Source organism: Theobroma cacao, chromosome 3, assembly GCF_053813885.1.
Source record: "Theobroma cacao isolate CCN51 chromosome 3, ASM5381388v1, whole genome shotgun sequence".
Lineage (NCBI taxonomy): Eukaryota > Viridiplantae > Streptophyta > Magnoliopsida > Malvales > Malvaceae > Theobroma > Theobroma cacao.
In genome coordinates this window covers 3764487-3900123 of record NC_142641.1, presented here as the reverse complement: position 1 = coordinate 3900123, position 135637 = coordinate 3764487, and the positions used below count along the sequence as shown (strand labels likewise).

Below are 135637 nucleotides of genomic sequence, written 5' to 3'. Positions count from 1 at the left end.
ACCATCGCCATCTTTCTTTATCTATTTCTCTCCATATTGTTATCGATCTATAGACTGAAGAGCAGAGATGACATTAATGTATGTTCTTAAGTTTATTGGTTTACATTCACAAAACCCCAGAGTAATGGTTTGAAGCTATATGTGAAATCTGTAAATTAGAACACTGCCCAGAATTGTTACATGCCATACCTGCATGTAACAACTCTTATGCACTTGGCGTGTAACAAATCTATCGAATATGGCATGGATTAAATATAACATGTAACTTGATCTCTATCTTTGAATTTCACTATTTATATATTAACACATATCACACATCAATATATAACACCTAACTAGAAATAACAACAAACATTCACACATCAATACATCAATTTTCTAGTTCAAATTGTCTTAAGTACACAACCTTGACAGCACAATGCTTATATAGGGGAGAATATTGCTGAGATTAATATGGATGCCATAATGCCAAAAATAGAGAGAATGCTTTTATCTGGGATAAGCTGGGATTGCTATCCACCAGATGTCCAACATTAGTGCAAAATCAAACGAAGAGTCACCATATTAACAAGGAAAGGTCATCAGTATGCAATATCCTTCCAGTTCCCTTGAATACAGTCCAAATGCAGAACAAAAACAATCTGCCAACAAGTTTTCAAGCACCAAAAATATCAAACAACATTTAGAAACCGCAAAGACTAGCAAATTAATAATGAAGTGTGTACATATAGTAATCCTTGGGGCTTTCATAAAGTAAGGACACTTAAGTATGACACTTAAGCAAATTGTTAGAAAAATTATTGATGAATCTTAAAGTTTCAAGTTTAGATTGAAATTGGATCCTGTATTTGAGAATATGTATAAGAATTATGAGTTATAATAGTACTTTGAAGTGTGACCTAAATAGAAAGTAAATTGGGAGTTTGAAACTTGTATTTTTGAAAGTTTGGAGTGGTGAAAATGCTCATTTTGGAGCAAATGTATTGATACATTCACTGATGTATCAATATATTTTTGGCATGAAAACAAAAAGAGGTATTATGTGGATTTTCTATCGATACATTCAAGGCAGAGAGCATTCTGCTTGATTTCTATCGATACATTGCCTCATGTATCGATAAATTTGAAGAAAATCTATAAAAAAGTATCAATACATTCAAAAATTTATTGATACATCCCTAGGTATTTGCAAAAATAAAAAAGGGGTACGATGCCAAACCTAACCCTGTGATATTCTTACCCCTACACCAGGATTAGAGCTAATCACAACACAATCACAATCCCATACAAGAACATACCACGATCAAGCATCAATAGCAAATCATGTCGATTACCTAAGTCATGGTAAATCAAAGACCTTCTCAATCCACATTCACAACACTCACACACAAGAGAATTTTCATCAATCGCAATCATTATCTCATCTAGTATCTCGTATACACACTAGCCCGAAGGTTGGACTAATCGAGGGAAATGTTCAAAACATTGAAAGGGCTTGTCCCCCTTTGTTAAAAACTACTACATATTAAGATATTATCTTATACATAATAAATTTTAAAGCCACTTCCAAAACATTTTCTCATCCATAAAAACTTTTTTTTATTTATGAAAAACATGCACATCAATAATCCATCAAATCATTCAACCATACTTTCAACTTTACATACTAAAACAGTTTCAAATGTGGTGTACCCACTCATCTTGAAATGTCAGCTTTGATCAACAAGCACAATCCTATTTTAGTGATTCCCTTGGAGTTTCCTTCATTCAATTACATTTAATAATCATAGTAATTATTCCTTAATCCACAAACCACGTAATAATCTAACTAATTTGTTTCAAAATTAGTCAGATTCATCTACAATTAAATTTCTAGCTTAAGTTCATTGTTCTACAAATACCCATGCATAAAAATTTCATAAATCTATCATCCTTACCTTAGGTGAGCTCTAAACAAGGAGAAAATCCATCCAAGTTCTTTAGTTTGTAGAAATCAATAAATCTGGAACAATACACAATATTTGCGAAGTTAAAAACCCAAGATTTAAAGGTTTTAAGAGTGAAAAATACCTTTGTTTCTAAAACTCAAAACCAAGCTCAAATCTTTCAAAAATAAGGATTTGAGTGAAAAATATGTGGAGAGAGCCTTAGAATGGAGAGAATACCTTTGAAAATCAGCTATAAGCTAATAGCCCTAATTGAAAGTGAGGTATTTATAGTTTAAAGCGTGAAAATACCTTTCTGCCTTCATTTTTTTTTTTTCAAAAATTGGTATCATCTATCAATAAATGGGAGCCATCTATCAATAGATAGACTCCAAAATATTTTAAAAAGCTCTCGGGTTTCTATCTATTGATAGATGTCACACATCTATTGATAGATAGGCTTGTCTATAGATAGATGATGAATATCTATATTTTTAGATTCAAACGAAGAATGTCTATCTATAGATAGAATCCAATACGCAAAAATAGACTTAAAACCGTGTCCATTTAAACTCCTTTCAATCCTAAACTTTGTAAATCATATCTCGACATCAAAACATGAATTTTTAAAGCTTAAAAATTTAGTTTCAAATGCTTAAAGTATGTCAATTACTTGCTCAATTAAGGATTTCTTATTGAACATTATACATCAAGGGTGGGATTTCACAGTAGAGAGTGGAATGGTCTTTATTATTTAGAGCCAATGAGAGGGGAGAAGGCATTAATAGCCAACGATTCAATTAATGCAAGTTTATGGCATCGACGTTTAGGTCATCTACTAGTAAATCACATTCCTCTGGTTCCTAATTTATCTATTTCTTTTTATTGCAAGAAGACTTTATTTTGTGATACTCGTTGTAATGCAAAACAAACATGATTATATTTTCCCATTAGTACAAATTAGACAATGCATCCCTTTGACCTAGTACACTGTGATATTTGGGACTTAAACAAAACAAAATCACTCTCTAGATCTCACTATTTTCTAACCATAATGGATGATTTCAATCGAGCAACATGAGTCTTCTTCATGAAATACAAGTCAAAAACCATAATGCATTTATTGTAAGTTTTTAATTGGGTTTATACATAGTTTAACTTACGAGTTAAGATTTACAAACGGACAATGGCTTAGAATTTACTCATGAGGACTTAATGACTCATTATTTTGATCATGGAATGGAATCAGAAAACCTTACTTTTCATTAACAAGATGAAGTCTTAAAGACACACACACACACACTCACACATACACACAAGGCTTGCTTAGAGTGCAAGCAAAGTAAATAGTATAAAAGGAAATATTCTAATCTTAACTTTTCTTAAAGTGCAAGTAAAGTAAAAAGTTAATAAGAAAAGATTTCATAAAAGAATAATCCCCGTAATTATGTGTATGAGAATGGAAATAAAAAATCCTCCAATAGACTTCAAACCCATATAATGTGTTATGTGTTTCCTTAAGAAAAATTGAAATCTTCTATTCAAATTATAGCACGTGATACGAGGTTAATATATATTAGTTACAAGTGGTTCTTAATTACGACAAATGGGTAAGCATTGAATAATTTATTAATATAGGCAGGCAATAAGAATCCATTAGAATGTATTTGAATGAGGTAAGCCCAATTTGTTCTTTAATCTGTCCTTATTTGCCATCTTTTAATTAGTGCCCAAATGGAAAGTTGTAAGTAAAATAATTATTTTTATAAAATAAAAGCATGGAAACCAAAACTACTGGAAAGTGGGCCTCTTTTAGGCTGCATTATAATAAGTAAAATATTTAATAATAAATTTTTGATTCTTTGAGGTAACAAAATTCAGGATAGATGCACCCAACGATGATGAAATAAACTAAATGGAGGCAAGTACTAAACTTCAAATTAATCTTAAAACTAAAATCAGATTGAAACTTGAACAAGAGGTATATATGTAACAAGATTATAGCTAGTGCAACAAGTCATAATCATCTTGTTAAGGATGTAATAACAACTAACAAGCGTAGGTAATTGATTGCTACAACTACAAATTGACTTTCACTCTTTGCTTTAGAGAGTTAGTCCAAATTTGAATGGCATTGGCACAAAAAATATTAACTTGTACCAACTTTGATTCTTTGAATTGGGGCCATTAGCAGTAACTCTACATAAGGAATTTGGCAGCTGCTTGCCATCCACAATGATTCGCATTTGCAATTTGCAACCGCAATAAGAAAATATCTATGCATTGTTTTATTAATTACATTATGCTTTTACTTAATTGTTTTCAAAAAACAAAAGTCAATAACATTTTTAAAGAATTAAAAATAAAAAATTAACTTTCTGAATAATGTTAGTATACATTATATTAGTTTAATCTATATGCAATAATTATGCTGTAATTTATATTAAGTTTGAAATATTTGTTCATATTTAACTAGTTACGATTTTATTTTCTATAATTTTCTTAAAAGAATTTTTATTTTTAATTATTAAATTTACTTCATAGTAATTTTTGAAGAAATAATTCAAAATTTATAATAATAAATAAGTAAAATTTTTCTTATTAAAGAAATGAGAGATTTAAAACGTAAGAAATTCATTATCGAGTTTGTTCTGGAATCTTATTTTCACAATTTATATTATGAAATGACGAACTCTGTAGTTGCTGTAAAAACCGGAAGAGTCAAAACATGACAAATTAATCTATCAATCAATAATAATTTCTTGACTTTTTTATTTTTGTTAATCTCTTGCACAATTTGTATTCTCATAATAATGATATGAATTAATGTTTTAAATATATAATATATAAAATATTTTAAAAATTTTGAAGATTAAATATTTTCCTTATCTATTCTCATAATGATTGTATTAATTAATTTTTTAAATATATAATAAATAAAATATTTAAAATTTTTTTGAAGTTAAATATTTTCCTTATTTGATATGAACTAATGTTACTTTTAAAAAAAAATCTGATATGAATTAATGTTTTAAATATATAATATATAAAATATTTTAAAAATTTTGGGGGGCCACAACACAACCCTCCGCCCCTGTTTGCTGCCTAATGTTGACTAATAAATATAGTTTAATATGGTCAAATTAGTTTGGTCATGACTTAGTTACTTTAATGTGAGAACCTTTTAGTATTTTCTTGGCAAAAGCTTGTGATCGCCTTCAAATTCATATATTGCACCAAGAAGAAGAGGAAGGAAGGAGAGAAAAGCAACATTACTAATGATAAAAATTTTATACTTATGAACAATGCCAAAAAAAGAAAACATGCATTATTTCCAAAAATAATGAAAGTAAAAAATTCTTACTTTCAATAATTTTAAATTTTTTTTTTGGAAATTGAAAACAAAAAACATGTTACGAAATAGACTTTTTATTAGTATTGAAAACAAGAAAGTAGAGAACCAAAGCGATATCAAACTGTACCTTCATTTGCACTCGACCATATGACTCATTGATTGATATATGATTTTTTTTTATTAAAGAACAAGATTCAAATTCTCTTTCTCTTAATTTTTTTTTTTAAAACTACACCTTCATTTTTTGTGATTTAAACTAATTTCTCCTTATATTACAACCATCACCTTTCCAACCCTCCAACTTCAAACGTATTCATTTAATTTCTTGTTGATGACCAAATCATTTCAAACTTTCTTTTTCATTCAAATAGTAAATTTCTTTCATGAAATTTTTAATTTTATTTTTATAACTTCAATTGTTAACATTATTCTCAAGACATTGCATTTCTTGTCATGAAGCTATGATGCTAGCTAGTTTATATTATAAAATATAGAGGGAGAGAATCAGAGCAAACAATCAGAAAATAAAATAATGATATTTTTTTCCAATTAGGGAGGTGTAATCAGGGGTGGTTGTATTATTGTGAAAACAATCCCTTAACAACTCTTGGTTTTCTATTGTCATCTAAAACTTTGAACAAAATATTTTATATCAATGGAACACACGTATTCTTCAACAAGAGACAGCAAATTAAAATATACAAGCTTCTTCTACTCCTACCCGCATCATGCTTCCCACCATGACCATGGAGACAAAGATTGTTAACATGTCTCAATCTACAAAACACAACGTGTGTTACCGGTTACCTGGTCTTAACACTCTCCTGATGGCATCTTCGGTTGGGAAGAATGGCTTATCCCCTACTAAAATCATGTCTGGTTCACCGAATAATCATTCTAGGAGAGATTAAAATAACCAAAACCGGTTCCCCATTTTGATAATGGCTATTTCGACTCTACTAAAATAGGCTAAAAAATTATTAGATAAAAATACCCTTAATTAATTTTAAAAATTACTATCCAGTAAACATATGTACATTTAATTTGAGTTAGAGAAATTACTAATTTTCATTTTATGTATTTCAAATTCATAGTTTCAGTGAAACCTAGAAAAGGAGGATCATTGAAGATGCCATGGTAATAATAAATAATAGATTGCATATCAATGCACGCTTTTCCAAATAGAATAAGATTTTGATCAACTTTTAGTTGGTTTATACCTTTCGAAGGTGGACTCCATAGCCGGCTATTGATTGTAATCAAATCAAAATCAACAAAACCAATGATTGTGATATGCGTTTGTCTCAACAGTCAACCGCAAGGTCCTCGTCGAAAGCCTTCCATGAATTTAGAAAATCAGCTATAGAACTACAGACAAAATCGTGGGGAGCAATAATTCCAGGAAAAATCCTCCCCAACCTCCTCCAATTGTCCTGCAAAATATAGTATCCTAAAACCTTGATTCGCGGTCTGTTGAAATGTCTCACGCTACTTCAAGGAAAGCGTTTCAACTCTTCACATTTAAAACTACTATAATCTTGGCTTCCTTGCGTTTTCGTATCCTTCTATCAAAGCTAGAGCTTTTATGCTGTACAAAATGGCACTTTAATACATGACGTTTCAATGCATGTAATTTCTTGAGAGTGGGCGAAAAAATGGGTGAGAAAATGATGTATGATACAATATTTGCAAGAAGCTTTAGCCGTTATGATCAAAAGAAGTTAAGTTATGGAGCGTTTCTTGGTTGTTTGCTCATTGCATTGAGCTTCTGCACCGTCTTCAAGCCTTACTTAGGTCCTCTACCAGTTCGTAAGTACCCCATCTTTTTCACTTTCTGCGTTAACTTGGTTCAACTTAAAGGGCTCTGACTCCACAACATTTAGATTAAGTCCTGTCACCTTATTTAGTTAACCATCTACCATTTCTTTTGCAGTAAATATGAGGCTGTCCATGGATGCCGGTCTCAAAATGCTAAGGATAACGGATTCAGCAAGCTCTCAGAAGTTATGGGCCAACGATGCAAGCGGCTCTAAAGAGTTAATGAGTAATGATAAAAGCAGTTTCCTGAGAATAATCGTCAATCAAACAAGCAGCCCTCAGATTGAGATGGTGGTGGACAATGATACGAGCACCTCTAATGAAACAATAAGCAATGACATGGTTAGCTTTAATAACATGCCACTGCCAGTGGTTAATGAGACAATCAGCAGCTCAAAGACCCAAGAGATGAACTATACTCTTAGCACTAATGCAACAATGAGAAACGACATAATCAGCTACAATACGCCACTGCCAGCTGCTGATGATGACAGGATGAGCAGCTCTTCTAATTTGACAACGACCAACGATTTAGTCAGCTCCAATATGTCAGTGCCAGTGGTTAAGAGCAGCAGCTCTGAGACGCTAGAGATCAACAGCAGAAACAGCTCTCAGCAAGTCAGGGGTGAGCGTTCAGTCCATGTCTTTTAGAGAACAAGTTAAGACAGTTGGAACAAGCTAACTAGAGTTGGCTACTTATCTTGGTTCCTTGCGAGTATATTTCTTTGTTAATATTTGTCATTTTGACGTTGATTTTTTAATATCCAGATGTTGTACCAGAGAAAATGAAGCCAATTTGCAATCTAGAAGGAAGAACAGAATATTGTGAAATGAATGGAGATATAAGGATCGATGGAAAATCTTCCACAGTTTTCATGGCTGATTCATCTCAAGCTGCAGGTATCTTGGTAGAAAACAGCTCGTGGATTATCAGTCCTTATGCTCGAAAGGGAGATGAAGAGGCGTTGAATCGTGTAACGAAATGGTCTGTAAAATCAGGGGTGGATGGCTATGCAGTACCTCAATGCAATCAAAATCACAGAGTTCCAGCCATCATTTTTTCCCTTGGGGGATATGCTGGAAACAATTTCCATGACTACACCGACATCGTTATTCCTCTATATTTAACTTCTCGACAGTTTGATGGAGAAGTGAAGTTTCTTATTACTGACAGAAATCCATGGTGGATTAACAAGTTCCAAAATGTACTACGAACTCTGTCTAGATACGAGTTGATCGACATTGATAAAGAAGAAAACGTTCATTGTTTCACAACTGTGACCGTTGGCCTGAAGCGTTATCCTAAAGAGCTGAGTATTGACCCTTCAAAATCACCTTATTCCATGAAAAAATTCAGGCAGTTTCTGAGAAGTGCTTATTCCTTGAAGAAAGGCACGGCCATCAAGATGAAGGATAATGGTGGGAAGAGACCTCGGCTTCTCATTCTTTCAAGAAAGAGAACCCGAGCATTTACAAACACGAATGACATTGCTAAAATGGCAAGAAGGTTAGGCTTCAAAGTAGTTGTTGCGGAGGCAGACTCGAACGTAGCAAGATTTGCAGAAATTGTGAATTCTTGTGATGTTATGATGGGGGTTCACGGAGCTGGGCTAACCAACATGGTTTTTCTTCCTGAGAATGCAATATTAATTCAAGTTGTTCCCATTGGAGGGTTCGAATGGCTGGCCAGAACCGACTTTGGAGAGCCCTCAAAGTACATGAACTTAAGGTACTTAGAATACAAGATTAAAACAGAAGAGAGTACTCTGATACAACAATATCCACCACAACATGAGGTGTTGAGCAATCCAGCTTCCATTGAGAAACAAGGTTGGTATGCATTCAAGTCAGTGTATTTGGAGAAACAGAATGTCCACCTTGATGTGAATAGGTTTAGGCCCACGTTGTTAAAAGCTCTTGAGCTTTTACATCAGTAAATATTGTAGTTTTTCCTAAATTTATTTTCTTCAATCTTCATCTGTTTTACCTTTCATTTCTCAATTTTAGTTCGACCGTCGGTGGGACTAAATCCTTTTTTGTGATTAAAGAATTGTAGAGACATTTATGTATTAAGGCTACAGTGCACTTCAGTCAAATATAAGTATTTTTTTGTTTTTAATATAATAATTTATTTCCACAGGATCTGCTAATACATATCTTCCTATCTAGAGCATACATTTGTCCTCTACTAATTCCAGTATAGGTGAAGACAGCTAGGAGATGGAAATTAGTGACTTAACTAATGCATTGAAGAACACGTAAAACCTAATGCATGTGGTTGGTGAACACAAAGACTTTCCTTGAAATTGATTATCTCCTTTGCAAATAGATTATTTATTAGAAATTGATTATCTCCTTGAAGCTTAATTAAATAATAGCAAATTGTGAAATGTCAAACCCTATCCTATAAAATAATTATGACATCATTTACATGCTCAATAGAATGTTTGCATATTTAGCAAATTCGAGAAACCGTTAAAAGACGATATTGCCCCTAATGGTACCATTAAGTCTATTAAGCCTCGAACTAGTTCAAATAGAAATTTTAAGGTGAAATTAAGAGTTTCACAATCCAGGGATGACTCAAAATGGTGATTCGGAGTTCGAGAATCAATTTGGAGTCAAACCAAAATTTTCACCATCTAGGGGTAAAATGGTCATTTGCCACTTGGGGACAAAATAAAAATTTTAAAAAAGATTTTTTTGGCCCCATTTGACTTTTTGGAGTATGATTTGAGTATTTGAGTATGATTTGAGGTTTAGAAGTGAAAAATTTTAATTTTCAATATAATTTGGAGTATAAGGGTAAAATGGTAATTTTACCACCACAAGGGTAAAATTGTAATTTTCCACCACCAGGACATTTATCCAGCACATGGTCTTCCCTTGTCTTCATTTTGACCTTTGACTAATCATGTGGTGGAGATAAAAAGGTTTAAAATTTTTAAAGTTTTAAAAATAGACCAATGGAAACATGCCATGTGTCAAGCTTAGGATATTTTATTATTTAACTTAAAAATCAGCATAAATCAGCCCATTCTTCTTCTCCATATTCGGCCAAGACAAAAGGAAACAAAGGAAAAACAAGAACAAAACCTAGGTGGAGGATTTCAAGAGAAAAAGTGTGGAAAATCAAGGAAAACAAGTGAAAAAGGTAGGATTTTTCAATTTAAACTTGAAATCTATTTTCCTTAAGCATTTCTCCTTATTTTTCATGGTTAAATTACATGTTTTCATGGTGAATTCATGGCTGGTCAAAATGGGTATGAAGAGAGAATGAAGTTGGAATTGTTTGATTTTAAGTTATGTTAGTGATTAAGGTTAGTTTAGCATATTTAGAAGCAAAACAATAAGAAAAGAATCCATTTTTCCCATGAATCTTCATTGGCCGAATCTTCCTTGATGTGTGTGGGTGATGGATTGTTATTATTTCAAGAGAAATGGCTTAGAAAATGATAAATAATGGTGAGAAAATTAAGTAGGAAAAATCACGGTGTTAGTGCACTGTAATGGCCGAATTTTTTTATGAAGAAATGGGAGGATTTTGATGTTGAAATTGGTGTTATTGGAATTGTATTTAGAGAATTGAAATATTAGAAATGAAATGGAGCAATTTGGTGCCAAATTGGACACAATTGTCATTTAATCGGATAATAGGCCGAATTAGGTCAGCACCGCATTTAAACTGCAGTCGGATAAGTTGCATATCATATCATGCATATACACTGAGCCTGATTTGATTTTATGATGGTCAAGCATTAATGTGGTGAATTATGTATTGTACATTGTGGATAGGTGGTGAGCAAATTACACTAGTAAAAGTATAGAGATTATACTTGAAGATTGAGATTAGGAGTACATCGACTCCTAGAATTGTGAGTGGATAATTTATCGTCTTAAATATCTAGAGTAATTATACTTGTTTGATACTTTTATTGAATGATGAGCTTAAATTATAAAATATTATGTTTTCCAATTAAAATATTTTTTTTAATAAAAATGAGATTTATACTGGTTTTGAAATCAAATATTGTTTTAGGAAAATTGAGTATATGGAGACTGTGTTGAAATTTATGATTTTATATGTTATTGAAATTGTGGCTTATGACACTATGGTAGTATGATGGCTAAATTTTTGGGATTGGCATGAAATATATGAACAGTTTTGGATTGATCTCAGTAGACTGGGTTAAATTTTATTCGCCATATTATGCTACTGAAAATTTTATGGGTATGGTGGTATATTACACGGTCACTGCAGTGGTGGGGGTTTCCGTGGACTGCCTATGAGAGGGGCACGGTAACCCAATTATATATTTACCTCCAAGGGGAGATGTTGGATGAAGTATCTCCTGAGGTAAGATTTGAGTGCACCTCACGTTCGGGCCACCACGTGAGAGTGAGACTCAGCCAACGCCAAAAAACGGTTGTGTATCAAATGTGAAAACATGTTTATGGGTATGAGACATTTAACAGTCTTGACGGTCTTAGTGGGATACCTTGACGAAGGTACTCGCAAGAGTGATTCTAGCAGGGGCCAAGTTTAAGAAATTCTTAAGCTGGGAAATTTTGACGAAAAGAAATTGTTTGGTATAGATTGAAACAAATTTTGCGTTATGAACATTATTGAAATATAACGTTTTTATATTGTCTCCATCTACTCGGCTTTAAATGCTTTTGATGGTAATTGTTTACTCACTGGGATTATGTAATCTCACCCCTCTTCCTATCCATTTTTCAGGCTCAAGATAGTTTGTTGATAGTTGATCAAGACGAGAATGAATCTCGGAGTTGCATCCTAGAAAGTAAGGGTTCGTAGCCCTACACTTTCTTGGTCAGTTGAGGGCCCACATGTCACTGTAAAAGTAATTTTATACTTCAGTTATCTGATTTAGAGTATGTATGAACATATTTAGCTTTTACACCATGTTTTTGACGGGTTTCAGTATTTTCAAAAAAAATGACGAAAATACCCCTGTGAGCTAAAAAATAATATTTTATTGTTTTGATTTGGAAACGACTTATGATTTCTTGAAATGCAAGATTTAATAACTGTCGCTCACCGGGGAGATGTGGAAGCTGATGTTAACCTTTGCGGGGTTTTGATCGGCATTCGGGGTAATGAGTGCCTATCGGGACGTCGCGACGGTTGTTACGGGCCCGATGTGAGTTTCGGGTCGTGACATGAAAAGTCTTCATGATTTAGTCTAGTTATTTGCTTTATTTGTGTGAGCATATAAAAGGTTTTATGTGACAAATGGGGAGGGATTCATAATCATGAAAAGGTCATAATTCACCATTATAAGAATAAAAGAAATCCAAGGAACCTTTTGAAACTTAATTAGGATAACATGGCCTAAAAATCAATTAAGGATTGGAAAACTTTATAGTTGTTTCTATTTTGAAGGGTTAGTTGCTGAATTTTAAGGAAAAATAGGGAAATAATTATTAAGAGATTTGCCTATCAATAGAAGGTACTAAATCTTATGAATGTCAAATTAGTAAGAGATGGAGTGGGTTTTAGGCTTATAAACAAAAGACTTTCTCCATTTAGCGAGCATATCTTTTGAGTCGAAAATATGAATTCATGACAAATGATATCAAAACATACCCAACTCTTCAATGATAGATATTTTCAACAAATAATGAGTGTGGAGCACAATTCCACATTGGAAAAAAAAGGTATAATGCTCAAATAAGCTTTTAAACTATTCAAAATAATTCAATTAAGTTTTTATTCTTTTATTGCGTTCAATCAAACCCTTATACTTTTATTTAAGATCAAATAAGCCCTTATGACTAATGATTGACTAATTATCATTAGTCAAAATATTACCTGTAATTTTATATCCACATGGCATTGACATGATATTAATATAAAGAGTGAAAAATGTTACATGATCATATTATCATGTCAAATTAGTATGTCACGTAATTGTCAATTATAATATGTCAACATACTACATCATCAGCAATTATGATATGTTAACATGTCACGTTAGCGCCACATGACATTAAATGATAAATGACATTTTTATTAAGTCAATCATTAGTTATAAAGACTTATTTGACTCAAAACAAAAATATAAAAACGCATTTGGTTCAAAATAAAAATACAATGGCTTTATTGAACGTAATAAAAATGTAAAAGTTTATTTGAATTTTCATGAATAGTTTAGGGGGTTTTTTGGATATCATGCCAAAAAAAGTCCTTTAAATAAAGAAGAGAATGAGTCCTTAATAATTGGACTAAAGTAAGTTGAAGTGCGAAATGGACCATAGATGGGCTTTCCAAGTCTTGATGAGTTTTGAAATTAATTAAATTAATGATAATTAATATATTATAATGACACTTGTGTAAGTTCAAGTGCAGGTAATTAAATAATAATTACGAAAACAAGTGTCAACCAATAATTTTTAATATTATCTCCTTGAAGCTTAATTAAAAAATAGCAAGTCATGAAAAGTCTTTATGATTTAGTATAGTTATTTGCTTTATTTGTGTGAGCATATAAAAGGTTTTCTGTGACAAATGAGCAGGGCTTCATAAACATGAAAGGGTCATAATTCGCCATTGTAAGAATGAAGGAAATCCAAGAAACCGTTCGTAACTTAATTAGGATAACATATATTTCGTGAATCTAAATACTAGTTGTTATAACAAACGTCTAATAAATTAGCATCTAATCAATAGAAATGTAATCAAAAAAGAAATTACACATGCAAAGGACAAGAATTTAGCATGTTTCGATATTTAAACTTCTCTACATCCATAGATGAGAGAAAAATGTAAAGTATAACGCAAGTCTCTCAACTATTGAAAAAAATTCAAATAAAGTTTTTTTTTTTTATTAAGTTCAATTAAATTTTTATATTTTTATTTTAGGTTAAATAAGTTTTTATAACTAATGATTGACTAATTTTTATTAATCAAAATGTCACTTGTCATTTATATTCACATGATACTGACGTAAACATGATGTAAACGGTCAAAAATGACTCATGGACATATTATCATGCCAAATTAACATGTCACGTCATCATCAATTATGATATCTCAGCAGATACATTATCATCAATTATGATATGTTAGCATGCCACATCAGTGCCACGTGACAAAGAATGACAATGACCATTTTAACTAAGTTAATCATTAGTCATAAGTGCTTATTTGACTTAAAAATAAAAGTATAAGAGCTTATTTAGTTCAAAATAAAAAAAAAAAAGGCTTGATTGAACATAATAAAAATATAAAAACTTATTTGAATTTTCTTAAATAGTTTAAAGACATTGTTGAATATTATGCCAAAATGTAAGTAATAGAGTTGTAGGTTTACCAAGTAAACTTAATTACCAAGCAATGTCTTTCAACCAATTAAAATTCAAATCTTTTGGTATTTGAGTCACAATTTCTCACAATCTTCATCTTGGCTCAAATTTCTCATCAAAAACTTATTGCAAGAAGTTAATGGAGGTATTTACACCATATTTTTAACTAACCAGTCGATGATTGGCATGTGGTAGGAGAGTCTTTAATATAAGGCTTCGAAGAGATTGAGTAAGCTGAATAATTGTACTAGTACAAATCAAAAAAGTGGTAGAAATATGGCTTATGAAGAATCTCGGATGCCTAGGAACTATGTGTACTGAGAAAAAAAATTCCAAGAAAAAGAGGGACTCTGATAGTACATAAAGATTAGCATCTAGTTGGTGGATGTGTGAAAGTCTAGCAAGCAATTTCTATTGCTATTAGCAAGGGAAGACCAAGTACACATGGCCTAAAAATTAACTAAGGATTAGAAAGTTGATAGTTGTTGCTATTTTGAAGGGTTAGGTGCTGAATTTGTAAGGAGAAATAAGGAAATAATTGTTAAGAGACTTGCTTATAAATAGAAGGTGTCAAGTGTCACAAATTCCAAATTAGTAAGAGAAGAAGTGGGTTTTGGGCTTATAAATAAAAGACTTTTTCCACCTAATAGGTATGTCTTCTGGATTAAAAATATAAGCCATGTCAAATGGTATTAGAGTAGCCCAACTCTTCACTATTAGACATTTTTAACAATAATGAGTGTATTGCACATAGGAAAAAAATTCCTTTAAATAAAAAAGATAATGATTGGACTAAAGTGGACTAGAGTGTAAGATGGATCATAGATGAGTTTTTCAGGCCTTGTTGATCTTCAATTAATTAAATTAATACTATTTAATTAATATATTATAATGGCACTTAGCATATGTGCTGGTGCAGGTAATTAAATAATAATTTTTAATTGATAGCAGAAGTGCTAATCAATAATTGTGACTATTAGAAACAAACATTTATGTCTATTTGAAAACCAATAATCATGTTTGTTGAAAAACCAACAATTATGACTATTGGAAATAGATAGTGTGTTTATTTGAAACAGACACAATTGTGTCTATTGGGGATAGTCACTTTACCTATAAATGAACTTTCTTCTGAGACAAAAGATATATAGAAAACAACAATCTCTCTTTCCTTTTTCAATATTCTCCAAATTTCTTCTACATCATTTTATTGTAGAAAAATCTTATAGTAGTTAGATAATCTTGGCATGCACCAATGGATGCTTAATGGATTGATTTCATCAATGTGAAAATGCAAGCAATCACTGGGCTTCATTGTATTCTCGAGATTTATCGCCTACAACCTTTTTGCATACTATGCGGGGGGGGGGAATAAAACTTTAAGGACAGTGGCATTGATACATGCCTTGAAGTTATTTTCTTATTTTTTCAATTTTGTGATTTAACATTCACGAATGTGGAAGCCCCCCCAAATATACTAGGCTCGAGGTAAACTCGAACCAAAGTAAGATCTTTCTCCTCTATGGGTTGCACGTACAATTGGGTGGGGCAAAAGGTAAAGGATCCCACATCAGTAAAAGATGAGGTGAGTCTTAGGCTTATAAATAAGAATTCTCCTCTACCTAACAAACATGTCTTTCAAGTTGGAAACACAGCCATGACATCAAGCACAAAAGGTGAAATACCCCATACTTTGATATGGTGATAAATAAAGTTGAGCGAATGCAAATTGAGATCAATTAAAATGTTTAAAAGTGATAAGAGACGAAATGAGTAGTTTAGGATAAAATATTTCGCAAGTGAGAAAATAACAATAAAATAATAATAATTTTATCAGAGGACAATTTGTGAGATAAAAGGCAATTCAGAAGTCAAGTGAGGCATAATAAGGTATTTCAGGTACCAAGGAGACAGATAAAATTTTTTAAATATTAATATTTAGCCGAATGTCGAAATCAGTCATGAAAAAGGATCATATGGTTGATCCAAGTGGGGGAGAAGATGACAAGCCCGACTCTATAAAAATATTTTTCATGACATACATGTGATGGATAACATGTTTGCATGCTAAGAGAGTCCCGAAAAAAATTTACAAAAGTCGGTATTGTACCTAAAAGTACAACAAAGTTGATTTAAGCCTTAAACTAGATCAAGTAGAGAATTCATGATGAAATTAAGAATTTTAAAGTCCCAGAATGGTTTAATATGGTGATTCGGAGTTCGAAGATCAATTTGGAGTCAAATTGGAATTTTCGCTATCCAAGGGTAAAATGGTTATTTACCACCTGGGGACAAAATGAGAATTTTTAGAAAAGATTTTTGGCCCCATTTGACTTATTGGAGTAAGATTTGAAGTTTAGAAGTGAAAAATTTTAATTTCGGTATAATTTGGAGTAAAAGGGTAAAATGGTAATTTTGCCATCCGAAATCGAAAATTTAATTTTTGAAAGGATTTTGATCAAATTTAATTATTTGGAGTGTGAAATGAGTATGAGGAGTGAATATTATGCATTATGGAAAATTTTCAATATTTGGGGCAAAAATGTAATTTTTGAAAAGTTAAGGGCAAAAGTGTAATTTTAAAAATTTTGCTCCACCAAAACTTTGGAAAAATCTGAAAATTTCACTTAAGACTTGGATAAGTCAAAGGGAATGCATGGTGGAAAAGTAGGACAAGTGGATGGCAAAAAAAAATTGAATTAATAAAATATTCAAAATATGAATAAAATAATATTATTCATTAAACAATAAAAAGGCATAAAAAAAATCAGCCCACCCATTCTTCTTCTTCAACATTCTGCCAAGCAAGAAACAAGAGAGAGAAAGGAGAAAATAAAACCCTAGCTAAGAATTTTAAAGGGAAAATAGGTGGAAATTCAAAAATCTAGTGAAAAAAAAGGTAACATTTCTTAAATTTGTCTTGTGCTTTACCTTTCCCATGCATTTCCCATCATTTTCCATGGTTGAATCATGTGATTTGAGGATGATTTCAATTCTGGTCATATGGGTTTAGAGAGAGAAAGTTACTAGATAAATTTGATTTTAAGCTATGTTAGTGTTTAGTGTTTGTTTAGCATGTTTATGAGTAAAACAACACGAAAAATATTTATATTCTCCATGAATTTCTCTAAGCCGAATCTAGCCAATGGTATGTGAGGATGAGGTTGACTTTATTTTAAGAGAATTGGGTGGAAAAATGATGAATTATGAGGTTGAAAATTAAATGGGAATTTTCGGTGCAATAAATTGAAATTTTTACCCACTAGGGGTAAAAGCGTAATTTATAGTCCGGACTGATTAATTGGACGAAATTCACAGTCATTGAGGTATTGTGGATATAATTGGATAATTGAAATTGAAATGGATGGAATTGGAGTCGAATTGGGGATTTTAGGAATTTACACTGTGTATAGGCGAGTTAGGTCGGACACCGCAATCAAGCGATTGTCTAGACATTTCAAATCCTATCTAGTGCATACGCATGGATAAGAGCCTGAAATAATTTATGATAAATTGACACAATTTACTGAATTTTGTGCCATGGATTATGGATAGGTGGTGAGTCAATTGTTTCGGGTAAGAGACTGCACCCGAAGGCGAAAGATAGGAGTATTTCTACTCCTAATACTGTGAGTAAACTTATTATCGTCTTAATTATCTATAGTAGTTTTATACAATTGTGTGCTTTTATAGAAAATGGGTTTAAATGGTAAATTGCTATGTTTTAAGAGAAATTGTGATTTTATAAATTTTCTGAAAAATCGAATATTGGTTTTGGAAATAGAGTAATTGGAGATTGCCTGCTTGTGTTGTAAATTTATGGTTTTAAATTGAATGGCTTATGACAATATATGAGCATGAATGGCTAAACTGATTTTGGTGTCAAAATTATTTATACTGTGTATTCAGCCTTGAGAGGCCAGATTGTGATAAATTGTCATGCCATGCTAGAATGAATTTTATTGAATTGGTGGAGTATATATTAATTATTTACTGCAGAGGGGGTTCCGTGGACCAGCCTATTAGAGGGGCACGGTAAACTCCATTATATTATTACCCCGAACGGAGAGGCGCGTAGGGTATCTCTTGGGGTAAAGCTTAGGGTTCACTTCACGCTAAACCACCACATGAAGGGGAACTCAGCCAACGCCAAGGAACGACTGTATTTTTCTCAAACTAAAAATATATTTTAAGTGTATATGAAATTTTAACAGCCTTGGCGGACTCGGTTGGATGCCCTGCGCAAGGTATCACTGAGTATGAGTTTTGGCACGAGCCAAAGTTTTAAGAAATTCATAAGCCAAGTTGATTACTCGATTTATATGGATTGATTTTATTTGGTTGAAATGAACTGAAAGGTAATGAAATTACAGTATGATGACTTATTTTAATTGTCTCCATTTACTCGGCTTTAGATACTTTAGATGGTATCTGTTTACTCACTGGGATTATAAAATCTCACCCCTTCTTCCTATACATTTTTCAGGCTCAGGACAGTTTGTAGATAGTCGAGTAGGACGAGAACTAAGCTCGGAACTGCATTATAGAAAGTAAGAGTTCACAGTCTTACATCCTCTTGGTCAATTGGAGCCCACGTGTCATTGCAGATCAAAACTTATATTTTGGTTATCTGTATTTCTATTCATACAATTTTTAGTTTACTTTCATGTGCGAAAAATTATTTACGAATATTTCTATAAAAATTTATTTTATGAGAAAATAGAATATTTTATTTATTATTTTTGAATAGTACTAGTTGTCAACAATTTGCTTTCAAATGAACGTTTTAGATACTTAATTGTTTTTAAATCATTAAATATATATTTTTTGCTTACCTACTACATTTTTAGCAAGTTTTGAGATTTTTGACGAAAAATTACGAAAATACCCCTGTGAGCCAGAAAATAATATTTTATTGTTTTTATTTGAAAATGACTTATGATTTTTTGAAATGCGAGATTTAATAACTGTTGCTCACTGGGGAGATGCGGAAGTTAATGCTAAGCCTTGCGGGGTTTCAATCGGCATTCGGGGTGAAGAATGTATGTCGAGGCCTCGCGGTGGTTGTCACGGGCCCGATGGGGAGTTCCGGGTCGTGACAAAAGGACACAATGCACAATACATCTCAACTCAATTCAAAAGCTCAAATTTCAACTTTCCAGGCCCTTAGCTTTTCCTCTTTATTCTTTAGCTAGTAGTTATTTATCTCCAAATCGATCTACCATAAACACTTTGTTATTCAATATATTTGTAAGCTCATTAAGCATGTGTTCATTCAAACAATCCAAACTCCACACGGTGGCTTCCATCTTTCAAAGCCTCATTATTTGAATTGACTCTTATGTATAAAATTTTGTCTGCCAGAATTATCATTCTATTATTCAATTTAAACTAAAATTTTGTTTGCTAGATTTGTTACATTAATGTCTTTCATCTAATTCGATATACCTAAGGTGCCCTTCAATTAGTCTACATCTACCAGTCTTTTCACCTTGAAAGGTGAAGGTCACTAAAGTCACACTTTGTTGTTTTTTGTCCAAAAATTGTTGACATGCTTAGTAGATTTTTTTTTAAAAAAAAGCTGGTTTCTTTCAATTCAAAAAAAGAGATAACAAAAAGATTACAAAACTAGGAAGAAATCAACCTTCAACCACCAATAGCCATCTGCAGAAAAACATAAAAAAAAAAAAACATAATCTATAGATCCTAGCCACCTCAGGAGCCCTGAAAACAACACATTTACATCACCCCAATCCAACAATAAGGTTAGCACAACCTTAGACAAAACCCAAATAGAGGTAACTAGGAGCAGAACAAAAAAGAAAAAGCCTTTAAACATCAGAAATGATCATTAACAGTAAACAAAAGAGAAACTACCCTGTACACATCCAAGTTGCTATCTGTGATTGTCTAAATTGCTTTTCTTGTGCCAACAATTAAAGCTCCCCAAGCTCCTATACCGTAGTGAGTTTTTTAAGAAAACTTTAACCCCTGCAATCAAAAAGAGCAACACAAAAAATTACCTGAAGCAGAACAAAAACATAGTTATGTCAACTAGCAGGATTTAAGTAGGCTGCATCACTCTCTCCATTATCAACACCTATCACCCATTGTAAACTTTGAGTTCGTAGCACCTTTTCCTTTGCTAAGCTATCAACTGCATCATTCACAGATCGCAAGATATGCCTAATGTCCCATCTCAATACAGTATTGAGAAGTTTGAAAGTTTGAATAACAAGTGGCCTTAATTTCCATGGCACCTCATTCGACTTTTTGATCCATTTAACTACGTTATTGGGGTCACATTCTGAAAGCAAGGGGTAAGTTATGTTCCACCTTGAAACTGCAAATAATAAACCTACCTCCTTCACAGCATTAAGTTCAGCTTTACTTACGTGAGCAACTTCAATTGGCTTAGAGAAAAAAGCAAGTGTGTCTTCATTTTTATCACATAAGATACCACCAATTCTCGATTCCCCAAGACAGCCTTTCGATGCCCCATCAGTATTGAAATTTAGAACTTCTGCTTGGGGTCAAGTCCAAACCTCAACTTTTTGACACACTTGGTTTTGGTTAGAATATTTCCTTCATTGGGAAAACGAGCAAGATCTCCTATAGAAAGATTGAGATTAGGTCATTTAGCATTCATCCACCATGCAACTCTAACCTGGGTGAGTTCAAAGATTTGGCAGCCATCCCATTCTTTGCCCTTGAACACCATATCGTTCCATGCAATCCAAATTGCCTAAATAATGGCATACCAAGCTATTTTCTAGATCAATCCATTACCAAAATTGACAATAAGGTCCAACCAATTGAGAAAACAAACGAACGCGTTAGAGTGAGAAACCCATACGATATTCCATATGCCATACCATTGCTGCCAAAACAACCAAGTTTTCTTGCAAGTGAAAAAAAAATAATGCACGAATTCCACCTCCCTTCTACAAAGTAAACACATGGCAGCGTTAAAATTGATAAAACCTCCCCTGACTAGATTTTCTTTAACTGTCAATTGCCCTCTCACTAATTGGTAGCAAAATACCTTAATTTTAAAAGGTTTAAGGCCAAACCAAATCAATTTCCAATGTCCAACATGAGCGGTGTTAGAGAGTAAAACATGACGATAGAAAGATTTGGAAGAATAGTCACCTGTAGAAGTCCCTTTCCATATGAGTTTATCATGAAAACCCCTATTAACCATTTGACTTTCAATAAGACTTTTGAAACTTTTCCAATACTCACTTTCCCATCCAAACACACCTCTACGTAGCTAGACATTCCAAGTCTAATCATTAATAACCCATTCACTGAAATCACAAAATTTCCCTTCATTCTTGACAGCCAAGGCATAAATTCTAGGAAAAGTCATTCGAATGATGCACCTTTTAATCCATTCTTCTTCCCAAAAATTGATTTTACTACCACTACTCAAAGATATATGCATGCCATTGATAACGAAATCATCACAATCATAATTGCCATGAATCAGATTAATAAAATTCCTCTACATACTTGAGGCTTTGTTTTTGTTACCAGACCTTGGGATGAAGCTGTCACGATCCAACCCCAGTTTACCATCAATAATACTTCACCAAAAACTTTATGGTTCATTGCCATAACACCATAGCCATTTATTGAGGAGAGTTGTATTTTTAAGACCAAGCTCCATCAACCCCAAACGTCCCAAATCAGAGTAGTTGCAAACATTAACATTAGCTCATTTGACATAATGCAATCTACGAATCAAATTTGGTCCCTCTCCCTTATAAAAACCTTCTTTGGATTCTTTTTATTATATTTCAAACCTTCATTAGGAGTTGAAAACAAGATATGAAAAATAAAGGCATACTGCTCATAACCGATCTCAACAACGTCACTCGCCTTCCCATGGACAAAAGTCCTTACCTTCCAAGAAGCAAGTTTGCCCTCAATCTTTTGGATGATAGGCTGCCAAATTGAGATACAGCCCGAAACAACCCCTAAAGAAAATTCGAGGTAAATGGAAGGGAGCTTACCCAATTTACAACCTATCAAGTTAGCCCATTAAAATGATGTTTGCTGGTTAATGGCCCACTGCATAGAGAAAACTTTATTGAAAATTAATTTTGAGTTCGGAGATCACCTAAAAACACCTAAGAAGCCTTTTAGTGTTGAGAAGGTAGAAAGGATTCGACTCACAAGTAATTACTGTGTCATCGACATATTGAAGGTGGGAAACACAAATGTCTGAAGACCCAACATCCACACCCTTAATAAGTATCCAGTCAGCAGCTTTAAACATAAAGGCACTAAAGACCTCAACCATAATGTTGAAGAGAATGGGATAAAAAGGGCAGCCTTGTCGTAAACCTCTTTCCATACTCACTTCTCTAGTCGGAGAGCCATTAACAAGAATGGCGGTAGTAGCAATGGACGCACAAGACATAACCCAACCACACCATATACTTCCAAACCCTATAAGTTTCATAGCCATTTCCAAGAAATCCCAATAATTAATGTGGTAGAAGATACAACATTTACTTTTGGCACACTCAGTGAGACTAGGCTGAAAATGCCACCAAAGAGAAACACACAAATCACATGAAAGAATCCATAAATACTTGAGATGGAAGCATCTACTGCTTATGTTTCTAGCAACTCTATCTATTAGTGGTGCAACTCTAGTGGCTCAACTTGTAGGTTTCGTAATCGCAAGAATGATAGATTGATTGAAAAGATTGATCAAATATTCTAATATTTTCGAAAAAGCTTTAGGGCCATGGTAGAATCTCTCAACAAAAACACTAATGGCATGTTTGGTTTATGGAATAGAATAAAATAAGTATTCTATGGGAATAGAATAAAGTAAAAATAGAATAGAAATATTATTATGTGGTTTAGTTGACAAAATGGAATAAGGTAAGAATTGCTATTATAACTTATTACAATGTTTGGTTGGTAAAAATAATTTTGGAATAACAAAATAATAGAGGACAAAAAGACAAAAATACCCTTTATTATAATATATGATTATTTATTTTTATTTTATTTGTTAAATATTAATAATTTATAATTAATTTAAATATTAATAATTGATCATTTAAATATTAAATTTATTATTTATAATTTAACATTAATATTTTAAAATCTTAATGTTTTTTTTATAATTTAAATGTTATTAGAATTAAAATATTAATAATTTTAATTAATTTTGAAATTTAAAATATTATGTTTTTTAACATATAATATGTAATTTTCCAAACTTGTAAGGAACATTTTGAATTTTATCATTTTTTTAAGAGTATTCCTCAACCAAGGGGTTGAGGGCCGTTCTTTAATTTTAGCTGATTTTGAAAGAATGATTATTCCTTGGAGCATGTGACAACCAAACAAAGAGATAAATGTTTGTTCATTCCCTCAACTAAACATGTTATAATATTCTTAAAAACAGATGGCTACTTCTAAGGAAGTTTTTAGAGCGTTTATTGTCAAATTGTCCAACAATCATGTCAGAGGGCAAGAGCAAGAGAGGAGGAAGAATTCAAAATCAACGAACGACCTGTGCCAACGATTGGCTAGAGCACTATCTACCTCCTCGAGATAGAGAAGCACAAAATTGATGCCTTGTGCCAGTTTGCCCCACGTAGAATTTCGAACTTGTTTAGGTAGACAGAGACTAGGTGATCGGTGTCGTGCAAGAAGTATATTGGTCAGGCCTTTGCAAAACGTCGCCCATATATCAAAAACCTTTTTCTAAAGGGCTAATCGAGCCTACCAATATCCCGGAGATTTAGAGTTCTTGACTTTACTTTATTTTCTGCTAAAGCCAGACAATCCATTATGAAACGTATTGGCAAACTTATTGTCCAACGTGGTGAGGCTTCTAATTATGATTATTTGAAATTAAAATTGTTTCCTAATTTTTTGACAAGTACAACTTTCATATCGTATCTCGGTTACCTTGCAAATTTTGTCCAAATCTGGTAAGACATGGAGCAACCGTTTGATACATGCAATAGCTTAGCCGAAAAGATTGTTATTTTTTTATTTTTTGTAATTGAGGGAAGGTGAATTCAAATCCTACTCTTTACGCAGGAAGATCATACATTAATCAATGAGTCAAATATTCGTGTACATTAACTTAAATAAAAGATATCTAATGAATTTATATAATATATGAATATTCAATTTTATAATTTTGAAGGTAAACTGTCAAATTACAATTCTTTAATTCTAATAAGAGTACCTTAACAGCATTTGTTAACATTATAATTTATAATGATATTATTATATTGAATATAATAATTGATAGTTAATACTATAAATTTTGATAATTAAGTGAATAATTATTTAATATGGTAATTTTAACAAATGTCTTTGGACACTTGTTAGCAAAAGATAACTTGTTGAAAATTAAAAGTACTTAGAATAAAACAATTTGTTGGGAGAGGTAAATATAACTCCAATATATGTGTATAGTTTCCAATATACATGTCGGCGACTATATTAAACTAAAATGGTGCGTGAATTTGCTGCCTAACGTTGACTCTAATAAGCAAGGTAACGTTATACACCACTTCCAAATAGCCCATATATTTTGGCTGGATATGGCCATATTAATTCTGGTTGATGCTCCAAATGACAATCTCTGGAAATTCTTTTTCACAAATTAAGTTTGCTTCACTTTCATGTCTTGCAAGACCCATTAAAGGAAAATAAAATAAAATTTAGGACAAAAGTCCAAACATTTTCCGGATAGGTAATCATAAAGCAAGAGTTACTACTCTTTACCAAAAGAATAAAAAAATAATTATTGCTAACTTAATTAGTTGATAACTAAATGGTATACTACTTAAAAAAGTTCATGAACTATTAAGAAAATTTTAAATAAACTCTAATTATTTTATTATGTTTAATCAAGTTCTTATATTTTTTTAATTAAATATGTATTTATGACTAACGGTTGATTAACTATCATTATTATAAACGTCACATATTATTTTATATCCTATGATATTGACGTAGCATATTAATATATTGTAATAATTTGCGACATGACACTTTTCACTTTCCACCTCAACACTACGTCAATACAACATGAGTGTAAAAATGAAAAATAGCTTTTTAACTAGTGACAATTAATCAATTGTTAGTTATATGAGACTACTCGATTTATAATAAAAATATAAAAACTTGATTAAACTTAATATAAAAATAAAATTTTATTTAATTTTTTAAAATAATTCAAAGATTTTTTAAAAGATTATACCTAACTAAAAAACAATTTCTGCTATTAGTACCTTACAACCACTATCTTTCCAACCCATCAATTTCAAGCATGTTGTCCTCCTTTTTCTTGTGAATCGCCAATTGTTTAAGCTTCTTTTTTTTTTTTTCTCTCTCAATTTTTAAACTTTTAATGAAGTTAATTAACTGATTTTAATATTTATAGGCCCACATAACATATGTAGTCAATTCTGGGAAAGAAATTTGTCATATTAATCTCAAAACTTAGTCCACTTGACGTGATGCTATACATAAAGAAAGGAGGTAAGAAAGAGAAATCAGAATATTAAAATAAATATTATTTATTTAATTAAGAAGGTACGAATCCAAGGGTGGTTGTATTACTGTGAAAACAATCCCTTAACAACTCCTCCTTTTAGAATGTGTCCATCAGTCCATGCATCTACAACAATATATAAATAAATGAAGAAGACATTGTTCAATGCAACCACGTGGATCCATTTTACGTTATAAAATTCAGCCTTTCCCAACAAGAAAACAAATAAAGAAGACACATTGTTGAGATATCTCATTCTACAAAACCACAGATCGATACTTGGATACCTCTTAATTAATACCTGGATCTATTGTATGATTGTATCACTTATGTTTGTTAAAGCGGTGATGCAAGGAAATTCTGCAATGACTCATTAGTTCGAGGTAAGCATCTAAATACTATGAGATTTGTAATTTACTTTGAGACATATCTCATCACCTACCGAAGCCAAAGGTGGAGTGTACATCTTTTCTTATGATATGTTAGAAAATCACCAAACTAATCATTGAGATGTATGTTTGTCATAGCAGTCGACAAGGTTCTTCTCAGACCCCTCCCATACAACTAGAAAACCCAAAGCTAGAGATAACTGGGGGAGCAATTAATCAAAGAAAAATCCTCCCCAACCTCCTTCAATATAGTTGTCTTAATTAGAATAATTAATTATTTGTTTTCTAAACTTCGGTCGTTGTCTGTTGGACTGCCTAACGAAAGGTTTTAATTGAACTACTCTTCAAATTTAAAAGAAAAATCTTGGGTTCCTTGTATCTGCATCCTTTAATCAAATCAGTTTAGCACTTGACATTGAGTGGGAAAAAGGATGGGTGAGAAAATTATGTATGACACAATATTTGCTAGAAGCTTTAGTCGATCTGACCAGAAGAAGCTTGGATATGGTGCATTCCTTGGTTGTTTGCTCATTGCATTGTGCTTCTGCCTTGTTTTCAAGCCTTACACGGATCCAAGATCAGTTCGTGAGTTCCCAATTTCCCTTTTTGTTTTTTTCTTTTTCAAGAAAATTAGGATTAGCCTGATTAGTTGTATGATTTTGACATTGGTTTTTCAAGGTTTGAATTCTGTACCGAAGAGAATGAAGTTAGTGTGCAATTCAGAAACAAGATCAGACTTCTGTGAGATCAATGGTGATATAAGGATTGATGCAAAATCCTCGACTGTTCTTTTCTCTGCTTCACCCCAAGAAAGCATCCTGGAAGAAAACAGCTCACGGGTTATCAGACCTTATACTCGAAAAGAAGACGAACATGCAATGAGTACGGTGAAGAAATGGTCCATCAAACCTGCGGTGGATAACAACACGATCCCTCAATGCAATCAAAATCATGGAGTTCCGGCCGTCCTCTTTTCCCTTGGCGGATATTCGGGAAACAACTACCATGACTTCACTGACATCATTATTCCGCTGTATTCGACTGCTCGACTGTTTGATGGTGAAGTCAAGTTTCTTATCACAGACAGAAATCCATGGTGGATTAAGAAGTTCCAAATCATACTGCATAAGCTGTCTAATTACGACGTTGTCGACATTGATAATGAAGAAAGCATCCACTGTTTCACAAGTGTGATTGTTGGTCTCAAACGTAGCCCTCACGAGCTGAGTATTGATACCACAAAATCACCATATTCAATGAAAAACTTCAGGCAGTTTTTGAGAAGTGCGTACTCCTTAAACAAGTCTACCACGATCAGGATGGAGGATGATGGAAAGGCAAGACCTCGGCTTCTCATTGTCTCAAGAAGCAGAACAAGAACGTTCACGAATACAGACGAAATTGCCAGAATGGCTAGAAACTTGGGCTACGATGTAGTTGTAGCGGAGGCCACGAATGTACCAAGGTTTGCAGAAATCGTAAATTCTTGTGATGTTATGATGGGAGTTCATGGAGCTGGCCTAACCAACATGGTTTTTCTACCTGAGAATGCCATTTTGATTCAAATAATTCCCATTGGAGGGGTGGAATGGCCGGCCAGAACTGCTTTTGGAGAGCCTTCCAAGGACATGAACATACGGTACTTAGATTATAAGATTAAAACAGAAGAGAGTACCTTGATACAACAATATCCACCACAGCATGAGGTTTTAAACAATCCATCCTCCATTTGGAAACAAGGTTGGTTGGCATTCAAGGCAGTGTATTTGGATAATCAGAATGTCAACCTTGATGTGAATAGGTTCAGACCCACTTTGCTAAGAGCTCTTGAGCTTTTACATCAGTAAACATTAACTTATGAGGGTCATTCTTCCTTGCATTTCATTTTTCAAATTTAGCTTGAGTGTAAGTAGGGAGAAATCCTTTTAGCGATTAAAGAATTACTGAAATATTTATCAATTAAAACCATATTGTATCTTCATCAAATGTAACTCTATTCTTAAAGATAATAATTTTCTTATATTTTTGTTCGGAAAACAACTATTTAAAGTTCATATATTAGTTATTCAACAATTAAAAACTTCTAACTTGAAGGTTTTACATTCAAACACATAATGGTATTCAAAAGTCTAAGGAAAGGTAAGGATAAGACAAAATGTAAGTTAAGTATAATCCCCATTTACTCCTAGAAACATCTTATCTTGGGGAGAGTTAAGAGATGTAAGCATCACTTTTCATTTCTTGTCCACGTGAGACGGGTACACACCAAGACAACTTGAGCATTTAGTAGATTTATCTTTGAGCCAAGTGGAAAGGAAAAAAGCACATATACAAATCATACACTTGAGTGAGATTCACAAGTGTATGGAACAATAATGGTAAGGAACAATTCATTAAGCATCTATAATTCACAACTGTAGGGGCGAAGATAGTCAATTTTTGTTAAGGATCAAAGACAAAGGAATAAAGTCTAAAATTTTAAAAATTAATATATTGAATTTAACCAACAATTAAAAAATTCATAATAGATAATAATTTTATACAATATGTAAATTAAGAAAAGAAATACTTACAATAGTCTTTTAGTAAAATTGTGTTCAATGATACTTGAATACAAATTAATCAATTATTGACTCTGTACTAAAAAGCATCAATTTCTTTAGGATTAAGTTTTTGACTTTTGATTCACATTGCTCTTGTTTTGGAGTTGAATCATTGAGACTTGGTGACTCAAGCATAGGAGAATCATTTGGATGATTTGCATCTTTTCTTTTAAAAATTTTGTCAATTATTTTTAACTTACTCATATTTTAATCAAACCTGAAAAAAAAATTTAATGCAATCACATCCAATATTCTTATTTTACTTCTATTTGAACTTATAATACTAAATATAAAACTATAATGGATAAAATATAAATAGTTAACTACGATATATAGGATTAATAATTTTCTCTTATATAAGTAAGATTGTTTAAAACTAAATACTCAAGATAATTTCCTCTTATATACTCAAGATAACTTCCTTTCAACTAAATATAAAACGTAGAGCAAATAAAAAAGATATACTCAAGATAATTTCCTCTTATATAATCAGAATTAATAAAAAATGATACATTGATGAAATTTTAAGTAACAGTGCAATACTACAACTTATATTTGATAATTACATAATAATTTTTTAATTTGTAAGGACTAAAATCATAAAAAAATAAAATTCACATAACAGAAAAAAAAATGCCACGTGGAAGATAGAACCCGCATTATAAAAAAAGAAAGAAGAAGAACATGGTTAGTGGATCATAGAAATTTGGAAAAGAAAATCTATAAAAACTTAGAACATATGAGCAAATAAAATAAATATGAAAAAAATAAACAAATATAAATAATAATATAAATTGAAAGAATAAGACAAGAAAATTTTACCTCCTCTTAATTTTACATAATGGTAATAAGAGGTTCTCGTTCTTCCTTATTCACGCTAGCAAGTTCATAAATCCCTATTGAAAATTGAAACGTATTTGGTGATGAATTACAGAAAAGAAAGTAAAATAAAAAGGACATATGCCTCAAGGTTGAATAAAATTGTCTTAACCTCTTATGCCTTATAAAAGATTCATCCACTTCCTTAAAGTACACATGCATATTTGTTTTCATTCTAAAGGAAAACTTTTGTTCTTTGTTATGCTGTTTTTTAATTTTAGCTAGTTTTTGCTGTTGCCTTTTGTTTCAAAGTATTTTTGTTGTTGGCCGAAGCGATTTTTGCTCACTCATAGTGTGCTTTTTTTTATTTTTTTAATACACTATTTTCTTGGCTGAGCAAAAAACAAATTGTTGCCAGTTGGCTCATACCCAACGTAAGACTCACCTCTAAAAAGTAAAGCATGATTTTTTTTCTAACATGTGTCCAACACTTAACAAATTTAGATTGCTTTGGGAAACAAAAAGAACATTAGCGATGAATTTGGTGCCGAAAGGGTTTGTACCGCAACAATGCTCTTTCCTTTACCATCCACATAGTCATTCCCAATTTTGACTTGGGAGATTTAAGACCTGTCCAACTCATTAAAGATTTCATCATCGTGTGTGATGTTGTTGGTATAACCACTAGCAATCAGCCAGACCTTGCTGTTGTTATTTGTAGCACCAATAGTTGCTCATCAGCTTAATCTTTTGCTTTGAGAAACAAAAAGAACATTAGCGATGAATTTGTACCAAAAGGGTTTGTACCGCAACAATGCTCTTTCCTCTACCATCCACATAGTCATTCCCAATTTCCCATATGTCAAAGGTTATCAAATATGCCTTCATTTTGCAACACATATAAGGTAATCCTCTCTTGTAAACACTAGAGATAATAGGGGTTGCAAAACTGTTTGAACCCACAACTTATATTTGAGTTTTTTTGAAGCTAACAAACAAGGATATGTGTTTAAGGCTTGAAAGGAAACTTTTCTTTCTGGTTTTCTCTATTCCTTTCATTCCTTAAAGATCTTTTAATCTTTAATATCATGTTATGTTTTGGTATTCTAACAAAATGAATAAAAGAGAGTGAGTAAAAGATTAAGAATCTGAGCTTAAAAGGCTTAACTTCTTCATTCATTTGTTGATTTCATGTGTCAAGCCTTTAACTTAACTCTTTCCAGCCTTGAGCTTTGAAATACACCCTCCACCAAGCTCAAGTCAGCCTTGAAAATAACAAAACCAGCCAAGAACACAAAGGTTCTTGAAGTAACAAAGTAGCACAAATGAGAGAAAAAATAGACGAAAACTATAAAGAAATGAGTTTCTATTCTAAAACTCGGTGTGCTTTATAAATGAAAATAAGGGGTATTTATAAGCATAGCTAACCCTTTTATCTAGCTTGTCAAAAATTCAAATTTAAAATAAATGGCTAAGGCATTCGAATTTAAATGTTCACCCTATAAACATCATTTTATTTACATTTAAATTTCAAATAAATAAGCTTATCTACACTTTTCAAAAGAGTGAACAAATAATTCTATCTTTGGCGTGTAAACGGGTCAAGCCTTTTATTTGTCGGGCTAATAGGTCAACTTATTAGGTTGTTGGGCAATTGCTTTGCTTAGGCTACTAGCCTACCTAACCTATTAGGTTGCTAATTGCTAAAACCGTGACATTTTCCCCCACAAAATTCAATAATGCCCCCATTATTGGGAGATAGGCACCTCTATGTCGTGCACTACCACGTCACATGCCATTTCTTCCCATTCCTTTGCCTCCGACAACCTCGCTTTATGCACTTTTGCCTTAGGCTCATTCATTCTACATTCTACTTTTATGTTCTTTTGACTCGAACACCTTAATATCACACATTGTCTTGTTACATGTTCATCCTTCAAGTATCACTGGTTTAACACTTTTATCATTTTCATAATTCACTAAAATGTGTTATCTCCTTTAGTACTTGCTTACGAACTAGTCTAACATTGCCTCGACTCCTTACTCACATGAGTGCTTGGCTGATCTCAACGATTCCGCATTCATGCCTTAGGTTTCTTAACCCTTCAAGCTCCTAATTGTGGCAGTCCCATTGCCATTAATCTTGGTCTCTCGTGGACCATACAACATTGTTGTCATTTATTGCTACTCCCTCTAGTGCAACACAATGTTGCCCAATCTCAAGGTGCTCCTAAGCTCCCCTAAGTACGAATGGTGGTGCACTCCACCACTGAATCAACCCTTATCTTGGGTTGTGTGGGCTACTTGATAGGTTTCATTTTCCTTGCACGACACTAGGCTCTCCAATTGTAATTGCTCCCTAGGTCTTTTTACAAGTCAACTGCCATTCTCGTTTCTTAGATCCTCCCCGATCAATAGGATAGCCATGAACTTGATACATTTGGGACAGTCCCTTATTCTATGTGCTTCATTGCACAAGTAACATTTGGTAGGCTACCTTTCCTTACACATCCCTTTAGCAACAACCTTGGTCTAATGGTGGCGAATTCTCCTCGACCTTTTCCTCTACCCATTGTCTTTTTCTCCTTCACCATTACTCTTTTTCTTAAGTCAAGATGAACAGAACTTAATTAGACCATCGACCACTACTATGACTCGCATGAGGTCTCGCACGCCTCTATGTTGAAGTTTTTTCTTCACCCATGGTTTAACCTATCTATAAACATATATAGGGCTTCATTTTCACTTAAATCTCCTACTTATAATACTAATCTAAAAACTCCATAATGTATTTTCGCACGTTACCCCTTTGGACCAACCTTTGTAGCTTCCCCATTGCCTTGTCCTTGGCGTATTCAAGGTAGAATCGCTGTCAAAGCTCCCTCTAGAAAGCTTTCCAAGTGCCAATGATTACCTTGTGAACTTGTCATTGCATTAATGCCTCCATAATAGAAAAGGTGTGCCCATCAAGAACATTACAACAGTGTTAGGTACAACATCCTCCATGATCTCCATGGCTCGAAAATACTCCTTCAAACTCCATAAAAAATTATCGACCTCATTCACCCCTTTTTCATCTCGAAACTCCTTGAGCTTAGTCACTTTCAATCAAGCCCTTATTTAAATAGTAAGCATACCAACCTTGTTGCTACGTTGAGTACACATACTTAATTCCTTAATGCCTCAACCAAATCTTCAAATGTAACATCTCGCTAGTTTAGCATGTCAGCTGACTCATGAAAGGTCAACAACATCTTACCTCAAAGCTCATTCTCCCTCAATCCTTACTCTTCGATGTTGGCCTTGACCTCCTCAAATATGTCCTTCATTTCACCCACAGCCAACTCCACTTTGGACACTCAATCATCTAAAAAGGACAACATATCTCGTGAACTAGAGTAGTCTTATTTGGCTGCAACTCTTGTCTCTATCATTTTTAGATGGATGCAGACTAGTCAATTATTCAAACTATTCAATTCGTCTACTAATCAACTTGCTCTAATATCAACTTTCACGTGTCAAGACTTTAGCTCAATTTTATACTATGTTGAACTCCAAAATACACCCCTCATCAAGCACAAGTCAATCTCGAAACTAATAAAACAATAGAGAACACAAAAGTTCTTGAAGCAACAAAAGAGAAGAAAGCTTGAGAGAAATGAGGTTTTATTCTCAAACTTTTTGTGTTTTTCAAATGAATAAAAGGAGTGTTTTAAGGCACAGCTAGTCTTGTTATTGTGAAACCCCACTTCTTAGATAAGGGCAAAATGATAATTTGATCCAATGATATAATGGACAATTCCTTGGTGAGCGTTTTATCCTCTAACATGCATGATTTTGTTTCTTGATTATGGTCCTTTCCATGTTTTCTATCCTTCGTAACCTTGCAAACTTTTTTACTTGTCACCATTGAAAGCAGAAATTTTTCTAAATCAGGAAAAAGTAAAAATATGCAATTTTTGTAAAATGATTTATTGGTAATAAAAAAATGATGGTAATGGCTCCCTTGATATTGAAGTGGAACAAAATGATTTTTTCATAATTTTAAAAGTATCTTCGCTATGGTTAATGAGAGCCATAAACTTGATTTCAATCGAACTTTTTCAATTTTGTTCTTAGAACCAAAATTTAGATTTTGATTTCTTTGGAATTTGATTTTTAGATATTTTGATTGAAACCAAATGAAGGGTGTTTACTTCTTTACATTAAATATCTTAAGTAAATGGAGAGTAAAAAGGAAAGAAATAAAAATGAAGACATTTACTTATGATCTATTAAAAGTTGTTAAGGACACCCAGAGCATATTCTAGATAAAATGTATCGATACGTGTTCATTATGTATCGATATATTGAGCTATCTATCATTACATCTTCATCATGTATCAATAGATTCAACCTAAAATCAAATGTATCGATAGTTTTGCAAATGTATCGATACATTTGACACAGATTCAAAAAAATAAGGCTATTTCATAATTTTCCTTCAATAAGACATACCCTAAAAACCCCCAAAACCCCTCAACCGTCGTCCATTCTTAGCATGACCTTTTCACCTATTTTTCTCTCTTTTCACTCCATTTTCACTCCAAACATCAAAAATCATCTTCAAGTGTCAAAAAATCATTCTTAACCTCAACTTTTGATTTTGCAAACTCCTAAAGGTAAAGTTTTCTCATTTCTCACACTTAAACTTTTGATTTTGATTTCCATAATTTCAAGATTTCTAACAAATCCGTTTTTAATCTTTACACTGAAGGATTTGTGATGGATTAAACCCTCTCAAGCTCATTAAGATAAGGTTACAAGATACTCTAACCAGTTAACTTTTAGAACTCACCATTAAGCTAGATTACAGTTGCTAATTTTAGATTTATGAATGATTAAAGAAGTTTATGGTAGGATAAATGGTTATTCATTAAGATTAGAGTTAGAGAATAATATATTGATGATGGAAAGTTGGATTTTAGGTGCTGTTGAACAAGATGATATTTTTGGAGAACCAAGTGTTCAGCAAAAGGTGCTAGAGGAAAGGCACGTTTCAATGAGGTGGGTGTGATAACTCTATGATATAGAGTTATTTGGGCTTAATTTTGATAGTAATTTAGCTTAATTTTTTTGGTAATGCATAAAAATTAGTAGATTTTATTTAAATTATTTTAAATTAGTAATTTAGGTGAGTCAATCTAATTTTAGTTAATTTTATGCTTAACTTGGTGTTAATGTAATTAAGAGAGGTTGTTATTTTTTTTTAATTTACGCCTTCGTAGGTGTTTATTGAAGGAAGACTTTAATGGAAGAAAGAGAGCAATTTTGAGGTGCAAACCTTCACTGCACATGTTTTGATATTTTGACCATAAATCTCTTTACAGAACTCCAAATGAGATGATTCTTAGACAATTGGAAAGATAAGAGAAAATGCTACAACTTTTGTGTTTACCACTTTGCCCAGTTTGGCCTAGAAGGTGGTAAAAAATATTATTGAATTTGGAGCACTATAGTAGTCCTAGAGCAATTATGATTTCTGCTATTTTAATGGTCAAGGCGGCGGCTCATATAGTCTGATGAGGAAATCCTAATTTGAATTGACTTATTTCTTCACCCAACTTGGCCTAACTTCAAATCACTATAAAAACAACCTTTTGGAGGACTTTTAGAAATATAACGAAACACTAGATTAACATTTGAGAATCAAGCTGCAAAGTCATTGAAGCTGAGAAGAATTTGAATGATTTAAAGAGATTTGGAGATCAAGATTACAATTCTTGGGTTTTTCTATCTTTTTTGTTATTCTTTTATTTTCTTGAATTTGTTTTTAATGATTAAACTTTATTTGATGATGATGTGTGACTTGATAATGAACTATTTTATTTATATAAAATTATGATTGAACTTAATACATAGTTTGATTCATTTATCTCTCTTTTGCTTATGTTTAATGGATTGTAGTTTTTTGTTCTATTTTGTTCTTAATGGTTCTAATCGATTGGCCACCAATTAAATTGAATTGAAAACCTAGGTTAAACCGTGACGAAAGAGATTTAGGTAAACCTTGAATAGAATAGTGTATGATCTAATACACTTAGTTGATTAGGTGATTTGATTTACATATAGGATAGACATACACCTATAAGCCATACGTAGCCAGGATTAGAGCATGAACTTAATGAATCTTTCTTTAATTTAATTTGTATAGACATATAGTAAATTAATTGGGAGAGATATTTTTATGAGAAACTTGACAAAGATGTATAAATAATTGAGGACTCTAGGTTAACAACTTAATCCTTTAAACTGAGTTAAGAGAGAGAGACAATAATCAGATGAAATATTGAGGGACATCATAATCTTAGGTCTAGTAGTCACTCAAATTTAACAAAGTAAATTTGCTAATAGTTTTATTTTTAGTTTATTAGTTTATTAGTTTTAATTATAATTTTAATTGTTTGAATAAGATTAGGGTGTGAGAAATGAGAAATGAGAATGATTTTAATTATTATATCAAAATAATTAGTTGTGTCAATTTTAGTACTTAACAATATGAATTAAAATTTTAATTCCTATTGTTAAGTACTAAAATTAACACACCTAATTATTTCAACAACTTTTTTTAATTATTTTGATATAATTAAGTATGCCTATTCTATAGTCTTGCATATAAATGGATTTTGATAACATTTGTCTGGTAAGCAAATGCTTTCAAGCATGTTTGATGAAAATTATAGACCAAGTATATATAGTATACTATATAGTATTTGTAAATGGGGAACAAGCCTTTCAATTGTATTTATATCTCAACATCTCATTTGTGAATGATTAATGTATGATGGATGGATTTTTAAAAGTTGCATGAGAAATGTTTTTCCTTTTGATGATGCCATGGTATTTATTGCCATTTATTATAAAATGATGTGTGGTTGATTGACTGTGGTTTTATGTTGTCTTAACCTTTATGGATATTAATGATTGATTTCATCCCTTGATTGATTATACACTATACATTAAATTGTTGCATTGTAGTTGTTGGAGCTTATCGATATAAAGACCTATAACTAGTGATAGGAGGCACTAGCCATTATGCATAATGAGTGACAGCTTAAGCCGATTAAGAAATTCCAAGGGCTTGTTGGATATTGGTAGCTAACGAAGTACTACTGATTTTTTATGAATAGTTTTTGGCCAAGAGCAACGAGCTATTCGATTTAATGTGACGACACTAGGTGGTTTGGATGTCTTTAGTTAGAGCTCCATTTTGATTGATTGAATGTCTACTGTGTGGATTTAGACTAGGTTCTTATCGAACTCATGATTGAATTGATTAATTGTATCATACCTATTGTTACATGATGTTTAAATGTTGTTTATTTGTCTATGGTTGATTTATAGACTTGTTTGAGGTCCTAGTGATGAGTTCTAGGCTAAATTTTTGCTCTTTGTAGCTTATCTATCAATACTTGTTTATAAAGTATCAATAAATACATCACAGAACCTCCAAAATTGCATTGTGCTTCAAATTTATCAATAAACGGGACAATCTACCAATACATGAGGTTAATGTAAGGATAAATGAGGCTTATTTCTGAATTGACATGTTTTCAAAAGCTTTTCTAAAAGGGGAATGTGTTTAAGCATGCAACTAAATCTTTGAGAATCTCAAATTATGTTTCAAAAATTCTTAAAATGATGTTTTAATCAAACTTTTGATTTGATTCTGAACTTTTAAATATTTTTTTGAAGTTTATGAACTTTTTGCAAACGATGTTTTATAAAAGGTACAGTGTTATATCCATGTATCGCTTGGAAGATATCGGTCTTGGAGTGAGAAAGGACGTATGTTTCTTGATGTCATTGAAAGATAATGGACTTGAGGCTACAGGTTTGGTTGGTATATGAGTCGTCTAAAAGATGTCAGCTGGATGACCAGGTAATTATTTGACACGCTTGATAAAGTGGGTTTGTCTTACGATGACGTTTGAAAAAACGGAACTTGATTTATGGTTTCGCCTGGAAAAGTGAGTTTTGCAAAACATTGGCTAAATGTTTATTTGCATATTTTTAAAAATGAATTTAATAAATACTCTTCCCCATTTGCTTGTTTCCCTTTCTCATATCTTCTCAAGGAAATATTTATAGCTCACACATATGAGACACACTTGTTATTTTATATTAGTAGATTGCTTGGCTCGCCATCCATCAAAAAGAGCTATTGCTACAATCAGTTTGGTAGGTGATAGGTCAGGCATCCAGTAGCATCAACCCCTTTACTTTGAGTCATACTTCACTGGTCTGATATTTTACATTTGACGGCTATGGATTATGACTTTATTGTGTCATGTAATATTTGATATTATGGATGATTGCCACGAAATGGCTTATGCTTTGTATCTGCCACAAGATGGCCTATATACTAGTTTATGATATATGTTACTTCTGCATATGAGCATGTGATTGTGCAAACTCATATGGCATATTTGATATTTGATATCATTATGTTTATACCTGTTTGCATATGATTCCATGGTGATAATTCCCATGAGACACATATGAGTATTTGGATCATTTACTATCTAAGGCTTGCATGGGTTAAAAGGGTCATTCCAATTGAAACCCTTGAGTCGGTCATGCTCCGGATTTGGGTCGTGACAATTATGTAGCTTATCTAGAATTCAAATTTAAACTAAATGGTTGAGACATTCAAATTTGAATGTTCACTCTATGTACATCATTAAAATTTGAATGTGCATTTTATCTAAGGTTCTGTTTGTTATAAAGTAAAAATTTTTCCAAAAAACATTTTTAGGAGGTACTGGTGTTTGGATGACTAAAAAAGAGATCTAATAGGAAAAAATTTTACAAGTCAATGGGTAAAAGACCAATTGACTTAATAAGTTGTCTTACGCCTTTGAGGGGTAGAAGACAATTTCCAGACAATTTTCACGCATGCTAAAAAAAAAACTCTTGCTAAAAAAAAGACTCCTGCCCTAAATCCTTTTAAGTCCTTAGCTTTGCTATCCTTTCTTTACAGTCCATTCCTCCTCTTAGTTTTGTGATCCCAAATCTGCAAATTTCCATCAATGATCCCAATCAAATTGAGCCTTTTTAACAACAATGATAAGACCATTGATAAATTTGTTGTTTCCATATTCAATGGCCGACCCATCTCTCATTTCTCTCTATATTTTATGAAATCGAAAGTTGTCAACAATACTAAATGTGGGATGCAATCCCACATTAGGAAAATATAAGAAAGAAGAATTCTTTAAATAAAGAAGAGAATGAATGCATAGTAATTGGACTAAAATGAGTTGAAGTGCAAAATGGACCATGGATTGGCTTTCCTAGCTTTGGTTGGTCATGGAATTAATTAATACCAAGAAGGGGGTGAATTGGTATTTAAAAATTTTCTTTGAAAACCAAGTATAAAAATCAAGTCTTTACAACAAAATATATTTCTTGTGTCAAAAATAAAATGAGTGGTTTTTCTAAGGCAAATATAAACAATAAATCACAATGTGGAAAAGAAATCAAGACAAAAGTATTTTTATTGTGGTTCAGCTTCCTCAAATGCCCACATCCATTGCCTTAGCTCACCAAGGAATTTAGAATCCATTAAGGGAAAAATGTCTTTTAATGGGTTCAAGCAATACTCTCACAATGCCTTTTTACAAGAGGAAGCACAGCCCTCAACAATGCCTTTTCATAGAAACAAGCATAATCCTTACAAAAGCTTTTTCACAAGAGCAAGCACAACCCTCACAAATAGCTTTTTAAGGTTAAGCTAGAACCTTTACAAGATGGGTACACAGTATAGCACTAGAATGTCTCACAAAGGTTGTATGCTAGGAAGTTTAAGGTTGGGTACAAAGAACAGAAGTATTTTCTCAAGGATTTTCTAGTGAATGATTCTTCAAATCTTGATGGAAGACTAAGATGAAGGCTTAAAAGGGAAACCGAGCTTTAGGATTTCTCTCTAGGGTTTTCAAGTGAGTGTAGGTCTTTTATTCTCTTCAAAATGACTCAAAGGCAACCTTTTATAACTAAAGTAAAGTTTGGAGCCGTTAGACACAAGTTTGAATTAAATTTGGCCATTGATAAAGCTTGAGGGTCAACTACAATGCTCCTAGGATCAACTATGCTCTTCATATTTCTCAAATTAAGGCTCTATAGTCTAGTATAACCTTCCTCTACTCAATCTAATTCTCGAGAACTTACGTTTTTCAAATCTAGGCAGAGGTAGTTGACTATGGTGAAGCCATGGTCGACTATGTGTTCATTTTCCCTCTTTTCCACACATCAAGCTTGCCATGGTCTACTATAGAAGAGCTAGGGTCGACTATTTCTGCGTAATTCTTCAATTTTTGAGCTTTCTGCTTTAGGGTCAACTATGTCTTCTTTGTTTCATGATTCTTCACTTGTGCTTCAACCATTCTACCTTTGGATGGATTTGAGCTTTTTTAAGGCCTACTATTGACTTGTGTCTTAAGGATTCTTTAACTTTTTGGCACATCTCTTCAGTTATTTCTTCCTTGCCTTGTTCTTATAATTAAATAATAATTCAAGGCATATATGCTCTTTATTTACTTAGTTGAATATTATTATTTGAACGCTGTTGTGATATTTTCTAATGATGCATGGCTTTTGAAATAATTTGTGACTTTAGGGGTTGAAAAATATGGTTGAGACAATTTCAAATACTTAACATTAAACTCAAGATATCATGCAATTTTGTCAAATCAAAACATGATGTAACTCAAGGCTAACAACTAATAATATTTAATTATAATGGCACTTGGTGTCATGGGTCCACCTTTCTAACATAAAAAACATACCTATTAACTAAAGAAAGACCTTTATTTACAAACCCAAGACCCATCCTATCTCTTACTGATATAAGATCCATGACAGTTTACCCTATCCAATTGTACAACACCCTTATTGCTCTAGCTGTTTACTCATAAAGGAAAAGGGTCCTTATATTAAGTCCAAGTCTATTTCGACCTCGAATCTTTCATGGGGTTCTCACATCAATGAAGAATTGAATCTGTTTTGATACCACTTATCACAGACCCATATTTTCAACCCAAAAAATATGCATATTAGGTAGAGGATAGTCTTTATTTATAAACCCAAGACCCACCTCATCTCTTACTAATTTGGGATTCCTAGCATTCTACCCCACCCAATACCCATAAAGGAAAAGGACCTTTACACGAGTTCGGGTCTACCTTGACCCTAATATCTTTCATGGGAGTCTCACATTAGTGAAGATTTGCATCTATTCTAATACCACTTGTCATGGGCTAAAGTTTTCAATGCAAAAGATATGCTTTTTAGGTAGAGGAAGACTCTTATTTATAAACTCTTGATTATTTTAATTTATTTTTTAATTACAAAAGTGATAGCCAATAATTATGACTAAAACCAAAAGTCATGTTTATTGAGAAGCCAACAGTTGTGTCTATTTGAACAAAAAGTGATGTCCGTTGGAAAACAAAAGTTGTTTTCGTTGGAACAATCAGCTATGCCTATAAAAAGACTCCTCTGGTTTAAAAGAACATACAACAAACAACAATCGTTTTTTCCTTTCTTAATATTAGCTAGATTTTGTTTATATCTTTTTGTTGTAGAAAATCATATAGAAGTCTAGGTAATTTTGGCATACACTAATGGATACTCAATGAATTGATTTCATTAATATGAAATACAGTCAATCATTGGCTTCATTATATGCTCAAGGTTTATCGCCTACAATCTTTTTACACATAACCAATAAAGGTGAATAAAACTTGAAAACAAGTGGCATTATTACATGCCTTGACACTATAAAAAAACACGTTTTTTCCGACGGAAAAAATTTCGTTGGAAATTTTCAACGAATTTTCAACAGAATTTTAACAAAAATTCCAACTAATTTTTTCGACGAATTTTCAACGAAAAAATTCTTTTGGAAATCCGTTGGAAAATTTTTTTGCGACCAAAAAATTTTAACCACCACCTTTTTCGACGAAATTTCCAACAGATTTCCGTTGGAATTTTCCAACAAAAAATTTTTCGTTGGTAATCCGTCGAAAAGTTTAAGGACTCAAAAAATTTTGAAGCCCGGTAAAGTTTCCAACAAAATTTTCTATTGAAAAAGTTATTACCAACAGAAATTTTCCAACAAAAAATTCCGTTGGTAATAATATTATTTTAAATTTTTTCTTAAAATATTTTATACTTTTTACAAATTTTATTAATCTTTTATAAAAAATAGATATTAATAAAGGCAAATACATACATATTGAAGTTTATAATATTTAAAAGCTTAATTATGTTTTCCTTTGATTAATTTTGTACATTTTTTAAAACTTTATTGAATCATACATTATAAATTAATAATTCCAAATTCATTAATTTTATAACATTAAAAAATTTATAAAAAGAACAAAATAAATTTGTTAATTTTATAAAAATACATGATAAGATAGAATAATCAATTAAACAAAAAATAATAATACTTTATGTACGTTTAATTGTAATTAATTAATATATATAAATTAAGAAGATAGATTTATAATAAACTTATTAATATAATATATTTAAAATATATTAATTTATTATATCTATGTATACAAATTGGAATCATAGCTATAAAATATATATATATATAGACAAACCTGCATTATTCACAATATATATATATAACCTATTGTATTAATATAAGAGTACAAATTATATTCTTTAATTGATATAACTTTATAAGTTAATATATATATATATGTATGTATATGAGATATTAAAACATCATACATATATATATTAATATGTTTTATATGTAAGCTTAAAGTAAATTTCATTTATATGCTTACAGTTATTAATTTTATTAGTTATTATCATACTTTTTATAAAATTATATTGATAATTAATTATACAAATTTTATAATATATATCAAAGTATAACATATAATTTGTGTCATTAACATATAAAGTACCATTTTGGTGCTTGAATGGGCACTTCAAGCTGCACCTAAAACGGTGCCGTTTAGCATGCCTTTGTGCTTGAGTATATAAGCTCTCTTTTTTTTTTTCACTTTTTTCCCTCACTTTCTCTCTCAAGTCGTTCCTCTCTTCTCTCTCTCTACTCTTCTTTCTTCTTTTTTTTCCTCTCTCCTTTGGTTGGTGTCTCTTCTCTTTCTCTTTCTTTCCCCACCAACGTCGTTCTTCTTCTTCTTTTCTCCCTCTCTTTCTTTTTCTTTTCCTTCCTTCTCTTTCTTCCCCCACCAGCGCTGCACCTTTCTTCTCTTGCTCTTTTTCCTTCTTCTCCCTCTTCCTCGCCAACACCGACTTTCCTTCCTCTCTTCTCCCTCTCTCTCACCTCCAACCACTGATCCACGCTCCCTCTCTCTCTCTCTCTCTCTCTCTCTCTCTCTCTCTCTCTCTCTCAAACTCCCAAAAGCGTGACCTCCAACTCTCATTCCCTACCACTAACTCCTATGACAAAATTTCAAATCTGGCTTTTCCTTTTTTTTTTGTTTTTTTTTTGTTGTAATTTTTTATTTTATTTTATTGTGGCTAGGGTAGTCTACTGGTAGAAAACTAGGATATTTCGGTTTTGTGATTTTTTTTTGTTTTTGAAAGATCTTATTTTTTTGATTTTGTTTGAATCTGGTCTTTTTTATTCTTGAAAGGTCAGTTTTTGAAACATTTTTTTTTCTCTTTTTTTAATTTTATTATATTATTTAATTATTTCATTTATTTATTTTGATTAATTTTTATTATATATTTTTTTTATTTAGGGAATAGGTGTCTACAAGGGCCACTCTAGTGCTGTACTATGTTTAGCTGTTGGAGATACAAACTTATAATCTGGTTATGTGGATCACACTATAAGGGTGAGTTGATTTGCTAAAACCTGGTGCTTTTTAACAACAAACAAATTATCATTCTTTTGGAACTAAATGACTCATTGCACAACTCCATGGGCTATGCAATTCAAACAATTTATAAATAATTTTCCTTTTTCTGTTTTATTATATGTTATTCTTTTGTCTATTGATTAGGTTTGGGATACAGACACATTACAGTGCATTAAGACTTTGAATGGACATGAGGATGCTGTGATGTCTCTTCTTCACTGTAAAGAGTGTTTGTTCTCATGCTCACTAGACTGCAGTATAAAAGTTTGGTTTGCTACAGAAGGAGAAAATTGGGAAGTGACCTATTCTCATAAGGAAGAAAATGTATGCTCTTTTGTCACACTTCCTTCTTGTATTTAGATATGTAATCTAATTGTGTTTAATACTTGGACTTTTATTTGTGTATTTACAATCATTGTCAGTGTGTTTATTACTTGAGTTTTATATCTGTACTTACAATCATGGTTAGTAATGGATGAAGAGCATCACACTAAACGTGTCTAGCAGTCAAAGTATTCTTTAAGAACTAGGAACAAGGAAATCAATCACTTCGATTTAAGGACATAAGAAGTTATATTGAAAAAATTATATGCACTGATTTGCAGAAAATTGGAGAAGAAGATTCCTCTTTTAATGAAGCTTTCTGATCTCCAGATGCCATCTTTACGATTAATTTTCTCTCATTTTTCGTCGGAATTTTTTTTCCAACCGAAAATTCTATTGAAAATTTTCAACGGAATTTTTACTGCAGTGTTTTCCAACGGAATTCCATTGGAAATTTTCAACAAATTTCTAATGGGATAACCATCAGAAAGTAAATTTTTCCAACGAAATTTTTCGTTAAAAATTTCTAATGGTTTTTCAACGGAAAGTATTACCGACGAGGCTTCTACCGACAGAGTTTTCAACGGATTTTTTCTTTGAAAATACGTCGGAAATAGACATTTCCAACGAAAATCAGCCTATTTCCAATGGAAAATTCCATTGGAAATAGGCTATTTTTTTGTAGTGTGAAACCATTTTTGGTATTTTCCAATTCCATGTTCTAACAAAATTGTCATTCTTGCCTTTTCATTGTGACTTTAAAATAATAACATCCATTACAGGACCATAACTCTTGAACAAAGACAATAAAGCTTTCCTGGACACTCTTTAACTAATTTTATTGACGAAAACCATGAAAAATATTGCACTTTAATCTGATTGAAATATCATCTCCAAGTGGTGCAATCTTGGTATATATATGATATTGGATTACACAATGAGAAGTAATCTTTTTCATCTTATAAACATCATCCGTCTATCTCAAAATTTAAACCAATTCTTCTTAAATGGAGCTCAAGTTCTAATCACTAGCTAGATATCTCTTGGACATTAGATGCTAAATTGTGATCAAAAGTTCAAATCAATTCTAAATTTTAATGGTAAAATACTCCTACACCCTTAAATTTTAATCAAAATTTTAAATGGGTCCATTAGTTTTTAAAATGGACATTTGACCCCAAAAGTGTAAAAATCCTTAACAGAGATTATGGAAGGACTAAATGCCCTTTTTTCTTTATTAATTTAAAAAATTATTATTAAGCCGATGCTCCCTTGGTGCTCCCCATTTTTTTATTTTTTTTAAAAGATGTAATTATAGTAATTTTTAAATTAATAAAAAATATATAATAATAATTTTTAAAATTAAAAATAGGTAAAATTATCATTTCAATATTATCATGTCATCAAACTAACAGAAACATTAAGAGTTGACTAACGGCTAGATTTATGTATCCAGAAAAAGATTTTTTTTAAGACGAAGTATCTATTTCGAAAACTAATGAATCCACTTAAAATTTCAATTAAAATTTAAAAGATTGGGCATTTTACTCAAATTTTAATGTTGTCTTATATCCAATACGTTGATACAGCTGTCCATTAAATACTATATAAATCGTTTTTGGTGGTAAATAAATCTTTGCTCATTTGCAGAATAAAAAGTATATGATATCTAATAAAAATTTGTAAAGAAGTACGGCTTCACGCTACTCCAGAATGCTCGTGTATGGAGGTTTCTATGTTTTTGGTTTCATCATTTGGACGTGGTATCCAAGGTGCAAATCATGCAAACTTTGGAATATTGTTCAAAATCAAAACTTTCCTACCGCTAAAAGTCTAACTAGAAAGAGATTGCTACATGGCTGTAGCTTTCCGCAAATCCAAATCATGGTGTGCTTGGAACCCCCAGAAACAAACTACTTCTGTCAATGACAACTACGCCAAACTTCTCCAAATGCCATAGAGAAAGCCATCGTTTCTGTTATTCCTGAGCTCTCGATCATTTCAAAGGTACCAACCTTCAAATTCACAGACCCAAAAAGCCCATTCCCTTAACCAATCCTAGATTAGTAGATATTCTTGAGAACATACGTATCCTTGATTTGTTCTCTTTTACAACATCAATTGCATGTGCAAAAACGACAATTCATTGTCTTTTCGACACCATTTCCTTGTTACTTTCACCAATACCCTACTATAAAACCCACTGTTATTCCAAGTCCTGTTTCAAACTTTCAATACAAATTTTATCTCTGAAGCAAAACAAGGAAATAAAGTTAGACAGAAATGGCCTCCCTCCACTTTCCTGCCGGGTTTTCTTTCACATGTTCCTACAGTCGAGAGCAAAAGCTACGCATCAAAGTCGGTGCATTTTCTAGAATAAGTACTGCCAAGGTTAGTGGAAAGATCCCAAGGACTGCTATTTGCAAATACAGAAGGATGGTTTCAGCTGAATCATTGGCAGAACTTGGCTCTATCACCAAGACACGAACACGACAAAATATCCCAACCAAGAAGCAGTTGATTGATTCATTTCGCCGGGGAATAATCGTCCAAGGAGGTGTTGGATACAGACAGACTGTTGTTATAAGGTCATGTGAAATTGGTGCTGATAAAACTGCTACATTGGAGAGCCTCCTTAATCTACTTCAGGTCGGAACACCATCTTTTTTACAGATACCTGTTTTTGCTTCTCAAATGTAGAAATGCTTAAATTTTCCTTGTTTTGTGATGAGCATGTAGGAAACAGCGCTGAATCATGTGTGGATTTCAGGACTTCTCGGCGATGGATTTGGTGCCACACATGGGATGATTAGGAATAATCTCATTTGGGTGGTAACTAGGATGCAACTTCAAGTTGATCAGTACCCAACCTGGTGAGTCCTCTCTTGCATCAGTACCCAAACCAGTATTTGGGGAATCACCTCGCACCTTTGACGCATTAAAAACAACTGCTCAACTGGGTTTTTCTGAAGGGGTGAAGTGGTGGAGGTTGACACATGGGTCGGGGCATCAGGGAAAAATGGAATGCGAAGAGACTGGCTTATCCGAAGTCATGTCACTGGACTAGTATATGTCCGTGCAACGAGGTAGACATCAAGCAATCAGTCATCCATATATTATCTAAAGACTTTTTAAGGGTTTTAATTTGTCCTGGGTTGCAAATGTGACAGCACCTGGGTGATGATGAACCAAAAAACAAGACGTCTCTCCAAAATGCCAGAAGAAGTTAGAGCTGAGATCTCACCTTGGTTTATCGAGAAGAATGCAATCCAAGAAAATACTCCTGAAACTATCAAAAAACTAGACAACACCGTAAAGTACATAAACAGCAAACTGAAGGTAGATGCTTTCCTCTCATTTTCCCATTGCAGGGTAGAACCCGGTTGATCATTGCTTCCTGATTCATCTGCAAGTAATTCTAGCATTTTTTCTGGTTGTGCATTATGCATCCATGTTAATATGAGCAAGATGGCACTTTGTAAATTAGACTCAGGCATATACTTTTCAGACATGATTATAATGCAACTATTCATGTACACATTGAGATGCCCAAGCAAATAATTTGTACTCTTTTAATTAGCTGAAATACTTTCATTAGTAGCTGTACATGCAGACAATATTAACTTTTGCAAATCATAATCCTGGTGGAAATTCGGGCCTTAAAAATAGCAAAGCATCTGCTTACAATGACTTTGATTTTGTAGCCCAAGCGGACTGACCTGGACATGAACAATCACGTCAATAATGTTAAGTACGTGAACTGGATGCTTGAGGTGAACCACATACATCCCACAAACTAGGCTTAAGTTCCAACCTCAATAAAAGAAACAAAACAAGAAATTTCAAATTTAAAATTTACTCCCACTGCTCTACAGGCCATCCCCGAAATTTTTCTCGAGGGCTACCAATTGTTCAGTATGACACTGGAGTATAGAAGAGAATGTGGAAGCTCAGATACAGTTCAATCTCTGTGTCAACCTGATGAAGATGGAGCATTTCAGGATGAAGTTCAAGACGATAATGGTAAAACTCACAAGGAGCAATCACAGGTATCAGAGTTGGAAGGAGATGCATCCTCTAGCGGATCCCCGTTAAGCTTTACACATCTCCTCCAAATGACAGGTGACTCCAAAACTGATGAGATTGTGAGAGGAAGAACCACATGGAAAAGAAAGCCTTGGCTATTCCACTGAGATACCTGCCAGCAGCCATTACTTTTTATGTCAATCATCTGACTCATGAAGCGTATTTATGAAGGCGGTCTTAATGAAAATGGATCTTATGTGTTTCAGTTACAGCAGAATCAAGGATATACACAAGCCACAATTGGGAGATTTTTCTCGTTTTCCAATTGCAAGAGTATACCAAGCTTGCAAGACAGTCTCAAGTAAGTACTAATGGAGATTTGCACAAACAAAATACTTACAAGATAGCATGTACAAGGTACCCATGTTGCTGTATATCTAAATAATTTAGAAGCATTATCATCTTTAAATTAGTGCAAACTACAAAACATATTAAGCAAGTTCACGAAAACCAAAAATATGTCCCCAGTGCGGTGATGCCAACTTAAGGATGTGTACATAACATCAGCAATTAATAAGAAGTTACTGAGAGCAGACAACTTGTACCATCAAGCTCAATCAATCATGTTCATATTTATAAATTGTTATTCCAAGATCCCCTGCTCAGCTGGACCTGTGTATCTTAAAGTAGAAAGAGGAAATATCTGCATAAGATTAATAACTCAAAGTCTAAAGAAATGTATATTCTTAACCAATTTTAGTATAGGGGAATACAATTTATAAATTGGATCAGCAAGACATGTTACCCAGTGGATATTGGGCACAAGTTCATTACAAGCTGTGATCTAAAGCCTTTTCACCAAGCTTTACAAAAAATGTGGTGGAAATTAATACATAAAATAACCATACAAATGCATTCTGCTTTACATGTACATCTAGTTTGCAAACTCTTAGCTTCTAAAGAAACTGCTGTTTATAGTTTATGACTACAGCAGTAGCAATAAGATATGAAGTAATAGCTCTCACCTAAATTTGGGTCATTGCGAGCCAACAGAGGTAACACCCTTGTGAAAATTTCCACTCTCTTGGCCTAAATTTGAGATAGGTGGTTCGAATCAGCAATTTCTGCCTCTAAGGGATCTTTCACCCCATCTTCTGCCACTAAAGGGTATTACCTTTCACCCTTTTGAAAAACAAGGGTTCAAAAAGGTCAGCGAGTCATAGGTTCAATTAATTTGCAATCTGCCTATATATAGAAAGATTGAACTTTGGCATCCTGGTGTTTAAGGACTGTCACTGTCAACCAGGGGTTCTCATCTTTCTGTTTCAGAGATAACAATAATACATTTTCACTAAAACACTTTATAATAAAGTTAACTCCACTTAGTAGCATGGACTGAAGTTCTCTTTTTGCTCTTTTTCAAAAGCACTGATGCATGTTCAACATCTCTGGAAGAAAAATGGTCTTCACCCCTCAACCACAGCAGAGCCTCAGCAGCTGCATCCTTTTCTGCAAGTTTCTTATTGCTGCAAGGCTGCCCCATAAAATCCAGCCCATTAAAGATAACAGTAGAGCGAAACTGGTTATTTTTTAGCTGTTTTGTCTTGTAGATGGGAGCTCCATGTCCAGCCCTGGCAAGCACTGTTTGCAGCTGACTCTTGGAATTATCACCCCCACCTATACCTGGTATTTTCTCTTTAACCGTCTTCTTTGAGGATACTGGCAACTGACGGCCAAAAACAAATCTGCCTTCACATTGGTCTTCTGAGACCAGCAACCTTACTGCAGAGAGCAGCTCACTGCTTGACGGCATATCTAACGTAGGGTTCAAAAGCTGCCAACAAGCACCCACATAAAGTAAGTTATGAATGCATAAAGATGCTAATATTTTGCAGCGAATCAAGAGACTGGCATACACCAAGGGAGAAACTGGAATTTATAAAGTTGGAAATTTCATAGCACATGACAATGAAACCAAAAATCATAGCAACTCTGGAGATCTGATCTAACATTGCACCTATGAAGAAATAGTTAATACTTACTTTCTTCTGAATAAGTTCCTCAAGCTCTCTCTTCAAGCTTAAATATGTATCAGCTAAAGCAGGTTTCATGAAAAACTCCAAATATCCTCCCAACATTTTTAGATGTCCATCCTATCAACACCCAGTAAAAGTTTTAACATAAATTCAATGGAAAAATAAAACTGAATTAAAAGAAGCAGAGCATCCTTAATTAAAAAGGAATGGTATAACTACAAATGATAAGAATTGAATTGAGTAACTTACTAGTCCACCTCTAGAAATGTTCCCTCCAAATAAAAGCAGCACAGAATCGGAAACACCAGTTGAATCACGGAGAAATACTGAATTCACTTTTACCTTTTCATTGAAAACTAGCCATGGGTATGGAATTTTGGGTACCCCAGCATTTACAGAATTCTAATTTATGCAGACAATAAAATTGAAAATCAATAAATAAGACAGTGGAAACTTAGCACCTGGATGAACTGGTATTTCCAGCTCAAACAGGGTTACCTGAAACAATTAATTATAACAAAACCAAAGAAATAGAATGAAAATTACCGAGTACAGAAGAACCTGTCCATCCTCCATTGTTTTCAGTGAAATTGACTTCTCTTTGTTCTGTGGAACGCAATTGCATAAGTGCATATTTCATAGAAGATATTCATAGTCTTAAAAGAGGGATAAATCTATAAGACATTGACCAGAAAAATAATTCTTTGATAAACGAAAATACTCCTTTAATCATCATTACCCATTAGAAAATCGAGTAGAACAACAAATAACTGCAAACAAGGACAGAGAAGCACAAATAAATGCAAATGACATGCCAACCAAAAAAAAACACAACCAAAGATATGAGCATACATAAACATTAACATCAAATTCAAATCTAGAGAGCAAATCTGATTAACAGCCTATTCGGCCTGGTTTTTTTTAATTTAAAAGTTATTATGAAGCTTTTATAAAAAAACAATAGCTTTTAAAATTAAACTAAATATGTTTGGTAAATTTACTTTTATAAGCTCTTTTTTATAAATAAGTTGTTTGACAAAACAATTTATATAAGTTCTAATTTTAGTTAAAATTACCATAAAGGGTATTTAATAATTAACTTTCTATTAATTACAAATTCCTTTGTTTACAATGAAAAAAGGTTAACTTTATTTTTTTTTTTTTATTTAGAACAAATTTTTAGAAATATAAAAAGCATTTTTATATAAAATAAAATTTATAATTAATAATAAATCATATAAAAATTGAAACGGATAATGTTGGGATTATTTTTAATAGATGAGGATATTTTTGAAACAAAAAAAAAATTCTCCTAAAAAGGAGGCATGTTTTTAAAAAAAGAGAAGAGAAAGCTCTTCTTCGAAGCTTTTCTTGAAGCTCTTTTTCTAAAAATTTTATTCTTTTAAAAAAACTGCCTTTTTTATAAAGAGCTTCTCAAAATCCCTGTTTGGCTTGACTTTTGCTTTTAAGAGGTAAATAAACTGAAAAAAGAACCAAGCCAAACAGGCACTAAGAAATAAAAGAAATTATTTTTTGATGATAAGCAAAAGAATATGATAAACTGAAAATAAATATTTTAAGAGAAATGCCACACAACTGACCACAACAGAGCATATCCCAGGAAACAATCCAGCACAAATGACTGCCCGTATGAGATGCTCATCGTAGCTCCATTTATTGCAGTTTTCTATATTTTGATCAACTAGACCAGTATCCTTGAGCAAATAAAAGAACTGCTTTCGTAAAGAGTCAATGGCCTTGAGAGTTTGTGCAGAAAGAAAATTCTTCCAACAATACTCATAACCAGACTGCTCTCTTTCAGCTTCTTTCCAGCCCTCATAGGCTCGGACAAGTGCAATATGATCACTGTACTCCTGGCCTGAGAACTGCGCTTTTGCCGATTCAGCAAGCTGCAACAGTGAGCAAGAAAATGCTAAGGTCACTCTCCACCTTTCTGTATTTCTGAAATTGATACTTTATTTAATTCCACATATAACCTTATTCTGATTTCATCACTCTCACATCCATAACCAGCTATAAATCCTCCTGAGTCCTATAGTAAAAGTCTATTTATGCATTATCAAAGCCAAAAAAAAAAAAAAAGAACAAAGAGCAAGGGTCTTCATGCATTATCAACACTGATAAAATTAAAAGAAAAAACTTTAAGTAAATAATTTATTTCAGCCATGCATTCTGGTAAAAAAACACATTCATCCTAGAATGCAAATATAGAGAATAGAGATGTTAACCAAGCGGAAAGGGTGCAGTGGATCTCACATCCAATAATGATTTCATATAGCTAGCTGTAAAATATGCCTAAAAGGGTACAAATATGAAATGGAGGAATTCAATAAATTCATCTTTTTTAATTTTTGAACAAACAAAATTCTTCTGTATCCGGACAGAATGATTTAATAGTAAAAAGTACAACAGAAATTGATGAAAGAATTCAATATAAGAAAGGATACACTTTTTCTAAAATAAAAATCATCAATACAGGATATATACAGCCTAAGGTGCTGTTTGATAACCTGAAAAATTATGTACTGAATTGATAGTTCTGAAAAAATTGAAGTACTGAACTTTCACTATAAAAATTGTTTGGTATTCCACTGAAAATTAAATACTAAATAGATGTTTTTTTTTTTAAATATTTTACATTAGTAAAAATTAAGGAACATAAATAGTTAAAAAGAAAAGAGTAAAAGGTTAATATAATTAAAGGCAAATTTTTCTTTTAATAAAATTGAATGAATACATTAAGTATTTTAACCACTTAAGATTTTCAACACTTCTTCATGGAAAATATTCCACTGAAAAAATGAGCTATCAAACCTATTGAAAAAATTAAATCATTGTAATTTTTAATTTTCAATGGTTTGAAATTTGTCAATAGTGTATCAAACACACTCTAAGTTTATATTGTAAACTTGTAAGATAACATCTGAATTAGCAATGCTTATACTTAAGCAGTTCTGGCTAATACAATTATAATTTCCTTTCTAAATTATGATTTGAACCTATGATCTACCTTGACCTTACTCCATCATGGGACCACTAAAGTAGTTAAGTTTATGTCCAACAGCTAGTCAATGGGGAAGAAAATTACAGTCCAGAAAGTGTTCAAATTTTAAGATATAACAACTAAAGAGGTCAACATAGAAGAATGAAACAAAGAGAGAAAAACAAATACATTCACTGGTACAGAAATATAAAACATGTCACCTTGAAATTTAAGAAAGTAAAATGCTGGAAAAAGATTCAATTTAAAATACAAGCAAAAACAAAAATAAATTGATGCTAGAAACAAGGCAACAAACTTACATCCTTCTTGTCAAATGGCATCAGAAATGGATCCCTGACACTGAGCCCAGCAACAACAGTCATTATTGGATCTAAACAGTTAAAAATAGCCCCCAATATCAGCATTTTCCCAAGTTTAGGCTCAACCGGAAGCATTGACAAGTTACGTCCTGCAAGGTCAAAATCCATGATCCACGGTTGCTCCTTTGTCAAGGACATTTATATACTTATTTCAGAAGATATGGTCATTTAAAAAAACCTAATTCTCGTACCTAGCACCGTTAAGTTCTCATTCTCATCTAAAGCTCCAATAATCTTCAGATATTCAACAGCATTTTGCACCTACAAAACAAACAAAATGCATTAACCAATATGTATTGCATATATATAATACCAACAGTAGAAATAGAAGCAAACTCAAAACTGCAAAATTACCGACAGAAGTTCTGGAGGCTGCAATGCCCTAGAAAGAAACTCTGTGATACTTCCAAGTTCTAGACTTTTTATTTGCAAACATAGAGACTGTAGTGGTGTCCTTAAAAGCTCTGGCAGTTGATAATCAGCAAAAGTATCATACACGCATTTGGGATAGAGATGGTAACACTCGCCTGGCTGAACACGGCCAGCTCTTCCCCTTCTCTAAAGAACAAAAACCGAAACTAATATGACCAGTCTAGATAATGAAGCCAAATTTCAAGCTAAAAGAAACTAATCACTACAAATAAGTTTAATAAAGTAGCAGAAAAGTTCTCATGCAAAGTATAGTTTATTGGTCTACACATCATGTTGCAAGTTCTAGGCAGAAATAAAATACTGAGATTTGTAAAGAAGGTTAGAAATTCCCCAGACTGCATGTAAAATTGATAAAAATTGTTTCCAAGGAAATGACCATAATTCAATTTTCATAATAACTATGTCGTGTTTACCCTAAATCACTTTTGTCACAAAAGCAACATAGTAAATGCTAGTCCAACCATGTTCTCAAACATAGTTTTCACTGGTGCTAAAAACATAGAACCGCTAAAAATAAAAGAAAATGACATGTTTTCTTCAAGCACATGGTGAGTGCAATTTGGAAAAAAATTTTGGTTTTTTATCTTTTTGGTTTTCTAACAGCAATACAATCTTAAGAAATCTCAGTTGAGTGCAGCAAGTTGTATCCACTTCAAAGTGCAAAAAATTTGAAACTAGTTCAGAGATGAACACGCCCACAGAATTTATGCAGGATGAAAATAGACTAGCAATAATTTCAAATTACAATTATCAGTGTCAAGCATGCTTAAGGACATGCAGTCTTAGCTTGGCAGGTAAAATTCGAAGTTTCAGATATTTTTATGGCACACTAATAAAGGAAGCTAGGTTTGGCATCTCAAAATCCTTATTCAAGCAAAAGCAGCTTGATCCAAACCTAATCTGCTAATAGCATGAGCTACTAACTCTATTATTAGCAAATTAAACTCCCACACAACTGGGAGCACACACACTTGGAGAATAGAATTTATTCCAAATAATCATATGGTAATCCAACTTCATATGTAAATCCAAGATTAAAATCTGGTAATAAAATAGCTATTAGAAGTCTTACTTGCCGGGCAGCAGCCTTTGAGATCCAGGATGGAAGCAAACAAGGAGTATTATTCAGTGCATCATAGGATGTTTCTTTTGCCTTTCCACAATCAACCACAAAAACCACATCATTGATGGTGATGCTAGTCTCAGCCATATTAGTAGCTAGAACTATTTTTCTCACTCCATCTTTGGGCTTTTCAAATATTAACCTCTGTAGGCAACATGAAAGAAAAACTTGTAAATGGAGAAGGAAAGGAGGGTGAACAAACAAAAGAGCAGTTAATGAATATCATCTTCCTCTCTCCAACCAAATGAGCAAGACATAATAACTAGATATAACTTCAATGAAACCATGGCTGTCCCTCTAAAGGAAAATATAACAAAAACATAAGAATATTTCAAAATAAAAATTAATAAAGAACAAAACTTGACTCCTTCCTCGTGAAAAAGTAGATTGCAAATATAAAGAAGGAAAGGAGGGTGACAAAATCGAAGAGCAGATAGTGAATATCACCATTCTCTCTCCAACCAAATGAGGAAGACATGATAAATAGATATAACTTTAATGAAACCATGGTCGTCCATTTTAGAAAGGAAATTACAATAAAAACATAAATATTTCAAAAAAAAAAAACTAATAAAGAACAACACTTCACTTCTTCTACATGAAAAACTAGATATGTAAATATTGAGTCTTAATAGGAAGGAAATGGATAAAATTGTCATAATGAAAGTATAAGACACAGTTCCGTTTGGCAATAAATGACCAAAACCAATTAAACCCTTCATAACGGATTCATGCAAATGAAAGGATATTTAACCTCTATATAAAAGATGAGCCTCCCATCCCATCATTTTCTGGTGGTCTACATATAAGGCATTTCGAGCACAACAATAATCAGATTTTTTATGCTCATCAAACCAAAGAGGCTTGAGCCCCATTTGCATTTTCCACATTTGCGTCAATTCAGGCTTGAGATGAACTTCATTATTGATCGCTTCCTCTCTGAGAATGACTACCATACACATTCTTTGCACCAGAAAGTACATACAAATCAAGAAAACTAGATGCATGCAGTATAAGGCATATGCATTACAGAATCTTCATCTCACATCCTTAGCTTTGGATAACATCAGCCACCAGATTGTGACCCATGTTTTCCTTTAGCCTTTCAACAAAACGTCATATAACTTCCAAACTGTAATTTAAACATCATTTGAATTATTTAAAAAAAATCTATTTGAATAAAAGTATCAGCATTTTTTAGAAAAAGACACGAATGAGTCCAATCTATTGGAAACATCCTTAAATCTTCCCCATAGTACATACATGAACAATAATACTAATCATAAGCATAAGATATGCAAGAAAGGTAAATAGTGCATTCACCTGCTCAGAGCTAGGCATGGAACCATGACATGCAAGCAACAACACCTTGCCAGGGTCCCCTAGGAGAGGATGAACCTGGAGCTGATCTTTTAGAGAGTTTATGTCATCCCAACCAGTCATGAAAACCAAAACAGCACCAGGCCTCTCTTTCTTTATGATGTGGCAAAGAACATGCTCAATTAGATTGAAACCAATTGAGTCAGGATTCCAACAAGATAAAGACTCCCGAGTCCGCAAACTATACCCCCTAAAGTCGGCCCTTTCAAGTGCATCCTGTCCACAAGTTCAAGGGCAAAGATGAATTTCCAAAAACAGGCACCCTACAGTCAAAGATAATATTCATAACCAAGACCATGCAACAAACACTAAATGATCTTGCAAAATTTTCAATACCTCAACTGCAGAAGTTAGCTGGCTCTTCCTCTTTCTGAGAGATTGGGCCTGTTTCTGCATTTTCCACATCTTTTCTTGACCATAATCATCAATTTGATTATATGGAGTCAACCTGTATCCAGTCACCTCTAGAATATTCTCCAGAAAATGTTCTCGGACAGGGTATGTAAAACCCTGAAAACAAAATAAACCACAAAAAGAAGAGTCAGATGTGGAAAGAGAAATGTGGTTAGCGAAGAATACCAAACATTCATCAGATCATGGTTTTGTTTCTTTTTTTTTAACTTCACTAAATAAACACAACAAAGCCAGCAAGAGGAAAACCAGCCACTCATACTGAAACAACAAAATAGAAAAGGGAGGCCCGAAATCCAACATCAACAAGCCATATCTCCTTAAATAGTTTAACTAGTAAGCAAATGAGAAGAAACAAGCTCTTAAGGCCAATTAGGCAAATAGGGAAGGAATGTGACTTAAATCCTAGAAACAGGGGCTCCACCTCATTATAAGAAAAGCCTCTCCCTATATCAAATTACTCACACAAGGTAGGAAATAGAAAATTTCCCCAAATCTAGTACATTAAGCTTCAAAAAGAGAGCAGCATACCAGTTCTCAATTATTTCTAAATTGACCCTAAGCATAACTCTCTCCACAACAAACAGATAAACCTGAATTACCTCAACCGCAAAGCCACCTCCCTATGAAACAACAGATGTCCATCTTGCTCCCCATATAAAACCAGTTTGGATAAAACTGACAGAATGTTTTCCAATAAAAAGAAATAAAAGAAAAAAGAGTAATAATAAAGAATCCGATAAAAGAGTTACATTGTTTATTGATTAATTAAAGGAAAAAATGATCTGTCATTTAACATCCCTGAGCACAAAGTGCTCTTTGGAGTTGTGTTTGCAACCCAAACACTGCAATTGTGCCACATTTGCATCTGGTCCCAATCCAAGAGCAATCGGAGACAAACGCCCATCACAGGATATTGAGTTTTGGGCCAAAATTCAGTAGCAAATAAAGGGTAAAACCTCATTACTGCCTCAAACACAACAAATTTTGGCTAGATGAGCCTTATATCACTATTATTTAAATTTAATTCCTATTATATCCTTATTCTTTCTATCATAACATAATTGCAACATGATTCACAAAAAATATTAAAAAAATTTGGGTCTAGACAACCCTTATATCACCATTACTTTTATTTCATTTCTATTATATCCTTATTCTTTTTATTACAATATTGTGGAGGAACAAAGATTAGTTATTAAATCTTTGTCACTGCAAAAAAAAATTATATTTGATCCCTATTATATCCTTATTCTTGCTATCATAACATAACTACAACATGATTTACAAAAAGTATTAAAAGAAATTTAGGTCTAGATGACCCTTATATCACTATTACTTTTATTTAATTCCTATTATATCTGTATTCTTTCTATTACAATATTCTGGACCTACAAAATTAGTTATTAAATCTTTATCACTCACAAAACTTCCACCACAACTCCACTGTAGTATTTACCGAACACTTTCCACCACTACGATCTCACCACCACCAATCTCGCATCCTAATGCTTAGTTACAATATGCAAATCAGCATAGCAGAACTTACAGGAATATGGATTGTCGGGGCACCACCAAAGTAAGAAGAAAAGAGCTCTGCATTTAAGGTTGCACTCATCAAAATCAACCTCAACTCTGGCCTACGAGGAAGGAGATCTTTCAAGACAATAAGAAGAAAATCTGAAAGTATGCAACCAATGGTTAGTCTCACTTAAAAATAACACTATAGCAGTATAAAACCAGGAACTAGATGCCAAACTTACCTTCATTCATTCCACGCTCATGAATCTCATCAACAATAACATGACTTACACCTCTCAAATCTCTGTCAACAAGTAGTCGCCTCAGTAAAATGCCAGTGGTACAAAAGAGAAGGCGGGTGTCTCTCCCTTTCATTCCCTCAAGGCGTACCTTATAACCAACCTTGCAAGAGATAATATAACAAATTAATGTCAATCTGCAAGAATACTCAAATAAATTGACATGAAAGTCTTTAAAAATACGATTAATGACATAATTGCAGAAACTAACAGATTCTCCCAATTTCTCCCCTCTTTCTGCAGCAACTCTTTCAGAAACAGCCATAGCAGATATCCTTCTAGGCTGAGTACATATGATACTACAGGAAGCTCCACGAGCAGCTTCTATCTCAGATTCTAATATGTACTGAGGAAGTTGTGTGGTTTTACCACAACCAGTTTCACCAGAGACAACAACCACCTATAAAATTAGAATGCATAGAATCACTAACTTTTCATCATGTACAAAAGAACGCACAACTAGCAATAGAATATTGAGCAGTAAAAACTTTGTTAAACAATATGGGTGGCCATGATAGAATGAATGTTTTTCAAAGAAAGCCCCTTGCCTTCTTCACTTTAGGGTTATTCCTAAATCCTAAGGTACATCTGACCAATTTTTACATCTATATTTTGGAAGAAAAGGTTAAGCAAAATGGTGGTACAAAATTAAAAAGAAAGTAGATGATCACTCACATGTGGCATTCAATTATGTAAAAGTTTCTTATAAATTCTTTCCCTTTGATGAAGGAACAATAAATGCCTGATAGGTCAAAATGTCAGTTCAGAGCTTCAGACACATTGTTATTTTTTATTAGATGTCAAGGTTAGTAGGTTACAACATGTAACAATCACCATTATAATGAATCAGTACCTACAAAGCCTTTCTGTCAGAGTATATGTTAAAAATAAAATGGTAACAGTAGGAAACAAAAGGTGAATTATGATAACATCAAAATTTCACCTGATTCTGTGAGATGACACTTAGCAAAGCATCCCTCTCTTTATATGCTGGCAGGCTTCTTCGAAATTCAAACATCTTTAGTCCTTCAGGAGACTCCTATAGAAGTTAGATATTGGCAGACAATTCAATTAGTAAAAGAATGGGAAATGCATGCCCATAAAATACATAAGAGAAACACAAACTTTAGCAGAAAGAGAAAGAGGCAAGCCCTGTTAGTCCTTTTTCCAAGAAAGAGGTAAGCCACACCAAGATTCAATATGCACTTATAGTTGGCTCCAAATTGCAAAGGACAAAACTAGAAGCCTACCATAAGAGCAAATAGAACCATTTACTAAGGAAAATGCACACAGAGGTATATTCTCTGCACATTCCAAAGTTACTAGGAACTAAATGTTTGCAATCCACAATAAAGCCAAAGAAGCAGGCAAGAGAAGCATCAAAAATAATAGTATGACCACAAGTACACAATGACACCCACCACAAACAGAATGTGACACATACTAATGCAGGAAATATATCTTATACAAATAAATATCTTAATAACAAAATAAAGGGACCTACATACCATGTAGGACCTAGGATTAGCATGTATCACAAACACAAAAACAAACCTGCCATTCTTGTTGCCTGTTACGTAGCTGCAAACTTCTCCGCAGAAGAATTCTCTCCATGACAACACTAATCTTTGTAAAGGGCTCTTCCTGCTCAATAGGTACTTCATCCGCAGCAATTCTTCCGCCACAGCTTGATCTTGACAAAGGTTTATCTGAAAAGTTAGCACTGTTTATAGCCTTACGAGTAAGGTAAGCTTTAAGGTGAAGATCTACATCTCTTTGCAGGCCAAAAGGTAAGATCACCTGATAATAAAATAAAAACATTAACGAAGAGCATGATAGGTAATAAGATACAACATTAAATAATGTCAAGAAATATTCAGAGACTTAGATTAGTATTGAACAGAAATTGCCCATTTCATGCAAAGATTTAAAGAGCTCAAGTAGAACCAAGTCCATTCTTTGTTCACATGCACATGAAATTGACAAGGGAAACAAAATGAGCAAGCACTAAATAGAAGTACCTCTCTTTGTGGCCGCTTATCATCCAGATCAGATCTATAATTTGGCAGTGGAAGTTTACTAAAAACAACTACTTTTGCATATTGACAGCTGCCAAGACAAATTATATTTCAGAACTCAAAACAGGCAATAGAAAAATAGGGGAAAAATGAAATAAAAAGATACAACATGCATGCAATGAGAGAATTTAAAATACCTGTGCAAACCCATCCTGGTTGCTAGAGCTGAAAGTTGCTCAAAGTCACGCCTGTCCTTTCTCTCCCTTGACACCACCTCTTGCTCATCTTTGTTGCGAAGAAGCATAGTCAATTTCCATCTCCATTCATCAATATTATCAAGGGTAGAAGCAGCCTAACCAAAATGAACCGTTAACAGGTAGAAGAAAGAAACTTACAACTTAATCTTAAAATGCCACAGTGTGGGACTTAAATTCTTGATCACTGTCTGATATATTAATATATTGAATTTTGAAGCAATATAAATCTAGTGATCTGACAAAGAGAATACATAGCAGCCCAACCCGACTAATTCAGGGGGAATTTTTAAAAACATAAATTGATCAATATTTTGATTTTTTTTTTTTTGGCTATATCACATATGGTACTACTTACAAAATCATAATACAGGCAGAAAATGCTCGATAAGGCATGATATTAAACTAGCCATACAAACCCCAAAGCGCTTAGAAGTGGAACCATAATCTGTCTTTTCAATCATATGATTTTGGCTGATCTTTGACCTTATTCTTCCTTCAACTTGTGCTAATTCACTTTTCCGCACCACCAGATTCTTATACTATGTTGCACATAATGAAAACATTTAAATTGACTTCCATAACCCATCTTTATTGGGTATTGTGTTCCCCTTCTTCAAATGGATTCATTTGTTGTTCTATCTACTCTGTAATAAATCTATCTCCAAATTCTCATTCACATAACTTGTTTAAGAACAAGTTGTTTTCTGACCACTTAGTGCCACAATACAAACACAACTGCTCTTACAACTATTTCATAAGATTTCATGCATTCAGCGTGGTAGACACTCTATAGTCACAACCACTCACAAAAACTCTAAACTGAATTTCTCTGCTTCATTGGCATCCTCTTCAATGTCTTCTTCCTTGCAGATAATGGGTCAAATATAACAAAAACAATAACTCTAGATTATTCTCAACTCTGCCTCTAGATTTAATTATAGTTACACCCTATGTGTTCTATATTAATCCTAACCAATACAAAACCTTTCCACCAAACTATTCTCATGACTCTTATAACTTCCTAATCTTAGCTAGTTTGCCAATACCACATCATCTACAAATAATACACAGTTACAAATATGAAGTCGGATATGGGTGAGACAGATAGTTAGAGGGCAAAAGTTAAAGTGGAGCAATATCTAGAATGGGAAATTAAACTTTTAAAATGTAAATCACATTGATATTTTAATGACCAATTAGGTGATAACTGAGAAGAGTATTAAAACTAATACGAAATAAAAGATTAACCCATCAAAGACCCAGGACAGCAAGGTTCAAAGCTCACAAAATTTCCAATACCAGTCTCTTAAAACTACAATTTTCAGCTAATTATTAACATCTATCCACCATATTTAATTAAGGCATCAGACCTATTATTAAAACCTAACCAAAAATTGTAATATCTAATTCCAAAAAATAAATTGACAATTAAGGTGAAATTTCACATTGCAGACCAACAAATTCATGCTTGAAAATTAAAATTGACTAAAAAGGTTCGGTAATGTGCTTAGCTAAGTTGGCATTTTGAGACAATATTTCCCATTCGCAGCTAAGTTCAAGACAAACTCACTAGTCACATTGAGAAGCAACGAAAGCAGTTCCAAGTTAGTAAACCAACTATTCAAAACTAAAGTCCAATTCAAATTATCAAAATGGAACAAAAAGCATATTCATAAAACCAAAAATTGACTCAATAAGCAACTGAAAAGTCATCCTTTTTCAATTGCAAAAACCAACGCCCCGTGAAATGATGAAAAGGTATCAGAAACCCATCTCCCTCCACTAGCTTAATCACAGAAAAAAAAAACGAAAATTTACCAAAATTTAACAAAAGGTTATCTAAAAACCAACCATTTGAGACTGTGTAGAACCGAATTCATGGTCCGAGTCATCACTGGAAACATCCTGGTAAGCATAGCGACCGTAATTAGAGCTTTGCTGCTGCTGCAAAGAAGGCAAGGCAATGTTCCTCCAATCCAAGCCAGGAGTCCGGGAAGAAGCAGTAGCAGCCCGATACCCAGAGCACGTGACGAGGCCATGCCTCAAATGCAAACGCCTGAAAGAAGCAGGGGGTTTCCTGGACAGAAAGGAGAAGAAACAAGGCTTTAAAAGGGTTTTAGGGGTGTTGTTGAGTTGGAGGGAATTGGGTCTCAGAGACATGGCGGTTGTCCTGAGATAGCCCTGAAATATGGCTGCGTAACAGGGCATTTTGTGTTTTCACTCCTTTTTTCAGGGACTCATCGGTTTCAATATTTCCACAGGGATTTGGTTACATTTGAAGAGGTTGTAAGGGTTTTTGGTGAAGAGGGTTTTAGGGGGTTTTTGTTTCTCGAAAAGATGAATATGTGAGGCCTGGCTTGGAGTTGGGGGCTGTATTCTGCGGCTGCACCCGACTCCTGGTGTTGATTGTTAGCTAACAAACACCTTATATTTTTTTATATTTCTTGTACATTTTTTTTTTCAATTTTAGTATTTAAAAGCATTAATTAAATAAAATAAATTAGAGATTACTATAAAAAGCATTAATCAAAAAAATAAAATTAGTGATTTCTAATGATGAAATTATCCCAAGCAATTTGTTAGAGATTAAGAGAAAATAACATTTTTAAATTATTATTTTAAATACTTTTAATTATAAAATTAATAATATTTATCTGCAAATATATATATAATCCAATTATATGTATGACTTTTATTGAACAAAAATATCATATCTGTTTATTTTAATATTAAATTATTAACACTAATAAATTTGTCGAATTTGTAAATATGTAAAAATTTCAACCATATCAAATGACTTTCCTTATTATAAATATTAATAAAATTTACCCAATATTATTATTCTATATATTTACCTTTCAATTATAACAATAATTATTTTTATATTTTATATATAATTATTATTTAAAAATAAAAAAAATCACACATAATATATCACGAATCTCATATTAATAAGAGATAAGATAATTTTATATATATAAATATGAATTTTTTAATAATTATTAAGTATATTTTTGAATTAAGAATTGAGTTCATAATTTATAAATTTATTTAAATTTTATTTTTAAAATTTAAAATTTATAATATAAAGCTTAAATTTCACCCCGTAACATGTGGTAATAAATGTAATGATAATAAAAACATTTAAAATGATAATTTACAAATATAATTAATAAATTAGACCATTTTAATGAATCAAAAGCTTTATTAATATTAGTACTTATATATATTATATAGATTATAGATAAATTATTATCATAAATTAATAGACATGTGACAATATCTAAAGCTACTTCTAGTAAGGTTTAAAAATTTTGTAATTGATATATATAATAATTCTAAAATAATTAATTACTATTAAAGTTAATATTTTATTTTAATTAATTAAATTAAGTATTTATCTTTTATCATTTACTTAATTACTAATAATTTACCTTTAAAATGTAAAAAACAACGAGTAAAAATGACATTAAACGAAACCTTAACAAAATTTTGGGAAACTAAAACCCTAAACCAAGGCTTCGTTTGGATAACGCTTAGAAAGTCCTCGAAACACCCAGTAACTCTAAACCAATACTGCGACCAAGCAAACACCCCCTCCAAACCCAAAAATCAAATCCCCAAAAGCAAGCCCCCATTTTCCCACTCTCACTCAACTCTCTTCCGGAACCCTCTCTCGGCTTTTCCCTCTCTGTGTTTTCTCTAGGGTTTTCCCCTACACCTCCGATCCACTGAATCATTTCCTCCCTCGAAGAAACCAGAAATGGCAGCCATAACAGCAGCCCAGCCGCGCTCTTCCAAGACGGAGTCCTATGTGGACAACAAGCGTAAGGAAGACATCCGCCAAGCCAACATCAACGCGGCACGAGCCGTGGCCGACGCCGTCCGAACCAGCTTAGGACCCAAAGGTATGGACAAAATGATCTCAACGGCCAACGGCGAAGTCATTATAACCAACGACGGAGCCACCATCTTAAACAAAATGGAAGTCCTCCAACCCGCAGCTAAAATGCTCGTCGACCTCTCGAAATCCCAAGACGCCGCCGCCGGTGACGGCACCACCACCGTCGTCGTCATCGCCGGTGCTCTCCTTAAACAATGCCTCTCCCTTCTCTCCCACGGGATCCACCCCACTGTTATCTCCGATTCTCTCCACAAGGCTTCGATTAAAGCCGTCGATGTCCTCACCGCCATGGCCGTCCCTCTGGAGCTCTCTGACCGCGAATCCTTAAACAAATCTGCCAGCACTTCGTTGAACAGCAAGGTTGTTAGCCAGTACTCAACTCTTCTCGCGCCGCTAGCCGTTGATTCTGTTCTCTCCGTGGTTGATCCAGAAAAACCGGATTTGGTTGATTTAAGAGACATCAAGATTGTGAAAAAGCTTGGCGGGACCGTGGACGATACGGAGTTAGTGAAAGGGTTGGTTTTCGATAAGAAAGCGAGCCATGCTGCTGGAGGACCAACTAGAATGGAGAACGCAAAAATCGCGGTAATTCAGTTTCAGATTTCCCCACCCAAAACTGATATAGAACAGAGTATTGTAGTTTCGGATTATACTCAAATGGATAGGATATTGAAAGAGGAAAGGAATTATATTTTGGGTATGATTAAGAAGATTAAGGCAACGGGTTGTAATGTTTTGTTGATTCAAAAGAGTATTTTGAGGGATGCAGTTACGGATTTGTCATTGCATTATTTGGCCAAAGCAAAGATTATGGTTGTTAAGGATGTTGAGAGGGATGAGATTGAGTTTATTACCAAGACTTTGAATTGTTTGCCTATTTCCAATATTGAGCATTTTCGGGCCGAGAAGTTGGGGCATGCAGATCTTGTTGAGGAGGTTTCACTTGGGGATGGGAAGATTGTGAAGGTTACTGAGATTAAGAATATGGGAAGGACTACTACTGTTTTAGTTCGGGGTTCGAACCAGTTGGTTATTGATGAAGCTGAGAGGAGTTTACATGATGCCTTGTGTGTGGTTAGGTGTTTGGTGAATAAGAGGTTTTTGATTGCTGGTGGTGGTGCTCCGGAGATTGAGTTGTCAAGGCAGCTTGGTGCTTGGTCTAAGGTGTTGCACGGGATGGAGGGTTACTGTGTCAGGTCATTTGCTGAGGCACTTGAAGTTATTCCTTACACATTGGCTGAGAATGCGGGGTTGAACCCGATTGCTATTGTGACTGAGCTTAGGAATCGGCATGCTCAAGGGGAGATCAATGCTGGGATCAATGTGAGGAAGGGACAGATTACTAATATCTTGGAGGAGAATGTGGTGCAGCCACTGCTTGTAAGCACAAGCGCAATTACTCTTGCAACAGAGTGTGTGAGGATGATTTTGAAGATTGATGATATTGTTAATGTGAGGTAGTTTTGTGCACTGGAGATGAAGTGTGTCTTGCTAGTAATCTTTTACATTTGTGTGTTATCTGAATTAGTGGTTTTGTTTCTTTATGACTATGTTTAAGAATTTTGAATTGGCAATCTTCTGCCAAATATTTGCTTTCGACAATGATATTTTATGGTCGCTCTTTCTGCAAGTTTTGCTTGTCTTCATATGTTCCATTGATTTCAGACTGATAATTTTTATTCTTACTGTCACCTTTAGTTTTTTTATGAATGATCATTTATGAGACTCGGTGAACAATGAAACATCAGCCATGCAGCATGCACCATTTAAGCACTTCTATATATTGAGAAATGAATGCTATGGCATTGACTTAGTTGCAACATGTTTTAGTTAAAATACCAGTTGCCATGGTTCAATTAGCTTTTATCACATTGAATTGCGCTATTTGGAGTAAGTAGATGAAGCTCAAATCAGGTTTGTTTAGACAAATTTTTCTGTAATGTCAACCACTAATGTAGGACTTCTCCCCTTTGGGTTGAAACACATGTATAAAAAGTTATAGTAAGAACAAGTCTGATCTGTGAAATAGTTGATCAATTTAGTTCTTTCTTGTTTTCAAGAATGTTTTGATTCTCAAAATGATCATTCATAACCCACCTCAGCTGATTCTCAAATTAGTTTCAACCAGGGAATTCTTTGGGTGTTCTTTTTACCTCCTTTGCCTCATGCAAGCACAGTGCTTTTTCTTGTTGTTTCATGAAGGACAACAACTTATATTATTTTACACATGAGAGTTGAAGATAGGTGATGTTGGGCTGTAGGATTCCCTTTTGTCATTAGTTTCCTTGCCTTTTTGGCAGGCATACCCCGAGGAAAAGAACAAATAGGGATCTGGCCATAGTAAGTGCAGTAATTGCTTTATAGATAGTGTTTACTGTTCCAAGGCAATTGCAATGCTTCCATGGGCTTGATCAAGAAGCTAGTGACTTGGAAGGTGAGAACATATGCGAACTTCTTTCCCCTTTTCCTTGAATATGCCAGATTGCCAGAAAATTTAGGGATGTCTAGGGCTATTAAGGATACTTGGTTATTACCATAGGACACCCTTTTAAGGGAAATTTTCTAGGTATATATTTCCTAGACATTTTCTCCTCCCTTCCTCCAGGAAATTGTATGAAAATGAATATCTTACCACATACTAAATTGTGATTCTAGACTTGGATTCTGGTCATTCTAGTTGGTTTGTCAACATATCTGTGAAAAACATCTTCCGTGAATAAGTGTGAGCCTCAGACTTGGATGGATTAACAACTAGCCCCTTCCATGGGAGCAAACATATGATAGGTCTCACTGGGGAAATGAGTTTACATAAAAGAAAAACAAGAGTTCCATAAACTATACAGAATATTTAATTATTGAATTAGTAGCAGTTTACAACATATAAAGCCTTACATCCAATGACTCCAGCATATTTGGCTCACCTACCAAATTAAACTGCAGTAATATAAAAGCCATTGAATAGGTTTTCATTGATACATTTTTGCGTGCTATAGCCAACCTAGGTTGACAATATTTTAGCAAATTTAGGAAAGAAAAAAAGAACCTTCTTAAATTAATTACATGATAAGATGCTGCTCTTATCTCTGACCAGCAGGACTCTTATAGTTAATATGCCATTAATCTTGGAGTCTTTGCCTGTATCTGAACAGCCCTGATCTGTAAATCAATCTATACATACATCAAGCTGTATTTGATTCAGCAGCACCCTCTTCTACATCTCTACTTTCAGGATCATTAAGTAGATGCTTCTTCAATGTATCTGCATCTTCATCCTTGGCTACATTTTTCTCCTCAGTTTTGCCCCACAGTACTAAATAAAGACCTACCATTATGAAAACTGCACCAATCACGCTACAAAGACAAAAAAGAAGGTGAGAGCAGTCAAAAACTGAAGCAAAAGTTCAGTACGTGTGGGTAAAATTCACTGGTAAATTAATTATTGTTAGTTCCCTTTTTTGGTGGAAATTCTTCATACCTTCCAGAGAATAATTGGTCACCAAGAATCATGAATGCCATGATAGCAAGGGCTGGAAGATGGCTACAATGACAGGGCCTCCTTTGTAAATGCACCATGTCTAAAGAGAAAACACAATACCAGATGCCACAACTCCCTGGAAAAAGTTTACATGATCAACATTTTGTGAAACAAAACCATTTACATCCACTACAAAATTTTGAATACCAAAAAAGTGAAAATCTTTTAACAATGAAACAGAAGGTATTACAGCATATAGGATAGTGAAAAGCTCTTCTTTTGATTGGATTTTCCAGTGATGGAAGTCTGTTTCCACAAATGCTGCTATGACCAGGAACTGGGTCAGTCCAAAGAAGCATGTAAATGAAGTGAGTGTGAGTTTAGCTGGATACTTCTTCAATACAGGAGCCTGCGAAAGTTTTCATGTTACACCTTAGGCACAAAACAAGAAAGAAAACACCATGTAGAAGTTTAATTACTCAAAAAAACACCACTAATTATACAAACTTCAAACTATTTTATGTGTTTATATATATATATAAAGAAGCAAATATATATGTGGTTCAGAGAAGTAGGGGCTAACCTGAAAAACCAACCAACCAGCCCATGATAAGCAATGTCCAAGGAGGTAGATACATCCCCAAGTCCAATTCTGCATGTTCTTTGAGGACATATCTTCTTCCATGGAATGCCCTTGTGTTGTATTTGATTGGTGCAATAGAAGGGGGCCTTTGTAGAGAGTAATTATAGTGGCACCTCCTACACTTGCGATAGCTCCCAACACTTTTGCCATTCCATCTCTTTTTGCAATATTGATTTGCTCAAGTCTGCATAAGAGTACGTTGGGTGATGAGGTGATCAAGAGAAAAAACCTTCTTTGGGAAAGCATGACCATTGTTTATGACATCGGTTACCTTAGAGCAGAAGCCATAACAAAGGTGATTGCAGGAACTGAGTTTTGCATTGCGGAAGCAAAAGTTGGAGATGCATAATACAAACCCAAAAGGTAAAATCCCTGGTTTGCAGTAACTCTGCATGCGAAACAAAGAAAATATAAGCTCATTGCAAAAGGAAAAAGAAATTTGTATTGACAGCTCTTGGTAGCTCATGTTTCGTCTTACCCCAGTAATGCTAGAAGGAAGAACTGAACCAGCAAAGGAAAAGTAAGGGGTGGTCTATCCTTCCTGAAATCAATTAACAAACATTAAAAATACTAGAATGTCATTGTCAACCAGTCCAACAAAAAGAAGACTAAGCCGTTCTTCTATTCTTCAAATTAATACAGGAAAAATAAGACTAAAAATAATGACTTTTTAACCGTTTTCTCTTCCAAAAGTGAATAAGGACTCACTTTTCCAAGAAATAAGCAAAAGGACTCAACAAAAGCAAGGCAATGATGTTCCTGTATACTGGGTAAACTACTTTGCTGACACCAATGTTTAATGCAACCCTGGAGACAATGTGGAATCCTGCAAAACAGGAATGCAGTGCAAGCAATGCCAGGAGGAGCTTCATTTTGTCAGAGACAATACTCTCTTCTGCCATTGCTTTTCTATCTCCTTATTCCACCTTTGGTCCCTGGTTGAGGTATGATCTCGATGCAAAGTTGCTCATATTTATATACATGCACGGGAAGAACCTTGCTTTGCAGCACGCCGCCCCAAAAGCACATGCAGTTGTGATAATAAGTAATTTTTATGCAATATTCATGGCAGTGGGAGCCTTGTGAGTTGCATGTAGTCCCTTAAGCATCTAGTCTACCTCTATCTGATTTTCTTATTGGCTCAAAATAATTAGAGCTTTGTTGGGGAGACAAAGTGGAGATATAGCATGTTGGCCAGGTAGGAGGGAGTGGCCATTTTGCATATGTTTCCATTGGTAATGACCTCATCACCCCCTTGCTTCACCCAACATATGTTGGGTAGGACTAGCAATATATTAACTCCAATCTTAATGATATGCAGACTAGAGAATTATCACTACAACTATAAGTTTATGTTCTCCAAAAAGAAAATGTTTGTCGTTCATACATAATTTCCATCTCAATTATTAAAAAACCGTGCTTGATCGTTGGTTATTATCATATGATTGGCACAGAGAAGAAAAACTTGGAAAGAAACAAAAGATGGCATAATGCCATTTCTAGTATTCTTTATTTCTACATGGAAAACGAGGCCAGGCAGAAGCACTTCACAATACAATATTAAAACTTTCATAATGGAATAACTACCTCTCCTGTCCTTCCTTATTTTTCCTGTTTCTCTAGCTCTATAACTTTCCTACTATAGAGGGTTCTTTGGTTAAGGAGAGAGGACGTGTTGCAATAAATGAATCGGGATGCGCTAGAGGCAGCAGGGAAGAAGACTGGAGCAGTCCTTGAAACGTAAGTGCTTTGGGTAGCAGGTGGTGAGGGATGAGAAAAGGTGGAAGAAGCGGCGACTAACAGCGAAAGCTGAATAGAAAGAATGCTTGGAGGAATCTAGAGAGAGCTTTCAAAGTAATCTTTGTTGGGTGTCTAAAAATCCCCTCTTACCTTCCAAGTTCTCATATTTATATTAAGCAAGAACACTTTCTTAGAAGTTGTTAGGAGAGCACGTTCGATCATGAGAGAACATGCTTGTCATGAAAAAACAATTAAAGAATAGTTTAAGAGATATTAAAAGAATGATCACGTAGTTGGGTAGTGGGCATAGGTTTTGGGTAAAAAGAGTAGTGACATTTGATAATGCGTGCATTTTTAAGGAGTAAGGAAAGAGAAAGGGATAAAGCACATGTACTTCAAGGAAAGGTTAAGAGGAAGTCCTCTTAACTATCTCCATATCTAAACAATTAAGCCAAACTCTCTAAAACATCCCAAATGTAAAGATAACTCATGAACCTTACCACTTGTTCTGAGTTACTTTCACTTCCTCGTACAAATAGCTATTTCATGTTTGTTCCTGAGTGCTTCTGTGCTTGTAACGCTCCTTCGGCGTTTCTGCACTTGAAACGCCTTTAGGCGCTTCTACGCTTGGAATGCTCTTGGGCGCTTCTACGCTTGGAACATCCCTGGACGCTTCTGTGCTTGAAACGCCCCTGAGTGTTTCCCCGCTTGGAACACCATTTGGTGCTTTCACACTTGGAACACCTTTGGGCACTTCTACGCTTGGAACGCTTTTGGACGCTTCTATATTTGGAACATACCTGGGTGTTTCTGTGCTTGGAACACCCTTGGACGCTTCTGCGCTTTGAACACCTATGGGCGTTTCTATACTTGGAACACCCTTGGGCACTTTTGCTCTTGGAACATCCCTGATGTAATTTTCCTATATAATCAGAATTGGGCATCTACATTTTGCCCCTTGCATAAAAATTCCTATAAGAAGTTTTATGCATAAGGAAATGCTCAAACTAATAAGAAAGACAATGCTTATATATTGAGTTGATAATTATTGAGCATAGTATCGTTATTATTATTTTTCTTATTTATTATATTTTTTATTTTATTTTTTTTTACAGTCAAAAAAAGACTTTAAAGGAGCGGAAGAGTACTACTCTCAAACCATCCTAGCAAATCCCAAAGTTGGTGAAGCTTGAATTTCTTTGGCTATTCCAGCCATGTTCATATGCTAGTTCCTTGTAGAAGGATGTGCTGCTCCTGGCGTTATCAATTCCCTGCCCCCACAATTTCATGAAGCAAATTGTACACATATTAGATAAATGTAATTTTTTTTTTTTTGGCTTTTACACTTGATAAGGAACATAGGAACTTTATTTCCTATGACGGATTGTTGTCTCAATTTCTAATATATATATTAATAGCTTATAGATTAACGAAATTGTTTGCCAAGCACACTGGATATATATATATATATATATATATACATACATATATATATATATATATATATGTATGTATATATTTTTTTACAATTTCTGTGTCATGTCTATCTGCCTCCACCAGTTTTCTTCAAACTTTTCTTTTGTTTTTCAAATGTATTTGAAACTAGCTAATTAAATCTTTCTTATAATTAATTATGAAATAAGTAGAGATATATAAGGAAAAGCAATTAAAGATAGAAAAAAAATTGATAAGAAAATTTAAAGAGTTAGATTCCTACTAGAAAAATAATTTCTAAAATCTATAAATATGAGATAATAGTTCTGTAGAAATTCACAATCAATTCTCAAAGGCCCTCCTTAATTCTCAAAAGTTCTTCCTTAAAATTTTGAACAAGTAAGTTTTCTTTACATCAATATTGTGTTTGTTTCTTTTTTTTTTTCTTTCTCTTTTTTTTCTTATGTATATGTTTAGGGGTACTTTTGCATTTAGAATTGCTCAAAAGCTTCCCTACTTGGAACACCTGAACCACTTATAATAGTTTGCCCTTTGCAGAAAAATTTTATTATTAAAAATTTCATGCATAGTGAAAATATTTAAATGAATGATAAACCTTGGTATTTAAAGATTTTATAAATTTCTCTAAGGAGATTGGTTGTGTAGAAACTCACAATGAACTTCTAAGGCTTTTCTGTAAAAACATTTTTTTTAGCATATATATATGGATTATAGACTATATAAAAAAAATTACACAGAAAATGAACATCTTCAATGTTAGGAAAGATTTGGAAATTAGAATGAATACTAATTTGTTATTTTATTTTATTTTAACATAGAAAGAGTATTTATTTATTTGTTATTGCTTGTTTCTCTTTAAGGATATTTTTTCATTTAGTGATTTATATTCATATATCTTTATTCGTTTTGTTTGGCATAAAGGAATATTTAAAAAAAAATGATGCACAAATAAGAACAAATAAATAAACATGGGATATTAATTCATAAGTAAGAATGGTAATGCATTAGTACTTATCTGGTTGTTTTTGTGTTATTTGTGCTTGTAGGAATTTTGTTGCCTCTTCTTATGATCAGAACTTGTTTTACCTTGAAAGTTCACTATAGTGAGCCTGATAGGGTAGTTTTGGGGAAGAAAAAGAAGAATACTGTTGCAACCTCTCTTTCTAAGAAAATACGAGTAGGGAGAACTGGTGAAGTACCTCTTGTGCTAGAAAATTGGGATGATAGTATCATCAGGGAATGAGGAGAAGATTGCTTTTGGGAAGCAATGCATGCAAAACAGGTATATAGGCATCCATGTGCATCTGCTGGCTATCATTGGGATCGTATTTGTAACGAAGCTGCTCCAGATAGAAGGTGTTCCATCCTAGGGACGTTAGTACTGAAGTTCAGATTTGAACGTGGTGAATTCTCTCTTTCAGTTACTAAATTTGGATCTAATTCATTATGGGTCCAAGGTTGGGATGAATTGGTGGAAAAAATCTTAAAGAATTCCACTTATGTGACTGCTCTCAATGCTGGAGTCCTTGACACTATAAGAGTCACCATAAAAATTCGCATTCGCAAAGAATACAGAATTGAAGTATGGCGTGCTATTCTTGCACGGTGGAGTACCTTTTCACATACCATGGTTACTGCTTAGGGAGAGTTTACTTTCACTTTTGAAGATGTGTGCATTCTTTTGGAACTTTTTTGTGTTGGTAGAGACGACCTTTGTCCCATTATACTTTCTAAAGAGAAAGTAAAAAGTCAATGAGTTCTTTATCGACTTGCTTAAAAGCCAAGTTAAGGCTTCCAAAGTGGCGCGCTTCTCCAACTAGGTATGACTCTTTTATAAGAAGTTCAACATTAAAAGTGAAAATAATCCTCTTAAGTATCCAGATCACACTCATTAGTTAGTAGCTGTGTTGATTATGTAGTTTGCTCGGTATGTCTTCCCAAACTCTCTAGATGATGGAATCTCCTATTCAATTATTCCTTGTGCAATGAAAATTGCTAAGGGTACGAGGTTTCCTCTTGCTCCATTGTATTTGGGATCCCTGTATAAGAGGTTAGACTTGTATCATTTTCAGACTGCTAAATCAGTTTTTCGCTACAGAGTGTTGACTTATGTGGATGTATCTTTTATTCAGATGTGTTTATGGGAGAGATTCCGTAGTTGTGCCCCTACTTCTCATGTGTATCAGCCTCTTGTGTCTTCTCCTGCAAATACAACTTTAAGAGATAATTATAGAGCTTAGGCATGGCATGATCAAATTTCCAAGGATAACATCCTTAAGGTGTTGGACGAGGCAGATCAATTTATCACAAGGCTTTATTTGAGATCAAACCATGGTTTTGGTGATCCAACTATTTATTATGATAGACGACCATTTGAGACTGAGAAACTGAGCTCACGCAGATTGAACTTCTTAATATGGGTTCATTCTTCCCAACTACCTTCCATGATTGAGATGATTAGTTCAGGTGTTGATAGGGATTCATTGTCTGTTGAAGTATATTCTCCTTACAGAGTGGTGCGCCAATTTGGATATGATCAACCAGCTCCACCTATACCCCTTTTTCTTGAAAACTTTTCCTTTTACACTTCTGTTTTCCTTGTTGGTATGCTCAATCGTACTGTGGATAAATTCAAAAATTGTGTTGTCCCAGCCTTTAACAGAATAAATGCCTATACCTCTGGTTGGTATGCTTATTGGGGAGATTGTATTCAGGAATGGACTTCATTTGTTGTACTTGATCCTAAGATGCAATTGCATGTTCCTTCCATCAATAATAATGACGTGTCACTTCATTTGATTCGCTCTAAAAGGATCAAAACCCCTTGTCAGGTAAGCTTGTTTCTTGCTCTTCTTTATCTCTTTTTTTTTTCTCTTCATTCTCACATAAATATTTGAACTCTCTCTTTTTTTTTTTAGGAAGAATTAATTCCAAGTGCAGAAGTGGAAAGACAAGGTATCTCAAAGTCTGAGAGTGAAAAAGAATCATGTGACCACACAAATAATCATGTGACCACATGAATAACCATGAGTCCAATGATGAGTCAATTAAGGAGCGGTTTCCCAGACATGAACATCAAAATTTTGGAGGAGAGGTAGATGGTAATGCTATACAAAGAGGTATGATAGATATGACTGATTTCCTACCCTCTACTATACAAAGTGTTGGTGGAGATAAGGTGAGTGACATTACGGGAGTCAGTGATGATGATGTGGATGATGCTACTGGAGTTGGTGGTGATGATGTTAATGTCATTAACCAAAATGATCAGAGTGCTCTTGGGTTTGGCTTTGGAACATTTCAACATAACAATGCAAATATCACTGTTGGGGGAACTTTTGGAGTTACTCACAATATTCAAAACAACTTTGGAATCGATGGTACTCTTGGTGCTACTTGCAACATTTCTTATTTCAAGGGTGTTCCAAATATTAGTCGCGATGCTTCTTTTCTTGAGGGTGTTCTGAATATTACTTGCAATGGTTCTTCTTCTAGGGGTGTTCTGGATTCTACTCGCAATTCTTCCTTTTTTTTAAAGGTATTTAGAATAACTCAAATATCATTTGTTTAAATATTGTTATGCCTCCTTCTTACTGCTCATTGTATGCCATCTTTTTTTTTTCTTCAGTGGTAGAATGTAGAAATGATGCTTCTGACACTTATTTGGAAGACTTTCATAGCATTCCAGTCATGCCACAACACTTGTAGCTATTGGAGCATGTCTATGAAGTAGAAGCTGAATTTTGGCATTTTAAGCACAAATTATTGAATAAAGGCATCATGGATAGCTTGGGTACAACTTTAGAGATTGCTTCTTCCCCATGGGCAAACATTTCTCTTGAAGAATTACAATATATGGTAAGTCTTATGGAAGATGTTCTCCTCTCTAGTTGTCACATTAAATGCCTTGACACTTGCATGGCTAAGGCCAAAAAATAAATTATGACAAAGGTTGACAATTCTAATATAGAGGCTGAGATAAAAGAGCTTGACGCAAGGAAGATGGAGTTGCAAAGAATATTAGATAGCCTCTCCAATTTTGAGAATGATAAATCCTCCTGCCCTCTGAATTTCATACTTAACTAGCTTTTCCTTGTTCCTCTTTTTCTAATATTGTAAACTCATTCTTCCAAAGTGAACATTTACTTTGTTTTCTTCCTTATTTTATTGAGATGCTTGGTTCCGTATTTCATTCTTTGCAATCATATAAGTGTTTCACAAGTATTGCTATGTGCGGCCAAAAGGGATTCTCAACTTTATATTAAGGAGAATAATCCTCAACTTAATAGAAAGCAGAATGACATATTACGTGAGCGTATAATGTTGCGGCCTTTCTATGAATAGCAAACCATGGCCAAGAAGTGAGCAATAAATCTTGCAGCCAATTTGTGAATAGCAAACTATGGTTAAGAAGTGAGCAATAAAGCTTGTAGCCAATATGTGAATAACAAACTATGGCCAAGAAGTGAGTGATAAAGCTTGCGGCCAATATGTAAATAACAAACTATGGCCAAGAAATGAGTGATAAAGGTTGCAGCCAATAGCGTAATATTATGACAACTAGATTATGAGAGTTAAAGCTTGCGGATGAAATATGAATTATACGGTGAAAAATTCGAGCATAACACTTTCGATCAAGTGAAACAAGCATATTACAACCAAAATAAGAGCAATAAAGTTTGTGGCTGAAAATGAATTTACTTTAACATATAACAAAAATAGCCAAAATGAAAGCAATAAAGCTGTGACCGATAATGCATTAAAAGTAAAAGAAATACAAGGCAATTGGAGCATTTTCATGAGCTCTTGGACATAGGTAGGAATTGTAATTTCTTGATTGTCAAGAGAACTTTCTATATCTTCAGATAGAAATTTCTGGCTAATATTCACTTATTGCAATCATTCCTCCCTAGCAGAGTTGCCAAAATGTAAAGGGTTCTTTTGGTTAAGGAGAGAGGACGTGTTGCAATGAGTGAATCGAGATGCACTATAGGCAACAGAGAAGAAGACTGGAGCAGTCCTTGAAGCGTAAGTGCTTTGGGTGGCAGGTGGTGAGTGATGAGAAAAGGTGGAAGAAGCGGTGGATAACAGCGAAGGCTAAATAGAAAGAATGCTTGGAGGAATCTAGAGAGAGCTTTTAGAGTAATCTTTGTTGGGTGTCTAAAAATCCCTTCTTACCTTCCAAGTTCTCATATTTATATTAAGCATAAACACTTTCTTAAGAGTTGTTAGAAGAGCACGTTCGATCGTGGGAGAACGTGCTTGTCATGGAAGAACAGTTAAAGAACAATTTACGGGATATTAAAAGAATGATCACGTAGTAGTTGGGTAGTGGGTGTAGGTTTTGGGTAAAAAGAGCAATGGCATTTGATAATGTGTGCATTTTTAAGGAGTAAGGAAAGAGAGAGGGATAAAGTACATGTACTTCAAGGAAAGGTTAAAAAGAAGTCCTATTAATTATCTCTATATCTGAGCCACCAAGCCAAACTCTCTAGAACATCTCAAATGTGAAGGTAACTCATGAACTCTGCCACTTGTTCTCAATTACTTTCACTTCCCTGTACAAATAGCTATTCCATGTTTGCTCCTGGGTGCTTATGTGCTTGTAATGCTCCTTGGGCGCTTCTGCGCTTGGAACGTCCTTGGGCTTGGAACACCATTGGGTGCTTCCACACTTGGAACACCTTTGAGCACTTCTACGCTTGGAATGCCTTTGGACGCTTCTGTACTTAGAACACTCTTAGGTGCTTCCACGCTTGGAACACTCCTGGGCGCTTCTGTACTTGGAACACCCCTGGGTGCTTCCATGTTTAAAACACCCTTGGACGCTTCTGTGCTTGGAACACCCCTGAACAATTTTACGCTTGGAACGCCTATGGGCGTTTCTGTGCTTGGAACACCCTCGGGCTCTTCTGCTCTTCGAATATCCCTGATGTAATTTTTCTGTAAAATCAGAATTGGGCATCTACACCTACAACTCAATTAGAATGGTACATTCAATTTTCTGAGGATCAGATTTGATGTCCATGGGATGAACTAGATCTTTATTCATGGAACCCTTTTCTTGAAAAAGAAAAAATAATAGAAAATCACAATGCATATCACTACCAACACCATATAGCATGAAGAAGTTGCATATATCAGCTACTATCTTAGGTCTTCCACAAGGATGTCCATAATGTTTCATAACAATGTTATTTAACTGATCTGATCTCGCTTTCTTTGTCTCCCTCTTTCTTTCCAATTATCAATTCTCGGTTGATTTTGTCTTTTTGTGGCAATGTTCTCAAATGATGCAAGACAAAGAGGACTTGTGATCTCATAACTCATCAAACACAAAATCTTTCTTGAAACAGCTTTTGCATTGAAATGTACTAAGATAAACCAATAGGAAATCTAACCCGAGATGAGCATGGATGTTATTGCAACCTTATTCATGAACCTCTCCTTTTGTTAGCTTTGTGCATGAGAATTGATGGGAATATTCGTGCTCTGGATACCCTAATCCATGTTGCCATCAATTAAGGGATTGAGAAAATGAATTAATTCATTTCTGTTTGATTATAATGCAATCATTTGAGCAACATGGTGTTGTCCCAAGGGCTCATCATTTGCCTTAACAGACAATGCTGCTGCTTTGAATAGACTTGGGAGTCAATTTTGAGTCATGTTTCTTCCTTATAATGTATATAGTATAATCACAGTCATGTGAGGATCTTAGCCACCAGTACACCAAGAAGACAAGCCCTCAGAAATTGGCTGAGATGCGACTACCAGAGGTTTCCGGAGATCTCATAATCTTTTACAACTGGGTTAAGATGCATTGACTTCTAAAACGTTTCTGAAATTTACCTGTATTCAATCAATCATCACAACAGAAGAGACAACTTGTTGCAGCTTTTAGCAATAATGGATGTGATGAGTGGCCTAGGCTCCGGCAACACACATCTTGCAAGAATATGATAATGGGGCTTTTCTTCTCTTCTTTTTCCCTTATATTTCTTCTCATTCAAGGAAAGCAAAAATGCAGGAATTTCCCAACTAGTGCCATTAAACAATGGTTAAAAATCATGTATTAGGCCATTTAAAATTGAAAAATGACTGCCAACAAGCACTGATTTACTAAATGTTTTTGCTTGTAAAACAAGCAGTAGACATCCATCTCCAGAATTCAAGGGTACAACTTACAACCATGAGTTATCTTATCTAAATGCCCGGCAACTTGTTACAGAAAGGAACACAAGTCAAACAGCTTTCATAAACATTTGATACAATTTTTACCATTGGCGCTGAGTGCCTAACTAGCCAAAACAACCTGCCAAAAAGTCATAATTCAGCTAACATGAAAAGCAAAACTAAATGATTCGGCATAGTATCAGCTAATGGGCATTCCTTTTGCAGATTGTGCAATCAAAGAAGAAATAAACCTCTTCAAAATTGGCACCCAAGAGCAAGAAAGCAAGCCTGGAAGCTATGATTGTTAATACTAGAATCACTTGTGCCTGAAAAAAATAATAATTGCAGTGCAGTTATCTTTGCAACGTCTCTCACGAACAGCTTCCCTTACAAGACGGCGACTGACAGCTGTAACAGGTAAACCCTCCTGCCAAATATGCAAAACATTTTCGAGGAAGCATTAAATGTAGAGCTGACAAAATTGACCCAAGTCCGAAAAACCAGCCTTAAACCAAAACCCAACCCAACCTGATGTGATCAAGAAGAGTCAACAACCAAACCCACTAAACCCGAACTGAACCCAAATCGACACAAACCTTAAATGATCCAAACCCAAAAAGACTTGAACCCAAATTGATCTAAATTATAAATGACCTGAACCTGAAACGACCTAAAAGACTATCCCAAAACAAATCAAATTTACATTGATTTACTTTAAAAATTTACAACTTGAACCAAAATGACATCAAACTGAATAACCTGAGTGTCAAACCTGGATGACTCAAATCTAAAATGATCCGAATCCGAAATGACTCAAATCTGAAATAAATGAACCTAAAAGGATCCAAATCTAAAATGATCCAAACTCCAAACAACCCAAACCCAAAACAAAATGAACCAGAAAATGACCGAACCCAACCTACCAATTGCCACATCTGAAAATTTAGACATGAACAACCAGGCAAGATAATCTTATTAAATTGAATTATGAATGAGCAATAAGTCATGATCAGGTGCAGAGGTGTAGCCAGAAAAAATTTTAGTGGGGTCATATACCACTTGCCAAGTTACACTATCTAAACATGATATTTTACACATTGCATTATTTGAAAGAATTACATTAAATCCAAAATTTTAAATTTCCAAAAAATAAAATTGTGTACATTATTTCAAGAAAAAGTTACTACAATGAGATACTATTTCATGTCTATGGTCTAATCATTCATGAAGTTTACTAGTTAAGTTTGATATAATTTTATTTTTACGTTTGTTGTTAGCAAAAAGCAAAAGATATATTTAGTGACAAAAGTAAATAGTAATACTCTTAAATAAATAAAATTTAAATATTACTCTTTGTGATAATATATAAAATGCATGATTTTACTTTGTAAAGAATAATTATATTTGAATGTATGCCACATTTTACATTTTTTTGCAAATATGCTTACTAATGTATAGGGATATTAAACCGTATGGTCATATTCATATTACAAATATAAAAACATTTTAAGATTTTTTTTTCTTTGAAAACTATAAATTACTCATTGTCATTTACTTATTTTAACCTCTCTTTTTAGATTTTAATTCAACTTCAGTGGGATAAAGAAATAATTACAATAAAAAAATTACTTTTATACACCTATATTGACCCCACTCAACTCTATGTGGCCACATCCCTGATCAGGTGAAAATAAATTCAGAAATTCCCCATTATACAATGGAGCATTGCCTCTTCCCAGACACTTAACATGAGATATCAATAAGTAGCTAACTCAAAAGAAAGAATATAAATCAACCTTACCTTCAGTAACTTCTGAACAAATTCAACAGCATCACTTGCTCCAAATACCTAAACAATTTTTTTTGAAAAAAAAAATAGAAAACGTTGCATTCTCAAAAAGGTGTAACTGAGAAAAAATGAAGATATAAATGGCCATAATATTACATGGTTGGAGATGTTGAAACTAAAAGAAGACATACCCCCCAGAGGCCATCACAACCAAGAATAATGAAGTGTTCTCTATCTGTTAGGTCAAAAGAATGAATATCTGGAGTAGCAACAACACCAACCTGCAGTTTGCAAACTTCTTCAAGATACCAATTCAGACTACATTTCTTATCTTCTTAATTTATTTTTAGTTTTTATTTTTTGCTGAGAAGTACATTTCATATCTTTAATAGGAAATAAGAAAGAAAATAAAGTTATCAAAATAAAGATCTATTTGAGTTAGAATGTTGAAACCATAGTAAAAACTATTGCTGAAACAGAACAATGTAAACCTTTTTGAATTGGCGATCTCCAAATGCCCGAGACACTTCAAGGCGCCCCTGCAATCGTCCATTTGAACTCACAGTACCACCAGCCTAGAAAACAGTACAGAACACATGTAAGGTTTGAAAATTAGTATATTGAAACAATATCACCCAGAACTAGGCATAGATAGGTTTTAGCTCCTTCCCCCTTAAATAATTAAAAAAAAGGGAAATAAACCCAAAACCAAATAAACTAACTAAACATGCTCTGTTGTCTTCTCTTTGTTCCAACATCATCACCTTAATGATCCTTATCATTTCCTTAACCCTCTGAGCACTTTGACATTGTGTTTAGACTCTTTTCTTCTAATATCTTTTTCCTTTTTCCCCCTCTTAATCATACAACAAAAAAGACATGAAAGATATCTTCCAAATGCATTGGAGCTAATAGTGTAAAACCAGGCAAGAAAGCATAATGTCAATTTATGTAAGTCTCAAAACTTCAGAAGAAAAGCAAGGAATCAACTTTATCATTGAAGTGAAGTAAACAGTGTTTAAGCAATATACATGACATGGTCCCATAACAAAATGAAGAATGAAAATAGTATTCGTTACAAGCTTTCTGGTGGAATGTCTAATTTGAATAATTTTCAAGAAATACTCCACAGATATGAGCCACTTTAAGTGAACTTTGTATCAAAGAAGATTGACTCTTTTTTTGTTCTTTTTGGCCAAGTCAAAGGAGACTCCTTTAAAAATGTAATTTCATGCAAAAAGTTACAATTCAAAAGATGGCACGCTAAGGCTTCTAAAGATTAAGATATGTACTTATTGCAAAGAGAAGAAATCTAAAACAGTAGTCACTCCTAGCAGCAACATAAAATTCCATTTAGGCCAGTAAACCAGCCAATCCAACTGGCTTGGCTATTCGAATTTCGAATCATATTCCAGCAAGACCACCTCTAGATCATGACTCCAATTATATGTGTTCTTAACCAGGCATAGTTATTCCAGCAGCAGCTTACAGCCTTTAGACTATTTTTGCAATTAACTTTCATCAGCTCATATGCTGACACTTTTTACCTGACAACCATATCAGACAATACATGTCTGATAGGAGTTAAAATACCACTGTCTGTTTTTTTTTTTTTTAAACAAGATAGTAAAATACAACCCTGGATTACCCCATCATTCACCATTGAAGCCAATGGAAAAAGACATTTGACTGCATTTGACATGCTCACTTGAATCATCAAGCTAGTCTTTTAGAAAGCCAAGAGAAACATGTCATCAATCTTCATTTAAAAACCCACCAACACAAACAGAGATATTTTAGTAGTTTGTCCTCTAAGTAATCTCAACACCAAACCACAAAAAGCAAGATATTGCAGTGTGCTTTATCCCCATGTAACCTTTACCTTCTGAATGCGAGCACGTTCCTGTGGATATATGGCTTTATGCTCCCTGGTCAAGACAATGGCCTTCAATGGACTTGCTTTATCTGAACCATCAGCAGATCGTGCCACTACTGCTTTTGCATCCCCAATGTTTGCAACAAAAACCTATGAATCACATGGTAGTAAATTATTTAAAATCTATAAGAGATGCAAAAGGTGAATTAATCAAAAGCACATCCAAAAGACAATAATATTAGAAGAACAGAATTGTTGGAAAACAGAAAGGAAATTTCTTAACATAAATGTTCCTTCCCTAGGTTAATTAGAACTATTCCAACTAAGTGATGATATGCACACAACTTGCCAGTACATTCTAACAATAGTACTCTAGTTAAATACTATAATTATCAAATCAAATATATTCGAAATTGACAACGGTTACCGTTTTTTCAATCACCCACAGGCATACAGCTGTAGCACCATCTTGCCATCCCCCTGATAAGATTGAATGAAATCATGTAACATAAACGTTGTAACAAACTAGAGAAAGTTGTTGGCTTCTCACCTGCTTCTATGATTTATAATAGAAATTTATAAAGGGAAAACAACAAAATGAATCAGACTTTAGGAAATCAAAAACCAACAACAGAAAATTTTCTAAGCCATTGCCTCTCATGCATTTTTCTTTTCAGTTATTCTCATTTTTCAAGAACGGAATGTAATATCAACTCTTGGAACCAATAAATTTAAAACAGGAAACAGGGGATAACCAATTCTTAACTGAAGTATCAATGGGGCCTTGTAGCATCAATAGCAATTAAAATAGTTACACATTCTAAGCAGTATATAGTGTCATTAGTTTTTGAACCAATATATTTTCCCTCACAAAGAGCAGTCCACTTAATCTGGAAGGTAACAAAACCATAGTTCAGCTTCAATCAACACTGCCATTCTAAAACTAGGACTGCTGATAATTGCATAGTCTGGATAGAGATTACAGATCATCCTAAGTAGATCACCTCATTGTGCTTTTTGCTTTTGCTTCAGGTTTTAGTTTTTTCTTGTCTAATCTTGTCATTTGTTAATGAAAGTCATTCAATGCAATTAAAATTCTTACTTACAAATTGGATAAATCTTATTGATATTTATAATAAAATAATATTTTTAATGAAAGTCATTATTTGCTTTAGAGTTTTTATTTAACAAATTAGATAAATCCTATTAATATTTATAATAATGTATTTAAAATGACAATTTAGAAATATAATGAACAAATTTATCCACCTTTGTCAATCAAAAGTTCTACCAACATCTGTATTTTATATATATTATATATATGCCATGATCTTGATAGCCCAATAAGAAAGAGAGCACCCAAAGGAAAAACTTTATAAGGATTTTTTCACATGCTTTTGACCTGTTTAGGAAGATAAAAATTAAAAGAACTTTCAAGGCGAAAACAAGTTCATGTGTGATTCTGAAGTTTATTCTTTCCACAATATAGCAGAAATTCCATATCTGTTTTTGTGCATATTACCTAGAATGACAGTCTCATAAATGATTTTGTAAAAAAAGAAAAATAAAAAGGAGAGCGGTGGATGGTTAGAATTGTTCTGCACTTCATAACAGTAGGCACCTTTATCTCTTCTTCCAACTTCCTTTATTTTAAGCTTGATGATGTAGGAAACACACAAAAGGAAACAAAATAATTTCACTTCAATAGATCAAAAAGCTAGAAACTGCATGGAGGCATATGCCAAGAGCAAGACAACATAAAACAGTTAATGATAGGTACCTGAAGAACTCTCTTGAAGTAAAGCCTCATCAGTCTTCCGGAAACCTAAATTAGCAAAGACAGGCAAAAAAAAGAACAAAAGATCTTTAATGAATAAGGAAAAAAAAAGATGGAAAAGAATACAGATGACAATCAAATCAAATCAATATTATCGATCACAGATGCAATAGTAACATACCATCAAGAATAGCCTTTTTGGCAGCTTTCACATCTAACTGTAATATCATAGAACAGAATGAGATAAAATTATTTACAACACAATCCAAGCAACTAAAACAGAAAAATAAACTGTCAGCTACAAATAATATAAAGCCACAAATACTAGATGCATATGCAAGAAGATTAACATTGCTAAAGTACAAAGGCACCAATGAAGTATGTAACAGATTATGGGCAAAGAACAGGAAATATCATAATCCAAACTGTTTAAAAGTACTACTCCCATTGGTTGTCCAGGATGTCTTGTCAAAATATAGCTTTCACAAACAGCAAACAAACGAATGAGAAAATTGAATGGTAAGAAAAAATTCTTCTGGCAAGTGTTTGATTTAAAAGAAAATACTCTCAATTTCCCTATTCTGCATCTTCCTCAACTAAGACCTTAAACACTTCCCCTTGAAAGACAGTTACTGGCAGGGATAAGATCTTTTCCTGACAACTGTTAATGGTCAGATTTCATGGCACATGAATGATTGAGAATTTTTGAACTGAAGCACTACATTCAAGCTAAAACCAAAGGAAAACCATATTTATTTACTAAAGAAAAAGGTGAGTATAACTTAGAAATCAATCACTCTAGGACATGTTCCTGCTAACATTTGATGGAACATATAGAGATCAATAAACTAGACACAGGAGATGATAAGATTCTAAGGAACCACATTGTGAAAAATCTGAAGAAAATGGTACAAATTAAAAAGCAACAGAGCTAGAAGAAATGTGGAGCAGCACCATTTAACAATTCGTCACAAATAATAGTCATAAGCATTGCAGTTTGCTTTTTCGTTAGCACATAACAGAATTGTTTTTATGAGAAAAAGTAAACAGTAAGAAAAAAATAATGAGAAAACTAAATGCAAAATCAAACTTCTTTCATCTATCATGAAGAAAAATTAAATAGTAAAAATAGCAGCTGCAAGTTTTTTAATTAGCTACATTCTTTACTATCACATGTAAACAGTAAAACAAAATCGACCCAAGGCTCTTGCCTATGGAAACTCACAAAACAAGCTAAAAGCTACTGGCAGTTTTAATTAGCTGGGTAATGAATGGTAGTCGTATTGCATAAAACAAGGGGACACTCCAGCGGTTAGAACTTGAGATTCCAAATTGGAGGTTTCCAGTGGGAGGAGCGAGGTGAGATTTACGAGATAGGAAATGCATTGAAGAAAAAAAGAAAAAGAAATTGAGCTGTCAATCCTAAATTTAAAAGAATGCATCAGAAAATCGAACATTTTTTAAATAAGACCAAGCAAAACACACCAACTCACGTGGTAAGCCAGAAGAAACGACATTAGCGTGCAAATGATTTTGAGCATACTCCGCCGCTAACCGCCCCCCGTGCCCGTCGTATATCGCAAAATGCCCACACCTGCAAACCCACCACAAAAGTTCTTTTTAAAATAAATTATCATTTTTTTCAATATATCCACTGTTTTTTAGACCTTTGAAAAAAAGAGACTTAGGCTCATTGGGATAAAATCAAACCTTAATTTTCCAGGAGAATTCAAGGTAGCATCGAGCATGATAACCCAAGCATCCTCCATGGTATGCCTGGACCCTTTATCTTCTGCTACAGCAGCTTCTATCTCCAATGACTTCTCTTTCACTTCTTCTTTCTCTGTTTCTTCTTGAACCGGAGTTTCAGTTTTGGGTTTCTTTGCCGCCGAATCAGAGGTTTCGTCGTCGACTTCAGGTTGGCGCTTGAGGTTGGGTTCGGAATTTGAGATGATTGAGTTGGCGGTTTCGCTCATTGTGGCTTTGACACGGGCAAAAGATAGCTGTTTGGGTATTGAGAAAGAAAATGGAACTCTTTTTTCTCGATGTCAACTGACGACGGGAAAAAGAATGTTTGGAGACGGAATACAAGTGTCCTTATCCGGATTAAGGAGGTGCAGAAATTTACAAAGAAGAATGCATAATAAAATGTGAAAGACCGTAAGATATTAGTATTTTTTTATTTTTTTATTTTTCTTTGATATAAATAAAATAAGATAAATTTTACATACACATATAATATATTTTTTTGAAGTTATTTTTTTCTCATATAAAATTTTGTGTTTCACTTTTGTTCCTAAAACGCTAATGGTGATAAATTTTCAATTAACTTTTTTTGTAAAAAAATAACAAAAACTTTTCTTTTATAATCTTTTTATTTTTTATTAATTTAATTAAAAAAATTCAAAATTTCTTTTATTACTTCAAAAAACTGTATATAAAATAAAATTCATAACATAACAGAATAAGTAACAAACATGTTTTTTTTTAAATAAAGTATTTTTTTTAAAGTATTGCTTCACATTTAAAGTATGTAAAAGATTAAGGTGTTCAAACTTATACTGGCAATGAATATTTTTTTTTCTTGACCAGATTTTTCATCCTCTGCATGTAGAAGAAACATTTTCAGAATTTCAGAGACAAATTATCACTTGTTTTTAACTCCATTATTTGTTGATGATTATTTAATCAATGTTATATATATATATATATATAATATAACATACTTAGAACAATTAACAAGACCTGTCTTCATAATAAGATTGAAATTTGTACATTGTGTAAGGTCCAATATAAAGTAGAGTGATAAAACATGTTTGTTACTTATTTTATTTTATTGATGTTCTTTGGATAATTTATGTATGTTATGAATTTCATTTAAAAAATAATTTTTTAAAGTAGTAAAAGAAATCCAGAAAACATTTAATTTTTTTAATTAAACAAATAAAAATTATAAAATTATAAAATAAAGATTTTTATTTTTTTATAAAAAATTAATTAAAAATTTAACACCTTTAGCCTTTTTGAAAATAGAAGTAGAACACAGGGTTTAATGTGAAAAAAAATAACCTTTAAGTGTTATGTGAGAAAATGTTATACTGCAAGGGGTTAATATGAAATTTACTTAATAAATTATTAGAGTAATAAAAAAGTAGGCAATAAAAAGAGTTAATACTATTTCTAACATTTTTTTGGTACAACTCAAAATTAGAAAGTATAATGAAAGAAAATAATAGAAATTCTATTACATCATTGCAATTATATAATTTTTCTTGTCATTATTTATTATATTATGAAAATTACATTTAAAAAAGGCTTAAGATTTTGGATGGTTTTCAAATAAAACTTTAAACTTTATATCATTGCAATTTAAACATTAGATATTTATGTTTATTTGGCTTAAATCTTAAAAAAAATATCATGTATTATTCCAATCTATTCAACCAAGTTTCTCACTTTTTATTACATTCAAATGAGGTTTTAAACATTGTTTAAACTAAATAAGTTTTTAATCCTAACGAAAAATTAATTGTCATGAAACTCAATATTAGTTGATATTTTTTGTCCACATGGTATATGACATTAGTTGATGACATGATCGAAATGCAAAACTAGAATCTAGATTCATTACCACCAATCATCGATGTCAAAATCACATAAAAAAACTTTTTCGATTCCTTTCTTTATTTTTTTTTCCTTTATATAGAGTCCATTTTTGAAAATCCTCTCTATTTTTCTGCAAATATGATAATAAAAAAAATTAAGATACAAGATTTTTAAGTTTTTATTTTCAAAAAACTATTCGTATTAAAAGAAAAAAGAGAATGAGAAAAATCAGAAAATGATTTTTATTATGTGATTCTAGATTCGGTCAATGACCAGCAATCGACTATTATGGATTGTGGTTATATTATGTGATCACATCAACTAATTATGTCACAGGGTACATAAGCAAAAATAAAATAAAATAAGGAAAAAGACAATTGACATTAGATTTAGCGACAATTATATTTTTTTCGTTAAACTGAATGACTTGTTTGATTAAAAATAAAAATTTAAAAATTTATTTGAATTCAATAAAAAGTGAGAGATTTGGTTAAATAAATAAATATAATACAAGAGTTTTATTAGGGTTTAAAGCAAAGGTGAAGGGGAGGGGGCTAGTAAGGGCTTGTCTCTCTAAAAATTTTAAAATTTTTATGATAATTTTTAGTTTTTGAAATTTTATAATTTATTCTCTACAATAATTTTATAACATAACCTTATTTAAAAAAAAATTATAATTTTGTCTTTATAATAATTTTATAATTTGTCTATTATTTTATAATTTTTATAACATATCAATAGATCATTTGAATTTATGTTTATCATGCATTTTATGATGGAGTTGTTAAAGATAACAAATGACCTCTTAAAAGCTTTACAATTTAAGTCTCAAAATATACTCAAAGCAATTTGTTTAGTGTCACTTACTAAAAAGTGTCTTCAACAATCGAGAGAAGATTGATGGAAACTTTTTCTTGTGTCGGTGAATAAGTTTTGTGAAAAATATGAAATTGAGATTCTTGACATGAGGGTTAGATATAAATTAGGTAACGATTGTCTTCAAAAGAATCATACCACAATTGAACACCATTGTCGAATTGACTTGTTTCTAGTTATTATTGATTCATTTTTGCAAGAATTGAATTATAGATTTAATGAGAATGTAGTGGAGTTGCTCACTCTTAGTACCTCTTTGGACCTTAAAAATGATTTATAATCGTTTAATGTTAAAAATATTTGCAACCTTACAAATAAATATTACATTGATGATTTTACTATGTATGATAAAATGCATCTAAGCTATTAATTAGATCTATGCAAGTTTGACATTATTCATAATCAGGATTTGCACTTTCTAAGTTATGTAAAGAAGACAAAAATATCAAAAGTTTATTTCTTTATTGAAAAATTAATCTATTTTATCTTAACTCTTCTAGTTTTCATTATAACATTAGAATGTGCATTTTTTATTATGAAATTAGTTAAAAACAAGACTCATAATATAAGGGTTGATGATTTTTCTAGAAATTTGTTATTATTCTCATTCAAGGTTTTAACATTGATTCAGTAATAGATGTTTTTAATTCAATGAAAGATCGTCCAGCTCAATTAAAGATATCTAATCTTAACATGTAATAATTGTTAAAAAAAATCTTTATTTTATACTTAATACATAGTTAGATTTATTTGTGTAATTTTTATATAAATTTTTTTCATTTAAGTTACTTTTCGTTTTTGTCAACCATCGAAATTCTAATATGATTATTTTATAAACGTTATCCTCACCTCCTTGTACTCGAAATATTGATTTTGTCATTAATTTAAAATATTCTATTTCATGAACCACATAATGCATATTAAATGACGTAAGCAAAAAAAGTATAAAGGGACCTATCCTAAAGAGTAGGTTGAAATTGCAATAAAACAATCTTCGATGCTTTATATGAAAAATACTTAATATTTCAAGGTGTTTTATGTAATTTACTTAAATAAATAGGAAAGCTTAATTGTTGGAATTGGTATGAGCTGAGTGATGGCATAGGAGTAGACCTGGCAATTCATATTTTCGAGTCGTAAATGTATCAGATACGATTAGATATGAAACACATTAAGGTTAAATATGAACACAACACATTTAATATTCGTATTTTAAATTTAAAACACATACACGTATACGTTTAATAAATGTGTAACACGACACGATACGATTAACACGTTTATTAAAACATATCAATATACGACACGATATGATTACTAACGCGTTTAATACGATTAAATAAAAATATTTATAATTAAATACAATTTTATTACTTAAATTTAAAATATATAATTATAAAAATAATTATAACAAAACAAAAATAATAATAATGTCAAATATAATAAAATTTAATATAAATAACATATATAAAATTCATTATCATATAATATGATAAAATACATCATTAGCATCTAACCTTCAAATACTAATAATATCAAAAATCATTCATCATTTTCAATCATAATAATTACATTATTATCTTTATAAAATTAAAAAAACTTATTAAAATAATTATTTAAAATTATTTATATAAAATTAAAATAATTTTTAACTATTAATTTTTAATAAGTTAATAAACGTGTTACATACACACGTTTAAACATGATAACACGATTAAGTAAACATGTTTAAATATGTTTTAAATATGTTTATCGTGTCTAACATGAAACACGTTAAGATTAAAGTCAAAACTTATTTAATTCCGTATCTTATCGTATCGTGTTAACGTATTGTGTTCAAAATTACTAAATCTACATAGGAGGTAGCAAACTAAAAATTTAATTTATGTTGGGGTAAAAAATAGAAATAATCATATTTATTCTCTCTCCGTATATTTTATCCACCGACTAGAAACGCCCATTATCAGCAGTTTGGAGCAAAAGAAAAAAGAAGGAAAGGTGAAGGTTGCCCTTTTCCCCTCAATTTCTTTCTCTTTTCTCTTTAAATAAGAAAATTTACGATATAGATCAATTTTCCACAACAATCACCAAATCCTGTGAACTGTCTTACTCTATCCGATTCTCTGAAATTCCCCTTCTCTTCATCCAGTTTTTGTCTGACTTTTTTTTCGATTTGGTGTTGGTTTTCAGGGGCTTTTAATATTTTTGTGTTGGAGATTTTTGGTTTTTCTTCTTTGATCGCCATAGCTGACGAAGAACAACGAAGTGAACATCAACATCCGGCATCGTCTACGATAAAAGGCGGAGACCTTGAAATTCTCGAAAGTTTGGATTTTTAATTGTATTTTTCTTTTTTGAGTTTTGTGGTCGTTGTTCTACCCTTTAGGGTTAGAGTTGTTTTCCTATTGGAGCCCCCCCAATTTTGGCGTTGTAATCTTCCCTTAATAGTCTTATTATAAGGAAAAAAAAAGGGATTAGCTTTTTTTTTATTTTTTTTTATTTCAGTTTCAATTTTGGTTGTATCCTCCCTAATACTCTACAATCCACAATTATTTGAGTTTTACCTCTTCATTTATTCTTTTTATTCAATATATATCTTAGGAAAAAAAACACAAAAATCTGTGAAAAAATATTATCAATAAAATTTGATTAATTGTTATTTGGTTGCCCCAAAAAAGAGAGAGAGAAAAAAAAAAAAAACAGGAAACAATTGTAATAATTAAGAATAATGGGGAGTCCTGGATTAGGAAATCGAAACAATGGTCAAAGGTTAGGCATCACGGAACCTATTTCGTTGGGTGGACCGACTGACTACGATGTGATCAAAACCCGAGAGCTAGAAAAGGTTTCATTTTAATTGCATTTTACTCTTCTATGTTGTTTATTTTTTTTTCTTGAAGTTATTAAGTTTGAGACTATCCTGAATTGTGGTTTTTGTGGACTGTTGGATGTTCAGTATTTGCAAAATGTGGGATTGTATGAGAGTCAAGAGGAGGCTGTTGGCCGAGAGGAAGTACTGGGGAGGCTAGACCAGGTTTGTCCACAGTTTTTAATTGTCTTTCTGTTAATAACTTGAGGTAGAATGACTTGTTATAGCACCTCTATCTCTTTCTTGATTATGGAATGTGGTTTTGTGTTTTTGGGTTCTAGTGATTGATGATGATGATGATGATGATGATGATGTTGTTGTTGATTTTAAAATAAACAGACTGTGAAGAATTGGGTTAAAGCAATTAGCCGTGCGAAAGGTTTGAATGAGCAATTGGTTCAAGAAGCAAATGCTAAGATATTCACCTTTGGTTCTTATCGTTTAGGGGTATGCTAGTTTTCTCACTTGTCTTTACTTTTTTCAGGTTTTATCCTTTCTTTCACTTTAGTTGCAGTTGTGTAAGTTGTAAAGAAAAAGCATCAGAGAATCTAATGAATTGTTTATTTCAAAGTACTTTATCTTGCATGTTTCATTTTTTTTTGGAATATGCTCATTTTTTTGCATGTTTTCCTTGAGGGTGTGTTTAGGTGTTGAATTAGGCAGACATCATTTTTTGAGGTCAGGGCTTTGAAACATATTGGTAACCTATATATATTTGTGGGAAGGAATGGTTTGAATGGTGGGTGGCAATATTAATCATTTTCCTTTCCAGGAAGTTGTTGGCTGAGAGTAAACATAGATATACTGCTTCATTAAGGCTGAGGTGTTCATATATGCCTGATTTGACATGGGCTTAGAATGGGTGAAAGCATATTGTTTTCTGATGATTGATGTCTATGTCCCTTTATGGTTTAATAGTTCTGCAAACTTCATAGTAATGCCTTCAAGGACATGATTTCTCCACCTCATTGCTTTCCATTTGGAGTTCTAGTTTGTCACCCTTCCATTTTTATTTTTTGAAAACAGGTGCATGGCCCTGGTGCAGATATAGATACACTTTGTGTTGGACCTAGACATGCAACACGAGAAGTGCGATCAGATCTTTCTCTGCTTATTTGCAACAGATTGTTCTTTCATTTGAGAAGTGTTGATTGATCAACTTAAAATATTCTTCGATCTGTTTGGATGTAGGAGGATTTCTTTGGTGAGCTATACAAAATGCTATCAGAGATGCCTGAAGTATCGGAATTACACCCTGTGCCTGATGCTCATGTCCCAGTCATGAAATTCAAATTCAAAGGAGTTTCCATTGATCTTCTTTATGCAAAACTCTCACTTTGGGTTATTCCCGAAGTAAGTACTGGTTTATCTAGTTTGTGTCTTTAATGATCATCTACTCCATTTATTATCTTCTATTTTAAGAATTATTGTTCTAGTAATTCACTATTAGAGATTAAGAAGAATATTTAGCTAACTGATGAAGCCTGTTAGTGTTTCCACTGAAATTTTTACTTTGAGCACTTGGGGCCTTTTTTGTTGTGGAGGCAGTGTTAGGTTGGTGGATAGGTGGAGTCACTAGTACATGGAGTATATCGGTCTTTTATTTTGTAAAAAATGACATGCAATTCTTTATGAAGCATTAGAACAGGTTTTCCCTCCCCATCATATTTGCTTCTCTGCATGTAGTTTACGTGATTTTTTTGTTCTGCTTTCCTTTGGTCTTGCATAGTGAGAGAAGGGGTTAACATAATTAAAATAGAAACGATTTAGTTAGTCATGGAGGAATTTGATGTATTAGGTCCCCTTGTAGTTTGGAGGTTGCTTCAGACCGCAGTATGGTTGTGGCAATGAATCCAAACAAAGCCTCAGATTAGAGCTCTTCATTATAAATTTTATGGCATGAATTCTATTGTAAGGGATGTGCCTATGGTCATTAATTTACATTAGAGCAATCATCTAAAAACAAAATGATTAATCCTCCCCCTATAGATGGACTTATTCTTTAAGTTCAAATGACAAAGCAGGATTTCCACCTTATTAATGAAGCCAATGGCTATGAAGGTTTTTCCTTTATGACCTAAAAGATCAGTTCCAACTCTGAATTGGACCTGATTTCCAAGAGAATAACCGTCAATTTTCAATCCTAGATGACTTAGGGAACAAGGCTGTGCCAATCAATGAGGCTAGCCTTCGTAAAATGTCAGAGATGAAAGGATTTTGATGTCTGTAGTAGACTGGATAGGGTAAAGGGTAGGTTAACATATGTTTGCACGATTATGTAAATTTTTAGAATTGCTTGATTCTTCATAGCAAGGTTTAAGGTAGAGATCCGAGAATCAATGGACCATCCTGCGACGAGTAAGCATGATTAGATGCCATAGATAATATGTATACTCTACTTTTTTGTTTGATGAATAAAATATTTATACTCTACTTTGATACAATGAAAAGAACTTAAAAATTTTATAACATTCAACAGTGATTATTAGAGGTGTACAGTTTATGAGAAATCCTGAGGGGTCAGGTGCATTTTTTGACCCAGCTTTGGCTACGGCCTAGGGAGAGATGATGTCTTGTGCATTAATTCTTTGCATATCAACCATGTGTTTTGTTAAGCTTAAAATTCATTACATTGTAACTCTTTTTTTTTATTTATTGAAATATATCTGAAATTTTTCTCAGAGCATGTGTAAATTCTGGTGCAGGACTTAGATATATCACAAGACTCTATATTACAAAATACAGACGAGCAGACAGTTCGTAGTCTTAATGGTTGCAGAGTTACTGACCAAATTTTACGATTGGTTCCCAATATTCAGGTTGTGGCTATTACTTTGTGAATTGTGTATGTACAGATCTTTTCCCGGCCACAGAGATTTTTGACTTTCAATTATGTTTCTATTACTTGACCTGCAGAATTTTCGGACAACTTTGAGATGCATGAGGTTTTGGGCAAAACGTCGTGGTGTTTATTCTAATGTATGGGACACTTTCATTTTGGCAAGATTATGCTTTAGTTCTCCATACTTCTTTTCTTATCTAAAAAGGTAATTTTTTTGTTTTGGTCAGGTTGCTGGTTTTCTTGGTGGTATAAACTGGGCATTGCTTGTTGCTCGTATATGCCAGCTATACCCTAATGCTCTGCCCAATATGTTAGTGTCTCGATTTTTTAGGGTGTATACTCAGTGGCGTTGGCCAAACCCAGTCATGCTTTGTGCAATTGAGGAAGGATCCCTTGGTCTTCAAGTTTGGGATCCTCGGAAAAATCCGAAAGATAGATATCATTTGATGCCCATCATTACTCCTGCTTATCCTTGCATGAATTCTAGTTACAATGTGTCATCGAGTACTTTGCGGATCATGACAGATGAGTTTCAGAGGGGTAGTGAAATTTGTGAGGTATGGTCTTATAGTTCATGTTAGATCGCTTGTCAATTCGTTGTTATATTTTCATCAGTGTAAGATCATATTTCCTGATGAAGTTTTCATTAGATTTATGTAAATAGAATTGGCTGTCAGGTCAAGGATCTGGCTACTAAGATTTTGGCTTTAACAGGAAAAAAAAAGAAAAGGGGGAGGGGGATGAAAGCTTGATTTACTTCTTTCTATTTGGATTTTTCTTTGTGTTATTTGTATGTGTCTCTCTCTCTCTCTATGGCAAGGGAGGACTGGGATCCAATTCTTTGAGATTCACCTAGCCAAAATGCTTGGGTGCATTTTAAGAATTATATGAGTTTATTTCATAGCAATAATTCCATTTCATTACAGCTCATGATTTGGTGTTTGGTGCCCAACATCCTTACTTGTGTGAATTTCAAAGCAGTTTTTAGATTAATTGATAATCTGTTATTTCTTTCTTTACAATATGTATTCTTTGAATGCTCAACGTTGTTGATAAAAAAATTTCCAGTGTTATAATTAACAGCATTAGTGGATTGTATGACCTCAATTCATAATGAAATCTTTGAAAGGTTTTCTTGGGCGATTAGAATTTGGATTTGGACCCCTTGTTTGGATAAGTTAGTGAAATCCAGAATCTTAAAAGAAATTTTAGATTTGGACCCCTTGTTTTGATGGCTTAGGTTTTGATTTGAACTAGAGAGAAGAATTTTAATTGGTTGGAGCCAAAGAAGGTATTTTTCAGTTGGGTTCCTAGCCAGAGAAGGTATTTAAAATTTTAATATTTGGGCTTTTAAAATCCTTGGCAGATTTGGTCCAGATTTAAGTCCATGCATATTTGAGTCACATCCCAACTAAGAATTTGTTCAGAGCCTAACTCAAAATTGCTTTAATAAATCCTTGTTTCCAAAAGGACATAAAATTTGTTTGGTTGTATGATTTTTCGCATGCCTTGCTGTTTAATAATTTCAGTATTTCTTGACTTTATATTATTTTTACATTGAATTTTGTTTGTTGTTGACATTTGTTTGTTTTTACAGGCTATGGAGGCAAATAAAGCTGACTGGGATATCCTTTTTGAGTCTTATGCTTTCTTTGAAGCATACAAGAATTATCTACAAATAGACATCTCTGCAGAAAATGCTGATGATTTAAGAAAGTGGAAAGGCTGGGTTGAGTCCCGTCTCCGTCAACTTACATTGAAGGTGAAACAGATTTTCCTTTTTAAAACCATTTTTTTGGGTACTAGAGATTACATCAGACTAGAGTTCTAGATATTCCCTTTTGAAAACTTCTCAACCCACCTCTTACAAATGGTTGCTGAATTGGTTTTCTATGCCCTTACCCTTTTTGTCTTTTTTATGTTTTAATCTGTCATAATTCTAATTTTCAATTGTTTATTTTGTGAATCTAGATTGAAAGGCACACATATAACATGCTTCAGTGCCACCCACATCCGGGTGATTTTCAAGACAAATCTAGACCCTTCCATGGCAGTTACTTTATGGGTTTGCAACGCAAACAAGGAGTTCCAGTGAATGAAGGTGAACAATTTGATATAAGGTTAACTGTTGAGGAGTTTAAACACTCTGTCAATATGTACACTCTGTGGAAGCCTGGAATGGAAATCCGTGTAACACATGTAAAACGTAGGAACATACCTAGCTTTGTATTTCCTGGTGGTGTCCGACCTTCCCGTCCATCCAAAGTAACTTGGGATAGTATGCGGGTGTCAGATGCAAAAGTTTCTGGCCATGCTGGACCAGACAAGTCAGGTGAAGTTAAGGGAGTTGCAGATGGACAGGATGATGGAAAGAAGAGGAAGAGGGTAGATGACAATGGAGATGCTCAATTGAGAAGCAGCAAATATATTACTGCTGTGCCTTCCTCTAGTCTCGAAGGTCACGTGGGTAGTCCAGTCAGCACTGTGAGTTCTTGTTCGACAAAGGGTGACTATTCAGATGCAACTGGATTGATCGAAACAACGAGGGAAAAAGCTGAGAGTAATATGACGAATGGCTTAATAAATTCAAGAAGTTTGGAAGAGCTTTCTTCTCATAATGGTGAGGTTGATGGATCAGTGGGATGTAATCCTCCTATTAAGGTTTCTGCTGATGCATCAAGCTGTACAGAGGCAGAGAACTTGGCAATTGAGAAAATAATGTCTGGTCCCTATGGTGCACACCAAGCTTTTCCACAGGAACTTGAAGAGCTTGAAGATGATTTAGAGTTTAGGAACCAGGTCACATCTGTGGAGAACACAAAAAGTGGTCCTGTGGAGTCTTCAATGTCAGATTTGGCGGGGGCAGCCCCCGTACCTTCCAGTAATGGAGCCGGTCCTTCCACCAGTTTACATGCTAGTGGGGGTATAGAGGAGTTAGAGGTCGTTTCTTCTAACCTTGTCCCTTATTACTGTTGTCTAGAAGCTTTGATATTTCTTGATGTTATTAGATTCCCTGTTATGAGTCTTTTTTGCTTATATGTACTTGAGCACGGTTTTCCGTTTTCGGGATTGATTCTGTGTATGATTGGCTTAAATGCTTCTTGCCACTTGCTTTTCCTTTCTCTTCGGTATTAGCCTATTAGGTAACATCAAGTCTACCATTGTGCCCAATATTAGTTTTCTTTCTTCTAAATAAAACCATTTAGTATAGTACACTTAGGAGACGCTAATTTGTAGACTATCTATGATTTGAGTGCTGCTTCTAACACAAAATGCTGATTTGAGTAAGAGAAGAAAGTGGACGACTTCCCTTGACTGGTGATTGGGACGACCCTGTGAACTGTTCTCAATATATAAGCAAAATATAAGTAATGGCTTGTAAATAAAACTGGATCAACCAAAACAAGCTTCAATGGGCTCTATACCTAGAAAACTTTTGTTGTGCATAAGTACAGCTTTGTGTCTTTGCTAATCTTAGAATGTATGCATATCCAATTGTAATGTTTGTGTTTAGAAAGGATTGAGCAATTCTGACTGTTGTTTGTTTTCATGTATAGCCTGCGGAACTTACTGCAATGATATCGAATCGGATCCCATCTGCACCTGTGGCCCAGAGGAAGCCACTAATAAGGTACTTTCTATTAATGCACTCATCTATAAGACAAGAGGATTGATCGTTTGCATATTGGTGCGGCAAGTTGAGCACTTTTCTATTGCCCTGAGTCTTAACACAATGGAGGGCATTCATTTTCCTTTGTTATTTGCAGATTGAACTTCACTTCCTTGGGGAAAGCTTCTGAGAAAAGTGGATGAAGGGGAGAAGTGAGGACAGTTGGTGTCAAGAGGGGTTAGAAAGGTTTATGTGTGATAAAAGAAATTAATTTCGTCACTGTCTGTCCTTTGGATCCTTTTTAAGATTTATGGATAATAAAATTTGAGTTTGCAGAAATCCAGCTTTCACTTGTGTAAATAAGATGGGAGATTGATATTTGATATTCAGTTTTCTGGCCATGGTTTGCTATATCAAACCATGCATCACGTGAAAATGTTGCTATGGAAATTAATTAACTTAATCATTAAAGGTTAAATGTTGGATTTTGGTAATGAGTTCAGGTTACGATTGTAGATAATGTTTTATTTTTTTCATCAAATTAATTATCAATGATTGCGTTTATTTCAAAAATATTATTATGAATAATAACTCAATTAACTTTAAAAAGTGCTCCTACATGTGTTTTTTCTTACTCATAATGCTTTTGTTGTTGAACCAAGACCAATTTTAACAAACCCCCACCCAAATTCTTTTCTTCTCATCTTAACAAACCCTAGTTGCTCCTCCCTCCAAGCGAAATGCTGCACCGCCACTAAACCCCATCGCCATTAATGGAGCTGGCAGCGGTCAAAGGCTTTGAAAACAACCTAAACTGTTTCTAGTTTCTGTTGGTAAAAGTTAATTAATATTTTTGTTGTAATTGGTGCTATATATGATTTATTAAATTGTACATGGAAGGTTTTTCTATTAAATACATGAGTAATTGACTTTAGTGTGAGTGGGAGATTGATGGAGTCAATATGTGCTGTAGAAGCTAATGGTCATGTTTGTTAATTTATACATTGAATTTAATAAAAGTAATCTTTATTTATGAGTTTATACGATCTATGTTAGTTACCTAAGGTAAATTTCATAGAATGAATAAACCTTGCAAAAAAGAATTATAAAGAATTATAATTATAAAATCCTTATTGTATCAAAGTATCATTCTTAAATTGTTTTAACTTGACGCTATATCAAGACAAGACAAGACATTTATTAAGTTAAGAGACAATCACATGTTATGCTTTTTTATTTATTTATTTATGAAGTACGTATTAATTTTATAAATTGAAATACAGAATACCAAACATATGGTTGATTATGAAATGATTAAGTGCATTCGACATGACCCATCTTGAGAATTTCATTCCGTAGCTCACTCAAGTGCTTATACAAATATATTCTCATGTGTCAATTGTGCATGAAGTGGGTTTTGAGTATAATATGAAATGTATACAGATAAATGAATAATCAATAAATGATTTTAAGGAATATCCCATTGTTTCTTAATATGTTTTAACTTAAGAAAATCCTTAGTGAAGGTAGTAAGAAGTTTCAAAAAATTGGATTTTCTAATTTCATTAAAGAGTTGAGAATAAGTTTCAAGATTAAAATGATAAAGATATATATAGAGTAGATACTATACCGAATTCTATATCTTATCGGGATATTGCAGGATGAAGGATTGAATTACATTTTATGATTGAATATTGAAGGTTAAGTCAAACTTCATTGACTCTTCTTAACGTTTAGGTGATTATGATACATTGTTAAATGTCAATTATGATTTATAAATGTAAACTAACCAATTTGGGAATTGATGGTGGACGCAAAAAAGTATGATTCTTCTAATTCTAAACAGTTTAGGATTATAGTTCATATTTGTTGTCAGTATGTTAGGAATTTAATAACTCACATATGTAAAAGAATGTTAAAATGAGAAAGTAAAATGGAGAATTAAGGTGGACTTAATAGCAAAGAAGTTTGGAACCTCAAAGATTTAATTAAAAAGGTTCAATTAAATTAAGATCATTTTATAAATGGCATAAAAATTGTGCTAAACTTACTAAGATTAAGACTACTTATAAATATATTGCTTATGCTACACATTATAAGACAATTGAGAGGGAAGCAAGATAGAAAAGAGAAAGAAGAGCATTCGGCTTATACCCAAAAACCCTAGATTTTGATACCTATTTTAAACCTCGTGAATAATTGACTCCTCTTCTTCTTCTTCTTCTTTTTACTTTGAGTTTTTGGAAATCTCTTGAGACTTTTATAAATTAATACTCTTAGGATTATGAAAATTTATTAATTAATCGATATTTTATTAATCGATAAATTAATAATTGATTAATTTATACATTAATTAATAAAAAATTAATTTATCAAGGTATTCTTTATTTTTTATTAAAACATTAAACTTAATACATGTATTGCGTATTGTGATTATACGAATATTAACTAATTACTGAATTATGAATTATCATTATTAATGACAAGCAAATTATTGAGAATATTATAAGAAATGACAAAAAAGATGAAATTGAAGACGATAGTTTTGTTCTAAAACTGTCATATTGCATAATTTTCTCTTCCAATATATTAAGAAAAGTTAGAGATGAGGTTCAAGAAGACATCAGTGTCAAGAAAAAAACAAATAACATTGAAGTTATATTTTACAAAGATCTCTTAATTAAATCATTATATATATAATTTTTACGTATAAGGAGATTACTAATTTATATATCAAGTGAGACTTATGTATTTTTTTTAAATGTATTATTTTATAAATTTAACGAATTATTAATTTATCACGTTGGTCCTAAGTCGAAACCAACTAAAAATATTATTTAATTGATATTATTAATTTATTAAAGATTAATCTATAAAAAATTACTGTAAATAATTAGACATCTTGCATTTGTGATAACCTTTACTTGTGGTAGTGAAGGATTTCAATACCAAGCATTTATTGGCCTTGTGCTTTTCAACATCTAAGGCCATTGAGGCATAATAATCTTCTTCCTTTTAGTTAGGGATTTTATATTAAACAATCAAAAATGGACCTTGCTAATTGGAAAAGTTTTAAATTTTTGTTGCCTTGTTGGTATCAAATTTAGTTAATTTTTTTATTAGTAAAATGAAGAAATGTTCGAGAATATTTAACAATCCAAGCATGTGAAGTTAAATGAGACAAAACGACAATAAGTATCTCAAAATATTCAAATAATATCATTAACTATTGTGCACTTGATTCCTCTTGTGTCTAAGGATTAATTATGGGATTTGTTTTACAACCTTGATTATTTTGTATATTGGAAAATAATATGTTAAAGGAAAAGAAAGTTATGGTTCTAAATTTGGCAACTCCTTGGGTAGGACAAAACTTTGTCCAATGTAGTTGCCTTGTTAGTATCAAAATATGGACTCTTAATTCTTATTAGTAAAATTACCAAGTGTTTTATAATAGACATAACATTTAAAAAAAGGTTTTTAATTATTCAAAATAGACTAATGGATTATTAACTATTGTTAGTTAAAACGTCACTTATTATTTTATGCCACACAATATTAATGTGGTATGCTAACATGTTATAATCAATGATGACATAACATATTGCCATGTCATAATTGATAACATGATTAACATGTTCATGTGATATTTAACAATTAATTATAAGAATTTGAGAAGATCAACTAAATGAACTATAAGTTCGGTTAATAAGCGCCTTCTAATGCATTGAATTAATTAAATATTAATTTAATAAGAATCTTAAAAGAGAATCTTATATTTTTTGTAGGGTAAAATACCTGACTTTCTTAAGTTTTGATCGAAATTATTCAGAGGCCTGTTAGTTTTCGAAATAGACATTCCACACTAAAATTGCAAATATCGTTAACAGAAATAATAAAAAGACTAAAATGCTCTTTTTTTTATTAATTTAAAAATTTATTATTATATTTTAAAAAAATTTTAAAAAAATTGATGCTCCCTAACTCTTCAAGATAGAGGAGTACTAATCGGTGCTCCCCAAAGGAAGGGATCACTAGATCATGCTTCCCAAAGGAGCTTTGGTGCTCCCCAATGGGAAGCTTTTTTTTTTTTTTTTTTAAAATTTTTAATTGATAAAAAATAATAAAAAAACTTATATAATTATAATTATAAAAATTAATCAATGATAAAATTATCTTTCTATCCTTGTTACATCAATAAATTGATGAAAATACTAATGATTTACTAATGGTTAAACCTACGTATCGAGCGAAAAATATTTTTTTTAGATTGAATGCTTATTTAAAAAACTAATAGATCTCAATATAATTTTGATTAAAACTTAAAAAAATTAAGTTATTTTACTTTTTCTTCTAACATGGCCTATGTGATTGTGCTGTTAGAGTTTTTTGTAATTATAAAATTAAAAAAGAGCAATTAATGATATTTGATTGTAAAATATTAAGAATAAATTTTCGTGGATAAAAAGTAAATGGTTTTTTAACTCCATTTTTTAAAAAATTAAAGAAGATAAATTTATTAAAATTGATTTTCAGTTGTAATATAATAGGAAAAAACTTGATATCATTTGGATTAAGAAAATCCGCCAAAAGGCTTGGGCATTCTATTTCTTTATACAGTGAAAAAGATAGAAGCAAGGTACTGACTGGGTAAGGGGGGAAGGCATCCATTTATCGTCATTTGTCATTTATTGTCATTTGTCCTTTTCAGGCAGGTACAATAATTTTCTTTCATACTGATGAATATAGAGAACCTGTCGAGAAGATTTTGTTGTTACGTGAGCTTTCACTTTTCCTCATGTTATTGGGTTTTTCGGACAGTAGTTAATAAGTTTGTTTGCCTGTCTGACCCTCCAAGATTGAAGATCGAAGATTGAGAAAAATCATGGAAGAAGACAAGCTGGACTACCTACTGGTTCCACTGGGGCTACTGCTGCTTGCTGCCTATCACGTTTGGCTTCTATTTACCGTTCTCAAGCATCCTACAAGAACTGTCATCGGCTTAAATGCTGAGTCTCGTCACCAATGGGTTTTCGCCATGATGACTGTGAGTCCTCTCTTTCTCTTTTCATTTTTCCCCCATGACCTGTGCGAGTATATTTGAGCTTTGGGTGCTTTTGCTATGGATAAAAGTCCTGCTAGGGATGATGTTAGTATTGTAGGATGTAGAGATTGTGACTCATCTCTTAGGGAGTTTTCTGACTTGAGGGAGTGAAGTATTCGACTTTTGAATTGAAGGTGGACAGATCTGTTGCATACAAATCTCAGAATGAAAACGATGTAGTAGCTTCTTGCCTTTGAATTTCTTGTTTGGGTTTCACAAAAACAGGAGAAGAAAGTAACCAGAGGAAAGAAAAGATTTGTTACTGTTATGTTGTTCTACATCTCGCCCTTTATGTAGCAAAAAAGTGCTAATGTTAACTTTTTATATACAATTGGTAATACACTCATTAATCATCATAAGGGTTTTGCCTTTACCTCCTTTTCCCTCTAATTGGGGAATTGAAAAACATTGCCTGCTAAATTTTTAAGGAAAAGGAATAATACTGGTTTCTTTCTAAATTGCATCATTTCTGTTATCCTCAAGACTAAGCTTATGCCTGTAATGTGATTATCCACAGTGCTGTACAATTTCCGTGGTGCTTGTGGATGGAAGAAAATCATGCTTTCTTCCCTGATTGATTGGAGACAGCTATAATGAATAGCTAGGATTTCTAATTATCTTCACAAGGGGAAGTAGAATTTAATTTTTTCTCTCAGATAGGACTAGAGATTATATCTAGCTGTGATAAGAATGTTTGGCTGAAACTCAACAAAATGCTTCTTTGCATGTTTAATTTCTGAATGAATCAAGGTAACAGTGTTCCATGAAGCTGATTTGGATTTATTAAATTGAATAAAGTGTTAACCTTTCGATAATTGATACAAAGTATCTTTATTAAGCATAGTAGCAGAGCTGCATAACTTGAAGTGGAGTGAGATGCAGTGGCAAAGCATTTTCTTCAGGATTGTTTTCCATTAATTTTTGTTTGCTTAGAAAAAAAAAAAAAATTCCTGTATATATGGGCTTCTATGAATATTAAATTATAATATTTCATGAGCTATTCTGAGCATATCTTGTTGCCATGATGTTCAATGTTTTGATTCTCATCAAGCAAGTGAGGATCTATCTTGTCTATACATTTTCCTTTTGTCTCTGAAAATATTAATTTCCTGTGTATATGTTCTACCATCCCAATATCATATTAGAATGCTTCATGAGCTATCCTGAGCATATCTTTTTGTATTCTCTTCTATGTTCTTGATTGTGTCTTATCTCAGGTTTTGATTCTTATCAAGAAAACATTTTGTCTCAGCATATGAGGATAAATTTTCTTTAGCACTCTGCTGCTTATAAAGCCTGAGGTCATTGCATAGTTCTTAGTAAGCTTCATCTTTTGCAATCTAAATTGTGTCATCAGGTCTCTCATTTCAGGTCTAAGTTGGGATCCAAAGGTACAATCTCAAAAAAATGATTAGTAGGATTCTGTTTTTTATTAGGTTCAATGTGGCTGATTATTTCTAGTGTCCCTTGATTTCTTTCACCAAATTTGGTGAGAGCTTGATGAGCCAATGACTGGTTATGCATATTGTCTATTTCCTTCTCTTGGCTTGATTTTGTATAATTGATGGTTTTCATATATTTGCTGCCCTCTCATTAAGCTGGCTTGATTATGATGTTGGTTGCCCTTAAACTGCTTTGTGATATAAATAGAAGTCAGAAGAAGAAACTGCAAGGACTCTTTTTTGTATTTTCCCACCTGTTCTGGTTGTTGTTCGTTAATCATTATTGAGCCCATCCATGGGTAATAAAGGCTACACAATACATCTGAATATTGAAGGGAATGGGATTGTTATTAGGATATATTTCTTAACATGCCATTTCAATTCGATATAATTTTCTACGAGTTGAAGCAACTGAAGGGCCAACCATATACCTTGTTGAGAGTAACAGGGAACTATTTAGGTTTTTCTCTATGTAAAGATCGTGTTAGAAACTATATTTTGTTTGGTTATTACTTTTGCTACTTACATTTTTGCTACCTTAAAAGTTTTTAAAAAGTAAAGCAAATGATAAAGAGTGTAAATGAATGTGATTAAAAAGGAGAAATTACAAATGATTAAAAATGTAACAAACTTTAAAAAATAATTGTTCCATATAAAAGTAGCACAATGGCTTTTGTCAGTCATAAAAATAAAAATGTTTATTTTTGCTTATTCAATATATTTTACGCTTTTGTATCCAAACAAACTTTTTGTTGCTTCTAGAGGCAAAAAACAAGTAGCAAAACTGAGGAACGTATGGAGACTAAAAAAGTGAGGGTGGATAGAGAAAAATAATACCTGATGTTGATGCAATTAATGCTTTTGTTTCATGAATGAAATAATCAGTAATTCTGAGCTGCTTTAAGAAAGTCTAGATCCTTGGGAGATTGTGGAAACAGACAGCTCTGAAATCAAAAAATGCCTTTTGTTTTCTCTATTCTAATGAGCTTCAAATGATGGTTTGTAGTTCTTTGTTAAAAGAATGCAGCATCCATGTCTGGTCTGAATTTGTGCAATAATAAAATGCAACATAATGAGCATATTGTGTAGGCATTTGTCTGTGGTTTTGGAGCATTAGGAATGTCCTTTTGGGATATTTAGTTTGTTATAGGTAAAGGTGGCAATTGGCGGGTTGGGTTGGGTCACTTTGGGCGAAGTAATTTGGATTGTTTTTGGGTTCAGGTCATCTTCAGTGTGGGTCATTTCAAATTCAGGTGGGTCATTTCAAATTCAGGTCATTCTGACACTTGAGTTATTCGGGTTCGGGTATTTCGGGTGCAAGTTGTTAACTTTTAAAGTAAAATCAATTTAAAGTCAGGTTATTTTGGGTGAGACTTTCAAGTTGTTTGGGTTTGGGTCAATTTGGGTTCAGGTCATTTCGGGTTCAAGCTGGGCAAGTTTGGCTTGTTGACTCTTCGTAATCAAATCAGATTGGATTGGCTTTTGTTTCGGATGGGTCTGGCGGGTTTTTGTGGATTTGGTTCAGTTTTGCCAACTCTAGCTATAGATTCCCTTTTTTGACATGCACCATCTGGAGATATTCCTTTTAGGACTCAATATCTGCAATAACAAAGTACTACAACAGGGGAATTTGCTTTTATTGACATTCCGGAATATAATTCTCAAACAGAAAATAGATATGTCCTGTGGAACTCAATGAATGTGAAGGAGTGAAAGACAGAAAGAGGAATTAGGCTGACTGGTAAAAACTTATTGGTAGAACTGGAAGAGAACTGCTATCTGTGAAGATCTGCTGCACAGAATGTGGCCTAATTTGATTTTAAATTAACGAAGTTAGTATTTTGAATTAGATATAGGCATAAGGACATCTCAAGTAATGAAATGTGAAAAGACTGCAGAATTCTTGTTTTACTTACTTTTACTGATGAGGAGGACTATTTCACCTGATTGCCAACATTTTTGATGGGAATCTGGGGTGGGGTGGGATTTGGTTTTTTAATTATTCTAAAGAAATAAAACTGCCATTGGGGGTACAAGAATTTATTCTTAATAGTATCTATTGCAGAAGCATTTTCTATTTATCTAGCTTGTCAGTGTACTTGTTCCCTAACAAAAGGAGATACTTAACTTCTACACTTGTGTCTAGAATGGTCATTCTAAGCATGACATTGACCTCCTCTTTGATGTTTCAGGATCCCTTGAAAAATGGTGTTTTGGCAGTACAAACAATACGCAACAACATAATGGCATCTACACTTTTGGCAACAATAGCAATCACTCTTAGTTCACTGATTAGTGTTTTTGTTAGCAGCAGCTCAGATTCTGGCAATGCAACTCTACAAATAGTTTATGGCAATAAGAGTCCTCTACTCTCTTCAATCAAGTATTTTTCCATCTTGCTGTGTTTCCTTGTTGCCTTTCTTTGCAATGTGCAGTCTATTAGATACTATGCCCATGTAAGCTTCTTGGCTACTCTCCCTTCATCAAGAGACAATATGGAAACTGTTGAGTATGTTGCAAGAAACTTAAATAGAGGAAGTTATTTCTGGTCGCTTGGACTTCGAGCCTTTTACTTATCCTTCCCTCTATTGCTTTGGATCTTTGGGCCCATACCCATGTTTTTGTGCTGCTGCATGATGTCTTTTCTTCTCTATTTCTTGGACACAACAAGCAATTTCACACGTGATCTTCACCGTCGCTCATTCAAAGAGGACATGTTGAAAGGTGTTGATCTGGAATCGACTGGTCCATTATCGTAAGTTCTGTTGAAACTTTAATATTTTTAAATGGTATTGTAGCCAAGTGTATTTTCAAGAAAATCAGTTTCATACACATGGTTAAACTCTTGGTGATGTATCCCCGAAATATGTTTGTGTCCTCTTGAGGATCAATTTCCTTGTTGATAACTGGCATTCATGTTTATAATTGTTTACTTATGGATATGGGGTGCTTAATGTTGCCTTGAAGAGCAAAAGTTGAGAGTTAAGAGTTAATTTTGAAATCTATAATTGCTATTTAGTGGAATACATTAGCTTTTTTAATTTTATTAGCTTTAAAGTATTGTTAATGGTATGGAGAATAGATTGAATGTATGATAACAGAGGGCTGAGCTAAAATAATGTGATTTTCTTTTTCTAAAATATTTTTCCGCATTCCTGTGAATATTGTTAAGCATATGAGCATTCCTGAACTATTCACTTATTAGTATATATTCTTCCTTTTTAACATTGATGAGATTAGATGTACAAGCCTATGCGAGGTGAGATTGAACCTGGAACTTGAAGGTTCCAAGGGTGCCTGCTTGCCTTTGAGACAAGGCCTCATTGGCTATTAGTATATGAATTCCATTTTATTTCTTATAGCACTTTTCCATTCTAAACAAATTCTGCACTGTTTTGTATTATTATTGCAATTAAGCTACCTTCATGTGAAGGATCTATATGATGATTCCCACTTGTCATGAAGATGCAAGCTAGCTTTCACATTCCCTAACATGCAGTCCAATAATGAGAGAAGTATCAGTGTTGAGCTTCAAAAGTTCCAGGTTTTAATTATATCATAAGCACTGGATAAGCACAACATTTTGCTTGGTATATATTTGTAGCTTAAAACATTTTAAGTTGAGTACCTCCAGTAATAGATGGGGTTGTAGTTGATGTTTACTCTTTCTAGACTTGTACTTTATCCTTTTCTCTTTTATCTGTAAGTATTTACTGTTGTTTATTCTTATTTTAATTTATTGATGTATTAACATATGTGGAATCATGCATGTGCAAATGAGGATAGAGAATTTGAATTTGAGACTTCTTAGGGTTGCTCCTGGCCTTGTTTACTGGTCCTTTCTGAATACCATGTATATTTCTGGTCCTTATGTTTTGCTCATAAATCTCTCTCAAGAACTTTGTTCTTCATTCCCAGGGAGAAAATTCCTTTTGGAGTATCCAACCTTTATTGCCCTCTACTACATGCTGACACCAATTTTTCGTGAATCTCAAATCTCCCTAATCAAGAGTGTAGAAGATGCCTACTCCACGATTTAATGGTAATTCTTCAGGATCTATCAAAGTAGACATACTATTAGTTTTTGGTAGAACTAGAGTTCTTGAAGATTGATTCAAACCGTAGTCACTAAGGTGGTATTTAGGATTGTTAATACCACATTAGAAAATCAGTAGTTCCAAAAGTTAATGTTGAATTGGTTTGATTCTTTGATGAGGATGGGAGCTCTACGAAAGTCGAGGTTCCTCCTACATCATCAGCAGCACAGGAGCACATTATTTTGCTTCAAAATATTCCTAGCTTGAAATATTATTACCTGAGTACCTCCATTTCTAGATGGGGTTGTAGTTGTTGTTTGCTATTCCTAGACTTGTTCTTATTCCTTCTTCTCTTTCTCTCATTCTCTTATTATTCCTACCCTGTTTTCTGCGTGTGCATGCAGACATGAGGATAGGGAGATTTAAACTTAAGATCTCCATAGAAATGCTCTTAGACTTGGTTTACTCGCCTCTTCTGAACACCACATCTATTTCTGATCCTTGTGTTTTGCTCAAAATGGTTTCTCTCAAGAACCTCCTTCATACGCAAGGAGAAACTTTTGTCTGAAGAATTCAACCTTTAGCTGCCCTCTACCATGCGCAGGCAAAAACCCCTTGGAGAATCTCAAATCTCCAAGATCTTTCAAATCCAACATTCTATTACGTTTTGATAGAATTAGAGTTCCATAAGGCTCAAATTCAAGCATTAGGCTACTAAGTTGGGACTTGATAGTTCTAATACTGCATTCGAATATCATTGAGTCTGAGAAGTTAGAAATTGTTTTATTCTTTGACATACAGTATGTTATGCAAGTTCCATATCATTATGACATTGAATCATTTGCAAAGCTTGAGCCCTGATATATCCATAGTGAAAATCATTTCAAGGCTGCTGGCTTTAATGGAAAAATATTAAAGATAAAAGGATAACAAAGTGAGATTATGTTTTGTATTATAAATATTGAGAATATTCAATAGTATAAACTAGAAAAAATTGATATTTAACTCAAAAAACCAACTCAAAATCGATAAAATCATTGATAATTTGGTCAAATCGATATAATCATTAAAATTTGATAAAATCGATTTTACTGAGTGAGAGTTGGGGTTGGGTTTCAAGTTTTAACATTTCATGTCATTCCAGATGGAGTCATGGACTTCCTATTTTGGGTCATAGGGGAGTCTTTTGCCGAATTTATTACTAGTAATGAAACAGAAAATTGAAGATCCAGGATTGGGTTTCTCCATGTTTCTGGAGTTTTATCCAACAGAATGGGAACTTAGACTTAAAAGCTCACGGCAGTTTAAGCCAATTGATGTTGATGTTAAGATTCTTCTACGTCGGGGATCTCGAAAAGCCAGTATATTTCATAAAGAGTGGCATCGCTTTGCCTGGCTTTTGATAGCTTGGGCCACCTACCATTCATATGGTTTACGACAGGTTCGATGACTTGTGCAGATGACTGAGGGACCTCAAAGGTCCCCATTAATGGGTAATTAGCTGTTGATTTGGACATCCCGAAGTTTCTGTTTTCGTTACAAAGTGAAGCCAGGCCCCCATATTATTAATACAACTTCAAACTATAGATGTATCTCCATCATCACTGTCCATCTTCTCTAAAACTCTATAGACTCCTAGACATAGACTGCACTTTTTGATACGATATATAGTACTTTGGAGAAACAAAATTCCAACTTTAACTCTTTGAATCGGAGATGTATATACATGTACATTTTATCCTTAAGCTTAAACACTTAACAACGCAAAGCATCAAAACAAGAACTTAATCATCGTCATCATCATCATGTGGTAACTTTAGAAGTTATATGGATAAGCATGTAGTTGAAAAGCAATAAGAAGTTGGGACTCTGCTGGAAGATTGAAAATGACCCAAAATAATGCATTCATAATTAATATAAAGAAAAGGGTTCGTTTGGTATCTTATTTGGCTTCTTTTTACTTGATCACCATGCCATGGAAACAGCAGAATCAAAAGGGAGCTGTTGACAAGCTCCAAAACTGGTCAAGTGCAAAGCATTACAGGCAAGCTCCCCGTCATATACCATATTCCTTTTGTTACGTGTTTGAGTAATCAGAATCAATATCTGCCACTAGCACTGATCTTAATCTCAGATTGGTCCACAGATCAGAAATGCACACTAGTTCTTGTCTCCCTTAGCACCAGAAACTTTGAACAAGAACAAAAGGATGGCTAGTAGTCCTTTTGATTGAACACTTTTGGCTTACCTCATCATTTTTATGCACCCCCTCATGTCTTTTCTGTATGGCTTGATTTAGGTGTAACCAAAACAAATTGATACTGTCGTTCCTAAATATTGTTGATTCAACGCTATACCCACTTTCTTTTAAACAAGAATCTTTCAGTTTATTCAGCTAATAATGCCATTGAAATCTTAGTTAATTAATTCCAAAAGTCCTTAACCAATTGATCAATTTATTGAATTAGGATATACACAAAGATAAAAAATTATAATTATGATCATAACTTAAACCAAAGTTAAAATTAGACGATCTTACGTGTAGTAAAATTTGAATTTATTTAAAAATTTTAATTTCTTTCTTTATCATTGAATTGAGACGCTAATCGAATAAAGTTGGTCTACCAACTAGGTTTGATAAACATAAAAAATCCTGGAAGGCTGCGTCTAAGAATCATAGAGAAATATCAAATTTCCACTAGCTAGTGGGCAGGGTTCCTGCTACTGAAGTATGAGTGAACACCACTAATATTGCAGGAAAGAAAGAATAGTGGGCGGATATTTGTAGGGGGGATGATAACAATGCATCAGTTTTGATTCCTTTGTACATGGACCATATCATAAAATTAGCTGTGCCTTTATGCATGTTACCAGCTTGTCCACACCTCACAAGGACAAAGAAATTATGGAGGGCCATAAGTGAATGGTAGCCACTAGCCAAAAGGAGTTAATTCCAACCAAATCTATTTCCTTTTTGCAGCAGTCAACTTCTACCAAATAAGAAAGAAGTTGGGGACTTTGTCACTGCTCATCTTTGCTGGACATATCATTTTGGGATCATTGTTGATTAGACTTCGAAGGCACACGTTATCGAAGGGGATTGACATTTCCTAATTTATGATAACTCCAACTCAAATGTACATACTTCATCCAAAAAGATCGATGTCTTCCCGTAAGTTGCTGCTTCCCCATCGCCACCCACTCTTCTCCATTCTTTTCTGCCCCATATAATTATATGAAATATCATCCAACATAGATTTCATCTAAATAAGTAACCATACTTAATCCAAATATAGATACTTCATCCATAATGATTTTTGATCTAAAATCAATAATAATTTTTTTAGAAGTTTTACAATATATTGTTGATTAGATACAAGTTTGCACACACACATATGCATCTATATATATATTGTTGTGAAAATTACAAAATAATCTCAAAAGAATTGCCTAAGATCTTACCTAATCAATAGAATAAAGAAAGAAATCAAGCACACTCACAAGAATATAAGAATTTATAATGTTCGGTCTTTTGATGACTTTCGTCTGACAACAGAGAATATCCACTAAGAGAAAAATCAAGAGATTATAAAAACAGTTTTAAACTCATAACCCTTATGCCACGTACACCAAAATCAATCTCTCTAAATCTAAGTGTCCACTAGTCTTTAACCCTATAAGATCTTTTTATAGGGTCAAGTATAATAATCTTATGCTAATATAATTAGGAAATGTTATCCTAGTCAAATTAGATTTAAAGACTTGCTCAACAAGATATATAAGTTTAACTAGAATTAAACTATCCTAGTCAAACTACAATTTAAGACTATCTTGATAAATCTCTACCTTAGGCTTGAATTCTCCAAGGTTTCCCTTATGAACCAATCTTTATCGCCACCACCAATGCCCCAAAGGGCCTCAAGCATTACAAACACCGAGCAATTCCAAGCAATACTTGAACTTTATCCCAACAACTGACTTAGTCAACATATTTGCTAGATTTTCAATTGTAACTATTTTTTTCACTATAATCTCACCTCTAGAAATAATATCTAGAACAAAGTTATACTTGACTTGGATGTGTTTGGTTTTCTCATGAAACATTTGATTTTCAGTCAGTTGTATGGCACTTTGACTATCACAAAACACAAGTGTATGTGCTTGTCCAAAACCAAGATTACTAACTAAGCTTTTAAGCCATAAAGCCTCATTCACTGCCTCAGTCATAGCCATATATTCAGTTTTAGTTGTAAACAAAGCAATTGTTGATTGAAGTACTACTTTCGAACTGATTGCTGACCCTTAGAGAGTGAATACATAACCCGTTTGAGATATCCTACTATCTAGATCACTAGCAAAATCTAAATTCGAGAAGCCAACCACATTACAACTAGTGTTTGCATCTTTTTCACACACTAAGCTAAAATCAATAATAATGTTTCACAAACTCCCATGTTTAATCACAGTATAAAGACATAGTCTCCTTAGAAAACTTAACATATGTAATTACCTCCGACTATTCATTATGGGTTTCACTACCATCTTGCACTGTCTTAGTAGCATTGATTTCAAACTCCACCTGTTTGTTAACTTTTTGGTTTGATGTGATCTCAATTCTAGGCTTTAACTTGCAAAGTAATGCAGACTCGTCAAAAGTAACATCCTAACTAGCAATAAACTTGGGGGACTTCAGACTAGAACACCACAACTGATAAACCTTCACCCCATGTGCATGGCCTAGGAATATGAATTTCTTTACCCTCGGCTCAAATTTACCATCACTCACATGACCATAAACAAGACAACCAAATACTCTTAATAAAGAATAATCAGCAAGTTTACCTGAGCAAACTTTCTTGGGAGTCTTCAATTCAATTGCAATTTATAGAGATCGATTTACTAAGTAACAAGCCATGTTGACAGCTTCTGTCACTTTGGATAGATTGACATTAGAGAGCATGCATCTTGCCCTCTCCGCAAGTGTTTTATTCATCCGTTTTGCAACACCATTTTGTTGTGGTGTTTTAATGATAGTGTGATGTCTAAAGATTTCCTTATTTTTATAGAATAGATTGAACTCACCTTTGCAAAATTCTAAACCATTGTCTGTTTGAAAGTGCTTGATCCCTTTTTTAGTTTGCTTCTTGATCAGTACCTTCCATTGCAAGAAGGTGGTAAACACTTCACTTTAAACATTTAGAAAATACATCCACACTTTCCTTGAAAAATCATCTATGAAGGTCAACATGTATAATGATTCTCCTTTTGATGCCATTAGTGAAGAACTCCATAAATCTGAATGGATGTAGTCTACTGTACCTTTGGTTCAATGAGTACTCTTGGTTCAATGAGTTGTAGTGCTAAATTTCACCCAATGTTGTTTGCCATAAATGCAATGCTCACAGAAATCTAACTTCCCATTCTTTTAACCACATAATAAACCATGTTAAGTTAGTTCTATCATTCCTCCATCACTCATATGACCTAATCTCATATGCCATAAATGTGTAACATCATCATCATCAGGGTCATTGGATGAGACTACAGAAACAGTTTCAATAATCGTGTTTCCTATTAAATGAAATGGCCATCAAATAACTTGCCTTTCATAATAGTTAAGGCTCTTTTAGACACCTTCAATACACCATCTTGCCCATCCTATTTATAGCCCTTTTTATTTAACAAACTCAAGGATATCAAATTCTTTTTCATGTTAGGGACATGTTCCACTTCAAGTGTCCTTTTAATACCATCAAACATCTTGACTTGAATGGTGCTAATCCCAACAACTGAGAGAGAGAAATCATCTCCTAATTTTATAATGCCCATATCAGCAGATTGATAATTTTTAAACCAATCACGCTTGGGACATATGTGGAAGTAACAAGTTGAATCCAAGATCCATGTATCTATTAGGTTACCATTGGTAACTGTAAGAACACTATTAGCTTCCTCAAAAATATCAAAGTCATTTTCTACCACTTTTGTAGTACTCTCAGACTTGTTGATCTTTTCATCATCCTTGAATTTGGTACAATCTTGATGGAAGTGCCATTTTTTACCATAATTCCAACAAGTTTTCTCTTTTACTCTAGATTTACCTTTTTTGTCCAAGCTCTTTTCTCTATCTTTCCCTTTGTTCACAATCAGGCTTTCTGCTTGATTCTCATTCTGAGTACCACTAACTTTCTTTTTTAATTCTTTGAAATTTAAATATTCCCTTGCATCCTTAAGAGTGAGTATCTCTCGGACATATAGCATGGTATCTATGAAGTTTTCATACGATGGAAGCCAAAAGCATAAAAGAATTAAGGCTACGTTTTCATCCTTAATTTTAACATCGATATTGTTTAAATTAAAAATAACTTTGTTAAATTCATCAATGTGGGCATTAATAGACATGCCTTTACACATTTTGAAAGTATACAATTGTTGCTTCATATAAAGCCGATTCGTCAAGATTTTGATCATATAAATACTCTTGAGTTTAAGTCATACTGTAATAGCAGATGCTTTATCTGTGACTTCTTTTAACACTTCATTTGACAAAGTTAGGAGAATAGGACTATGTGCTTTCTCCAGAAAGTTATCTTTCTCACCATTAGATAGATTTAGGAAAAATGGTCTTTTTCATCTAGTGCCTTCAACAGTCCTTGTTGCATGAGCAATGCGTGCATTTTAACATGTCACAAGTTGAAATCGTTTATTCCATTAAACTTTTCAAGCTCATTCTTGGTTGATGAAATTGCCATAGCAAGATTTAGATTGACTCAAGAGCCTGTAGCTTTGATACCAGTTTGTTGTGAAATTATAGAATAATTTTAAAGAGTTGGCCAAGATTTTACTTAATCAATTGAATATAGAAAAAAAAAAATCAAGCACACCTATAAGAACACAAGAATTTAGATAGTTTGGTCTTTTGATGACTTATGTCTATGGGTATAGCAATAGAGAATGATCCACGGAGAGAAAAATTAGGACATTACAAGAACAATCTTAAACTCATAATCCTTATCCCACGTACATCTAAATTACTCTCTCTAAATCTAGGTGTTCACTATTCTTTAACCTTATAGGATCCTTTTATAGGGCTAAGTACAATAATCTTATTCTAATATAATTAGGATATGTTATCCTAGTCAAATTAGATTTAAAGACTTGCTCAACAAGGTATAAAAGTTTGACTAGAATTAAACTATCCCAATCAAGCTACAATTCAAGACTATTTATTTATTTTGTTGAATGCTATTTTGCTTGATCCTACATGAAAAGGTAATTCAAGTTATAATATTAAAGCTTTTACATAATTGTGGATGCTTAAGAGATTGCAAAGGTTTTAATTTCCTTTTTCAATCTTTGTTTTTGTTTTATCTCTAAAGAGACACCTTAATGATTATTAAGAATTGAAACATTTTAATTTTGAGTTTAACTTTTAAGAAAAATAAGATGAGATTTATGAAATGCCACAAATGTGTTTTCTATTGTTTGCTATAAAATTGTTTATAAAAAATATAATCCTTCTATTTCATGTTAGAAAAAGAGCAAATTAGTTCTTTTGCTCACAAGTTGTTTATTATTATGTAATTATTTTTAGCTTCAGTTTTCTTTATGCAAATTTTAAGATTTATCATTTTCTCAAAGATTGTTTTAGTATCATTTTTGTTGATTTTATCAAGTGTACGTATCGTAATAAGTAATATAAGAGTAAGTAAAGTGTTGAATCCCATAGAGAATTGTACTAACTTTTACTAATACTAAAATTAACACAATTTAATCTTATTCAAATAATCGAATTGAAGTGGCTAAACAAAAACAAAACTAAAACTAAATAATTACTAAATTAATCTAAAAGCTAATTGGTAGAGCGTTACTAGAAAAATTCAATTAATAAAACCTAAGATTACAATATCCCTTAACACTTCATTTGAAACTTGTTTTTTTTTTCTAAATTTACTTCAATGGATTGAATTGCTAATCTAGAATCCCAAGCTATTTACAAGTCTTTGTCGAGGTGCTCATAAAAATAACTTTCCCAATTAATTTACTATATGTCCATGCAAATTCAATTAAAGAAAAAATTATTAAGTTCATGCTTTATCTTGGCTACATGTAATACATAGGTATATGTCTATTCTATATGCAAATCAAATCACCTAATCAACTAAGTGAACTTGAACACATGCTATTCCAATCATGACCTAATCTAAACTCCCTTCATCAAGTTGTATTTAGATATCCAAATCAATTTAATTGATGATTAAGCAATTAGAAGTATTATAAAATTAGAATAAATAACTCATATTCTATTGATAATAAGCAAAAGGGAGATAAAGTATTCAAACAACATGTTGAGTTCAATTGTAATTCTAGATAAAATAAATTAATTCATAACTAAAGATAAAAATATAATCCAAAGAAATTTAACCATTGTAACAATTCAAGAAAAACAAAGGAAAAAAAGAGAAGAACAAAAAACTGAAGATTTGTCCGATCTTCAATCTTGCATAATCTTTCTTGCTTTCTTAATTATTGTTCAGCTGCTTTTCTTCAAAGAAAACCTTCTCAAAACCTCTTGTTTGATTTCCTCAAAGTTGCCTTTTAAAAAGTCTCTAAGAAGATCTAATTTTGCTAAAATTTAGAAAAGGAAAACTTGAATATCAAAATCGGGTGCCGCGACCTTTCTCCTTGGGCCTTACTCTCGAATGGATGTATGGTGCCTCAATTTTTCTAGGGCACCACGACCTTGCTTCACCAGAGTCATGGTGCCATGCTCCCTAGTTCTTGTATGGCAGCTTGGGCATCAAGGGCGCCGCAACCTTCGTTTTCTCATGCTGCCTTGTGCAAAAACTGTAGCAGTTTAGCCTTTTGCAGCATGATTTTCACCTCGATTGGATCTGAATTGGACAAAATGGTAAACATAAAAGTTGTAACTTTGTATTTTAGCTGTCCAATGGCTCAATAATCTTGTCAATTGGACTTCTGTAGTGAAAGTTATTTTCAAAATATTACAACATGTACAAGTGAAGCTATCACCATACTTACACGAATTATCACCAAATAAGGTCTTTTCATTAAATTTCTTATAAAAGCAATAAAAGAGATCAGTAATAACTAAACTTAAAGTAGTTTAAAGTAATTCAACATAAAATTAAACTAAATAACTTAAACTAAACTACTTAATATGCAATGAACTTAATGAATAAAAAAACTAAAATACTTAATTTTGAACCTAAAATCTCAATGAATTAACTACTTAAGCACCCAAAATGTGACAAAATAACTCTGCAAAATAGATTTATCAATCATAGAATATATAAGAACTCAATTTATAATTAGTTAAAAATATTTTCTGATAATAAAAAACATAATTCAAAATTTAATCTAAAATAAAAATGTAATATAGTTTTTACACAAGTTTCAAACTCATTTAATTACATTTATATATACTATAGAGTAATATGTTAATTGAATAAGACCAAGCTATATTGGTACCTAAATGCTGGCCAAGAAAATTGTCTTCTAGAGTAGTGAATTTTTTTTTGTCAATTTATTTTTCAAACTTGTAAAAAAACTCTGTTTTTTTCTTTTTTGCATTAGTTTTGTAAACTCTTTGACTGTTGAATAAATATAAAGCTAGCAATGTATGAGTACAAAGGAGGTCTGAAGAGTGGCAGGCGAAATATACAATTCAATTCATATTGGTTGGGACAGAAGGGACTTTGCAGCCTTAACATTTCAATTAGCTGCTTGGAAATGTTACCTGTATTTTGACTTTTGAGTAGTGGTGAAGTGAAAAATAAATAGGAAAATAGCTAGAGAGAAAGAAAGAAAGGTACAATGAGCTGAAGCTAACATTAAAAGTGTTTGATGTCCATATATATATATATATATATATATATATAGAGAGAGAGAGAGAGAGAGAGAGAGAGAGAGAGAGAGAGAGAGAGAGAGAGAGAGGGAGAGCAAAAATATACAAGGGTGAGCTGAGTTATCCTATAATGGCACTTTCAATTTACATCCTGTATTAAACCTATGGCTCCTTCTGAAAAACAAAAAGAAAAAAGAGAAGAAGAAGAAGGAAAGCTATGGCTCCTATCCCTTGTGGAATAGTCTGGCATTCTAGCCATGTCCAATTCAAACCCTCATCATCTCTTTCTGTCAATCAGAAAGTCTAACAGGGTAAAGTAGAAATACTGGTGTTAATACTATGATACGAAAGAGATTGCATCATATAAGAAAGAAATGAGAGTGTCACATCTAAAATTTCATGCTCCTATGCTTTGATGTATGGACCCCTGCGTATGGCTTGATAAAAGTTTTCTTGTACGGAGCCAAAATGGATAAGTCGGATATCCCTTAGTTTCACTCTAATGCTGTTCATACATAACATAGAATTTTCTACATGGATAGCATACATACAAGTCATAGATGCCAACTTAACTTACATGGAAAGGGAAAATATCTTTCAAGTAACCAATATCCTTCACCAAAGCTATTGCCTCACTGAGTACAGCAGAAAATCTTAAATTTGTTTAACACTAGTTGAATATCACTCAATTATGCTTCAAACCAAGGTAGTAATAAGGAATAATTCGGGGCCAACAAAGCAAGTGGTACCTACTTCTTTTCAGGAATCACTTTAATTGTAAATAACTCAAAGAGACATAGCATCAGAATGTTGGACAGATTACGTGCTCGACTAGAAGAGAAAAGGGACTTCCCTTGATCTTGAATGGTGCTTGATGAGCCAGTTGTATACGGAACTCAAGTTGAAGTGCCAATTAAAATTGAACCCATGTTGGATTTGCTTCTCTGCAATCCCTGTTAAAATACAGAAACAATGAGACCAACTAAGCCATGAGTAATAGCTGTCCGCAAAAAAGATTAGCAATACTTTTCAATCAACCGACAATGCTGCTACAATATATACACAGTGAGAGTGAATAGTTACATGAGAAAAGTCTGATAACCTTTTTATCAGGCAGGGTTACTTTAATGAATCTAGCATGATGTATTTGGAAGATGAAAAGAAATGATCAATTGCAAACAAAATATCCCAATCAAGAGTTCATCATCAAGCAGTATGAACCTATGTCGGAAAGTCTGATGATCAACTTGACTCCAGGGAATTATGAAGATGACTCCTGAAGATTTGATCAAGAAAAGCCAACCTCTCCCAATTTCAACTGCAAAACAAAAAGCCAACCACTGCTATATACTAGTTTTCCTCATATAATATGTATATGTAGCAAACAAGAAGAAATGAAATTTCCAACTTGAAAGAAAGTGCTTGTGTTTAATAATGAACATAGCAAAAGAAATATACATAATTACCAAAGCATGGAATGATAATGAAGCAAAATTATAGTAATTGACTGTGTTTAGAGGTACTAATTAACAAAACAAAATAGACAAGGGAAGGGGGTAAGGAAAAGAGGGGCTGAAGGTGATGACAGAAGCATAGAGAGCACAAAGGAGTGGGATGCAGACTCGAACTTGCACACCATCATCTGTGCTCTCTATCTTCTGTCAACAACAAACACCAGTGCCTCCTCGCTCTCCCCTACAGTACCTACACTGTTTATTTTAATTAAAAAATTATTAGAAAAAGGATAAGTTACTTTAAAAGGAAAGAAAGCCCCTGGGGGAGAAGAGAGAGAGAGAGAGAGAGAGAGAGGAAAAAAATATTTGAGAAAGGGAAAGGAACTAGGTGTGAGTGAGAGAGAGAAAGAGAGAAAGAATTTTGGGGGGATGATCTATAGGGAAGTCCCATAGGCCTCTATTTATAGGATGAAAAGGGAACGCCCACTGAAAGGAATGATAAGGGTAGGGTGGAATATAATGGTTTTTTCTAGGAGAGGTACTACCGACCGCCTGTCTCACATGTACTCTCTCTTTGGTAAGCTTTTCTCACAAAGAGTAAAAAGAAAGAAGGAAAATTCTTTGCAGTACACTCTCCCTTTATACCTTTTTAACTCCCTAACAACCCTAATCGTACAACCCCATCTTAATAATCTCCCATGCTATTGATCACCCCGAGAAAATCTCCCATTTTTTTACCATTTTTTATCTTTATTTTTTACTAATGATTTCTTGAATGGGGTTTAATGATTGCCTTGTTCCCATTGTAAAAACTCACTGCCCGTTAATCTGTTGGTCTTCAGAGAATACTGGCACTAATTAACTCTAAGGGGGAGGGGGGTTTGGAAGATTCGGAAATCATAGTGTACTGTGTGATATATACCTGCACTAAAACAGATTTTCAGTTTCAATGATCTTGCAGCAGCTTTTTGGATGATATGCCATGTGCATTAGGATTTTCTGCAAATCTTTATGAGATCATTTTACAAGTCAAAACCCGCATGCCGTGGCTGTAAAATCTAGATCATTTCAGGTAAGTCGTTATGATATGCCCATCTTGTTGACTTATCCTTACTGATATGTGAGACCCACCATGCAAAATACATACACAAAATATACATTGTAATAGGGTAAGATTGATAAATGCAGCTTACAAGTAGTTGGAATGCTCGAGAAACTGCGAAATATATGCGGACAAATTAGTCTCTGCAGAGTGAAAAACCAAAAAGGCATAGCTATCTAGCTAATATGACCCTGCTTGAGTTGGTCTTTCAAAAATAAAACAGACAGCTAGCTCCGCAGCCATCCACTACAACCAAATACCGGCCACATGCTTGTAGAAGAGTGGACCTGACCCTTTGGTGCTAGTCATAATTACGAAAACAAAAATGGGAAATAAGAATTCAGGGAAGTTATTGTCGTGTACAATTTGTTTCAGTGTTGAGTTGCAATTATAGGAATGCAGCTTATATGTCCAAAAACGTCTTGTGCAAAACTAGGGCTACCATAATTTCAAAAGAAAAAACTAAGGTTCTGTTTGCAAGATTGTTAAGTTTCATGTACTTCTGTAGTATCTGATCATGTGGAAGCCATTTCCTTGTTATCTGTAACTGCAGCATCAATGTTGTTGGCTAAAAGAACAAACCCTCAAAGGCGAGGTAGAGGACAGCAAAAAAATCATGTAGAAACAGGACACTGGTGGTCCATTTTTGACTGAGTTGCATACGGCTGAAGTTGTCAGCTTTTGTCATGCAAATTGCATTACTTTAATATTATGTACTGAACAAGGAAAAGAAAAAAGGTCAATAAAAAGAAACTATTTCATGAAAATGAATGGTATAATTGTACTCATTAGTTTTCAGTTGCCAAAGACTTTAAGAAATGTTTTCCCTCCACATATTTAGTGTTCTGTCACGTTGCATTTAATTACCGTAGGGCATCAAGCTGGGGCGTAATTCAATCCTTCCGCCACAAGGTTTTGGACAGAAACAGAGAAATTGGACTGACGTCAAAGGATATAAGCAGCCCACATTGCAACTTGCCAAGAAACATGGAAGAGAAAGTAACAAGGACTTGATAGAAGGCAAAGGCCATAGAGCATCCCTCAACACACATTTCTTATCTTGTGTTTTCAGTCACCTGTCACTTGCACACACCTCTAAAGAGAAAAGGGAGAACCAAATGGGGCGGTGGGTGCTAATTATTTGATGGCTACACATTTCCAAATTAACCCAAGACCCCTAACTACGTGTCAAGACCCCATACACTCCCTCCCACATTTGGGTTCCCCAGGGGACCCCATCAGAATATATCTTCACAACTGGCCATGCACATGTAGCCTTGTTTCTTTACAAAATGCCTCATCGACAATTCCTTTATATATATATATACATATATAATATTTCTGAAATACAAGTTTCTTCTGAGTTTTCTATAGTCTAATTGTCTCCTTACTTAATCTTTGTAAATTTGTTATTCATTATGTTCAATCACTTATAAGTAATGGAATTGTCTGGTGGAATAAATCTGAATTTATCCTTCTGCAATCTATAATAGATGGATCCCAAGAAAATGGAATTATATTGTAACACAGGTGGGGGGTGTGGGTCCCAAGCAAGCATTGCCGTTTTGGGGAATGGATGTTTTTGAAGGTTGTGCTTTCCCCTTTTGGATTGGGATATGCTCTCTCGTGCTAATGTCACGAAAGAATTGTTGATTGATTGGCTACAAATTAATGGGAGCGTTGGATTGGTTCTCTCTTTCTTTCTTTCACTCTTTGGAACAGTTTAGAAGGCCTTGAAATTCCACCACCCCATCCATCTATGTATCTATCTATATGTCTACGTTTTTCTACTCTTTGACTCGTTTTGAGAACGATGTTGTAATGCTTGAATCTCCCAGAGTCTTCACGCGAGTCCTGCTGGCGTCCAACTCACGCTGCAATCTCAGGCAAACACACAGCATCTTTTCTAAAGTAGCTTAGCTTCATCTTATCAGCCAGCTGCCTAGCTTTTTCTGATCTATCAAACTTATGAATGAACAAGAAAAAGAAAGAAAAATAAAAACAAATATTCTGAGAATAAGTAGAGAAGTTGACGAGCAGGTTGCATGTGGATATTATGGTTTTCGGTGGGAAGTTATCGATATTATGGGCCTCTTTCCTTACTTTTTGGAGAATTATTGCAGGCTTTATCTTCTCATCTGAACAGTGTTATGCCCTAATGGTCACGTCGAGGGTGACCACTCATTTTTAGCATATTAAATTCGTTGTTGATATGAGACGTACCCAATTACCTAGATTTATGCCCCCCTTGGTCTTTGACTTTGGTTCTGGATTAATCTGATTATTTAGTTAGAAATAGAAGAGAGAGGTGCAATTAAGGTCCACTGCAGATGTTCATGACTTTCATTTCCTACTTAGACTTACTAGCGAGTAAAATATGGTACATATAAATATACATGGCTCACTTCAAGACTCTTTGATCTCAGTTACTGAACATGTTCAAGTCCTTTTCAAAATTCAACTCCTCAGGATTTGATTTTGATGTCAAAGAGATTGGATAAGTTGAAATACTTGTTGGAAATTAAAATGGTTAAAAGTTTGATTTTAGTTCCTCTATTACGATCTCACGCTATCTTTCTTTTCGGATCTTCTTCATTTTTGACCGATTAATTAGGTTCTTTTACTTTTTTAATTCAGTAATAAAAATGAAAAGGATAGATACCGAGTTTGTCACTCTAGTATGACTCCATGTTAAATTTTGTTACTGTACTTCAATTGCAACGAATTTTATTTAGGAAAATACTATATTTTTATTTTGATTGACTTTTGGAAAAAAAAATTAATGGAACAGTGTATCTAAGGTAACAGGATCATTATGTTTGTTTTTTTTTTTTTAATTTTTTATGAGCAATCGGTTAAAAAATTGGACTTAATTGGCAAAAATAATAAAAAATGGCGAGTCCATATCTATGTTTTTTTTTTAAAGATTTATTTAAATTGCATAAACTGAACTCACCAAAGAGACCAGCTATTGCCTTGAACGTGGCGGTATTCCAAACATGAATTGGAACCCTCGAGACTATCACCCTACACCTGCTTGCGTCAAACACCAACTCCTCAGACCAATTCCTAAAACCTGCAAACCAATGGCTTAGTTTTCTCAACTGTTGTTTCTTATGTCCATCCAAGAGGCTTCGGTCTTTGAAAGATACCAAGAAAGTTTGACTTGCCACCCCTCGGACTTCAGTTCCGGATATCCCTTTATCCTTTAACTGATCCATCATAGTATCAAGGTCCAAAAATTCAGCACAATCCATCGACATAGAAAGTTCAAGCCACTTGAGAATTTCTTCATCCACATGGCCAACTCAACTTTTAACAGCTTCCTTTACTCTTGTAAGCGCGTTCTTCTTGGAGAGATTTTCAGTTGTCAACTTTATTAGCTTTAAAATGATTATGGTTTTGATTATGATAAAATAATTACATTTGCTTGAACTTCTTTGAGTGATCCTTGATACACTTTTCTCATACAATTGTTCTTACATAACTATAAGTTTGAATAATTTAGTTGTATGAGTATAATTAAGCCCTCATACACTTGGTTTTCTATGTGTACAAGCTTGATTAATTTGATTATGTGAGTGTTGAACTTGCTTGAATAAGTTTTATAATTTCCCTAATGTTCATTCTTGAGATGATAAAGTTGCAAGATAGGCTTGCAAGATGAAGGGATTACTTCAATCCACTCAAAGATGATTAATCTTCACAACATCAAGTTTGTTTCAAGCCAAGAAGCTCAATTGTAGCTCAATACTCGACTACTGGGAAGACATACTCAACTACATGTGCAAGAAAGTTGAGAAAATGAAAGCCACAATCGACTACAAAGCTTGGATATTCGACCCTTTGGTAGAATGCACAAAAAACTTGAAGAAACTCAGCTATAGTCGATTACAGAGGAAGACAAAGTCAACTACTGAACCTCTAACTCAAAATTTTGAAAGTCATAGTCGACTACAAGACTCCAACAGTCGACTACAGATGACCATTAGACATAGCTTTCAAAAGACAAACGATTAATTTCTTCACAAAATCATCCTTAACAACTCTAAACTTTTTCTAAGCATAAATAGGACTTCTCCAACACATTTTTGAGGTTAGAAAAGTAGAGAAAAACATCAAATACTCAAGTATTAAATCATATGAAGAAAAAGAGAAGAAAGAAAGAAAAAACCAAGCTAGAGCTTAGCTTTTAATGTATCCTCGGGCTCCAAATTCTTTGTGCTTTCATTCTTATTCTTTATATACACCTTTGTACTCATCATACTCTTCCAACTTTGTACTCACCTAGTAAAATCCACCTCTTAAAGGCATTTTTGCTATTTGTCGCTATGTGCGATGTGAAAATTTGGTAATCATTACTAATCTTTCTTATAAGGTGTGATTGACCACCTATTAAATTTGTTCTATTTGATGAGGCCTTAAATCGATTTTAGGTTCATCTAAAGAACAAAAACCTGGTCTACGAATTTTATAGTTGGATTTGAGAGTACGGTTATGCATAAGGAAGGATTAGCACCTCGTGACTCCCGTTTCGTGAATAGTACTATTTAATCATACATTATCCTATTTTAACCTTAATTTTTAATTTTATTCTTATATTTCCTTAATCATTGTTCATTATTTTTTTCTTGTCTTATTTTTCCCTATCATTTTTTCTTTCTCTAATTTATTTTTACTATTTATTTATTTTATTCATTATTATTATTATTCATTATTATTTTTTTTGGATGTGTGAATGAAATCTTTATCTTGAAGAAATTTTCTAAGACTATCCCAACTCTTTGGTGAGTTCTAAGAATTTCTTCTCATCTAGGGAATTTCTCAAGAAAGCTCATCTTTAGAAGCTCCCTAAGAAGATCCCATCGTCGGAGATTGTCACTCACGAATCAAATTTTGTTATGAATGCACATGATGTGACCATGAAATGGTGATATGATTTTTCAATTTTAAATAATAGGAAGTAAAACCTTGTATTGACAAAATCATTCATAGACCATCCCAACGTTTTGGTGAAATCTTAAAAATTTTTCCTCACCTAGGGAGATCTCTAAGAAAACTCGTCTCTATAAGTTTCTCGAGAAAATCCCATCATTGGTATTTTTTATACCCCTTTGCAAAATAATTAAGTCGTATGCGATGCAACATCATGAATGATGCAAAATGAATGCATTTATAAATGTAATATTTGACTTTAAACTTTGTGATTATGTATTTAATAGTTTGCTTTAATTGAATATCTCTTTTATTCTTATTATATTTTAAAATATCTATTTGAACCAATGGAGTTTCGAAATATAAAATTAGGACTTTCCCAATGCTTTGGTGAGAATCCTAATTAAATTTCTCACATAGGAAATTCCATTGGAAAATGTGATTCTTCACATTGTGGGAGAGATTCCATCCTTGGAGATTGGTTCAAAACAATTGATCTTGACCATTAAGTTAGCTTTTAATTTAATAACTAAATTAACTTAAAAAATTTTCTCATTTAGAATAATTACTTGAATTAATTGTTGATTACTATATTAATTTTTAATTAATTGATTTCAAATAAATAAAAAAATTAATGAATTAATTCCCTCAAATTATTATTTTTACTAAGATAATTATTTGAATTAATGAAGTATCGGAATATAAAAATTAGAATTTATCTTGACACTTCAGGTGAAAACCCTAATCAAACTCCTCACCTAAGAACGTCGATTCGAAAATGTGACTCTCTGCATTCTCGAATGAAATTCCATCGTCGAAAATTAATTCAAAATAATTAATCTCTTATTATTCATATATATGTTCATATATTTAATAAATATATTTCTTTTTGCTTTAAACACCTTATTATTATTATTTTTTAAAAAAGGGTGTTTAAAATAATTATTTGAGTAAGAGGGCTATTGGAACATAATATTAAGATTTCCCCAACGCTTTGGTGAAAGCCCTAATTAAGTTCTTTACCTAAGAAATTCCACTTTAAAGTGAGACACTTCATACTCTCTAGTGAAGTTTTATCATTGGACCAACTAAAATAGCAAATTTTTACCGAACATCCTTCTTATATTGTATTTGTCTCACTATAAATTGATTGATTAATACCTTATATATATATATATATATATATATATATATGTTAGCCTTGAGTTACATTATATTTTGATTTGAAAAAAATTGCATGATATCTTGAGTTTAATGTCAACATATTTTTCATCCCCTAAAGTCACAAAATTGTTTGAAAAGCTATGCATCATTAGAAAATATCACAAAAGCTTTCAAACAATGAATATTCAACTAAGTAAACAAGGAGCATACATGCCTTGAATCATTATTTGATTTTAGGAACAAGACAAGGAAGAAATAATTGAAGAGAGGCACCAAAAAGTTAAGGAATTTTCAAGACACAAGTCAATAGTCAACCTTAGAGAAGCTCAAGTCGATCCAAAGGTAGAATGGTTGAGGAACAAGTGAAAAATCATGAAACAAAGAAGACATAGTTGACCTTTGGATGTCTATAGTCGACCCTGAAGCAGAAAGCTTGAAAAATCAAAGAATTACATAGACATAGTTGACCCTGGCTCTTCGGTAGTCGACCTTAGCAAACCTAATGTGTGAACAAGAGGGAAAATAAAAGAGATAGTCGACCCTAGCTTCACCATAGTCGAGTACCTAAACCCAGATTTGAAAAACACAATTTCTTTAGAATTGGATCGAGTAAAGGAAGGTTACACTCAACTATGGAGCCCTAATTTGAGAAATATGAAGAATATAATCAACCTTAAAAGTGTTGTTGTCAATTCTTATGCTTCAGCAACAGTCAGATTTAATTCAAACTTGTGTCTAACGGCTCCAAACTTTACTCCAGTTATAAACAGCCACCCTTAAGTCATTTTCAAGAGAAGAGAAGATCGACACTCACTTGAAAACACTAGAGAGAAATCTTAAAGCTTATTTTCCCTCTCTAGCCTTCATCTTAGTCTTCCATCAAGCTTTGAAGAATCATTCAGTTGAAAATCTTTGAGAAAGTACTTCTTCTCTTTGTACCTAAGCTTAAACTTCTTAGTATCCAGCCTTTGTGAGGCATTCTCTTGTTATACTTTGTACCAATCTTGTATAGCTTAACCTTGAAAAGCTATTTGTAAGGATTGTACTTGCTCCCATGAAAGGCATTTGTAAGGGTTGTTCTTGCTCCTATGAAAAGGCATTGTTGAGGGTTGTGCTTGTTCCCATAAAAAAGGCATTGTGAGGGTTGTGCTTAAGCCCGTTAAAAGGCATTTTTCCTTAGTGGATTCTAAATTCCATGGTGAGCCAAGGGAGTGGATGTAGGCATTTGAGAAAGTCAAACCACTATAAACATACTTGTGTCTTAATTTACTTTTTTGCATTGTGATTAATTGTTTATATTTACCTTAAAAAAATCACTCATTTTATTTTTGACTCAAGAAATATTTTTGATTGTAAACACTTGATTTTTATACTTGGCTTTTCCAAACAAAATTTTTAGATACCAATTCAGCTCCCACTTGGTAGTAATTGCATTGAGCTTATACTACTAACAATATATATATATATATATATATATATATATATATATATATTTATTTATTTATTTAAAAAAACATTAAATAGTCATAAAGATTTATGTCCTTTCATTTTTCAAAAAAAATTATACATATATAAATTTCATATTTTAGTCTACTACTATCATTATTGTTATTTTTATCTTTATTATATATATGTATATTTTCTATAAAATATTTTCCTAACCCTGTTAAAACCAATATCTAAATAAATGCAACATTCAATGAGCCCAAATCAACAAAAACAAAAGCCTCAAGAGTTTGATGGAAGGTTTGAGGCTAGAAATTAGTGGGTCTCACTTAACTAGTTTCATAAAATCTGGATGCTTGGAAACTTGACTATTATGGAAACTAAAGGCAATGGCTAGGCGAAACATGTGATTTAGGCAATGTGTTGTCACCTAGTTGATCTAAGAGTCACATAGGAGATGTGAGCAATAAACTAAGTTATCTACCCAATTAGGCATATCATGGCTTGTTGAGCACACTCAAGGTCATGCTAAGTTGAACGGGGTCTTAGTCTACTAGAAAGTTCTTAGAAGATACTTTCTGAAATGACTTTGAGTGTTGTCATTATGCATATAAAATAGTAGGAGACCTATTTAAAATTTTAAAACCTTGTTTTAAATAGTTTATGCATGGTTATACTTATTGTTTTTATCTTATCTATTCAAACATAATCTATATACATGGCTATCAATTTGTCACTTTAAGGCATCTTGGATGCAAACAAACTCATTAGCCTAAACTTCCTGGATTGGTTTTGGAACTTCAAGGTCATGTTGGAATAGGAAAAGAAATCATATGTCCTTGACACACCTATTCCACCAGTCCGTGCTGATGATGCTAGTGTTAAGGATAAAGAGGCATATCAACATCATAAGGATGACGATGATCAGGGAGCATGCATGATGCTAGCTAGTATGACCCCTCAGCTTCAAAGTAACATGAGCACATGGATGTCTAATCCATGACTCTTCATCTTAGAGAATTATTCGATAAAGAAGGGTGCACTGAGAGATATGAGATCTTTACGAAATTGTTTCAATGTAAGATGGTAAAAGAGAGTTTTGTTAGACCCCAAGTACTGAAGATGATTGGATTCATTGAGTGGCTTGGACAATTAAGACTGGTGATTGATCATGAGTTGAGTACTAACTTAGTTCTACAGTATTTTCCTGACAGCTTTAGTCAATTCATGTTGAACTTCCATATGAACCATTTGGAAGCTATTATTCTTGAACTTCTGAACATGCTGGACATGGCTAGAAATTGCCTAAAAGATCTTGGGTTTGATGAAAGGCTTACTGGCTAAGCTCAAGATGCCAAGGTTGAAGGCTTGCTTTAGGGGTTTCATGGAACAAACTTGAAAGAGAGAGAGATAGGCTTGAAATACACCATTTGGTGCTACAACAAAACCCTCTCAAGCCACACCATTTAAGCTCACACAAGTCTTAACATGTTTTTTCTTCCTTCCATCTTTCTTTCTTTTTTTCAACTCTAGCTTCCTCATTTCTTAGAAAACAACACTTGCACCTTCTTTCTTTTAATATTTCTTAGAATTGCCACCATTTTAACAAGCAAAACCTTTAAACTATCCCCATTTTCCCCTTTTTCCCTTGATTATGACTTCTTATTACCCTTGGAAACCTAAAAAATAAAAATCCTAAAACTCCCTCAACCCATACCCACATTTTCTTTTTCTATTAATTTTTGTTTTGGTATTGTGTTGGTATCTTGTTGGTGGAGTAGGTTTTTAACAGAGAAAGTTCTCTATCTTTTTTTCAGCTTAGGGTTTCTTTTGGAAAAGAAAAGAAGTTTTTTTTTTCTTTTTTTGGATCCAAAGGAAGTTGCCCCCTTAGAGGGAAGAATGTGGCTTTTATATTTGCCATCCTTAGTTGTTACCTTGACACGTGGCTTGCTAGGTGCAATTCTTGTGCTTGGTTGGTCATGATGTAGTAATGCTTATGTCAAATGTGGCACCTGGTAGTCCTTGCTCCACATTCTTTTCCGTTTCCATTACTTGGTTTTTTATTTTTATTTTGCAGTTGTTTCTCTTCTATTTCACTTATTTGGATTTTAATTCGATTTTTGGGCCTAAATTAATCTGCTATTAATTTTTCCCATTATCGTTTAAAGCAATTTAGAAATTGTGTCAGATAGCATAAGCTTGGCCAAAAAAGGGTAATGGAATAAGGTTACTGCTTGGTGGACTGCCCTGGACTGCCTTAGTAAACTACCAGGGTTTTGACTCTTTGATCCTTTTGATTTTCTTGATCTGATTCTTTTTTTTTTAATTTTTTGTTTTTCTAGGATAGGTGTCTTTTTCTTTGTTTTAGTCTTGTCTTTGTTATGATTTTGTGTTTTGATCCTTTTTGACCCTAATCCATCTTAGTAATCTTGTTTAATTAAAAGGCTTGACCATTGGGCTTCTTTTTATTGGACTTTAAGGGCCCCAACGAGTGAAGCCATAAGCTTAAATGGACATCTATCAAGGCCACAAATAGTAAAAATGAAAATAAAAATAAAAATGTAAATAAAAAAAATGATTAATTTGGTATCTATAGCTACCCCTCTGTGTACATTCTTGAGAATCAAGGATAGTGTAAAGACATAGGCACCGTACTTAAAGTTGATTGAAGTTCCTAAATTTAATTTAGGCTCGACCTATCTCAAGATAAATTATATTTAAGCTTGAAACTCCTAGACTTAATCTAGACTCGACCTATCTTAAAATAGATTCGATTTAAACTTGTCATTCTTAGACTTAATCTATACTCGACTTATCTCAAAACAGATTCGATTTAAGACTGAGACTTCTAGACATAATTTAGGCTTGATCTATCTCAAAATATATTCAATTTAAATTTGTAATTCCTAGACTTAATCTAGACTTGACCTATCTTAAAATGGATTCGATTTAAGATTGAAACTTTTAGAGTTAATCTAGGCTCGACCTATCTTAAAATATATTTGTTTTAAACTTACAATTCTTAGACTTAATCTAGGCTCGACTTATTTCACAATAGATTGGATTTAATCTTGTAATTCCTAGACTCAATCTAGGCTTAACCTATCTTAAAATAGATTCAATTTAAGATTAAAACTCCTAAACTTAATCTAGGCTTGACCTATCTCAAAATAGATTTGATTTAAACTTATAATTCTAAAACTTAATCTAGGCTCGACTTATCTTAAAATAGATTTGATTTAAACTTGTAATTCCTAGTCTTAATCTAGCCTTAACCTAACTCAAAATAGATTTGATTTAAAAAATTTGAAGTTTCTAGACTTAATTTAGGCTCGACCTATCTAGAAACAGATTCAATTTGAAAATTTGAAATTATTAGACTTAATCTAGGTTCGACCAATCTTAAAATAGTTTCGACTTTGAAAATTAGAAATTTTGAGACTTAATCTAAACTCGACCTATCTTAAAATAGGTTTGATTAAAAAAATTTAAATTCCTAGATTTAATCTATACTCAACCTATTTTAAAATAGGTTCGATTTAAAAAAATAAAATTCTTAGACTTAATCTAGACTCGACTTATCTTAAAACAGATTTGATTTAAGAAATTAAAATTTTTAGACTTAACCTAGACTCGACTTATCTTAAAATAGATTCGATTTAAGAAATTAAAAATTTCTAGACTTAACCTAGCCTCGAACTATCTCAAAACAGGTTCGATTTAAGAAATTTGAATTTCTTAGACATAATCTAGGCTTGGTCTTTCTCAAAATTGGTTCGATTTAAAAAACTGAAATCGCCAGACTTAATCTAGGCTTGACCTATCTTAAAACAGGTTTGATTTAAGAAAATTGAATTTCTTAGACATAATCTAGGCTTGGTATTTTTCAAAATAGGTTTGATTTAAAAAATTTAAATTCTTAGACTTAATCTAGGCTTGACTTATCTTAAAACATGTTTGATTTAAAAAATTTGAAGTTGCTTGGCTTAATCAAGGCTCGACCTATATTAAAATAGGTTTGATTTAAAAATTTGAAATTTTTATACTTAGTTTAGGCTCGACTTATGTTGAAACATGTTCTATTTAAAAAATTGAAATTCTGAGACTTAATCTAAGTTTGACTTATCTCAAAATAGGTTTGACTTAAAAATTTGAAACTCTTAGACTTAATCTAGGCTCAGTCTATCTCAAAACATGTTCGATTAAAAAATTAAAATTTCTAGACTTAATTTAAGCTTGACCTATCTTAAAATATATTCAATTTAAGATTGAGACTCTTATACTTAATCTAGGCTCGACTTATCTTAAAATAGATTCAATTTAAACTTGTAATTCCTAGACTTAATCTAGGCTCAACCTATGTCAAAATAGATTCAATTTAAGATTGAAACTCCTAGACTTAATCTAGGCTTAAGCTATCTCATAATTGATTCGATTTAAACTTATAATTCCTAGACTTAATTTAGGCTCAACCTATCTCAAAATTGATTCGATTTAATTTTATAATTCCTAGACTTAATCTAGGCTCGACTTATCTTAAAATAGATTCGATTTAATCTTGTAATTCCTATACTTAATTTAGGCTTGACCTATCCTAAAATAGATTCAATTTAAGATTGAAAGTCTTAAGCTTAATCTAGGCTCGACCTATCTTAAAATAGATTCAATTTAAACTTATAATTCTTAGACTTAGTCTAGGCTCGACCTATCTCAAAATAGATTCGATTTAAACTTTAATTCATAGACTTAATCTAGGCTCGACCTATTTCAAAACAGGTTTGGTTTAAAAAATTTAAAGTTTCTACATTTAATCTAAGCTTGACCTATCTAAAAATAGTTTCGATTTGAAAATTTGAAATTCCTAGACTTAATGTAGGTTCGACTTATCTTAAAACAAGTTCAACTTTAAAAATTACAAAATTCTTAGACTTAATCTAGACTTGACCTATATCAAAACATGTTTGATTAAAAAGTTTAAATTCTTAGACTTAATCTAGGCTCAACTTATCTCAAAACAGGTTTGATTTAAAAAATTAAAATTTTAAACTTAATCCAGGCTCGACTTATTATAAAATAGGTTCGATTTAAGAAATTTGAAATTCCTAGACTTAACTTAGGCTCGTCCTATCTCAAAATAGGTTCGATTTAAGAATTTAAATTTCTTAGACTTAATCTAGGCTTGACTTTTTTCAAAACACATTTGATTTAAGAAATTTAAGTACCTAGACTTAATCTAGGCTTGCCCTACTCAAAACAAGTTCGATTTAAAAAATTTGAAGTTCTTAGACTTAATCTAGGCTCTACGTATATCAAAATAGGTTCAATTTAAAAATTTAAAATTCCTAAACTTAATCTAGATTCAACCTATGTCGAAACAGGTTCCATTTAAAAATTGAAGTTCTTGGACTTAATCAAGGCTCAACCTATCCCAAAACAAGTTCAATTTAAAAATTTGAAACTCCCAAACTTAATATAACCTCAACCTATCTCAAAATAAGTTCAATTTAAAATTTTAAAACTCTTTCATGTCAGTTTAACTAGGCTTAAATCATCTTGGTGCTAGCTAGATTAGGCTTAAAATCTTTCGTGTCAGCTTAATTGGGCTTAATTCATCTTGTTGCCAACTAGATGGGGCTTGGAATTTCTCATGCCAACTTAATGGGGCTTAATTCATCTTGGTGTTAGTCAGATTGGGCTTAAACTCTTTAGTGCTCACTTAATTGGGCTAAAATCATCTTGTTGCTCTCTAAATTTTGCTTACAATCTCTTGTGCCAACTTAATTGGGCTAAATTCATATTGGTACCAGCTAGATTAGGCTTGGACTCTCTTTTCGTTGGTTGTTTATAGAATTTAATGTAAGACTCTGATCCTTTTTTACCTTAATCAAGGTTTTGCAACCTTAAAAACTTTAAGTTTAGTGAGTTTCCACTCTGAAAGCTTTAAAAGCATGCATTAGTTTGGACTTTTGCTTAAAAATTTTTCGTTTTGATGTTGCATGATCATGTGCATGATTGGACATCTATGCATGATTAAATGATGGAAGAAAATGATTCTCATTGTTTCCCTTTGTTTTGCTTAATGTATTTCCCTCTTGCAAACCATTATTCTTGTTTTCGTACATTCTTCCGTAATGGTTTTGTATAGTTGTTGATCTCTTTGTTCAAAAGGATTTTCATGCCATTCTTGTCATATTGATTTGGAATTCTTGAAATCATATTTCAATAATAGATATCAATAAAAGATATGAGTCAATTCAAATTTGATTTTGCTGATTCCATAGTTCCTAATCATATGAACTTTGCCTTGCAAAACATCATTCTCATTTTCATTGAGAAATAATTTGATTTTTTCAAACATACTTGTTTTATGATAACAGATCATAAGAACTCTTCCTCTTTTATCTTTTCCTTTTTAAAAACTTTTTCTATGCTTTCAAAAACATCTTGAATTTTGTTAAAAATTATCCCACACAACTTTTTCTTGATAAAAATAGTTAAACCTTTGAACATAAATGTATCGATTTTACACTTTTCTTTTTAAGTGGTAAAATATCTAAGTTT

At 33.0% G+C, this 135637-nt stretch overlaps 9 protein-coding genes and 1 long non-coding RNA gene across 16 annotated transcripts; 6 read left to right on the top strand and 4 right to left on the bottom strand.

Annotated features, from left to right (window-relative positions):
- The first annotated feature begins 6618 nt into the window (after positions 1-6618).
- LOC18604233 (beta-1,2-xylosyltransferase XYXT1-like) lies at positions 6619-9199 on the top strand. Its single transcript, XM_018117241.2, has 3 exons — positions 6619-7089; positions 7214-7723; positions 7867-9199. The coding sequence occupies exons 1-3, from the start codon at positions 6936-6938 to the stop codon at positions 9033-9035; spliced, it is 1833 nt and encodes a 610-aa protein (XP_017972730.2). The 5' UTR covers positions 6619-6935; the 3' UTR covers positions 9036-9199.
- Positions 9200-26735: 17536 nt separating this feature from the next.
- Positions 26736-28355, top strand: LOC18604231 (alpha-1,3-arabinosyltransferase XAT3-like). The gene is made up of 2 exons (XM_088804790.1): positions 26736-26946; positions 27040-28355. Exons 1-2 carry the CDS (start codon positions 26793-26795, stop codon positions 28206-28208), a joined length of 1323 nt encoding a protein of 440 aa, XP_088660916.1. The 5' UTR covers positions 26736-26792; the 3' UTR covers positions 28209-28355.
- Positions 28356-46282: 17927 nt separating this feature from the next.
- Positions 46283-48195, top strand: LOC18604230 (palmitoyl-acyl carrier protein thioesterase, chloroplastic-like). The gene is made up of 6 exons (XM_018116997.2): positions 46283-46648; positions 46739-46872; positions 46972-47085; positions 47170-47338; positions 47704-47772; positions 47875-48195. Exons 1-6 carry the CDS (start codon positions 46283-46285, stop codon positions 48190-48192), a joined length of 1170 nt encoding a protein of 389 aa, XP_017972486.2. The 3' UTR covers positions 48193-48195.
- LOC18604229 (DEA(D/H)-box RNA helicase family protein) lies at positions 47642-63277 on the bottom strand. 2 transcript variants are annotated; one of them, XR_001927209.2, is made up of 20 exons: positions 62738-63277; positions 60827-60981; positions 60633-60720; positions 60166-60411; positions 59555-59650; positions 58823-59011; positions 58555-58714; positions 58341-58471; positions 56717-56890; positions 56324-56596; positions 54950-55144; positions 53800-54003; positions 53637-53706; positions 53386-53534; positions 51663-51971; positions 50608-50667; positions 50311-50463; positions 50068-50178; positions 49051-49859; positions 47642-48197 (listed from the first exon to the last, which is right to left on the bottom strand). XR_001927209.2 is itself a non-coding variant. In XM_018118051.2 (19 exons), exons 1-19 carry the CDS (start codon positions 63092-63094, stop codon positions 49398-49400), a joined length of 3582 nt encoding a protein of 1193 aa, XP_017973540.2. In that variant the 5' UTR covers positions 63095-63277; the 3' UTR covers positions 48755-49397. The 2 variants fall into 2 exon arrangements, 1 of the variants encoding a protein (XP_017973540.2); XM_018118051.2 differs by lacking the exon at positions 47642-48197 and having other exon boundaries at positions 48755-49859.
- A 1236-nt stretch (positions 63278-64513) lies between these two features.
- LOC18604228 (TCP-1/cpn60 chaperonin family protein) lies at positions 64514-66420 on the top strand. The gene has a single exon (XM_018118391.2). The coding sequence runs from the start codon at positions 64650-64652 to the stop codon at positions 66249-66251; it is 1602 nt and encodes a 533-aa protein (XP_017973880.2). The 5' UTR covers positions 64514-64649; the 3' UTR covers positions 66252-66420.
- Positions 66421-67670: 1250 nt separating this feature from the next.
- On the bottom strand, positions 67671-69792 carry UMAMIT4 (nodulin MtN21 /EamA-like transporter family protein). Its single transcript, XM_018116996.2, is given in 8 exon segments — positions 67671-68141; positions 68266-68314; positions 68317-68401; positions 68516-68674; positions 68849-69092; positions 69180-69296; positions 69387-69449; positions 69617-69792. Coding segments are annotated over 8 exon segments (1053 nt in total). The 5' UTR covers positions 69781-69792; the 3' UTR covers positions 67671-67969.
- Positions 69793-79193: 9401 nt separating this feature from the next.
- On the bottom strand, positions 79194-86833 carry LOC18604225 (Protein phosphatase 2C family protein). 2 transcript variants are annotated; one of them, XR_001927289.2, is made up of 11 exons: positions 86432-86833; positions 86207-86315; positions 84903-84939; positions 84725-84769; positions 83372-83424; positions 82951-83094; positions 81560-81643; positions 81260-81349; positions 81081-81128; positions 79531-79706; positions 79194-79418 (listed from the first exon to the last, which is right to left on the bottom strand). XR_001927289.2 is itself a non-coding variant. In XM_018118532.2 (10 exons), exons 1-10 carry the CDS (start codon positions 86695-86697, stop codon positions 79596-79598), a joined length of 987 nt encoding a protein of 328 aa, XP_017974021.2. In that variant the 5' UTR covers positions 86698-86833; the 3' UTR covers positions 79194-79595. The 2 variants fall into 2 exon arrangements, 1 of the variants encoding a protein (XP_017974021.2); XM_018118532.2 differs by having other exon boundaries at positions 79194-79706.
- Positions 86834-91118: 4285 nt separating this feature from the next.
- On the top strand, positions 91119-98863 carry PAPS1 (poly(A) polymerase 1). The gene is made up of 13 exons (XM_088804532.1): positions 91119-91207; positions 91394-92048; positions 92160-92237; positions 92412-92519; positions 93099-93161; positions 93264-93425; positions 94778-94891; positions 94989-95051; positions 95142-95471; positions 96512-96676; positions 96886-97854; positions 98472-98545; positions 98682-98863. The coding sequence occupies exons 2-13, from the start codon at positions 91932-91934 to the stop codon at positions 98725-98727; spliced, it is 2289 nt and encodes a 762-aa protein (XP_088660658.1). The 5' UTR covers positions 91119-91207; positions 91394-91931; the 3' UTR covers positions 98728-98863.
- Positions 98864-103108: 4245 nt separating this feature from the next.
- LOC18604223 (transmembrane protein, putative (Protein of unknown function, DUF599)) lies at positions 103109-109389 on the top strand. Of its 4 annotated transcripts, XM_018118579.2 has the most exons (4): positions 103109-103239; positions 103383-103571; positions 107263-107825; positions 108311-108467. In XM_018118579.2, exons 2-4 carry the CDS (start codon positions 103410-103412, stop codon positions 108402-108404), a joined length of 819 nt encoding a protein of 272 aa, XP_017974068.1. In that variant the 5' UTR covers positions 103109-103239; positions 103383-103409; the 3' UTR covers positions 108405-108467. The 4 variants fall into 4 exon arrangements, with proteins under 4 accessions (XP_017974068.1, XP_007036646.1, XP_017974069.1 ...); XM_007036584.3 differs by lacking the exons at positions 103109-103239; positions 108311-108467 and adding an exon at positions 108989-109389 and having other exon boundaries at positions 103246-103571; XM_018118580.2 differs by lacking the exons at positions 103109-103239; positions 108311-108467 and adding an exon at positions 108504-108735 and having other exon boundaries at positions 103246-103571.
- An 8098-nt stretch (positions 109390-117487) lies between these two features.
- LOC148763483 (uncharacterized) lies at positions 117488-120826 on the bottom strand. 2 transcript variants are annotated; one of them, XR_016025387.1, is made up of 3 exons: positions 120442-120826; positions 120197-120293; positions 117488-119928 (listed from the first exon to the last, which is right to left on the bottom strand). It is a non-coding gene; the product is annotated as an uncharacterized LOC148763483 (long non-coding RNA). The 2 variants fall into 2 exon arrangements; XR_016025386.1 differs by having other exon boundaries at positions 117488-120293.
- Positions 120827-135637: the final 14811 nt, after the last annotated feature.

Bases quoted from the DNA above. Each gene is read 5' to 3' on its own strand.
- LOC18604233 (XM_018117241.2), top strand. From the start codon at position 6,936: ATGGGTGAGAAAATGATGTATGATACAATATTTGCAAGAAGCTTTAGC. The intron at 7,090-7,213 runs GTAAGTACCCCA...TTTCTTTTGCAG, and splicing joins CTTAGGTCCTCTACCAGTTC to TAAATATGAGGCTGTCCATG. The intron at 7,724-7,866 runs GTGAGCGTTCAG...TTTAATATCCAG, and splicing joins CAGCTCTCAGCAAGTCAGGG to ATGTTGTACCAGAGAAAATG.
- LOC18604231 (XM_088804790.1), top strand. From the start codon at position 26,793: ATGGGTGAGAAAATTATGTATGACACAATATTTGCTAGAAGCTTTAGT. The intron at 26,947-27,039 runs GTGAGTTCCCAA...TGGTTTTTCAAG, and splicing joins CACGGATCCAAGATCAGTTC to GTTTGAATTCTGTACCGAAG.
- LOC18604230 (XM_018116997.2), top strand. From the start codon at position 46,283: ATGGCCTCCCTCCACTTTCCTGCCGGGTTTTCTTTCACATGTTCCTAC. The intron at 46,873-46,971 runs GTGAGTCCTCTC...GTTTTTCTGAAG, and splicing joins GTTGATCAGTACCCAACCTG to GGGTGAAGTGGTGGAGGTTG. The intron at 47,086-47,169 runs GTAGACATCAAG...CAAATGTGACAG, and splicing joins GTATATGTCCGTGCAACGAG to CACCTGGGTGATGATGAACC.
- LOC18604229 (XM_018118051.2), bottom strand. From the start codon at position 63,094: ATGCCCTGTTACGCAGCCATATTTCAGGGCTATCTCAGGACAACCGCC. The intron at 60,721-60,826 runs GTATTTTAAATT...TTGTCTTGGCAG, and splicing joins ACCAGGATGGGTTTGCACAG to CTGTCAATATGCAAAAGTAG. The intron at 50,464-50,607 runs GTAATTTTCATT...TGCATAAATTAG, and splicing joins GACAGGTTCTTCTGTACTCG to AATTCTGTAAATGCTGGGGT.
- LOC18604228 (XM_018118391.2), top strand. From the start codon at position 64,650: ATGGCAGCCATAACAGCAGCCCAGCCGCGCTCTTCCAAGACGGAGTCC.
- LOC18604225 (XM_018118532.2), bottom strand. From the start codon at position 86,697: ATGAGCGAAACCGCCAACTCAATCATCTCAAATTCCGAACCCAACCTC. The intron at 83,425-84,724 runs GTACCTATCATT...CAATCTTATCAG, and splicing joins ACTTCAAGAGAGTTCTTCAG to GGGGATGGCAAGATGGTGCT. The intron at 79,707-81,080 runs GTAAGGTTGATT...CATATTTGGCAG, and splicing joins TTGTTCAGAAGTTACTGAAG to GAGGGTTTACCTGTTACAGC.
- PAPS1 (XM_088804532.1), top strand. From the start codon at position 91,932: ATGGGGAGTCCTGGATTAGGAAATCGAAACAATGGTCAAAGGTTAGGC. The intron at 97,855-98,471 runs GTCGTTTCTTCT...TTTCATGTATAG, and splicing joins GGGGTATAGAGGAGTTAGAG to CCTGCGGAACTTACTGCAAT. The intron at 98,546-98,681 runs GTACTTTCTATT...TGTTATTTGCAG, and splicing joins CAGAGGAAGCCACTAATAAG to ATTGAACTTCACTTCCTTGG.
- LOC18604223 (XM_018118579.2), top strand. From the start codon at position 103,410: ATGGAAGAAGACAAGCTGGACTACCTACTGGTTCCACTGGGGCTACTG. The intron at 103,572-107,262 runs GTGAGTCCTCTC...TTGATGTTTCAG, and splicing joins GGGTTTTCGCCATGATGACT to GATCCCTTGAAAAATGGTGT. The intron at 107,826-108,310 runs GTAAGTTCTGTT...TGATGAGATTAG, and splicing joins GAATCGACTGGTCCATTATC to ATGTACAAGCCTATGCGAGG.